Source organism: Pieris napi, chromosome 4 (assembly GCF_905475465.1).
Source record: "Pieris napi chromosome 4, ilPieNapi1.2, whole genome shotgun sequence".
In the NCBI taxonomy this organism is placed as follows: Eukaryota; Metazoa; Arthropoda; class Insecta; order Lepidoptera; family Pieridae; genus Pieris; species Pieris napi.
The window spans coordinates 1721867-1865654 of NC_062237.1; the positions used below are offsets into that span (position 1 = coordinate 1721867).

At 33.3% G+C, this 143788-nt stretch overlaps 12 protein-coding genes and 3 long non-coding RNA genes across 17 annotated transcripts in view; 6 read left to right on the forward strand and 9 right to left on the reverse strand.

Moving 5' to 3' along the window:
- Positions 1-1531: 1531 nt before the first annotated feature.
- Positions 1532-11701, reverse strand: LOC125048770 (integrin-linked protein kinase). The gene is made up of 8 exons (XM_047647644.1): positions 11349-11701; positions 10741-10906; positions 10408-10592; positions 9956-10125; positions 4606-4751; positions 3496-3720; positions 2504-2692; positions 1532-1898 (listed from the first exon to the last, which is right to left on the reverse strand). Exons 1-8 carry the CDS (start codon positions 11435-11437, stop codon positions 1710-1712), a joined length of 1359 nt encoding a protein of 452 aa, XP_047503600.1. The 5' UTR covers positions 11438-11701; the 3' UTR covers positions 1532-1709.
- A 327-nt stretch (positions 11702-12028) lies between these two features.
- On the reverse strand, positions 12029-13757 carry LOC125048771 (U1 small nuclear ribonucleoprotein A). The gene is made up of 4 exons (XM_047647645.1): positions 13458-13757; positions 13116-13354; positions 12558-12823; positions 12029-12222 (listed from the first exon to the last, which is right to left on the reverse strand). Exons 1-4 carry the CDS (start codon positions 13459-13461, stop codon positions 12063-12065), a joined length of 669 nt encoding a protein of 222 aa, XP_047503601.1. The 5' UTR covers positions 13462-13757; the 3' UTR covers positions 12029-12062.
- A 1921-nt stretch (positions 13758-15678) lies between these two features.
- Positions 15679-19144, forward strand: LOC125049006 (mini-chromosome maintenance complex-binding protein). The gene is made up of 9 exons (XM_047648000.1): positions 15679-15876; positions 15947-16129; positions 16199-16555; positions 16754-16997; positions 17285-17402; positions 17590-17769; positions 18000-18243; positions 18542-18706; positions 18897-19144. The coding sequence occupies exons 1-9, from the start codon at positions 15772-15774 to the stop codon at positions 19104-19106; spliced, it is 1806 nt and encodes a 601-aa protein (XP_047503956.1). The 5' UTR covers positions 15679-15771; the 3' UTR covers positions 19107-19144.
- A 623-nt stretch (positions 19145-19767) lies between these two features.
- LOC125048639 (respirasome Complex Assembly Factor 1) lies at positions 19768-21430 on the forward strand. The gene is made up of 4 exons (XM_047647416.1): positions 19768-19995; positions 20068-20171; positions 20284-20413; positions 20610-21430. Exons 1-4 carry the CDS (start codon positions 19894-19896, stop codon positions 20658-20660), a joined length of 387 nt encoding a protein of 128 aa, XP_047503372.1. The 5' UTR covers positions 19768-19893; the 3' UTR covers positions 20661-21430.
- Positions 21431-21487: 57 nt separating this feature from the next.
- Positions 21488-23516, reverse strand: LOC125048638 (probable tRNA N6-adenosine threonylcarbamoyltransferase). The gene is made up of 7 exons (XM_047647415.1): positions 23387-23516; positions 23177-23309; positions 22804-23025; positions 22575-22725; positions 22318-22424; positions 22047-22213; positions 21488-21748 (listed from the first exon to the last, which is right to left on the reverse strand). The coding sequence occupies exons 2-7, from the start codon at positions 23289-23291 to the stop codon at positions 21506-21508; spliced, it is 1005 nt and encodes a 334-aa protein (XP_047503371.1). The 5' UTR covers positions 23292-23309; positions 23387-23516; the 3' UTR covers positions 21488-21505.
- A 1435-nt stretch (positions 23517-24951) lies between these two features.
- LOC125048640 (proline-, glutamic acid- and leucine-rich protein 1-like) lies at positions 24952-34098 on the reverse strand. Its single transcript, XM_047647417.1, has 13 exons — positions 33923-34098; positions 33708-33849; positions 33408-33528; positions 33023-33160; positions 32679-32821; positions 32136-32291; positions 31591-31686; positions 30604-30757; positions 29791-29909; positions 28761-28857; positions 28058-28237; positions 26481-26647; positions 24952-25817 (listed from the first exon to the last, which is right to left on the reverse strand). Exons 1-13 carry the CDS (start codon positions 33924-33926, stop codon positions 25022-25024), a joined length of 2313 nt encoding a protein of 770 aa, XP_047503373.1. The 5' UTR covers positions 33927-34098; the 3' UTR covers positions 24952-25021.
- A 137-nt stretch (positions 34099-34235) lies between these two features.
- Positions 34236-37825, forward strand: LOC125048641 (RAB6-interacting golgin). Its single transcript, XM_047647418.1, has 4 exons — positions 34236-34429; positions 35220-35682; positions 36857-36997; positions 37491-37825. Exons 1-4 carry the CDS (start codon positions 34354-34356, stop codon positions 37789-37791), a joined length of 981 nt encoding a protein of 326 aa, XP_047503374.1. The 5' UTR covers positions 34236-34353; the 3' UTR covers positions 37792-37825.
- Positions 37826-38719: 894 nt separating this feature from the next.
- LOC125049094 (protein FAM166B-like) lies at positions 38720-59086 on the reverse strand. Of its 2 annotated transcripts, XM_047648192.1 has the most exons (5): positions 58931-59086; positions 45307-45408; positions 44690-44839; positions 40072-40268; positions 38720-39542 (listed from the first exon to the last, which is right to left on the reverse strand). In XM_047648192.1, exons 1-5 carry the CDS (start codon positions 58999-59001, stop codon positions 39310-39312), a joined length of 753 nt encoding a protein of 250 aa, XP_047504148.1. In that variant the 5' UTR covers positions 59002-59086; the 3' UTR covers positions 38720-39309. The 2 variants fall into 2 exon arrangements, with proteins under 2 accessions (XP_047504148.1, XP_047504149.1); XM_047648193.1 differs by lacking the exon at positions 45307-45408.
- LOC125049095 lies at positions 46081-47063 on the reverse strand. Its single transcript, XR_007116942.1, has 2 exons — positions 46926-47063; positions 46081-46337 (listed from the first exon to the last, which is right to left on the reverse strand). It is a non-coding gene; the product is annotated as an uncharacterized LOC125049095 (long non-coding RNA).
- Positions 59087-59952: 866 nt separating the features above from the next.
- LOC125048757 (drebrin-like protein B) lies at positions 59953-68473 on the forward strand. The gene is made up of 9 exons (XM_047647618.1): positions 59953-60182; positions 60684-60855; positions 62447-62684; positions 64323-64420; positions 65154-65230; positions 65819-65956; positions 66263-66894; positions 67010-67105; positions 67771-68473. The coding sequence occupies exons 1-9, from the start codon at positions 60100-60102 to the stop codon at positions 67920-67922; spliced, it is 1686 nt and encodes a 561-aa protein (XP_047503574.1). The 5' UTR covers positions 59953-60099; the 3' UTR covers positions 67923-68473.
- Positions 68474-73267: 4794 nt separating this feature from the next.
- On the reverse strand, positions 73268-81161 carry LOC125048966 (GATA zinc finger domain-containing protein 14-like). Of its 2 annotated transcripts, none has more exons than XM_047647949.1 (7): positions 81038-81161; positions 80570-80794; positions 80145-80256; positions 76391-78818; positions 75696-75961; positions 75063-75267; positions 73268-73606 (listed from the first exon to the last, which is right to left on the reverse strand). In XM_047647949.1, the coding sequence occupies exons 2-7, from the start codon at positions 80784-80786 to the stop codon at positions 73526-73528; spliced, it is 3309 nt and encodes a 1102-aa protein (XP_047503905.1). In that variant the 5' UTR covers positions 80787-80794; positions 81038-81161; the 3' UTR covers positions 73268-73525. The 2 variants fall into 2 exon arrangements, with proteins under 2 accessions (XP_047503905.1, XP_047503904.1); XM_047647948.1 differs by having other exon boundaries at positions 80570-80791; positions 81038-81155.
- Positions 81162-82584: 1423 nt separating this feature from the next.
- Positions 82585-102139, forward strand: LOC125049217 (peptide transporter family 1-like). The gene is made up of 14 exons (XM_047648367.1): positions 82585-82680; positions 83481-83562; positions 84160-84301; positions 86041-86127; positions 86689-86963; positions 88964-89046; positions 89691-89861; positions 90265-90390; positions 92132-92254; positions 92874-93193; positions 95982-96201; positions 97477-97563; positions 100422-100571; positions 101917-102139. Exons 1-14 carry the CDS (start codon positions 82645-82647, stop codon positions 102094-102096), a joined length of 2082 nt encoding a protein of 693 aa, XP_047504323.1. The 5' UTR covers positions 82585-82644; the 3' UTR covers positions 102097-102139.
- Positions 102140-114968: 12829 nt separating this feature from the next.
- LOC125049198 lies at positions 114969-118390 on the reverse strand. The gene is made up of 2 exons (XR_007116964.1): positions 117917-118390; positions 114969-117454 (listed from the first exon to the last, which is right to left on the reverse strand). It is a non-coding gene; the product is annotated as an uncharacterized LOC125049198 (long non-coding RNA).
- Positions 118391-124619: 6229 nt separating this feature from the next.
- On the reverse strand, positions 124620-124936 carry LOC125048917. The gene is made up of 2 exons (XR_007116896.1): positions 124907-124936; positions 124620-124805 (listed from the first exon to the last, which is right to left on the reverse strand). It is a non-coding gene; the product is annotated as an uncharacterized LOC125048917 (long non-coding RNA).
- A 14126-nt stretch (positions 124937-139062) lies between these two features.
- Positions 139063-143788, forward strand: part of LOC125049201 (prolactin-releasing peptide receptor-like) — a 9589-nt gene continuing 4863 nt past the window's right edge. Inside the window, exon 1 of the mRNA XM_047648348.1 lies at positions 139063-139215. The gene's annotated coding sequence lies outside the window, so the exon portion shown is untranslated. The remainder of the gene's footprint in view (positions 139216-143788) is intronic.

Consider the following 143788-nt stretch of genomic DNA (forward strand, 5'->3'; position numbering starts at 1 on the left):
CCCAATAGTTGTGCGTGGCATAAGAAGGGTTTTGTGGAGAAATGGAAGGCTATACTTGTGAGATTTCGAATTGGGCTTTTACGTCTGACGATGAAACAACCTTTTTGGATATTTACGTGTATCATATTCTATAATACACTGAAACAATCCAATTAACAGATTTCCTATTTGTCAGCGGCCATGTCAATATTGTGCCTTGTCATTGAATATAAATTATTCAATAAAACAAAATTTTAGTAAAGTTAGTTTATTTAAAAATATATCAACTTATATTTATTAATGTAATCAAAGCTTACTATTAATATATTAAATAGTCTTATTGCCGTTCTCAGAGTAATTCATTAAAGCATTAAAAAAATGAAATAATTTCAGCAGAATTTTAATTAAATGCTATAAAAGGCACTCCTGTATGCTTATCTAGTATTAAATTTCATTGCAAAATTCGATAGATATAAAACTAAATCTACAATAGATGCTATAATGAACGACTCTAAGTACGACAAATTATTATATTTCTTTCTATAGACATCAAAAGCATTATTTATTATTGTTTCAAAAGGCACTTTTTGTTGGCATTACTTTGAAACTATATAAAAAAGTCACAAAATTCTTATGAAAATTATTCACTTATGTGCTTAAAAAAATACATGAATAATAATTGCACATCACCACACCTCAATAAAAATACACAAACAGATTATGTTTTAAATAATTAGACAATAGCACCATTACAACTAAATATTTTTCACAATGACAAAACACAACCTAAATCTAACAACATCTTAAATACTGGCAGTTACATTAATTACTAATGAATTTTATTATAAAAAGCGCGGGAAGTTTGACTGACTTTAGACTTACAATTTTGAAAAAACACAGATTAAAAACAAGGTATCATATCATATGCAGAGTTATTAAATTAATAATAATTTAACTTTTAAAAAATATGGACTTCAAACACTTTAAAATATTCCATGATTATTTTAAAACTATATAGTTTAACGTTTTGAAACTTACTAGTCTTATTATATTCTTATAAACAAAACAATATATTACAGACAAATAACATTTTTGTACTGTCTATAAAGCAATGGCACTACAGTACATTATAATTAAAAATTGAAATCGTTGGTATAAGAGATTATTTTATCGAGCACAATTAACAAATTGGTAATTTTTCTAGTAATGTGGTATAATATAATATTTACATACTTTTGACTAAAATCTGAATCTCATTGAACGTTAAATTATATATAATTAATGAGTTAGTCACATTAACTTATAATTGGCTTAATTTTTGTTATATTGTGAGATTTTCAATAATAGCATTATTAAAACAATGTAAATATTTTTTCTTTTACTTTTACCCACATTTTAATAATTCTAATAAAGGTATTTTTTGAGAAAAATAATATGGTAAAACATTGAAAAGCTTACTTAACTTACTATCGGCGCCTCTGTCAAATAAAAAACTAATCAATAAGTCAACAACTTTATAAGATCGGTCTTATGACCTTAAATAGGCTTTACATATAGCCCATAAATTAATTTGTGCATTTTCTCTGTACCTTTATTTCATTAACACAAAATAATTTGTTCAACAATTGAGATTTTCTCTCTGTCTGTATGTATTTGTACCTCGGTATCCTGTCTGTTATGTTATGTATCTAAAACTGTTAAACTCTAAAGGGAATCTTAAATTTAGCGGGTTAACGTTTCATTTTCTCCAAAATGGGCAGGATCATTTCGAACGATGGTCGCTTACCGGGATCTTCATTCATGCAGATCTTAATCAATTTCGAAATGTGGGGCGAAATACCAGGTGGAATGCTCACACGCAGACCTTCGAGAGCTATCTTCATGCCACACTCCATTGGTGACAGATCGGCGAATGGAATCTGTGAAGATGTTTATTGAAATATTATTAGGCTATGTGAGAGATTTCCAACTATGAAATTGTGTGTCCAAATGATAGCTATTCTTTTTATTTCTGTGTGCAAATAAAACTGGCATGAACTTATATTTATTATATAACTTTATAAGCAATAGTTTTATATCGTTAAAGTATATAGTAATTTTTAGTAGATTTTGACAGTGGTAAAACAAGCCTAAAGAATTGTTGGTGTAAAGTATTTTCAACAAAATGCGTCCGTTTCTACAGTAACTAATTCTGGCTTGCACGAGTTTAATTCAATGGATATAAAAGCGAATTTATTAAATTATCTTCATAATTCGTCGAACTTATTTAATATTTTTAATTTTGGAGCAAATTCGCAACAATGTGACTAGAACATTTCATCATAATACCAAAGAAAGATTTCGTCCAATTGACTTGTATCCAGGTAATGCAAAAAAAAAGATAGCGCAATTAATTGTCAGACGCGGCCATTGTTAATTCAAAAAACACGACCTGGCTGTATGGGCTAAAGTCCTTTGCCTTTCCCATTGAGGATAAATTAATATAATCATTCAAACGTATAAATACCGTAATTAATTATCAAACCTCTCTCGTAGCCAGCTCCCACAATAAGACAGCGAAACTCCACATGTCAGCGGCTTCCCAGTTCCTCTTGGCGCTGGGCTTCTGCAGGGTTTCGGGGGCCATCCAGGCAGGGGCATACACGCGGCCCTTCTCTTGGAACGAGAATTTCGAGTCCGCCATGTTTATACGGGCCGTGAGGTCTTCGTCGATCTGGAATTATTTCATAAATAATGGATAAATTCAAATTTAACCGTTGCTATGGATACATTTATGCCTGTACTTATATTACTAGTTTTTTTAAATGTAATAGGAGGCAAACGGGCAGGAGGCTCATCTGATGTTAGTGATACCACATGGACACTCACATTGCCAGAAGACCAGTGCACTGCCGGCCTTTTAAGAATTGCTCGCTCGCTCGAAAATGCTCATACTTGTTATTCTTAATTTGTTAATGAAGTTGCGTAACAATCTAATGGGGCAAGAGGCACTGGACACACTTGACAAACTTTGCCGATTGTGATTGGTCAATCGGACATTGGTGTATCATATCGCATGTCAACGCGTATTGGTCTGGGGTTGCCGTTGACGAACGTATCAGAACAATAGCCATTTTGTCTAACATTCTCACTTCTGTTTCATAGATATTCTGAAGACAATTGGCCTTCTGTGCCTGACACAGGATTTTTAAGTCTTGACGCTTAGCATTCTAAATCCCGTATGTCAAATTCAATTTGTTTTTGACATACAGGATATGTTTCCAAGATGTTTTTATCATACTTATACTAAGCTAACTCTTTTAAGACTTGGATATTTTCTCGTGTGTTGTATGAACAATTGTTACATGACATTTTTATATGTCACACATATAAATAACTGCATTGGTGAACGCCTCTTTAATTACCTGTTAGCCCTATATCTCAAATGAAGATTATTGTATAGTCTAGATTGTAATTAATGTAATGCGCACCCGCTTTTGTGAACCTTATTCTAATAAGAAAAAAAGTTACACTCACCATAACATGCTTGCTGTTCAGATGGTAAGTGGGCAGAATCCGGTCCCTTTGCAAGGAGTGAAGATAGGCAAGCCCGGCGGCCACATCTCTCGCCAGACGCAAAGCCGCGGCTGCGTCTACTACTACGCGACCCCCGGCCCCACCGTGGAGAAGAGAATAGAGTGAGCCCCATGACATGTATTGAGATATTACTACCAAAGATGGAGGAGAGACGCAGCATCCCACCTAGAATGGTAATTATAAATTCGTTTAATACTGGCCGAAAATAAGCACATTAAAACAATGCATCTATAGTCTGTTACCCTTAAAGTTTAATCAACTACTGAAATCTTATTTTAAATGGAAAATAAAGATTATTCTCAATCTGTATAAATATAGGTAACAAAGCGTTACGGGGTAAAATAACTTGTAAATAATCTTTGTCAAAAATCCATATTTTTTATATATTATGGCAATAGTTATAACTTATAACTTTATGCCAGTTTCAAGTAAAAAATCCATAATTAAAAATATTGGTTTTTATACGTCAATCACGTGACACAAAACGACATAGTATGCTTTCAAATAATGCATGATGTCTACGCCTGTCTATTGCTAATACTGTCCAGGAGGTTAAAATCGTCAAAATGATAACTAACACGTATAAAACTTGATGTTACGTGTTTACAAGCATCGACTGGTATGACGCCATCTTGCTTAGAAAAGCTTTTTGGCGGGATCATGAAATTATGAATGCTTAATTAGAATATTTAATTCAATACTTATCAGAATTTAAATGACAATTCATATATGGTTTGGTCACTAATAAATAATCTGAAATGGTTTTAAAATCTGGTCACATAGTGGTCAAATATTAAATCCATATCCAAATTATATTTTTTAATCACAATTAAAATTATAAATTTTCGTTGAGACCTGTGGAAGCAAGAGGAGTGTTTAGATACGTACAATACTTTTTTTTATTGTCTATTGTTATATTTTATTGTAGATTGATTCAAAAAAATGTTATAATAAATTGTATTTAGTAGCACATATGCTTATTTTAAACATGTTGTGTATGTGAGTATAACAACAAGTATAAAATGAAAACTGTGTATCAATAATACTTACAACAGGCAATATGTTGGGGTGAGAAAATATCCTGAGCTTGGGGAATTCTTCGTTGAAGTCTCGCTGCACGCGGGGCGTACATTCCCTTACAGCGATTATCTTCGCAACTATATCATTCTTCTGCCAACGACCGCGCCATGTTTCACCTGAATTAAAAAAAAATAATAATTAACAACGTTATGAAAAATCAGTTGCATAAACTTATGTATCAGCAAAGTAACAATACAATGCAATTTCTACCAATGTTTTGGTACATTAGTCTAATATAGCCAATTAAGCTTTCATAGCCTAAATTCACTATTGAATAAAGTAAATTCTCTAATCTATAGTACATTTAAAAAATGGCATTATAACCTTTTAGGTCTGCTCTTTCTGTGTCAATTAGAAGTTCAGCCTTCTGTGCCTGAGCTACGCCGTTGACGATATTTAAAAGAAAGTTAAATGGTGCACAGGCAAAGTTCGAACCAAGCTATGGCACATAGGTATATTAAAAACTAATCAAAACAAAAAAATTCTTTCACATAAATAAATTTTGATTCAATTCAATTCAATTCAAAGCCTTTATTTTTTAACTAATACAAGAGAACAAAATATAGATGTATATAAAAGAAAAAAGTTTAACAAGCACAGCTGTCCTCTTGTATAGCTTGCCTTTGTGGCACAAAGGCCTCCTCCCACTGTTTCCATTCCTTCCTATCCCTGGCAAGTCTTTGCCACAGAGGACCAGTGACTTTTTTAAAGTCATCAGCCCACCGGGCACATGGTCTTCCTCTCTTTCGCTTGGTGTTGTAGCGAGGTGTCCATTGGGTGACTTTTTTCGACCATTTTGCTCTCTGGCCTCTGAGCAGGTGTCCTGTCCATCTCCATTTAAGCCTTTTGGCTCTGGTCATTCCATCTTCCCAGTTGGTGATCCTTCGGAGATCTACAGCTCTTTTCCTATCATTCCGTGTGTAACCTAGTATGCTCCTTTCCATACTTCTCTGGCAAGTCACAAGCTTTTGACTTGTGACTTGCTTAGTGGTCCAAGTTTCGCAGCCGTACGTTAGGATAGGTAAGATGCAGGTGTTGAAGATGCTCCTTTTGATCCTAAGTGGGTACTCTTTATTCTTTAGGATGTGTTTTAGTGACCAGAATCTTTTCCAGGCATTTGAGGTTCTTCTCTCTATTTCCTGATGGGCTTGTTCTGTCATGGAGATGAGTTGTCCCAAGTATATGTAGGTTGTCACATATTCTAGGTTTTCGTTCTCTAGGATAATAGTATCTGCTGTTCTGTTTGTCATGGCTTTTGTTTTTGATTTGTTCATTGTTAAACCCACTTCTTTGCTTTTGGTTGCCAGTTCTTCGATCATAGTTTGTAGTGTTCCCGGGTTGTCAGTTATGAGCACAATGTCATCTGCAAATCTCAAATGGTTGATCCTTTCTCCATCTATGTTTATACCGCAATCTTCCCAGTGTAGGTTTCTGAAGACTTCTTCCAACACACTAGTAAAGAGCTTAGGCGAAAGAGGGTCTCCCTGTCTGACTCCTTTTTTGAGTGGGAATGATTCTCCCAGCATCTCCAGCTTCACCCTGGCCGAGCACTGGCTGTAGACATTTCCGATGAGTCTAATGTATTTCCCTTCAATGCCTTGGTTTTTTAGCGCTCTCCAAATGCATGGGTGCTCCAAAGAGTCGAAAGCTTTGCTGTAGTCGACAAAAGCCAGATACAGGGGATATCCATATTCCTGGCACTTTTCGACAATTTGCTTCAAGGTGTGCATGTGGTCTATTGTGGAGAATCCAGACCGAAATCCGGCTTGCTCGATAGGTTGTTGTTCGTCAAGTTGTTTCGTGATGCGGTTGAGAATGATTTTTGCAAAGACTTTATACACGTTGGACATAAGACTGATAGGACGATAGTTGCTAAGGTCTTCTTTGTCTCCTTTCTTGTGGATTAGGATTATTGTGCTTTGTGTCCATTGTGTAGGTATGTATTCAGTATCCAATATTTCATTGAATAGACTTGTTAATGTTGTTAGTGTGTCCGGAAGTGCAATTTTGATTGTCTCATTTGTTATGTTGTCGGGGCCAGGGGATTTTTCATTTTTCTGTGTCAGGATTGCGTATTCGACTTCCCTTTCTAAAACAGGTGGGATAGGTTCTTCGTGTTCTGGGTCAGGGTTGGCATATGTTTCGGAATTGTTGTTACATGAGTACAGTTCTTTAAAGAAGGATGTTGCAGTATCTAGTATTGTTTTTCTATTTGTAACTAAGTTTTTGTCCTGTTTTTTGAGTCTTGGTATCCATTGTTTAGGTGGTTGTAGTTCTTTTAGGGCTTTCCTTATTCCTCCTGTTTTAGTAATATGATTTATTATGCAGTCCATTGTTTTTTTTGCTTTATCCTTTTTTATACTCTTGTTAATTTCTTTGCTGATCCTTGTTATTTCTTTTAATATGTCTTTATCCTTTTTGTTCTTGAATAATTCTTTTCTTTCCGAAATTAGTTGTTTGGTCTGTGTGCTTAATATTTCCTTCGTCTGTTGTTTTGGTTTTTTAGCTTGATACATTCTGTTTATTTCTTTATTGTATCTTTCCTGCATTGCGTTCGGGGATTCTAGCAGATGGTTTGCGTCTAATTTGGTAGTAAGGGTGTATTCCTCAGAAGGTAGCACTTGTTTGTAGCGTTGCCTAGATTTAACCTGGTTTTTGGAGTGTAAGGTTGCTCTGACCATTCGGTGGTTGGTGTAGAAGTTGAACTGGTTGATTACCTTTACGTCTTTGAAAGCTTTGGGTTGATTGCTTGTTATGAAATCGATTTCGTTATGGTAGCTACCGTCTGGTGACTTCCAGGTCCATTTTTTGCTAGGTTTTTTCTTAAAGAATGTGTTGAGGATAGCCAGGTTGTTTTCGTGACTCAGATTTACTAGTCGTTCTCCGTTATTATTTCTCTTTCCTATGGTGTATTCGCCGATGATATTTTCTTCTCCTGATCTTAGCTTGCCAATTTTCCCATTGAAGTCTCCCATAATTATTAAGTTTTTTTCTGTTACATCTATTGCTTTGGATAGTTGATGATAGAATGAGTCTTTTGTGGCTTCTTCTGCTTGTTCTGTTGGTGCATACACTTGTATCAAGGTCCAGTGTTCTCTGTAGCCTGTTATCTTTATTTTTAGGATTGCTATTCTTTCTGAGATGCCTGTGAATTCTAGTATGCTGTTCTTGAGTTCCTTTCTGACCATGAAGCCTACTCCGTAGTGTCCTTTTGTCTCTCCAATAGAATATAGAATGTAGTCGTCATGTTCAGTGATTTCTGTTCCTAGTCTTCTGACTTCGCTAAGGCCTAGAATGTTCCATTTAATGTTCTTGAGCGCCTCTTCCAGTTCCATAAGTCGATCGCATGTTCTTAGTGTTAGTACGTTGAGCGTGCCGATGTAAATATTGGTGTTTATTTGACTTCGTTGCTTAGACTTTGGTAGGTTGGGCTTTGGTGGGTTTGGATTTGGTAGGTTGCTGGAGTCAGCTGGAGGGCTGCGGTCGCGCTTCCCCACGGAGACCGCTGTCCGGCTTGGGGAAAGGTATATTTTGTTGGTTGTTTGTATTTGTTCTTTGGTTTTATTTTTGTTTTGATTCCGGGGACCGCTGTGTACTAATTGTTATTGGTTAGATGTTTCTGAAATAGAATTTGTTCTGTGGCGTATCATTTTTTCAAATGCATTGGTTACAATCATTTTCTTTGGCTCCGTCTGCCTTGTACCTTCATAGCAGTCAGATTGCGTTGGTGTTTTAGATGGTGAGCGCTTCCTTTTCTCAGTTGCCTTGGTTGAGTTTGTTTCCTTTATTATGAGCCGATCATATCGGATGAGAGCCAGATTTCCTTTCTTTCTTTCTTCTTGTTGTAGGGACTTTAATTCTTTTCTCTTCTGCAGTACTTCTTTGGGGTATTCTTCAGACACGTATATGTTTGCAGGGAATCTTTTGTTGTTTTTTAAGATTTCTATTTTTCTCCATGCTAGAGTAAACTTTATGAGAATAGGCCTGCGTTTCTGGTCGACTTTAGAGCCAAGTCTACGAGCTTCACTTATTTCCCATTTATCAAAGTTGTCCAACTCGCAATCTTTCCCCACCTCGTTAAGGACCTTCAGGACCAGTTGTAGGAGTTCTGCATTATTGCTTTCGTTTTCCTCTACTCCGTGGAGTATTAAATTATTTTTTCTGACTTCTCTCTCCAGATTTTGCACCTTATTCTTCATAATTGCCACGTCGTTTTTAAGTATTTTATTCTCTTCTACCAACGGTTTCAGTTTTTCTTCTATTGTCGACGCCATGCTTTGGGTAAGGCTTTTGGTGAGGGCAGTTGTTTGCTCACGAAATTCGTCCCTAGTATCCTTTTTGTTTTTATTCAGCTTCTCGTCAATTTCCATTATTTTTTCTAGTAGACGTGCCAGCTGTTTCTCCATGGCTGTGAGTTAGCGTTAGTACGTGTGTGTAAAATCGATTTTTAGTTGGCAACACTAAGTTAGCAGCACTGGTTGGTAGTTGGTATCACCGGTTGAAGTTTTTTATTTTGCACCCTGGTATGCTTATTTTCGCATTTACGAAAACAATCTTGCGGGCACTGCCCTCTATTGACAATTAGTTAGATTAGTTACTTTATATTATTATTAAATATATTTCCGTAATTGCACAACAATAAATGCTCTCTTTAAAAATGTCTCAGTAAGAATTGCACTGCAATAAATGCTCTTCACAGTAATGTCCGTTTCAGTACTTATACTTTATATTTAAGCAACTCACAATAACGGTCGTTGATCCAAAATAAACACGTATTAGACAGAAAAAACTGTCAATCTGGGATCTCAGTTCACTTGCACAAAGTTTTTTTTTATTAGTTCACAATTTATAGTCACCAACACAAAATCAGTTTTGAAAAGTCGAACTATTTGTATATATTCCGTACTCCACAAAGCACCTATCACTTCCAGAGATGGACAATTCACTAATATTGCCTTATTATTGCTATTTATGATATATTTCTACTTTTAACTATATTTAATTAATTATGTTATGAGGACACGATGTGTCTGTTATGACTACCCGCACCGGAATCAATTTTTCAAAAATCAAATTTTGATTAGTGTTATATAAAAAAGTGCTATTTTAATTTCTGTAAAAAAAATTATTAGACACTTTTTTTATATAAAATAATATTTTTAGGAATTTTGAAAAAGTTGTAACTTATTACTTTACAGTTTGTATACAAATAAATTATAATTTCATAGTACATTCATATATGAAAATTAAAAACCAAATATATATTAGTGTAAACATATTATGTTAGTGTATATTAAGATTAATTAAAGTCGGTTCTTACCAGAGGGAGTAACAGCAATACGCGTATGTAAGGCTAGTTCGTTTATATTAATTCCCTTGTGTCGGGAGAGGGTGGCATCCCGACTCCTAGTCTTGAGTCCCAACCAGGATTGGTCCTTGAACTGAATCTTCTTTAAATCCTGGCCTTGATTAACTGCCAATTCATGTAATCTAGAAATAAAGAATATTTAGATATTAAAAAGTGGCATTTTCCCGTTGTCAGTCAATTATAAATTTGCACATTTAAACATCTGGAACAGTTTGAAAGTTGTCATTATATAGGGAAAGCAAATAAACAATTTTTTTTAATTTTATCATTGTTTTCGAAGGATGAAAATGGGAATCTTACCAATAGAATTAGGAATTCTAAGGCAGGGTATTATATATCTACATGTCAAAAACAAGTTAAATCACCCTAAAGAAGTATAGATGTGCTTTTGACCTCAAACTTACCTCTGAACAAGTTGACCCTTAGTCTTATCAAGTGGTGTGTCACCATCCTTATTGGCTAATGAGACCAATGCTCCAGCAATCACCAAGTCTTCAGCAATGGCACTGTATCCCCAAAAACAGGCATAATGTAATGGAGAGTTGCCATGTTCATTTGTGAAATTTACATCCACCCTGTTTTGTAACAGCTGAAATAATTTTTATATTTTGTTACTAGAATGTTGCATTTCTGATAAAAAATTCCTATCTGTGTAATAACAAAAAGCGTGTCTATTATTCAGTATGTAAGTCATGTAAAGATGACAGATTATAAAAAGAAATATATTTAGTAGTTACCAATTGTACAATAGGTCTATGTCCATGTGCAGCAGCTAGATGTAATGGTGTGTCATCCCCCATGTTTGTAACATTAATCCGAGCACCCCTTCTAATAAGCATCTCAACAATCTTAATGTGACCTTCTTTACAGGCCCAGTGTAAAGGGCTGAAGCCATGGTCATCTCTAAAAGGATTGTCAAAGTTACAAATGAGGAAGGTGGAAATAACAGGAAAATGTGTTTCTGGTCTAATGATTCATGGGTTTTTGATTATTTTAAATATATTATAAAGATAACTCTTTCAACTAGACAGATATTTCATTGTTTTGTTAGAATATCTTGATGTTTTATTTATTAGCTAGTCTTAAAAGTTCTGTTAGTCATATTTTACCCTGCTTGTGTACAACTGTATATATGCTATATATTTAATAAATAGCCTAAGCAGCATTGCTTCTTATAAAATAAGTATTTAAAACATCTGCTAGCGCTGTGCCACACCATATTACGTACATATTGTGGGCGACAAGGGCGTAGGTTTAAAAGGGACCCTTTTCATTGCTTAGACAATTTTTTGCACTGGATATTACTTTTATGGATGATGAGAAAGAGAATAATGTTTGGTCTTACCCCTGATTCATATCATGTTCAGTATCATCCAACCAAACTCGTACTTGTAAGGCATTTCCTTCCCTGCACCACTGAAATATATCTTCCATGTTTTAAGGCACAACTACTTTATTTAAACGTGTATAATTCCTTAATCTTAGTTTTTTTTCGTCATATATTGTTCACACGAAAAGTAAACAAATATTATTTAAATTATGTGTTAAATTTATTAAAAAATGCTACGGATGGACTCATTCATGATTCAATGATTTGACTTTGACAGTTTCGCAATCTCCCAAAATAACAACACAAAGAAACCAAGTTACGGAGTCTCTAATTTATTATCCTTCTCTCTCTTACACACTGCGATGAAATATATCCCACTCCTTTTAACGCAATTATTATTATAAACATTCGTCTTTCGACCTACTTCTATTTCACAGAAGTTTAGATACAAATTAATTGAATTTCGAAAATTTCTTCTCTTTAGAATGGTACCTACCACATTATAGACATTAATATTACTTAACATCAATGCTACCTAAGCAGTTATTTAAAAAAATAAAAACTAAGTAATAGTAAGCAGGAGTCGGATGGAATGGTTTATTGCTTGGATAGAAGAATACCATCTTGTAATAAATTATCACAGCCGGAGAGAGAGAGCTGTTAAGGCTTAGTGCAATGCTCCAAACAGTTCTCAATATACTTAAAACTTTATTTTAACTAAAATACATCTTATTTCTTAGCAAATGTAATTTTCATTGCATGTGTTGGAGTAATCTTAAATCCTTGTAGTGCTTCTTTGGCAGCTGCAGACTGCATTTCATTTGCAAACTCCACAAATGCAATGTCATGCCGATTGGGCACCAGACGAACTTCTTTAAAACCAGGAAATCTAGAAAGAATATGTTTATATGAGATTTTATAATTTCTAGTGGAAATTGCTTCTATGCTCCATCAATTTTAAATGAGCTAATGATTAAAATTTTGCATCAACATTAACTTATGAATTTTCAAGCATATAAATTTAAATAGTTGTATGTATATATTTTGGTTGTACATGCAGTTTGCAACTATAATCAAAGCTATTTCTTAAATTAGGATTAAATAAATTGTTTTTTTAAATATATACATGGTAATAATATGGTCATTTTGTAGATCTATAAATTATAGTCAGTGTAAATTGTATGACTATGGATCAGAAGAAAGTTTACATAAAATAATACTAACTGGTTGAATAACATAGACAACATCATCTCTGAGGTTTCATCTGGGAGGTTTGTAAGGAACAGAATCTGGTTTGGAGGTTGCTCCGCATTAACATTATTAAGGTGACCAGGTTGACCAAATCCAGGCACAGCATTTCTATTAGCATCTTTCTTCTTCTTCTTACTGTCTTCCAATGACTTGGGCATTTTAGGCCGTTTAGGTCTTTCTTGGAAGGTACCTTTTATTTTAGCAATGACATCACTGTCAGTTTTTGAGTATTGAATCCTCTGAAAGATACAAGTTAAAAATGAGTATGTAAGAATGTCTATAGTCTGTACACATATATGATTCATAATTTTATATAGGAAGCCTTAGAGCCATGAATAGATATCAATTACAATGTCACAAGAAATAAGTATTCTGATAATTTTAATTAATGGTAAATCCTGACCTACTCAGATATTCATACACTTATATTAATTAAATTCATGAAATATCATATTAACAATAGCTTTTTATGATATGGACTCAGGTGTTATTTTAGGATAAAATAGGAGTAGTTAGTGAAAGTTCTCTTACCATTGGCTTATCATAGAATGGAAATCCTTGCATACTTCGCAGTGCAACTGTAGCACTTGAAATTTCCTTAAATATTACAAAAGCTTGTCCCCTCATTTTTAACGTTTTAAGGGCTACTATATCTAATATTTGGCCAAATTGTGAGAATATAGCATATAATGACTTCTTTAATTCATCCTTTTTTATTTTTTCGTTCAGGTTGTTGATGTATATCGTATGATTTGGTCGAATATCCATTGCTGAAAACAGTTGTTAGTTTCAATTTGCGCTACAACCGCATCCTTTTCTAACCTCAAATAATAAAATCTAGTTTAATGCATAAATAGAGTAAATAATACGTACTCATAATATATTATTCTTATTCTTCAGTACCGTGTTTCCTGGTCAGATAGTAGAAAGAACTTTTTCTAGAAAAAGTTTAAAATTCTTAGCTATTTTGTAAAATGAAAGTATTTTCAATAACAATATTGAAATCACGTAGTCCTCTGTTAACAGTAGGAGTCCCACAGCCGTAGTTTGTTATGAATGCACTTGCTGTTTTTTTAAAACTATAAAATCAAATTACAATACACGAGTTATTAGTAAAACTAGCGAACTAGCGAAATACAGTATCCTGCATCAAGTACCGACGCGGTCGGCGTCCGGCGAATCGCGATACCTATACCACAGACTAGATAGGAACTATTCAGTACATGTCACAGACAAATTTAGAAAATGAAATGAATATAAGTGCGTTTTCCAATTACAGCACTAGAGCGCATTATGCGGCATAATGCTCAACGTTGAATGTTCCAACTACAGCAACGCTTCGCACAATTGAGCACTCTCAAAACTAATGCTCTCGCGTGCTTCTCGCAATAAATAGCAACACAGTGACAGAAAATTGACCAGTGTTTTTCATTAAGTTGGCATTTATCGAAATTTTCGTTAGTAAATATTATTTATTGTTGAAAAATTTGTAAGGCTTTCGTTTCGTCGTAGATTTCGAAAATAATTAAAGTTATTTCAAACTGGTAAAAAAAATAAATATAAGTATGGATGGAGGTATAAATAGTTACTTTTTTTATATTCCACATTTAAAATATGAATACAATTTTATTTTAAAATTCGGATCTGTAAACAAATTTATTTTACAGGATTATACTTTTGTAAACATTGCAATTGTTTTGAAAAACTATATAATTTTTTTAGAAATGATTTAAAAAAAAATACTCAAAACGTAAATGATGTAAACTTCTTACATGAAACTATATATTTTACTGTTAATTTAGCTTGTTAAAACCTTATATTCTTTAAAGGTTTTCTCTTATTTCAGTTAAAAAATGTTAATGAAATAATTTGATTATTAAAATAAGCGTAAAAAGTTTTCAACCAATTATTATTGTTAACCACATTATTTATACATTAATGAGGTTGCTAACTCTATTCAGAACATTTTTTTTTCAACACTGACTTAGCGCACTCTGCTGATGCATTTGAAAACTAATTCACGTTCCAATTAAGCTTCAGCATTATGCGGCATTGTGCGGCACTGAGTCGCATTATGCTCTGTAATTGGAAAACGCACAAGGTATTCGAAATGATTATATATAATATATTCTTTTATAGTGTATTCTTTTCTGTTTGGTTTATTGGTAGAACACAGTCCATCAGCTTTCGTATAAGTCAATGCCAACAATGGCACTATCTGCGAAAATGAGAAAGCACTCTACAAAAGAAACAATCAGCTATATCCAGATCAATATTACCTGATGGAATAAATATCTACCATATTGTTAGTTAAAATGATCCAACGTTAGCAAACTTTTATTGCTTTTTTCTTGTTAATAACATCAGTATTTCAGCTATCAGTATATCAGTTATTTTATTATAATATTGGCTATCTATTAAATTTATTAGAATAAATAACTACACTGGGTACATAACTAATGTAAAAGAATACTTTTCTTATTACATATTTTTATTTCAAGGGCCATAAGGTTTTTCTTTAATAGTAACACTGTGTACAAAATAATGAAGTTGGCAAGTAAAAATTTTAAAATCGTTTTGATTTTTATTTTCTACCGCCCGATTTATTTACAAAAATTCAGTGTTTAAATTAACGTTAATAGTTCTAGCTGAATAGAGCTACTGCAAAAAAGCTAATTGTGCTGTATCAATTACGAAGAGACTCCAGTGCAAAATTGACGCTTTTGTGTTGTGATATTAACATTATTAATTTAATTATTGTAGTTTAATAAAATTGTTTCACATGTACACTCCCTGTTTTATTTATCTACATGAATTTATTCCTTAAAATTCTGTAGTTTGCATACCATTTTAAATCCTCGCGCCATACGATAGTACCGATGGCATTAGCTGGAGCGCTGGTGTAAGCATTTTTTTGACTATGAAGTTGTTGTTCTTCTTTGCTTGAAGTAATAGTGTAAAGTGTTCACTGTTCTGTGATTTGTACCGAGTGCGCGCGCAACGGCACTTAGCGCGCAAATTTTCTAACAATTTTATAATTTATTTACATTAGAGTAATACGTATATACAGTGCAAGTGATTATTTTCTCGATTAACGTTTTTGTGTCTATTTAATAACGCACTTCGTTATTGAAATTTGAACGAATAAATCCTTGAATAGGCCATAGTTCTTGAATAAACAGTATCAATGGTTCGAAGTATGCATGATTTTGAAACGGTGACTCCTGATGTTTGGAGACAAAATGAAGAACAATGGAAGGAAAGGCTTTTTAAGTTACCAAATTGGTATAAGGTAAGATATCGTTTTCTCGTGAGTTAGTTGTATTGATTTGACCTCCACTTAACCCTTGTGTCCTTTCAAGATACCACTCATAAATTCAAATGCTTCACACAATCTGTCTGATGGTACTCTGGCACGGTTCCGGGGCATGGTACAAGATATGCACAACCCAGAATTTTATTTTGAGGAATTTGAAGTGTTTAACACTATAACCAATGAAGTAAAAACAAAGTCTGGCAAATACACAGACACATCCTCTATTTTGGTAAGTGCGAGATAATTCTAACTAGTATTATTATTGTTGACTTGTCTCTAATAAAAAAATATTTTATAGGAAAATGAAAAAATTAACTACACAGAAAATTTGAAAAGTGCACAGAGACAGACAATGGTAGTTGTGTCATTACCTGGTTTAAATGAATGGGCACAAAAGGTTGAAGATGACAAGAATCATTTATCACATTTAAATGATCAGCCAAACACTTCAAAACGACTAAACACAACAAATTTGAAGCGTAGTTATGAAGATTGTGAGGAAGACTCTGATGCCATGGAAGTAACTGCAGTTGAAACGGGGAAAAAAGAAGCAAAAGTAGCTGACAAGACTGTAGAACCATCTAATATTGTATCCAGAGAGCATTTATTAAACTTTCCATTGCCTGATGTTGCAAGCAAATCATGTATCATTAAGGTATTTTTCTCTCATGACAATAATGTAATAATTATAGCTTTAACTTAGCTTATTAACAATAAAAAAAAAAACATACATTCATTAATTTTTTTTATGAAAATGGGCTTTATACACTCTGTATTTTATGTAACATACTATAAAGAATATGTGAAAATTTAGTAAGTATTAACATACAAATATATACCAATACTGTTACAGATCTATGATGACAGTGAGAATCTTAAAATAAATGATATGGTTGAAGTTGTTGGATTTTTATCAGTAGACCCTGGATTATCAGGAGAATTTCAAGCTGAAAACAATGCTTTCATGGAGCCAAATGGTGAGACACAAGCAGAAACAATAACACATAATCCACCGCCAAGCCTAGTGCCTCGGTTGCATGTGGTCTATGTTAAGAAATTGGAGCATTGCAATCCATTGCTTAAGGATGCTAACCAAGGTATGTTGTCAATTTATTATATTTATTTTATTAGTAATTGACCACTATTTTATATTTCTGTAAATCCTAGATCCTAGAGAGATAGATTTATAAATAACAATTCTTAGTCTTATATACTTAATTTTTTTATTCAACACAGATATACATGATAATTTGTTATGTCTTGTCTTGGTCTGTCAATGAAGCGTTGCCTTTTTCTTACTTGTCTCAATAGTTATATGTGTCTTGATTGGTGAAATCTAATTAAATAATTAATTAAGAAACTTAAATGATTTTTTGTATTTCAGAAAATATGCTAGTAGAATCAAATTCAGCTCGGGATCATCTACTTAAAGCATTAACAGAACTATTGTTGGGAGATGAATTGGCTGCCCAGTATCTCATTTGCCACCTTATAGCTTGTGTGTGAGTTATTTTTAAATTAATTTAATATTAAAATAATGCTTATGACTAAAATGTTTTGGACCTAATAACATTACTCAATTACATTATATCAGGATATGCCAATATATATTTATATCGGTATATTGCGTTGCTTGAGTAACTCAGTTTTTATGATTGTTGTATCAAAACCCATTTAATTTTTTTTCAGTTACCTCCGCCAAGATACCATAACACTTGGTCAGTTTTGCCTCAACCTGTCAAACTTACCAACAAAACGTTACCCAAATTATGCCAAACAATTATATGATGTTATAAAACAGTTTGTTACCAAGAGTTATTACCTTCCATTGACGGTTGATAATATGAACACAATGGCCCTATTACCAAAGTAAGTTAATTATTAATTTGACAGAGAATACAAATTAAAAATCATACTTTAAATATCTTGATACATATAAATAATATTTAAAAATGTCAGTCAATGATAATAGTTTGTGTTTAAAAAACTGTTTTGACTTCTAATATGATTAAACTGAACTATATATGTTTTATATCTCTAATGACAAGAAAATCAAAGGTAATCTTGCTTTTCTTAATATATATTTTTTTCATTTTCAGAAAAGATTACGACTGCAATAGATTAACAAGTGGTATACTTCAACTAAGCAAACACACTCATTTAGTTCTAGATGAGACACAAATGCAACAAGGGCAGTTAGATGCAACCGGAGTTAATAATATAGCTGCACTTGGTCATTTAATTAAGCTCCAGAAAGTTGAGTACGACTTCAAATATTACAAAATGGAGTTTGATTCAGATATATCAGTTTTGGTATTATCCGAAGGAAAGAGTTTGTTGCCGGTAAGTGTCTGGTAACTGAGGAAATATATTAATAGCCAAACATGACTGGTAATAAAATTCAAATGTGGAATATTTTTTTTTAAAGGACTCCAAGGAGTTCAATTAAAATTCCATTTTAAATGTGCATATAAAAACTTTTAACATAACCTAAATGCTATTGTCCATGAAATTATTTATATAATATATTTTTTCATATATAAAAATTATTAAAATAGGTAATTGCATGAGTGATGAGACCTTACTGATATTTTTTTTAATACTTCATTTTATTTACTTTAATAGTATTGGCATGTTACAGAGTGACTATCATGTTCCATTGAGACCAGAAAAATCCTCTTTGGACATTTTCGATGCCATCGTGGAAGCAGCAAATTATTATCTTAAAGAGGAAATAATGAATTCAATACGAATATATTTAACTAGTCTTAAACTTGTGAAGTACAGTATTTCAGATGATTTACAGGTATAGTACAAAAATTGTGACTATGATTTTTTTTTTATTTTAGCACAAGTTCTATTATAATAAAATCTATCTTACTTACTTTTTTAGTTACGGTATACATTTTAAAGAGTTTCTAAATTAGAGATGAGATATCTGAATTGTTATTGTTAAAATTATTATTCTTGACAGTAGGATGTTTTTATACTTTCAGTTTGTAGAAGAAGATTTCATAGAAATGCGTAGTAAGTCAGACGATGACAACCCAGTTTCTGCAGATGATTTGCACAGGCTTTTAGTTCTAGCGCGGCTGGTCAGTTTGTCCCGCGGTTTCGATACACTTAATAAAGAATGTTGGGATATCACTAAGAAGATGGAGGAAGAACGAGTTATAAGATTAAAGAATAGAGTGGCACCGTTTTAGCTTTTATAAATTTTTTTTAATAAAACATATTAGCAAAATTGCGTTTTATTTTACATTCTTCCTCAATTTAGACGAACATGCTTAAAAATTGTCCATTGTTAAAAAGTACATGGTCTGTCCATGTGTATTATATTGGTAAACAATTTTTGCTATATTAATATGTTAAATATCAAATTCTATTTCAAAACGTTTGAATTGTATCAGTGGTTTGCTTTTTAATCGATTTCATACAATGCTTACTTTTGCGTACACAAAAACTAAACATGCAATTGAATTTTTTTTGAAGTCAGTTAAGAAACGGCGTTATGGACTATTCGACATATTATATATTTATAATACAGTCAAAACCGTTTACGACATCGTTTAGAACAACATACCGGTTATATTGCCCAAAATCAAAGGTCCCGGCTGAATTCTATTATATTAGGTAGGTACTTAATAACAACATCATCGGCTGTTCAACTATCGGTTTTTACGTCCTAACAAAAGTAGTCCCTTCGATGTCGTTATAACAGATTTTGGCTGTATAATATGTATTTAAAAGATGTTCATGTTTTGTATTATATTCACAATTTTGGTCGAAATTGTGACGAGCAGCGCTAAGAATTTCCGGACGAATAGGAAATGCAGTGAACCAGTTAAAAACGTCAGCGTGACGTATCAGACGTAAATGACAGTGACGTGTTCGAATTCAATTCACGATATCAACTTAATAGAATCCTTTTTATTTATTGATTGAATTTAAATAAATCATTAAAGAAGGTGAAGATAATCACACAAAACCAAAATGTCTACTAAAAGTAAAACGTTAGATAGTGCAAGTAAAATTAAATTAAATGATTCAGTATGGAAAAAAGCATTTTCTTCGAACGCTGAATGGCCTGACAAGGTTAGGCGCGATCACGGGATTTTCGGATTAAAAATTTAATTGATAACTGGTAAAATGGAATTATTGTTTTAGGAGGAGTTTCTAGATGTTATTTATTGGATGCGACAGGCAATAGGCATTGTATTGGGTCTTTGTTGGGGCTTATTACCATTAAAAGGATTCTTGGGACTTCTGTTGTAAGTTCTTAATATTTCTACAAGTAATTATTTATTAAATAAGTCAGCTAGCCTTTAAGCCAAGTATGTGTAGAAAATGCCATCTAGTTATTTTTTAAAAATTTCATTTCAGATTTGTGGTTGTGAATGCAGCAGTAATATATTTCTATGTAAGCAGTATTCAAAATGTAGATGAAGAAGAGTTTGGAGGAATGTGGGAAATAACCAAAGAGGGGTTTATGACATCTTTTGCTGGTTTCTTAGTAAGTACTCTTAGATTATCCTAAAATTTAAATTACGGCCAACCTAAATGTTTAAATATTATTTTGTAATAAAAGTCTACTAATAAAATGAAAATAACTAAATATTTTAAAGAAAAAAGTGTCAATGAAACATAATACTGATAGTATTGTGTTTCTCTTAATCTTTGACAATTTTAAACAAAAATTGTACTTTCAGGTCACATGGATAATTATGTATACAGGCCTACATGGGACCAGTAGTTTATGAGACCAGTATTGAATTATAGTGCCAATATAGCCAAGACTCAATTTTGGAGATCGGGAAAAATTATTGCTGATACTATTATGAATGTTTTTTAATCAACATTATTATTTAATACTGAAGAATGCTATCATAACATAAAGGACCAATCTGCTTTTGCATCAATTGTTTTAATGGTAAAATTGTAATTTATGTGGTGTGGAAATATTTAATTTTACCAACTCATCAGAATATATTGTTTCTTTTGTGATGTAATTGTGTATAGAATTAGTTAATTTTTTTTTGTTTAGCATTGATACCAATTTACTTTAATCCAATAGTCTCTATTGTTGTTAGCCTATTATTTAATCTGACTACAGTTTTATTGGATAAATCAAGTTATGCTTTGCCAGGTAGACTATTTCTGCATCTATTAGTTTGGAGCTTATTGCAATTGAGAAAATTTATCAAAGAGTTTTTTGTGTAAAGTACAAGGTGATAAAAAACATTCATAATAATTGGGTTGTGGATAGGCTTTTAATACTACATATTGAAAAGACAGATATTATGATATTGTTATTATTTCATTAATAAAGGCATCTGATAAAATCTATTTTACAGAAATTACAAAAAAAAAATGTGGTTCAGATTTATATGATTTATGAAAATTCTTTCTATTTATGTGTATTGTTAAGTTTAATTGTGTGTTTATAGAAACAGATATAATGTTTGTAATATTTTGTTGTGAATGAAATGGTCTGAGTTATTTTGATCAAAATAAAGTGAATTTATGTGTCTGAATTAGTTATAATTTTAATAAAATGATATAATACCTTGTCTCAAATAATAAAAAATTAGATCAACATTTAAATTTAATCTTCTCGCCATGTTACTAAAACATCATCAGTTCTATATCTTTGTGTGACAGTGGAATCCTTAAAATCCATCCTAGTTCCAGATGCATGAGCTGACGCCCCAGCATGAGCAATCATAACACCATTGTCGATACAAAATCGTTCATCTGTAGCAAATATTTTGGCTCCTCTTTCTGAACACATAATACCCATCATTTCTTGTAATCGTTCATTACAACCAACACCACCCACTATGAGGACCTAGAACATATTTTTATATTTCTCTTTATGGGTAAAATTGGGTGTTAGATTTTTTATGTGTGCATTTAACATTTGCTTATATGACAAGAAAACAACATTACTAAGACTCAAAGGGAAATCACCGGTGTGTTTCAGGTACAGAAGGCCAAACACCTACTTTCCTGGCACTGCACTGGTTTATTTTAAATAAGTTAAAATATTTTATCTCATCACCCCATCTAATAAGCCCTCATCAATGTAGTAAAATAAAAAAAGAATCTGTAGCTTTAAATAAGTAAAAATATAGGATTTGTCAGACCTCATGTGATTCACAATGTGCCATGGCCCGTTCAGTGATTTCTACCAGCATAGCAAATACTGTTTCTTGCAGAGAGTAGCATAAGTCTTCTGGAGAATAGTCTTTCAGCAATTCTTCTATTTTATCCTCCATAAATGATAGGATTCCCGAAAAACTTACATCCATTCCTGGAATATAGATATTATACACAAATTTACTTACTGCTGCATTAGTAATAGTACTTTAAATCAGCCCCAAGACAACGTTATTCTAATGACATTATTATGTATACCTTTAACACAATATGGTAAGTGTAAATATTTTTTGCCTTTCTTTGCCAACTGCTCAATATTGTATCCTGGACTTGGTGCATTTGATAATTTTAATACTCTTGCAAATCTGTAATACAGAATTTATCATTAAAAATATAATTTTCAGAGATATATGTCCTAATTTTTAACATAAAAATTTATAGAATATGCTACCAAAATATTATCCAGATACATATATTATATATTACAATATAGAACTTTTTAAAATGTATTTTACCTATCTAAACAATTGCCTACAGCAATATCAATTGTCTCTCCGAATATCCTATATCTCTGCCTGGAATATGCTATAATTTGTGTATTACCTCCGCTAACATAAAGTACTGTTGGGTTGTGAGCTTGTGTTATTAGTCTACCCATTTCTATATCTGATGGTTGGATAAGGAACACATAATGTTTAAAAATGTTTAATAAAATAAGTCATCAACTTTTTTGTTAAAGGATACGGCCAATACAGTGGTTGACACCTAAAATAGGTTTGTTCCATAATAAGGCACATGTCCTCGCTACAATCGCACACACACTCAAAGGTGCACCCATCCCAGGGCCTTTTGTATAACAAACTACATCTATTTCATTTGGTTTTAATCCAGATTGTTCAAGAGCCTCTTTTAAAACCTCATGTATATTTTCTCTATGATGTTCAGCTGTTTCTCTTGGTAAGAAACCTTAAAAGTAATATTGATTAAAACAAATGTAGATTAAATGAAATGGTTCTACCATGCAATAGAATATAACCTAAATTTTAATGCATGAAGATGTATTATGTCGTCAAGATATTCTTAAACAGTTATAAAATATTTAGATAAGATTCAAGACCTTCTCCAGGCGGTGTTATATAGGTACGTCTACAGTTAGCCAGAATTTCTCCATCTCTCACAATACCAATGCCTAGTTTATTTGCACTTCCTTCAAACCCTATAGCTACTACCATGGCGGATTAATATTGTACCTAAAAATTATAATATTAATTTGAATTAAATAAGGGTTCTTAATCATAAAATACCCCATTTATTGATGATTTCATACTTTGTGTCTTGTAATTCAATTACAATAAACAATTTACATATGCAAAATTTATTTGTTTACAAATTTGCGCCTTTGGTTCTAACGACAATTGACATCTATAACTCAAAAGTTTCAAATGCCATTTTATGTGTAAATACTAAATACTGTTATTTTCATTCTCGCTAATCTGTGGCCAACTCCGATCCGACTACTTAAGATAAAAGTGAATTTTTTTGTATAATAAAGCTATATTCGTATGTTTTATAGCGGACATATAATAAATTAGCTGACGAGATCTTACGAGTGTCATGCGTTACGTCATGATCTACTTAATTTATTGATAATTGTTATTCATAGGGCTGAAGAAATTCTTTGGCAAACCCAGTATTGAAAGTCTGTATTAATCTTAAGCCTTTTATTTTAAATTGTATTAAATGTTATATATTTCTATTTTCTATAGTAATTAAAAATGTATGCACCTCTTAAAAGTAATACAAAACTGAAAAATTATTTAACATTTCAAAAAATATCAAAACATATTATTATAACAATTAAGAATCATTACTTGGATTTGGATATTACCATCATGTATTTGAATTGACTAAACCGCAGTATAATATTATAGGCAAAAATTATAAGTAGTTTTTTTAGAACACACTGATAAATGAATAAATTATTAATTAATAAAAACTTCAGTATGTTTAAACAGATAAATGCTTTAATAACAAGTCACTCAAATACTCTTAAAATACAGGCGATCTCTTTGCAGGGCTACAAATAAGCTTTTGATAGTAATTACTCTGAGGACCACTTTCTAATTTGTATCTCAAGAAACAATCTCGTCTTCAGCGCTGTCGATATGTCAAACTTCATACATAAACTAGATTTAAGTTTGATTAGCTTAGCTTCCTACGGGCCTCAGGGTTAGATTCAGAACGAGACTTAGCGCTAAGTCTGACACGTACGGGGAGTATGTCAAAAATGTAATCGATACAGGATTCAAATTTCGTGCTAAGTCTCGTCTTCTGAGTCTCACACTAACGCTAAGAACTCACGAAGCGGTTTGCACCTGCACTCACGAGACCGGAGTTTAGTGCGGTTACGTAGCCGCCGCGGTTGCGATTATCGCCCGCAAACTTGGAGGTTGATTTTTCGCAATACGGGCGGTAACGATCAGTTGAGAACGTTCGAGAACGCCATGGACACACACCAGAAACGAGTTGTTGCGTTATACTTTCTTCACAGAAGAATTAAAAAAATAGGCCTTAAAAATTCTGGGTGCATCCACTGATTGCGGAACGAGATCGTTATGGATTATTTGTTACTCTTATTAATGAGTTAAAGAAGGATGAAGAAAAGTTCTTTAATTATTTAGATCTTTTAATCGACTTCAATATCAATATCCATTTTGTTGACACAAGCATCACTACGATCGCCCGCCAACCGATCGCATAGCGCGCGGAAGCAACCCGCCGCGGCTGCGGGACCGCAACCGCACCCGCCGCTACAAGATGACGTGAAATGTGATTTAATTTTTGACATAAATATCTGTATTCTACAAAGGCTGCGGGCCGCTTCGAGTCCTTAGCGTTAATAGGGTACTTTAAAATTGATTAAGCTTAAAGAATAACTGCAAAAATTGGCACTATATAGAATTTATGTTTCATCTTGCACTTCATCAACAAAATCAGCCATCATTTCTTCCACAGATAAAGCACCTTTTTTCTGTACATTTGCATCACATACACTAACTTCAACATTGACATTTTGGACTCCATTTTCGACAATTTCCAAATTTTCTTTCGATTTCTCAGAATCACATTTGCTTTCTTCTTGTGAGTTGAGGACTTGCCCGCAAGTTATTTGAATATCATCTGTCTCGTTTGACAATGGTAGATTTGAATCTTCAATTTTTTCTAGAACAGGTATTTTTTCATTTCCTGTATGGGGATAATCATAGGTTACTTCTAATGATGACGTTGCATCATCACCATCTAATGTATCTATTGAGTTGTTCAACGGAAGTTGCGTGGGTGCTTCATATATCGTATTTTTCTCCAAATTATTGTCTTTAGCTGTTTTAGGTGTTGGTGTTGCTGTTCCATTCTCAGATAGTGTGCACTCTGATATCTGTGTTGCCATATCATATATGGCAGAATTATCTGTTTTCGGTATTTTATCTAATTCATTTTCAATATGTACTGTGCCTTCGATACTGATTCCTTTATTATTTTTGGTCGCGTTTACTTCTTGTATTTCTATATCGTTTGGTTCATGTATTTCAACATCAACTTCTTGTATAACTTCTGAATCGGAATCATCGCTTATTTCTACTGAACTTATATTTTCACTACTGAGACTGATTCTTTCTGTTTCTTCACTTAGCCTGGTTTTTTTATTCGCAGGTTCATCAGCTATTGTAATTATATCACTACGTTCATTAGGAGGTAGTCTGAAACAAAAAATGTTCGCCATTATTTAACCAATTTAATATAATAAAAATTACGATTTACGCCCAGTAGATGAGAAAGCAATTTTGGCCTAGTGCCTTCAGCGTGTGTCTCTCATCCCTGAGATCGATTGATCTCCGGTTGTGCACCAATGGACTTTCTTTCTATGTGCGCATTTAACGTTAGCTCGAACGGTGAAGGAAAACATCGTGAGAAAACCGGCTTGGCCTTTAAATTCTAATTGGATAAAATTATTTAGTATGAATATATTTAATTACGAATCTAAATTACCGGAACTATATGTTTCTTTATTTGTAAAGTGATGAGGAAAATGATGAATATCTATTTGAATCTAAAAACGAATAAGTACATCAATAGCGAGTGAAAAAGAAGTGATTAAGGGTCTGTTTCACAATGTATGGTTAAAGTATCAAATAGCTATGCAACACATAAATTATTTGGAAGATGAATTGTGCTATTTGACATTCATCGGACTCATAACTTATGATGGACTTTATGTGAGTAATAGCGCTATCTGACAGTCGTGAAACGCAACAATAGTGTTTATCCTACAAATAAGTAATAAATAGCTAATTTGGAACTTATCCGTACATTGTGAAACAGACCCTAAGAGAGAGATAGATAAATTAAAATTAGGATCTTACTTGTTTTTCCCCAAAAGCGATTCCAAAACTGCACGATTTTTCTCAGAAACCTTCTTGCGTTTCTCCGTCTTTTCTTCAACGACTTGTAAGGCGAAGTTCAGAGACGGCGGTGAACAGTGCAAGTGGAGTCTAATGTCTAGTATTGCTTTCGAACAAAATGTGGCGATCTAGAAATTATTTTTTATTTTAATTAATATTCATAGACAAATAATAAACTCATACAAAATGTTTGTTTTTGGATAAGAAAGCGTTCAAGTATTACGTCACGCAATTTTTATCGATATCGACCCCCCCCCCCGATGTAACGCGCCGTAACGTTTTCTGTACCCAATAGTGAAACGTTTCGTAACCATATAGCGACTCTTTATACCTTTATGTGGTGTAAACTACTGGAAAGTCGAAAATAATATTAACAATAACGCTTAATTTAATCCCCGCCCCGTAACGTAAAGTTTTACAAAAGGACCCTCCCCCAAAATTCGTTACGTAATACTTGAACGCTCCCTAATATGTATTATGAATGTGGTACAATCTTATGGGGCATCCACACGCTGGCTGTTTGTCACAAACACCGCAAACAGCAAACGAAGTCCCAAACACCAACCACAATCACCCAACACAAACAGCCATCCACATGCTTGGCGAACGTTCATAACATTCCGGATCGGCAAACATGGCGGACGACGAGATTGTGGCAGCTATTACTTTCGGGTTGACATATTTTTATTATAAATTAAAGCAAGAAAAAGAAAAAAGGAAAAAAATAAGAAAGCAAAGACGATGGTGGATGATTAAAATATATAGAAAGCGTACAAGGCTTTAGACCTATTATTTGGGCTTTAATTTGCCGTGTTTTTTTAATTTTACTTAAAAGTTACTTAAAAATGTCAGAATCGTAGGTGCTCCAATCAGACATTTTTTACGCTTTGCGCGCCAACGAAAAAGTGTAGCAAGTAAATACGTCCGCCTCCCGCAAGCTCGCGCGCATACTGATCGCTGCCAAACGTGTGGATACGTAGCAAACTGTTTGCCAAACATCCTTTGATCTGGCAAGATAAACCGACACCGATGCCGAACACTGCCCAACACAAACACAAACAGGCAAACAACGACAAACACCCATCCACACGTCCGTGTTTGCTGTTTGGTGTTGGCTGTTTGCCATTGTTTGGCAAGCGTGTGGATGGGGTTTTAGGGGCAAACGGGCTCATGGACACTCTGAATACCAAAGGGCTCGCCAGTATTAACGGTCTTTTCTTGAAGGATCCTAAGTCGAATTGGTTCGTTATATTTTTATTATTCGATTATAAGTTGGATTGTGAATTACTCCCATAGATAAATATTTTTTTTTCATGACAGAGATAATCGTTTTTTATTTAGGGTTCGTTTAAAAAACCACTAATACCTTTCTTACTGTATAGTATTCGAATCGTCGGCACATTGTTATAAAAATAAATTATAATTGTATGCAAAGTGTTAATCTACTAAAATAGTTATGAATAATGAAATAATCAATTTACTTTAGAGCACATAAAGAATATTAAAGTGTGCGAATTAAAAATGTATACACAACTGACCTCAGGTTGATTTGAAGTAACATTCGTACTATACAAATGCAGGCAGTACTGTGTGGGCGGGGGTACAGTGTTAGGAGTGGTTTTCCTGCAGGCTTCTAATGTCCGTAGAAGCAACATTGCCTGGTTGTCGTCATACGACGATAGATTGAAACATTCACGGACTAGCCGTTCTTGGAATACCTGAAAATATTGCTTTCATCAATTTTATTATGAGCTTGACGACTGAATTTCTTGAAAATGTCTGAACCGAAACACATCATTGGTTCAGTAGTTTTTGAGATATGCCCATTAGTTATTTCTAAAGGTTACATGTATTAGAAGTGGATTTTTAAGCTATTGCATAGATTTTATCGTGGGCTTTGAGCGCGGCGACCGAATCAAGAAATTCTGTAACGAAAAAAACCTAACACACGATGACGTAAAAGGTGCGGCCAAGAGCGAGACAGAACGCATAACTGCGTATTTACAGCTCTCTGACGAGAGACGGTGCAGCCGGTGCGCGTTAGAGTGAGACAGACTATAAAGGCGAGTTAGTCTGAGTCTGGAAGAGTGGTAGATTGAACTAATTTATCAAAGAATATCAAAAAAAAAAAATACTGCATAAATAAATAATTATAATTGCATAAGTTAAAAAAAATATGCAATAGCTTTACCGCGGCAGTCCCCGAATGCCACACGTTTATTTATTTATGTTTAAACATACCTTATGCGTTGTGGGTTTCAAAAATATCCCACAGACAATAAACAGAGTTTCCGCACATTCCAAAGCCGCTACAGCTACTTCATTTGATTCTTTACATCTATAAACAAACGAAATCATTAAATTTTCGTCATCAATCAGTTTTTTTGTCGTTATTTGGCCATGCGCCACCTTCTTTAGGCGCTTGAGGGTAAATTTTTTACGGAACCGAAATCTTCGTGACGCTAATAATAATATTAGCGTCACGAAGATGTGCAGCGTTTTTGTTGAAGAAAAGGGAGAGAGCTATAGAGACCAATTGAGAGAGAGTGAGAAAGGGCGAACGTAGCATGAAGCAAATAGCCATGGAGCGAGAGTAGGGAGCAAGCAAGTGAAAAGATCGAGAGAGAGAGAGAGAGTGAGATAGAGCGAACGTCGAATCACGCACAGTGCCATGGAGCGAGAGGTGGGAGAGAGCTATAGTGAGAAAGATTAAAGAAGGAATACACGCTATTGGTTGATGTATTCGTTTCACTTCTGACATGTGTACTTTGTACGCACGCACTTTTTTTGAGATTTTCATGAATATCAATTAAAAGCCCTTAAGTCGAATTAATTGAATATAAGTTTGGGTAAATGTTACCAATTGTAAAAACTAAAATTGATTTTTTAAGATTCGTTTGCCATTTTTAAAGTAGCAACCCTAAACAGTTTAATAGGTCCATGACCATAAAAAATTATAAAATAAATAATAATAATATACTCTACAATAAATGTAACAAAATGGTGAAACGGTTTTGGCTTCTGTAAAATCAATAAAAGAACACAAAAAACTTAGATACTCGTAGTTCATCTTAAATAACTGAACCGATTTTGATTAACTTTTGAATTAGAATTATAGTCTATATATATATAGGTGTTCAGTTTTAGGCAACAAGAAATTCTATATTGATTGGCCATTAAGAGGATGGGGCAGACACTATTGCGTTTTTGCCAATCAAAATCAGTTATTTCAGGGATAACCCAGGATTGAAACACAAACAAAAAAACTTACTCAATATTTTTATTTTTCTCTCCGGGCATATGTGTTGCTATGGTACTTTCTTGCAATTGTGTGGTTGCCAATTTCCTTTTCGCCTTTTTACTTAAATTCTTGGTTGGCTGAGGTCCCATCTGCGAAAATATTTAATATTAAAAAAATGCGTGCGTGTGCGTGTGCGTTTCGGGACGCGAAACGGTGATAGTTTGATATTATATGTTCACTACCAAAATGTCTAACGCACACTCAACACTAAGTAGAGAGAGGGGATAGCGTCTGTCTGAAATACGGCTAACGCTGCGGGTTGCAGTAAGAGAGAAGGAGCCTGCCTACCGCTGTCGTAGGCGTGAGAGAAAGGGACAGACTGACGCCGTAACGCGTTACGTAACGAAGCGGTTTACTCTCCCATAAGAAGTTATCACTGGTTGACTAGTTGTCATGGCAAGTCATGGTTATAAAAAACTGTCTCATCTGGCTTTTGCGTATAAAATAAAAATAAATCAGTGGCGCTAAAACCTCTTTAGGTCTGGGCCTCAGATTTCCGAATCTGCTTCATGATCATTTTTATCAAGTCAAGTAGGTGATCAGCCTCCAATCAGGCTCACCTGATATTTAGTAATACCGCTGCCCATGGACACATAATGCCAGAGGACTCGCGAGTGTGTTGCCGGCCTGTTATGAATTGGTACACTCATTACATGAATAACCTAAGACAAATTGGTTCGGACATACTTTAGGGTAGCTGGTTCCACATAGTGGTAGGGAATGACTTCCAATTATTATTTAATAGTTTCTGGTACTTTTTAAAGTGACTTAACAGATACTCACAGTCAGTTGAACGAGTTTCTTGGTCGGTGTTATATCATTAATAATATGTGATGTCAGTTCGTCCTCCATTGACGCTCGGCTGTCGGCCATTTTGTGTACGTGAAGTATAGAGAGCCATCGTTTCAGAGTGTTGTACGCACCGCAACGAACAGATCTAAAAATACCCACATTTAATTTTTTTTAAACTAAAACTGACTTCAAAATGCTACTAATAAGAATTATGTTTTTAAAATTATCCATTTAGTAGATTTAGATCCATAATTTAATTCCTATCTCAAGTCACAACCTCGTCTTGAGCGCTGTCAAATATGTCAAACGTCAAACAGAAAAGATGGTTTGACAGCTCTTGAAACTAGATTTTTGTGTCCTTGACGTTCTAGAATACTGTCCTAGAAAAACTGATGTATTGAAGTAGCGCCCTTGCCACCCAAGTCCCGCGGAATTTTTTTTAACTAAATTTAAAGTTGGTCCTAGTTAACATATTAATAACTAGCGGACCCGGCGAACTTCGATACGCCTAACAGTCTAATAATATCGTGTTAACTTTAGTTAAACTTAATTAAGGATTTCATTAAGGTAATAACACTATTACTAAACTTTTTTGCAAATACAGAAATGTTTTATTGCTTGCCATTGTGAAAAAAGAATGTCAGTTTTACACATTAGGCCTCTTCTAAATATGTAAAAACATTTTCTGATATACAACATTTTTTATGTTGTTATCCGACGCAAGAACAAAGTGGTAGGTTTCTTTTATATGCGTAATTTTGTCAACAGATGGCACCACATGCTGTTTGCATTCGTAAAATTTATTAATTAATTTATCTTTATTCGATAACTTATCCGATATCTTATTACTTATTCTGCTATTCGGAGCGGAGAAGAATCCACCAAAAAAGAGATAACTAACTTCGGTTCAGCCAATCTTCAGTTATAAGTGCTGTAAGTAACACAAATTTGTTTTATATATTTTGATAGATTTCTTACTTAGTTTCTTTTGTAGCGTTGTCAGATGTCCAGCGTAAGGTTTGCATCACAAGTCTGAATACAAGAGGCGAGTATGGAATAAGGTGCGGTCCTAGGCTGAAATAAAAAAAAAATTCCATTATTTCATACTAAATTGTAGGTGATCTGTCTCATTTCATCACAGCGTGACAAAAAGAGACGTAAAACTTAAAAATTTATTCAGTTAAACACGTTTTTTGCAGTTTATTGATATATTTTAATAGTAACATTAAAACTTATTGCTTTAATCAAATTTCCATCTGGATAAAAAAATTGTTTGGTTGCTTTGAATTGGCAATTTCTTGCTACCGATGCCACTCAAAATTAATATTGTCTAGTTTTTGTTAAAAGGTATTACAAAAAAAATATTTTTGTATATATATATATATATATATACTATAAAACATATATACATAAGATACTGTGACAATCGCCTGAACTTAAGAACCTGTTTAGATAATTCTAAAAGGAAAAACATGTACACAGATTATGTCTGCATATTGTTAGATTATCAAAATTTAGCTTACCATGCTATTAAGGCATCTAGAGTTCTCAATGCTGCTGTCTTCATTTGAGCAATATTGTTTAAGGGCTGTCCTATAGAGCGAGCTATGCTTAAAGCATGAACTATAATATCAAGTATTAATTGAGGTTGTATTGGCTTTGCTACTGGGTATGTTTCCCTGAAATTTCAGCTAAAATTTAATTTTGATGGGGGGGGGGGGGGGGATTATATGGGATAGACAGCCATTTAGAAGGAATTTTTTTACAAGCAAACACAGATTTATATATGTATACAGTACAATACCAAGATAATTGTATTTGCTCTATACAACTTATACTTTTTTTTTCAATCCTCTGTACCTAATTCTATGGGCGCCTTAAGAATCAACTGGCGAATATTTTTATAATACATTCGTAGTCTTATTTTACTTTATTCATCCAATAGCTTTACCAAAGGCTGACTTTATGATGTGGATTTATGAAAGAATCACTAAAACTGTCATAGAAGTATTCACTAGGCCTTTAATTTTAATTAAAGTATGTTAAATAAACGCAGTATCACTTACACAAGCATTGCTTGAATAAAAACAAAAATGTTCTCAAGTCGAGTAATCAAACGTTTTCTTCTTTCAGCATCTTTCCCACCCGCTATATTAAGCTGTGATAATGCAGTGTTCAATGGGGTATTTGTTATATTTTGTAATTTGTTCTGAAATACAAGAAAAATATAAATTTACTCTTATCTGTGTAAACTGTTTTTTTTTTAAAATACAGGTGTACATTTAATTCCTTTAAAAAAGGTTGGACACCATTATACTGCTTACAGCTACTTAACTAAATTAAAAGATATTTAAGTGTTATCAACAAAAGTCCTGGTGTAGCAACAGAATAAAATTAATAAATTATTTACCTCTAAGTTATTTGTATACATACTAGGAGAATCAGGGAACAATTTGTCAATTAAGTTATGTGTTACTGAACATAATAAAGTCATCTGATTTCTCCAACAAGACTTAGGTGTAGAGGTCTTCTCTTGTGATGGCCGAACCTATAAACAACAACAGGTTACAAATGCAGTAGTTAATAGCTCATATATAGTAACAGACAAAAGAAAGGGACTTTTTGAAGTTGCCTATTGAAATGTTTTAATATGTTATATTATTTCCAACCCAGTTCCAAGTAAAATTATGAACAAAAAATTGTATTATGTTAGAAGAGGCCTTCAATTGCCTAGAATCTTTTGTGAAAACAATGTACAAAGACATTAAATTCTATAAACAATAAAAATAAATTACCTGTTGTAAAGAGTGAGCACATTTTGCCGCTTCAATGACATTGTTATACTTGTTTGAGTTAAGAAAACTAATAATGAAATTCTCTATAACACCTCTATGAGATATACAGTACTTTGGAAAGCTAAAAAGAAATTATGTATCTTAAATAGGATTCTTAGTAAAGTTTAGGTAGATAAACAGGCCTTATTTTAAAAGTATGTGAAGGTGCAAATTAGAGATGGTATTGCAACTTGTATAATAACTCTTTAAATTACTAAATTGTTGTTTTGCAAGCGTTAAATTGTATTTAAGGTTATTTACCGGCGAATAACATCATCCAATGCTTTAAGCCATCTTTTAGGTTCAGATTGTTTCATTAAATTTTGGAAAAATCCTGTAAGACATTCTTTTACAGCCTCACTATTGTTGGGATCCACGTCTCGGATTTTCTTCAATATTAGACCTAAAATTACATTACAAAACATTTAACACGTTTTTATCATGTCTTGATTTTTGTTGAGATATTTTATACTCACTCATTTTAATAGGGTCTGATAGGCCTATTTACGTATTTCAATAGCAGTAAATTGAAGTGGCTTTAATTGATAATTCTTCTTAAAAACCTTTAGGTGTAATATAAAAATTTAATATTACAACGTTGTCTTGATACATTTGTAAATATAACCACAAAATTTTACATGCAACGGTAAATTGTCAGTGTCTCAATCTAATGAACTGATAAATGACAAATTCGAGATACACACTCATTTACAGAAAAAATACATTGTTCGTCTAGACGATTGACAATAGTAGTTTACGTCATCGGTCAATACGTCAACAGCACTCTCAGATGCTGATTTATTTTATTTCTCGCTAGATAGCAGATATGTTTTGAAAAATTAAACTAGTTTTTTTTGCGTATTTCTTTAATGATTTAAGAATACATAAACACATAGTTAGTCCAATTATGACTTCAACGTTTGCCGGTTTTAGCGAAGAGGACTTGAAGCGAATCAAATCAGGGGAAAGAGATATAAACAGCGGTAATTTCAATTGTTTATTGCTTAGAAATTTTTCCCATGAGTACTCGTAATAAACTATTATTATCCATATATTATAACAGTTCCGTGTAGTACATTAGAATTTCAAGTTAAATTTAATGTATTAGGTATATTGTAAAATATCTTCCCACGTTGTGCCGGATATACACCGAGATAATAGTTATTAAAGTACTAGCTAATTGCTATGTTTCATGTATGTGGTGATGTGTTCAAATTGCAAAAGACTTCTAGCACCAAGTACTAACTAGTTTAGTATCTGTATATGTATAAATATAAGATGAATGATGATGATGTTTAAACAATATTTGTTTAATATTCATATACTATTTTTTTTATATCTCTCAATAACTAAACTAACTAAAAGTTATAAAGAAAAGAAAATTAATATGTGTGTAATATATATTAACCATGAAGTCAGTGTTTTACAATAGCCCCTCACCTCCAGAGCCCAGTCCCCTCAAATAGAACCATCTAAGATTATGTTACAGCTTTTATTATTACTATTGATTTATAAATATTTATTTAAAGGATTTATATGCTAAATTCTGTGACTTTTTTGATAATTTTATTAATATTCTGCCTTGATTGATTCTACTCCTATTAACCATTTTACTTGAAGTTTAACAAATTAATTTAATTATACTCTATAATCTAAACAAACTAACATAATGTGGCACTACATTTAGAATATGATTGTGTATTTAACTAGTTATATTTATAACTAAACTAAATATATCTCTATGCTGTTAACATTTTTTATCACAATTTACAGAACAAATTCAAGGAAATGCTAGAATAATAGAAAAGGTTGGATTTAAATCAAGAAGAATTGCAAAAAAACTGCCAACTTTGTGTAACCAAATATCTGATGAGGTTTATATTGAGGCATTTGATAGGTGTAAACTTAGTTTAAAATCACCAACATCTCCCAATGATGCTCAAAATAATATGACCTATGGCTCTAAAGCAGAAATTGACGGAACAGAAAATGAAGATAGAATTATAAATATGAAGGAAAATTCTGAACATGGAAAAGTTAGAGATTGTGAAGCTTTAGAAGAAGGTAGAACAAGTACCGTGGTCATAACTCCAGATGTTGTCAGAGGTATTGACTACACAGAGGATGATTTGGCTACTCACAAAGTTAAGTTGCAAGAACTACAGCTCAGACAAAAGTTAATGGAAGAACAAAATAAGAAAAGAAAAGAAATGCTGTCTAAGGCTTTAGCTGACAGGTAAGACCGGCTGAACAATGCGGTTTGATCCATTTTTTCCAAGTTTAGCCTTTACTATTCATCACAAAATGTTTTTAAATTTAAATCAGTAATTCCTGATGTTGGCACTTAGCTTACACCAACACATTAGGTTTTATAATATTTTCATGTTTAAATATAATAAAAGCAGTATCTCAGTATTTACTTTAAAAAATAAAAAAATTGTGTAATATATATGTTATAAATTTAATATTACAACACATGTAATTCATTCTTAAGATATTATTTAATTATGAAAATTCTACAATATACTGAAAATAGGATTAAGCTACTTTAGAGACACTGCACCTTAGTGATGGTGGAAATTTATATTTTCTTAACAGATAATATCTATTTATCTCAACTAACGAACCTTATCTCATTCAAGTGTTTTATCATTTTTGGGATAACATGAATGTGACATAGTTTGTTCAGTCTCACTTTAAAACCATGGTAAATAAGTTTTATCATCTTATAACAAAAGCAATATGGTAGGTTGTCGATATAGAAAAGTGAAAAAGCAATAATTTGAAAATTTAATATGATTTACGAGCTTCCACCTAATGTTCATTGTTTTGTTAGGCATCGGAGAAGGTTGTCAGTCTCCATGGCTTGTTCCATTGTTCAATTCCATACATTCCATATTTAAAACCTCAAACTGGCAGTCAAATAACATAATATACTTAAAAAAAAAAATATTGGTTGTTTGTAAAGTAGGTTTACGATCGAGATGTTTACGTGATAACGTCTTATTGGTGATATAAGTTTTTGGGAAGTAAGGAATTAATGAAGATAACAATTTTTTCAAATTTTAAATTACATCTATCGTTTTATTCACACTTTTGATGATAAATTTCGGGTGTAAAATGACAAGTTTACTTATTCGACTATGATATACATTTTTCTTCATACATTCACGGAATGACTGGCAGCGCTCGAGATGAGACGGGAGATCGGTCCATCTCTCTCTCGTTATACCTGCGATCGCGCTCGTGAGGTTTTGGTGTGACACAAGTTTCTGAACATGTCACCCGACTAAAACGATTTTAAAGACGTTATCACGTCAAAAAATTATCCAATTTGTTAGCTTTTTAGTAGGTCTCCTGCATTGGTACTGATTAGAACTTATGAATGAGTTACTAAATTAATATTTCAGGACAAAACAAACAGAGGAGGAGGTACAAAAACTAGAAAAGATAAAGAAAGAATTGCAAGTACTAGATGGCCAGTTCTCTCAAGATGTTGCTGTTTTAAGAAAGAAAATAGACCAAGCATGTATCACATATTCAGAATCAGAGTAAGTTTATTAATGGAGTATTTTGGAAAGTTGATTTTATTTTTATTTAATATTCCATCAGTATATTATATTTTAAAGATTTTGATAAACTAATATTATAATAAGGATTTATTTTTATTTTGTGAAAAACAGAATCAAAAACTATGGGAGTGATTTTAAATATTTCTTCACTATTAAACTGACTACATTATTTAATCAATGTCCAGCCGAGTGAAGCTAGAACAGGCCACTAGTTAAAATCATTATATAGCAATCATTTTTTTTTATATTTTGTTGTTTTATTAGATTTGGGGATAATAAGCTAGAATTTACAAAAAACATGCGCTAGTCAAAATAAAAGTGTTATGATAATCTAAGACCTGAAACGAAAAATCATTCTGAGAAGGCATAATAGTGTTCATTTATTTTCCTGTCAATAGAGTACAACCAACAGTGTACCATGTCCTAGGCTGTACTAACTCATAAGGCATTTAGATTTACTACTATTTTTCAGAAAATATTATTTGAGAATAGAAAAGGAATTTCTACAAGCAAAGATAAATTTACAAAAGGAGAAGGAGAAAAAAGAACTGCTAACGGAACATTTATGTGCCCTCATTACTCATAATGAAACAAGAAAAGCACAAAAACTAGAAACATTAATGTTAGAACTTGCCAACGATAAAAATAAGGTAATAAGTGAAATGGTTGAAAATATCAACGAAAATATTGATGTAGCAACACCAGATGAAGAACCGGTAATAATAGATGGTGTTGATGAGAAAACAGGGAAAATTGTGGAAATGCAAAATTAGTTACGAGAAAAAAGCAACTAATAGGTGCTATTATTAATAATATATAATATATATATTAATAATAATATATAATATATATATTTAAAGGAATTGTAATATTTTAAATGTTGGTCATGGCAACTGTATTATGACAATAATTATATTGATGTTTACTCTAGAAATACTCGGATAAGACATTTATTTTTAAGTATATTTATTAAATCTAAACTCTATGTGCCTTAATACAAGTTTGTAATGTAAAAAGTGCCTAATCTATTTAAAAGAAATAACTTTATACTTTTAGAATTATGATATATGTTAATAATTAATAAAAGCAATATCTTTTTTAATCCGTTTTAATTGCCTTACATGTTACACTTAGTACAAAGCTACATATTTACATAAAGTAAATAACGATTGCACTAGTTAATATATAGCATTGGCAAAAGGAGTATCATGTATATACTCTTGGAATGCTTAGCTAAATCATTGAAAATATAACAAAAATACTTTAAACTTCTATAAAATACTGAAATGTCTGATATTAAGTTAATTTTTGAAGTGAAACTTTTAGGCGCATGAGGTTAAAATTTTTAGGGAACGTCACGATGAACGTCAAGATGTGTTGTGTATGCGTTTTTGTCTAAGAAACGGGCGAGAGCGATTGAGAGAGTGAGAAGGATGAATTATTATAGAAATTCTATTTTTTTAATTAATTCGTAAAGAGAATTTATGAAATACTAGTACTTTATATTTTATGCAAAATAATTTATTGAAATCTCAAATGACGAGTTGTAAATTAAAATGCCACGTGTTTTTGTTATAGAAGAAAAAAATTAAATTAATAATATGTATTAATTTTCGACACTTAATATTTTAATGACAATTTAATTCATTAAACTCAAGTCTCAGAAATCTAAAGTTTTAGATTTGTCTAAATATGAACAAGACTTAAAAATAGAAGAAAGCAAAGCCAAAGAAGTTTCACTTCTGACATGTGTACTTTGTACGTACGCACTTTTTGTTTTTATTTTTGAAGGTTTGGTTTTGTATGCCTTCTTTATTTACCCTATAAAGACCTTCAAAAGTTCTTACTTTTGATATGATACTGGTAATTCAAAAATTCTTAAAACTTCTATTGAATACTGAAGGAGGTTTTGTATGCCTTCTATATTGACACCTAAAAAAAGTTATTCCTTTCGATAATGTGACATGTTTTCCAATATCTGGTACTGATGGTAAATATGATACTGGACCCGTATTATCTGTGTTCCTGACATCTATTTTTTTTCTAAAATGAAACTGGGTATTTTGTATTCGTTCTTATTTGGATACAAAATAAATATATATAAACAAAATAACCTCCAAAAATAGACACGCACAATACGTAATTGACAAATTTTCATCAATTTTTTCTTCGGTTTAAACTTTAAACATCCATCATACAATCGATTAATACTGACGCGTAGATTGTCGTTTTGGACATTTTAAGAAGAATGTTCACCTATACTTGGTAAAGAACATTCTTCTACCCGTATGCTATCCCCAATTCCAATAAGAGTATTTCTTGTCGTTGGGTTTGATAATGGCTCGGATATTTGCGTCGGCGTTTTGAAGTTCTTTTCGATTTTCTCTTTCAATCTGTATCAGTTCCAATCCTCGTTTTGCGGCACAATGATATCGTTGGCTTAGAGATGCCTCTGATCCCTTAATGCGTGGTATATGACCTGTGTAGCCAGCGATGGGTGGGAACTCCGGTGATATTGTATTTTCTGAAATAATATATTTATTTTTAAAATCATGCCATTGTAATAAACCAGAAACAAATATTTTAATTAAACTTTAGTTTGCTATAAAAATCGGTTAGGTTTCTCCCAGAGGTTTCGCAAGAGTAACAGCTTAAAAAAGTACATAACAGCCGTTACTATGGTCATATACGAAAGAGGTTACAACGTATTTTTACTTTAACAGTTTCACCATAGAGACATAAAAAAAAGTTGAACTTTCATTCCAAAATGGCGTTCGTTTAGAAAAACTCAAATGGCTTTACGGGTACCCTTATTACGGGTATATTAAAAGTTATCCATCCTCACAATGTAGCGGTCTCTCACTGACCTGAATGCACTCGAAAAATCGGACGAAATAATGCAATAAATTCGTGCTTACATTAGGATTTATTTACATGTGTATATTCGCACATTGTCTAAGAAATGTTGATTGATTTCGAAAGAGCATCACGCATGCTAAGCTTTCTGTTATTATGGAATCTTTTCTAGCCCTACTTATCATAATCTTCCTTACCCTTATACTTATTTATCTCGGTGAATCTGTTGAGATCTCTTCTGATCTCGTCTCTCGAGTGAATAGTTTCCATTTTAGGTGCGCTTCGAGATCGCACATAGCTTTTATTCAAATCTGCTTTCCGCTTCAATTGACGTTGATTTCGCGAGAAGTCTGCCATGCAATCATCTGCCGTGCGGCCGTAGGATTTACCGTACCTGAATATTATTATTTTTATTAAAAAAAACAGATATTATAAGAAAATTGCTTCCGATAATTCTGTTCATAGTTAAATTCTCATTTCATTCATAACATTGGTATAATAGTTGAGTTGAGTGTTACACAATCATTCTCTGTAAAATTGTTTTGTTATTAGTTCTGTAACCTTCAAGAGCAACAGTGATAGGTACCGATCCCGACATTTTTGTATGTAAATTCGATATAGTTCTCAATATTTTAGGGCTAATGTCGCAACCTTGAGAATCGAATGATACAAAAAATAACACTCAGATTTCTGTCGGTGTCGCTGTCGTAGCCTTAATTAGACGTTCAATTAACAATCTAGCCTTTTAACTAAACGGCGTCGTTTAACTAACGGCCTGAAAGATATTCAGTAGCGTTTGTTACAACATTTAATAAACTCGCTGGTTTAGGCCATTCGTACGATAGAGTTTTGGCAGAAATAAAAAGATGAAACATATGACATAAAAAATATTTCTTTTAAAATTAAATTGCTTAAGTCAAATTCACATTATCGCCAGCAGCTCCTAAGAGACATATAGAATCACCTAATAACACAGAGAGATCAACGAATTCCTGTAATCATGTAAACTGCACGGAGGTAAAATTGCCGGTCAATCGTCGACGGTTGAGCACTCGTTATCTTGTGCGAGGTACTGCACTGCCGGGGTCAACAACTCTCGAGGCTTCAGAGAAAATGAGTTATTACCATTTGTTTTATTTAAAATATGGGACAAACGTTGAACAGGTTCGTGAGCACCTTGAAAACATCTGTACGACCAAAGATATCTCTGTAGAAGCTCTTAACGCCCGCGGAAATTACGCATCATTTAAAATTGGAGTTCCTGCCAAGTGTGGCAACCTAGTCATGGCGGAAGAGAGCTGGGCGGATAAAATATGCGTCAAGCCTAGGAAAACTAATTTTCGTGGCAAATCAAGAGAAAAATAGGACTCCCTTAATAAACACACTATATAATAAGTATGAAAAATCAAGTCTGGTTGCCTATTATCAGAACGTGAGAGGCCTTAAAACAAAATTACTAACATTCAGAACGAACCTAATAACGCTTATCGGTGTTCAATTGGTCGCTATAACAGAAACAAATCTGGATGGATCTGTATGTGACGCCGAAGTCATTGATGTCGACTGGTCTGTTATTCGCAGAGACCGTGGGCGTCGTGGAGGAGGTGTTATGCTTTTGTCAAAATCACCCTTACATTTGACGCGTTTACCTGAATATGAAAGCAGCGATGTTGAAGATATTTGGGCTAGGTTTAATTTTATGGGCCAGTACGTATACGTTTGTGTTGTCTATTTACCACCTTCAACTTCTGAAAAATTGTATATAAACTGGTTTGATCATGTAAGTGATATTGTAAAGGTAGTTAGTAATAGCAATAAGATTTTAATATTAGGAGATTTCAATTTTTATAGCTGTAGTGAAAGTTGTATAATGAATTTTAACTATTTCCTTGCTGAAATGGGCTTAACTCAGTTCAATAAAATATTGAATAAGAACGGCAGGGTATTAGATGCAGTCCTTACCGGTGAAGAGTCGAGTTACAGCAGTGTGAATGTGGTAGCGGTAGATTCAGGTGATGAGTTATCCCGAATTGACGCTCATCATCCACCCTTAAAAGTAACTCTTAATTACAATTTTTACCAGCCTGCGCAAACCCGTGAACCATCGAATATTACTAACGTAAATGAATGGAACTTTAATAAAGGAAATTTTTTGTCATTATTTTATATTCTTGAGGACGTAGACTGGAGAGAATTACTTGCTATTGATGATGTCGACGTAGCGGTGGAACATTTTAATAGCATTCTATATAGCTCTTTTGATCAATGTTTTCCTAGAAAAATTCGAAAGTTAACTAAACAAAGGGTCTACCCTGTATATTTTAATAATGAAATCATCGCTAAATTAAGAACTAAAGCGCAGCTCCATTGGCAGTGGAAATTTCTTAATGATAATAACGCGTGTTTAGAATTTAAACGTCTTAGGTCAATCATTAAGAACGACATTCGCAAAGCTAACATTAACTATTTACATACCATCTCATTAAATTTGGTTAATAAACCTACGCAATTTTGGCAATATATTCGTTCTCTTAGAAACCCAAAAGCTAAAGAGTCTGCAATTTCTTATAATGATGTTGAATATTATGGTTGTGTCGCGGCAGAGGCATTTGCTAGTCACTTTAAATCGGTATTTCTGGCAGATCACCCGAAACTAATTCCAGAAACTGCCAATCATAATCCAAAAGCATACTCTAATCATTTTGATATCAAAAATTTCGAAACAGAAGTTATTATGCGTAGTGTAAATAAACTAAAATCTAATACACCTCCGGGTCCAGATATGATTCCGGCTTATATAATTAAAGGACTGGCAGAATATTTAATATTGCCTATATCGCATATTTTCAATATTATTTTATATTCAGGGGTCTACCCAACGTTATGGAAGACATCCCGCGTGACCCCAGTTCCTAAAGCTGATTGTAGAAGCAGAGCTGAAAACTACAGGCCTATCGCGATTCTGTGTACGCTGGCGAAGGTGTTTGAAATGTCCTTACACTCATTAATGTTGCCTAAATGCATTCCCCACATCACTCCTTGCCAGCACGCCTTTCTTCCACGCAGATCAGTTAATACTAATCTATTGACTTTGGCTGACATGGTATCGCGTGAAATTGATAGGCGGTGTCAGGTGGATGTAGTGTATTTGGATTTCCACAAAGCGTTTGATCGAGTAGACAACGACATTCTTCTCCAAAAGCTGGCCGCAATTGGGTGTGGACCTGTTCTGCTAAAGTTTTTTTCTAGTTACCTATCAAATCGTAACCAATATGTTAAATATGGACAATATATTTCGCAGCCTTATCCAACAATTTCTGGTATTAGCCAGGGTTCAAACCTGGGACCGTTGCTATTTTTAATAATGATTAACGACCTTCCAAGCGTTATCAAATATTCCAAAATACTATTATTTGCTGACGACGTTAAGGTCTTTAAAATAATTGAGACTGACAATGATCGTCTGTGTATGCAACTTGATTTGGATGAACTGCTGCATTGGAGTGAATTAAATAAACTCCAATTCAACTATGACAAATGTGAAGTGATGACCTTTAGTGCCTCTCCGAATAAAATACTCTGCGACTATAGCATAGGATCGAAAGTTATTAGGCGCGTAGACAGAGTCCGCGACTTGGGTGTCCTTTTCGTGCCCGATCTTTCATTTGCGGAGCATATTCGGACGATTACGGATGCTGCTTTTAGGAGATTAGGGTTTGTCCTGCGAAATTCGGTTGGTCTGACGGACACTGCCACTAGGGTGCTATATTCATCATTAGTAAGGCCAATTCTCGAAACCAGCTGCGTCATATGGTCCCCTTATGAAAGGTATTATGGGGATATGATTGAACGAGTTCAAAAGAAGTTCCTGAGAAATCTGTATAAAAGAAGATACAATTTCTTTCCTTACCTCTACCCTACAAAGTTCTTGATGGGGGTGTTAGGGTATAATTCATTAGAGCTTCGTAGGGATTTCTCGGTGGTCAGGTTTGGTTTGAGTGTAATTAAGAATGAAACGGAAAGCGCATACTTGCTGGAAGAGATCATGAGGCTATACGTCCCGGACAAATATTACCGCTGCCGGAAACATAACCTTTTCGCTGTGCGTTCGGCTCGCACTGTCCAGCGACAACAAGCGCCCATTCCCCGGCTACTCTCACTGCTTAATGGGTTTCTCGACTCTTCACCGGAGAGCGACCTGTTTGGGAAGCTTATGGGGGTGGTATACTGTGCTTTCAGAGTGTACCTGGAGGGGATAAGGGGGTAATGCTACCCTGTGTTGTAAATCTTAATTGTATTTTATTGTATTGTTTATTGTGTTTTTTAGTCTAAGTTTGGCCATTGTGCTGTTATTAAATAAACAAATAAAACAAATAAATAAATTATTATTGCCACTACCCTCTTCCCTTGTACTTGTTGTTTTTCATGAAAATCTGGAAAACACCATCAAAGTTGTGGTTTGCCAACGCCATATTGACAGTTTGAAGAGTTTCGTTTCGAGTTCGAGAGTGGCAGAATTAACGGTCAACAGGCTAGGCAAGTAATGAAACGCCATAGATCCAAGTCAATTTCCTAGCTGTTTAATCAACTGGCTGAACATCTTTCAGGTCGCTAGTTAAACGGCGCTGTTTAGTTTAACGGCTAGGCTGTTAAGCTAGTTGGCTGCGACATCGCTATGGGAAGTAACAAAACAAGAGCCCGGTGCTTTAGTTAAAATAGATGACTAACTTTTTCATTAAATTAACGATTAACATACTTAGTAATGCCTGAGCGATTTTTTGTTGTATACATATATGTTTGAAATAATATAATTACGCAAAGTTCATCCCAGGCACGTATCCCGTATATCCAGTTAAATATGTCGGTTGACGTTGCTTTAAACCGTCGTAGACGTTGCGTTTTGCGTCGAGTCGTGGCATATTCTCCAACTCGTAGTTGTCCCTTGGACGATATTCCAATGGCTTACTGAAAACAATGATCATTGTACTGTATATAGACAAACCACAATATAGTATTTTACTACTATACTACACTCAAATAGCTGTCAAATGATACGTCACTGTCAGGTTGATAAAGAAATTGACATACCAATTAGTTAATTGATGCTTGCGTGCGTTAACATAACCTATTTTTAAAGTACGAGACTTAAAAACCCCTACTTTAGTCCTACTTCACAGCGTGAAACTATAAACTAATTTTGAAATTGTGTTAAACCATATCTCACTTTTATATGTTTACAGTGCTCAAGTTTAGATTGACATATACCTACTCCGTTGGTGCCTTTTATTAAGACCAACGGCTAACAAATTGTGTTGAAATATGTAAAATTATTGTATATTAAATGATTTAACATGGTTTTAAAATGCCTAGAATCAGTCAAAGTGCTTAGACGATATACTGTGACACAACACGGTGCTATTAAAATTCCTTACTTGAAGAGACCCTTTGATCGTATTTCACGAAGAATTTGCCTAGTGTTATCCCCATAGCATTTGCCATATCGAAACTTGAGCAAGGGACAGTGGCCAGTGTACCTGAAAATGTTGTTACCAATACTTAAAGTATATAAATAATCACATAGATTTAGGCAATCATTATCATATAATCAGTCATATTAGCTGCTTCGAATTGCTAAAGTACTAAACTTAAATGTACCAGATTAAAGAACTTGTCATAATGAGCTGTTTCATATAAACTATGATCGAAAAAATATATAATAAAGAGTACGCGAGGCTCGACTTTCGAGATAAGCAAATCAAATGGATTTTTAAGGTCACAAAATCGCACACACACACCCCCTTACATTACACATTCCCATACACACTTCAAACAATAAATTAGTCAATTGTCTTTGTTAGTAAGTAATGTTCTTCGTGTATATATTTTTAATTTAAAAATTGTGAATATTATCTTTAAAAAAGTGTGGATTATCAATAAACTGGTAAATAAATAAAATCATCTTATAACCGAATTAATCCGGCAGAAACCCGGTTTCACTATTTTTTAAACTGTTAAGTAGATATAATATATATATAAGTATTTAAATGCGTTTAATTCAATAAAATTTAGTGTGGCTCGTAAATTTAAGACTACTATGTCATATTATATGAACAACTGATCTCGTTAAAAAACTTTGAATATAATATATTTCACGTACCTATATTATTATCACTTGAGGTAACGTAATATTTGCAATAAAACACGAATGATTTCACAATCCCATTTATCCAATAAAGTTTTATATTTAACGGTATCTGAACATGATTTTATTACGGGCAATCTTCATATGCGAAGCAATATCCTGAAGGAAGGTGGAGGACGAATGGAAAGTCGCAGTCACACCGCGACCAGTCGCAAATCGTGCCCATTGATAATGCGACTGGTTCGTCGCAAGTGCGTTGCGATGGAGTCGGACGGCATTCGCTGTTCAATCTGTGCATGTGTTCTGGACAGTGATCCACACCTGGAAGATATTATAAACAGAACAATAGGATTATTTTTCTGAAAAGCAAAATATTTTAAATTGTTGTATCTCCGAGAACTCAACGTAATACTTTTCTGAAATTAACTGAAAACAATTAATGTTCAGTACCTAAAAAAATTAAGGATTTTATTTTTTGTTTTTGTATTTTTAAAAAAAATGGCTAAGGTTCTTGAAAAATCATGTTCTCTTTTCTCAAGATAATCTAATATGATATTTAGTTTTCTGAAAATGTCCGAACCGAGTCATTTTCCTTACTTTCCATACAATTCTATGACCGGAAGCTTTTTTATGGGAGCAAACGAGAAGGAATTAATTAATTCACACACTTAGAATTAATGCTTTCTTCGGCCTATACACTTCTGCAACACCAGGAAGCTTGCAAGTGTGTTGCCGGTCTTTACGGTACTTTTTGCCCCTAAGCGATATCAGGAATTGCAGCTGGTTTCATAAAGCGGTGGTGCGCGGCAAGAATTGGCACGGCAGAAAATTTAGTAAAATTCTTATTTTCTTTTTTGGTTACGTTCTATTCATATTTTTATACTAGTTTATTTGAAACGTAATACTTACATGTTCCATTATACATAAGGCATCCGGGACTCCCAACTTTACCATAATACATAGAGTCACAAGTCTTCAACAAACACAAGAACAACAACGTGAGCATGACTCGAATTGCCTGTGGCGATTGTCTTAGCTGTTTATAAGTGATCGATTTCTGCGATACTAGGAAGCGATGCGAAGCACTTGTTTATACACTTTACCAACATCGAAAAAGAATATATTTTTTGTCATTTTTGAAGTTATACTTCTTTAGGCGCGTTATGAAAAATTGATGAGAGTGAAATTTTACGATGCACGAGCACCGTGACACAAAATTAACAGAATGAAGTTGCCCACGGAAGATGCTACGGCATTGCGGCATGGCGACATAATTTAAAAACAACATTCGAATAATAATAGAATTTATGTTACACTTAATGTAAGAGAATAATAATAAATATTTATTTATTTAATTTTTCAAATGTAAACGGAACTTTATTGACTATAATGACTCCTTTTCCAGTCTTTGATTATTTAATTGTAATTAATTATTTGCATGCAGTCACAAACTATTTTTAATAATGCCAAACAAGTATAACTTCTTACGCGCGTACATAAGTACACGCACCCTTTTTTTATAGAATTAAAAATTCCATACAGACTAAATATTAGTTACAGATAAATAATTATATATGGAACTCGCATACGAAATTTATTCCCCGAGTAGTTCAAAACTGATTATAGGTAGGAAAGGGCAGAGAAAATCCTTTTTAGCTTCGATTGAATTTGTAAACTTATCTGAATCTTTACTTACGCTTAAGTAACCGTAAATATTAAATGACGGTTCTAAGTTTCAGAATATCTGTTACAAGGGCCGTATTTTTTATAAAGGGTCAAACGGGCAGGAGGCTCATCTGATGCTAAGTGATCGTTCATAGACACATTGTCAGAGGTCTATTGAAAGTGCGTTGCCGGCCTTTTAGGTATTGGTACGCTCTTTTCTTGAAGGAAAGTTGAATTGGTTCGGGCATACATCGGTGGACAGCTGGTTCTAGCGGTGGTGCGCGGCAAAAACTGCCTTAAGAAACGCTCAGATGTGAAACGACGGATACAGCTACATTTAGCGTCATATAGTTAGTATAACTTACAGTAAAACCGTGTTTTAATAATTTACTTCGTCTTTTTAAGATCCACCCCTGACTCAGCCAGTAACGATTTCTTTCGTATACTTGTGAAATTTCAGATAAACCTAAATTATAAATTATATAAAAGTCGGTGTCATCAATAAAACAAAATGAGGTTCGAGATAATCTTGAAATATTATTTATTTAAGTTAAATGTACTAAGGGATCGTCATCGGGGATCTTAATCCTCTTAGAGGGTCGTATTTTTGTCCGCCTTTGGGTTTCCATATCTATATCTCCATGCTTTCGCCTCACATCATCAGGGAACCTGTTCTGTTCACAGAACTCTAAGGTCACGCAAAATCCTGACTTCTCATCATAAACCAAGTTTCCATTGCAATCACAACGAGACCAGCCGCATGTGTAGCCTATAAAAAAATTCTTGTTTATAACAACTCGTGCACAGACTTCTGGATCGATTATAATGACTTTAAATTAAGAGTGACGCAATCAGAAAGTAACTAAACATCAAGAAAGTTCGAGATCCCGATGCAATTATTGTGTTGAACATGTCAAATACTTGAACAATTACAAAACTATTGACTAAACAGTAAACAGTGTGCTCCAGATTTGGCCCCCAGCGACTTTTTCCTGTTCGCAGACCTCAAGAAAATGCTCGCTTGACAATTTTCGCTGGTAATCGCTAACTATAAAAATGGTATCGTTGTATCGCTCTGGAAGGCAACAAACAATATTGAGTAATCAATCAAATTCTATCAAAGAAAATATTTTTTTATGAACGCACTTTTCAGCACACCCAATACCCATATATTCCTATCGGATATATTATCTACAAACAAGAGCAGAGATTTTTTTAAATCCAGTTTACTAGGTACACAACAAAATATGTTTAAAAGCATTTATTGATACGAGTAGCATAAAAGAAATTCCAATTTAGATTTGAAAACTATAACATGCATATTTGTGCTTATAGAGAATAGACAAAGTCATTTTTTTTTTATTTTTTTTTGGGGTGTTATTATAGCCAGATAGAAAAATGTTCTGTTTTTCGATTCGTGGTTACATACCCAAGAGAGAGGCTTCTGGTGAGTCGCAAGTTTTTTGTGTCATAGTTTCACCATCACATCGTGTGTGATACGCGTGCATTTTACGCGGACAATATGATACACCTGTAAAAATCATAATTTCTTCTTAAAATAATATAAATGTAGAGTATATTAAAAAATATTGCTAAGTGTGTCCGCTAATATACAATGATGTGGATGTGGTATGGTTGTCTTGAACTTATTTGTTATTCATATTCAGACATTTTTATCCGGTCTCGGACCCAAGTTTCAGACCATTTAATGAATCAGTTCAATTATTAAAAAAATAAAGTAATATTTAATGTTATGATAAATGAAGTACAAATATTCTTTTTTTATTATAATTATTGCCTTTTAAACTTAGCAAATATTTAGTTTTGTTTAAATTTGAGTATTTTATTTAGTAATTTCTATGTTCTAAAATAATAGATGTAAAATTTGTAATGCCATATTTTATTGTATTTTTAGCATGCAACTTATAAATAAGTAAATATAATGTATAAATAATACTTACACTTTCCACGATGTAGTAAACATCTTCTATAATCAAGCAATGCAGTAGTCACAGCTAAATAGGAAATTAAAATAAATGTCTTCAAAGACATCTCTTTGTAAAGTGAGAGAGTTATACCGGAATAAGTAATATAAGTAAAAAGCGTGTTATTGTTTTCATGTCGTTCTGTTTCCGTAATTTGATTGATTGGCGACATTTTGCATAACACACACGGTGTGTTTCCATTTGTTTTTTTACTTCGGAAAATGCATTGGGTTATGTGGGACTCGCTTATGTGCATACCCACTAAACCCAAAGGCACCAATGATGTAAACTTCTTTGTTGTAAACTTCTTACATGATACTATTATAAACTGATGACATTGTCAATCTGTTTAGACACTAACTTTTGTCAATGTATCAAAATGTAACCAAAATATTTTACTGTTAATTTAGCTTATTAAAACCTTATATTCTTAAAAGGTTTTATCTTATTTCAATTTAATAAGCTAAATAAAAAGCAACATGGATAAATATCTTCTCCCTGAAAGATTTGATATCGTCACACCGAACACATATCGTTACCCGTCAAATAGCTCTGGTACGAAAGCTTGGATACACTGGCATAAGACTTTCGAAAGCTTCATTTTCGTGCAGAAACCGACCGCTCCAGAAACAGATGCACAGTCGGTTCCTCCGCCAGAAAAATGGGACAGTATAAAGTTTCAGCTTTTGATAAATCATATATCACCAAATATCTCCACATATATAAGCGAAGCCACGAACTACGAAGAAGCGATCACAATACTGCAAAAACTGTATGTAAAACCAAAAAATCTGATTTTTGCTAGACACATGTTAGCAACAAGGAAACAACGACCAGACGAAAGTATCGACATATATTTACAAGCTTTGAAACTACTTTCTAAAGATTGTGACTTTGCGGCTGTTGATGCAGAATCAAACAAAAACGATAGCGTGCGTGATGCTTTCATATCCGGTATATCATCGCATAAAATCAGACAAAGGCTTTTAGAAATCTTAAATCTAACACTTGATCAAGCTTACAACCAAGCACTCTCTCTAGAAACTGCAGAGATCAACTCTCAAAGTTTCCATACTGTGTCTTTAAATGCCGTTGAAGAAGAACCTAAATTAGTCTGTCCCAAATCACAAACTGTGCACGACGAGACCTGCTCTTCTGTTAATAATCCTCGACGACGAAAATGTTTCTTTTGTGGGGGACAAATACATCCTCGTAAGAACTGCCCTGCATTTGAAAAGTTTTGTCAGCTCTGCAACAAGAAGGGGCACTTTGCCACTGTTTGCAGAAGCTCTGCTAAACCTACAAATTGTATGGTAGTGGGTACTGAAAATCTTTCTTGTATCACAGCAGCTGCACCTAATTCATTCATTCATTCAATGACAGTTTTGCAAGACTATGCGGGTTAAAAAGAAAAACCTGCAATCAGATTATTTCTATGGCCTCTCTTAATCATACTTCACAAGTAGAAGGTCAAACTTTGCAAAGCCTGAAAATTGGAAATCATAAATATGATAATGTGAATCTTCTTATCGTGAAAAATCTTTGTGCTGATATAATTATCGGCCATGACGTCCTCAAAGAACATTCATCGCTAGAGTTCTCTTTCGGTGGGCCAAAACATCCACTTCAAGTATGTAACGTAGCCGAAGCATCAGTACCAGCTGTACCGCTTTTTGCAAATGTATCTCCCAACTGCAAACCTATTGCTATTAAGTCTCGAAGGCACAGCAAAGAGGATAGTGAATTTATTAAAGAGGAAATCAGAAACCTTACAGAAGAAGGCGTGATTGAAGAAAGTAAATCACCGTGGAGGGCCCAAGTACTAATAACAAAAACCGAAACTCATAGAAAACGTCTTGTGATTGATTACTCTCAGACAATTAATCGTTACACAGAACTCGACGCGTACCCTTTACCAAACATTGAGGACTTAGTTTCGAAAGTGGCAAAGAATATATTTTTCAGCCTAATAGACTTGAAAAGCGCGTACCATCAAGTACCTATACTACCCGAAGAAAGAAAATTTACCGCTTTTGAAGCGCTCGGAAATTTGTACCAGTTCAGGCGTATCCCTTTTGGAGTAACAAATGGTGTTTCGAGTTTCCAACGAACAATCGATTGGATTATAAGGAAAGAAAAGCTTCAAAACACATATGCGTATCTTGATGATATAATTATTTGTGGCCGTACTCTTCAAGAACACGATCATAACTTAGAAAGTTTTATGAATGCCGCAAAGAAATACGGTTTAACACTAAGTATTAGAGATTATAGATTTTAGAGATTCAATTCGATCTTTACTTTGTACAGCCATAAATTGCACTCCACATGAAAGAATGTTTAGACACCCAAGATGATCTACTAACGGCACTTCTGTTCCATCGTGGCTTACAAATTCTGGACAAGTCTTGATGAAGAAATTTAATCGTATAAATAAATATCAGCCATTAGTAGAAGAGGTTAAATTGATACACAGCAATCCTGATTATTCATACATTCGGTTCCCAGATGGCCGAGAAACAACGGTGTCAAATCGTCATTTAGCACCATTGGGTTCAGAAGGGGTAGATCTGCGAATAAATAATGACTATCATAACGTCACAGAACCACATACGGAAACAGAAGACCAACACTTGGAAATTCCTTCATCTAATGAGACGGGAAGTGTGGTACTTGATAATAGCAGAGAGCTAGAGACTGATCTACCATCATCACCAACGTCGGAGTCAACACTTCGTAGATCTAGCACCGAGTTACCATCATCATCACCGCCGGAGCCAACACTTCGTCGATCTGGCCGCGTCCGTAAAATACCAGAATTATTAAAAGATTATATTTTAAAATAGTGCGGGAAAATGATGTAAACTTCTTTGTTGTAAACTTCTTACATGATACTATTATAAACTGATGACATTGTCAATCTGTTTAGACACTAACTTTTGTCAATGTATCAAAATGTAACCAAAATATTTTACTGTTAATTTAGCTTATTAAAACCTTATATTCTTAAAAGGTTTTATCTTATTTCAATCACCAACAATCGACGTGGCGGGATGCGGTAACAGCAAAGCCTTATCAGCTTCTCTTTCTTTAAGCGTTTATGAATGCTCGTCGTTATGCGTCTGGGTTCTACTGCTAGATAAATATCAAAATGTGTAGTAATTTTCTCGCTCGCTGATCTGGCTTGCTTGTTTGTTCTATTATCTATTAATACGTCAACCTACGAATATATTTAATACCTATTAAGACGATAGTTCGTAACTTATAAATCCAGGGGGACTAGAAAGGGTCTTTCTACAAGTTGTAATACAGGATCAAAGTGAGCTTAAACATCAGATCCCTTCTTAATTAAAAGTTTTTGTATTACTCTACATATAGTTTATAAATAAGTACATATCATTGCTGTTTTATGTCTTATATTTTTATAAGGAAGCATATGTTACTAAAATAAAAGGTTTTTAAATGCATACTGTAAATGATCTATGACTCTTTCCAAAGACAAGGCTCGTGTTTGTTTCGTTTGACTTGTTCTGTACTGTAAAATAAACAGTACGAACAATACGTAAAATAGTTTACGTAATGGAATAATAACGATAAATTTCTGCTTGAAAAATATTAACAGCGCTCCGTAGACATATTTGGAAGTAACCGGTAGCAGTTAACATCGTCGCTCAATTAGCATTTGTGTACCCACTACCCAGTAAGATTTAAAAAAAGCACAAATTCTTTGGAAAATGCGTTTGAGCTGTCATAAATTGCCATCGTTTCGACGTATTTTTATACGTACTCAATGAAATGTTGCTTGTTAGAATAGCTTAGTGTAACTCTTATTTATAACGAACAGTGCATCATAATCACCTAATTTAATATAAAAAGACGTACGTATTTTACTGGGGCAGAGAGTGGTAAGTACATTGACAGAAATGGCGGGATTTGAGGACGTCTTTGCCAAGAAAAGACACACAGATATCTAGGAATGAACGATATTATAGAAATATAAATGTATTTAAATGTAAAGCATTATTTTACTTGTTATTAAAAAAGTAATTTAAGAAAACCTGTATTTTAGTCTAATCCTTTCATTTAATAACTGTCGACTTTGAACGTGTATTCCGTTTTTCGCTATTATGCATTGTCTAATTGTATCGCTGTTATTATTTTGTGTAGGAATACGTAATGAAATTAATAAACAATGGTACTGACTTATCATTTTAATATTCTTTTAAAATTATTTACAAAACATATTACGCAGAAACATTTTGGTATCACGTTAAATATTTCCTTTAACATAGTGTGTAACTTGGCCCAAGACGAGCAATCTTTGGGAGCGCTGCCGAGAAACTCCGATTAGCCAGCAGATCAAGCGACGCAAATGGAATTGGATAGGCCATACACTCCAAAGGGATCCCAATCATATTCCCAAGCAGGCGCTTGATTGGAACCCGCAAGGAAAGCGGAAACGTACAAACCTGTACTAACCTGTCCTCGTACAGATGAGGCAAAGAGAGCTGGAGATACTTGGCGTGAGGTGAAATACGAGGCTTAGGTTATAATAAAAACTGCTGCCTCTCCGATTAGGGAGCGTTCAAGTAATACGTCACGCAATTTTTGGAGATTGTTGCCCCCCCCCCCCATGTAACGCGCTGTAACGTTTTTCTGTACGTAGTAAAGTTTCGTGTCCACCCAGTGACTCTTTATACCTAAAAGTTACCATTATGTGTTGTAAAGTACTGGAAAGTCGAAAATAATATTAACAATGACGCGTAATTCAATCCCCCGCCCCATACCGTAACGTTTTACAAGAGGACCGCCCCCCCAAAATTCGTTACATAATATTTGAACGCTCCCTTATCATAGGAAAATAAAATTACTAAATTAAAATATTTCTATTGAAAGCTTGAATTAACTTCGAATACTTATTAGTAGTTTTTTAATAGTTAAAAGTACTTTGAACAGATTTATTGATATAATTAATGTTTACAATCGCTGGTAGCACGCGATTTTCAAGGCTGTAATCTGATGTCCTCGTACAGTTTGATATACGATACGAAAATACTGACTAGGTTTAGGTGACATGAACTTTTTACGTAGGAAACCTTATAATCTAGATTCTAGAACACAGGTTTAAAATGTCTGAGGTTTTTAACCATTCACACACCAACGGGACTGCTGAGGGCAGATGATTTACATTAAAGCGCGGTCTCTTCTTCCTGCCTTGCGATTCTGTAACTCACTTTTCGAACTCTCACAGCGGTTTTCGCAGCTTAAGAAGGGAGCTTGTAGTTTATTGTTTATCAGAATGCCAAATCGTAAAATGACTGCTTCACGACTGATTTGACCGCGACCGCCGCTGCGAAAACCGCTGTGAGAGTTCGAAAAGTGAGTTACAGAATAGCAAGGCTGGTTGGGAGTTTTTAAGAAGAACGTAAGAAGTTGCTTGAAGAGTTTACTATAGAAATGGGGGAAACCGTTCAAGTATTACGTAATTTTTTTGACGTTCATAAGTGTACATTGTGTTACCTATATGAATAAATGATTTTGACTTTTGTAAGCAGATTTACCTACTGCAATTTATCCCCGCCGCTTTTTCTTGTCAGCAAAAGTAAGCAAAGCTCTGAAAAATAATAGTACATAAACATATTAATTTTCTTTAGGAATCCTCGATGTATTTCGTTTTCAAGCATAGACAATGTGTGGGTAATATGTGTAAAAATAAGAGAATCAAATATCACCCCCAGTACGTAATACTTGAACGGCCCCAATGATCATATGAAGACCTATCCTTTTAATTCCTAGTCCTATTAATAGGACCTAGAAAACCGTAAAGTCATAAGATGTCTTAGCAGACTTGATGACTAAAAGTAAGTACTTGTTGATGGTTCATTTCCTTAATTAAACATCGAATTGTAAATTTCCTTTGGAGTTCTAAAGTTGTTTTAAAATAACACATATGCGAGTTTGTTGGTACGTTTCGTATGTTACATAACTAAGTACATATATTTTGATTTTTTGTGGTACAATATATCAGTTTCATTGCTACATTAGATTCCCATCAAACCGTAGAATCTGTTATGATTTGACTACTGTTATGCTGCAATTACATTTAATTGAGGTAAATCAATTTTGGAAATTTCGTGATAATGGAATTATTTTTACAACCACGAATGTTTTTGTTTAGACCATAGGCAGTTATTAATCTGAGAAGCTATACTAATAAAGAAAACGTGAGTTAGTTCAAGTTGCCAAAACATGTGGCTAAGAAACAACTTTCTTGACAACGTATTTAATGTATCTATTTTAGCAATCTGCAATTTTCCCCATCACTAATCATATATCATGGATGAGATAGTGTTGTGCCAGGAACGGAACGACCGGTACGGCCTTGCTATGTCGAATGTGATAAAATCATAATGATACGCTCACCTCTGTTTCATGGTATGTGAGAATTGGTAGTCATTATAGAAACTTTGAAGTTATTATGTGGGTAATTAAGCTTAAACATGAGCATGAGAAACAATTGGTATGTATCTTCATATCTCTATATATATAAAATTCTTGTGTCACAATGTTCGTTCCCATACTCCTCCGAAACGGCTCCAACCGATTCTTATGAATTTTTTTATGCATATTCAGTAAGTCTGATAATCGGCTACTATCTATCTTTTAAAGCCCTAAGTGATAAGGGGTACACCCCAAATTGTTTTTTATTTTTTAAACAAATTTTTTGCTTTTATTTTTTTATGATACAGTACAATTTCCACCTCTCTACAATCAACCCCTATTTTTTATTTGTAAATTAAAATCTTATGACTTGAACTCTGAGGTTTATATATATTTTTTTTTATAGAAAAACCTAAAAAGTTTTAATTCCAGAAAACCGAACAGTCTCTGGGGTAGCATAGCAAAATGTTCCGTGTTGGTATGTACTAAAAAGGTAGGCTAAGTAAAATCACATTAAGGAGAAAATTAACCACTGAAATGTCTAAATCAGATTTATTATAAAAAGCTTGAACGTCAATCACTTAAACAATGTGATTTGTGAATAGCTATTTTGAGACTTAAATGCTGACCCGTGAACTAGAAAGTCAAATGAATTATTCATGGGTTAAGGTCAAAGTAAGGTCACGGTAAAGTGTTAACATGGTAAATATCTGCCTTTCTTTTTATGTTAAAACAGTTTTTTACTATTCGTTGTAAGTGATAGCGGATTCCTTTATACCGTAAGATTTTGCGTGTTGCGTGGGAAATGAAAAATGATTTATATTTGATTGCAAGCTGTAGTCGATTGACACGATGTCACGGGCTTTCCTCAAGGTTAAGTTAAAAAAAGCTGAAGGTTGCTTGAAGAGGTGGCCTACTTCTAACAGCGACTCTCATTCCTGAGGTCGTAGGTTCGATCCCTGTGGACTTTATTTCTGTGTGCGCATTTAATATTCGCTGGAACGGTGAAGGAAAACATCGTGACGAAACCGACATATCTTAAACCCAAAAAGTCTACAGCGTGTGGCACTGGAGGCTGATCACCTACTTGCCTATTAGATTGACAAGTTATCATGAAACAGATTCAGTAATCTGAGGTCCAGACCTAAAGAGGTTGTAGCGCCACTGATTTATTTATTAACAAATTAATGCATAATACAGTGTTTATATATTGTTGATTTTTATACTGTACCATGAGGTTAACGTTGAATAAAGGATAATAATTCAGATACAGTTAAAATTTACAAGCGATGACACTTTGTACAGTTTTGGCTAGAGCCCAAATAACTTGTCGCTACTTTATTCAGTTTCGGTGGCCATAACTTTAGAAACTAAACTTTAAAGTTCATTCCAAACTTGGAAGTTTTATAAGTCTAATATTGAATAACAATGTTGTCTATGATATACCTACATGATAAAGCCGAAAATTTACTGTTTAATGTGAACCCAGACGAATTGTGCGACAATTATTCGATTATGATATATCAATGTTTAGTCAATTTTATTTTTAGTTATAGAACTATCTATATATGTACAATTATATGTAGAATAATTTTTCTATGTACAATTAAAAACTTTCTCTCGTACGTTGAAGGAAAACATAGCGTGTTAACCAGTATGCCTAAACCCTAAAGTCAAGGACATGTGTCAGACACTAGACTGATCGCCTAGGAAGGTGCCTATTAAAAAAAAAAATTCTCGGAACACACATCTGGTGCCAAGGAACTGGCCTTGTTGATGGTTGAAGCGCCTCTGGTTTATTTATTGGTAGCCGTACTCAGTCTGAGTTAGGTAATTTGGAAAAATTAAAAGAATCGTCTATTATATTATTTCTAATGGTAGATAAATAGATAGATATATGTACATCTAAAAACGATACAACTCAGTTACGAAAAATTAATGCAGATTAGGTTAACGGCCTTTGATTATATTTTTGATTCTTTTCTAAATAACTTAAGTAACAGTTAGACAATTAATGTTTTAAGAGTTTTATATCGAAAATGTTACAATACTAAATGTGGTGAATCAAAACATCATATTTATTAGATACTAATTAAAAGCCACTTAATATTGTCAGGTGTGTACAAACTTTGAACTCAAATTATATGGCTCATTTTTATTTATTAAGCGTATTTTCTGAATTATATTTTTAATTCATTAAAAATTTACTGTGGGCTGAAAAATAAACCTCTAAATTTTAAAATAAATATTTGCACCAATCATAATTATCTGATAACAAAGTATATATGACTATTTTTAATGTTGCAGAATTTCCGATTTTCTTACTGAAATGTAAGGTGAAAAAACTGGCTAGCGAACCTGTTTAGTCTAAGCTTGATATCAACTGGAAGATTAAACACTTAGCGAATTAGGATTAAAAGGTTTCCAACTTCAATAGCAGCATTGACACGTACAAGTACTCAATTTTATTTGTGTCTAGACTAAAAAAAAAACTTTTAAATAGCTAAAAAATTTAGTTTTTAAAGCATCTCGATTACAATTATATTAATAAAATATTTGTTTTAAATTTATTTACTATACTTACACTTCTCTGTGCTACTTTAAATACTCTCACAAAACGGGTTGCCTGAGATTGCGTCTGTTGAATTGCAGTGTTCATTGTTTTCTTATGAACAATTGTAAATAAATAAATTCTTATTTGACTCACTTTAAACCAGTGTAATTACACTACAGTTAACAACATCAATTTACGTCGTCGTCACGGAATTAGCACGCAAAGTTAGAAAACAAGAATTTTGTAACAAATTTAAATTTTTAACTTACCCGGGTATGAAAGAGCCGTTAGTTTGAGTTAAGTAGCTTTGCTTTTCACGTCCGTTGACATCCACCCACATTATTAAAAGTTTGTTTATTTTCGTAATAAATACATAACGATACTAAAACTGGCGTAAGGTCTCTGTAAAAGGCTCTGATAGACTGAAGAACGGTGGCAAGGTTGTAACTAATAAGGACATATACTTACATGGAAAATAAGAATGCGCGCGCATTTGGGTTAAAATGAACCTATAGGAATTCAAAGGCCAACAACTATAACTTTTGATTTATTTCGGAACGTGATTATAGGTGTATAGAAAGAGTTGAATAGTTAGTGTTACCCTTGTCATGTGTGAAAAAGATATAAGCCGTACATGTGCAGCATCTATTAAACCCCTGCTGACATCACTGTACTACGGAGACAGTGCTACTCTTTTCGGTTCGACTTATATTTTTTATAAGTATTCAATACGTGTATAGATAGAGTGTAAGATATTAGTGAAATACCGTACGGCCTTTTGGGGATGACCTAATTATTCACAAAGCATTTGTTAAGGAGTGTCACGTTTTATAATGTTTAATCTTTTTATTTGTGGGGTTCCACCTTTTTCGACCTCGTCCATATTGATGGGGTCATGTTGAGGCTAACTAGTTTTATTTATAATTATCCTTTAATTAACTGCTAAGGTCAATAGAGTCATATAATATTTTTATTAATGTACGTTTAAAATGCCCTTCCGTATAGCTTATAATATAACATTAGGTACATATAGAAACTATCGTCAAAAGGTCATCCGTCATGATGCTGACAAAACTTGTTCTAAAATAGTATGGATATAATATATATATAGTAAATAATAATAATGATACAATAATAAATGATAATACAATCTGAAAATTTTATATAACTAATAATTTTGTTTTATGGCGGTTGCACATAATATAAACAGCTATAATAATCTGTTTTAATGTGGTGTCAGCTGTCAGTGGACAATTGACAACACATCATCTAACATTATCAACAAACCGTCAAACTAAGCGTCAAACCATGGTCATTGGTCCGTAGTCGTGAAAATCGAAAATTTAAGTAAATTCGATCTGAAAGTTGTGACTAAGACAAATCGCTGTAGTTATATAGGTAGCTTAACGCGGATTTCTGATTTGAAAAATTATGTAAAATGGCTATAAACCTAGACAAATTTAAGGCTGATCTTCTTGCGGCGTGGAAAGATGTTTTAGATGAGAAATCTGACACCGATTGGTAAGTTGAATGATTCTTGCTTGCTTATAAATTAAGTAAACAACACATATTAGTAAGATGATGAAGGAGTCATAACCGTTCCCTTTATCTTCATACGAATGCAATTAATAATGTGGAAACTACCACAATTATTTAATACCTATATCAAGCTTTTATTGGTCTCATACTCTCGTAAATTTTTAATTTATATATTGGACGGAATATAATAAAGACCAGATGATTATGCTGAATTGCTTATGAGTTCTAGAAAAGGTGAGTAATTGGTTTTACCCATTTATGGAAAGTTGAATTTTAAATAAATGTAACACCATATGCGAATTTTATGTGCATACAATGTTTATATTTTGCTGAATAGTGTATCAATTCCTAGTGAGTATTGAGACTAGACAATGTATCTGCTGGCATTTTGAAGATTACATACATAGGTTTGAGTTTCTTGGTAAAGGTGCTTGTAAATATATAGTAAATACTATTATTATCAGGTTTACCAATTTTTTCCAGGGCACTATTTAGTTATGATGGGATGTCAAATGACCTTAAATTTATTAGCAAAGGAGATGGAGGTCTCACTGAACTTGTTGATGAATTCAATAGTGGCAAGATACAGTATGCTTTCTTAAAAGTGGACATTCCAAATAGTACAATATCAAAATATGTGCTTATCAATTGGCAGGTGAGATAAGATAATTTATTGCTTCTTTATATAAAATTAGGTTTATAGAAATTGTAATAAAATAGAAATCAACCCTGTTGCTCGTTATCACTCTCACAACACTTTGGAAATAAATAAGTGTGACAAAATATTCTTTAGCTAGTTAAGGTTTGAAAGTGTATGCCTCATACTAAAAAACATAGCAAGAAAATATTGGCCTAGTGCTACAACTACTACCAAAAACCTTTTTAGAATTAACCTGTGTGGTTTAGTTATTAAAGCTCAGTGTGATATTATGAAGATTCTGGGTTGAATTCTCTATAATAGAAAATTGGTTTTGGTTGGCAAGCACAAAAGGCAGATAATACTTGCCTATAGAAAAAAAAATACTATTAATTACATATTGTGTGAAATGATTCGGTATACTTCTCCATTATTACTATTGGTTATTGTTAAATATAGTGTCTTTGTCATTGTTCTAAATATAGATTTGTTCATGATAAGAGTGTGACTGTGAAAGCATAACACAGTCCGTATTATGCTTTCACCACATAAACATATTCTTTATACTCAATACATAATTACTTTTAAAGTGTAATAATATAGATAATGTTTCACATAAAAATAAAAATGACAGCTTGAGATTGACCTTAAACTTTAATAGATTGAACACAAATTGGCTCAATTATAACTACATATCAAGGTTTTCTAATCTTAATTATTTTTAATTCCTTAACTTCTTAGGCCTAGACTTCAGGCTAGGTCTCATGTCCTGTTTAAATGATTTTCATGTTGCACAAATATTGGTAGGATTAATTAATTTTTTTAATATAAGGTCTCTCTAATTTGTCTCTAATAACTCAACACAAAATACTGTGGTACCTCGACATACAGGTCTAATTCGTTATCAAATCAGCACCCAAAACACCACCTCAGTTGTTTTTAGATAAGAAAATGATTTCACTCTTTAATTCAACAGATATCATCTTCTTTTTCGGACCCATGTCTTAAAAATAAATGCGATAATGTTTTGTAAATGTGCAAAAAGCAAAAAACACCAATCCAATTTATCAAAAATGCTTCATAAACGAGAAAAACAAGCAAACAGACTTAGGTCTAGTATTAGGTGGGAGAATCAGCTACTGTAATGTGTAGAGTGTGATTCCTCATACCAAAATATAGCTTGCTTGACTGCCTGTATCTAAAAAGACTTATATATTAGGGCACTAGTATATCAAGGTACCACGTATATTTTAATATGCATATCTTATTTCTTTAAAGAAATTATTAATTTTACAAATGCAAAATTGTCTGTACCATTGAGGGATACCAAACTGTAAACATATGTTTAGAATTTGTTTTTATTTGATATCACATTTTGGACTTAACTAAATAATAAAATAGAAATTATGTTTCCTTAACTTTTTATAACAGTTTATCTAATTAATCTCCAAATATCTGATAAATAAGAGACATTACTTTCTAGTTTTTCACATTTAACAATTCACAAATATACACTAAAAAGTTTACTAAGCTACATACATAGTATGGAACTGAAGTCTTAGTATATCTTTGATATTAGCGCAATTAATTATTGAATTGTATTCCTTAGGGAGAAGGCGCTCCAACAGTTCGTAAAGGGACATGTGCCAATCACATCAAGCATGTCTCTCAGTTCTTTAACGGATTCCATACGACAATTCATGCGCGGACTGAAGATGACCTGGATGAGAAAATAATCTTAGACAACTTGGCTAAAGCTGGTTCAGCATTTAACTTTAAGTCTAATAGAAGTGAGGAGCAGCCACCTAGCGGACCAATTGGCACTAGTTATCAGAAAGTTAATCCAGGTTAGTTGGAACACATAATCCATAAATATTAAATTATACAACAACTGTTTAAGAGCTTGATTTAAGCAAGTTTCTGAATCTTATACTTATGCCCGTCATAACGTCAATCAAACTTAAAGTTATAGTTTTCAGAGCTGTCAAACCATTTTTTCTGTATGAAGTTTGACATATTTGACAGCATGACAAAATTGAGTATTGAGATATGAATTAGATTATGGACCTAAGAGTCTACAGACATGACTTTGACAGGCCTGTGAAATTCGTGTAGGACGATATTTTATAAATGATTTCACTCAAAGTCCATGCGTTTACTCAAAGTTACACCAAAGTCGAAACACAATATATATATATTAACAACTTACAGTAGTGGATTTACTGATATTCAAGGTAGAGGCTGTGAAGTTTGTGCGGCCCTGGCCTCTACAATTGTCATGTCTAGATTATTTTTACAATCCAACAATTTCGCTCTTTTCCATGAATGAATCGTGATTTCTATGAGGCGCCTGAAAAATATCTGCTACCGTAGACCCTTCTCAGTTTGCTGGTAAATCCGCCACAGACGATTTATAAGTTGGTTAAAGCCATGCCTTTTAAAATTTAACTGTTGTATAACGTATATCGAAACGAAAAATTTATTAATCCAGAATTAGTTTTAGTTTTCTTTCATTATTTCAGTAATATTTACTGATGTTCAATAAGACATGACCCTTACAAGAAGTAAAGGTACATCTTGTTTTTGTGGATAGATTTATTACAACTAAAGCTATGGAAATTAAAAAAAATATAATACCTTGAATGGTATTATCTTATTGCTTTATGATAAGGTGTACTTTGCAGTACAGAAAAATGTACAGTTTTGTTCTATCAGTCTTTGATCATTCTTCTGAGGTCGAAGCAAATGAGTTAAATTAATGAATTACTTAAAAATAAATAGTTTGACGCGGTCGCGATGAATCACTTTCCATTTGTAAAACTGTGATTTTCATATACAATATTGTTTACCATTTTCAAGAACAATGCAATAATTCCAATGCATTGTGTGTTAATTGTAAACATTACGCCAGCGATATTTGTGATGTACTAGTGTTGCGAACTGGTCCAGTATGAGCTTACTGAATTCGCAGAGATACGAAGTGATTTTATCTCGGAGAGTCGCAGAGGAAATTAAAAAAAGAAAGAAAACTTTACGTAGAGGTACCATTGATAAACAATTTTGATAGTCTGTTGGTTGTTAGACAATATTTTCTGTAATTTCGCATATATTCGAATTATTTAAACACTGTTCTCTTAATTTTTTTTTAATATTGACGTTGATAAGTGTACATAAATATGAATAATACATTTAGATTGATATGATTTCAATATTTCTTTAGAGCAATGGTTATAATAATATATTACATAAAAAAAATGAATTGTATCTAATCTCCTATTTGAATTTAAAGCGGTCTAAGACGTGATTAACGGGAAAATTTATATTCTTTACAAAAAGTAATTTCAGTGTCGCTTTAATGTTATAATTCAAAAAAAAAAACACTGTCAAACCGTTTCTGTAAAAATATGGAAATTACAAAATAATAAGCAAACTTTATCTTGGTTATGACTAAGGTTTAAATCATTTTCTCACTTTTGTTTCTCTAGTACAAGAAATAAACTCTAAAGAACGGGACCAGTTTTGGTTGAAAGAGGAACAAGAAGAGAAAAAGAGGGTAGAAGCAGAGAGAAAACAAAGAGAAGAGGTGAGTTTTGTTTTAATTATTTGATTCTAAAAGTTTGTTGGATTTTGAGACGACTTTTGAGATGACAAAGTATTATATGTACAATATATTTCTTTTACTTTTCCAAAATTTAATAATTTTGTTTTTTTTGGAGCACTGATTTGGTTTTTTTTTTAAGAAAATTTGGCATCACCATGATGAGTTTCATTGAAATAAAAATGTAGTTTTAGAAAATTATGACTCTCGCGTCCTCTTTAGAAAAACTAGATGCAGGTCCTTTCTAAAAACACATTGGATTGTACAAAAAGATCTAATACCATTTTACTGAAATAATTTCAGACGTAGAACTTAAAACGTCGAGTTATGTAAATAATATCTATTAAAAAGAGTCTTGTGATTTACGTAGGCCACAGGCAATAATCGTTACTGTAGAATGATAACATGTATGTCAAAAAACCATTTATTTTTTTATTCTTAGACTATTGTTATTTAACTGGTATAATCATAAGGTAAGGACTTATTTATGTTATTAATAAATAAGTCTTTTTTACCATCCAAAACTATGGACAAAAACACAATAACATTTTAACGAACATTGACGAAATGAAATATTTTTTCGTTTCCTGTAATGTTTGGTTCTCTGGACATACGAGGTTATCATTCTACAGCGACGATATGACATTTTATTTATTTAGCGATTTTTGATTTTCTTTCTTTCGTTCGAGTTGTAATGGATATTTTTAAAAATTTATAGGAAAAGAGGAAAGCTGAGGAAGAAGTGAGAAAAAGGGATGAACGTGAAGCCGCTAAACGGGCACAGGTTGAACAACAGTAAGTACTTTTAAAATCAAGTCTTCATAGACAACTGTAGAGATTCTTACTTTTTTAATGAAATTTCTTTACAAACAATTTCTATTGGTTCATTGTTGACAATTTATAAACATTTTATTTCTGGGATTTTCAATGTTGACTTGTTTCATCCATAAATATAATATTATGTTTTTTATTTTCCTCTTTAGTAAGATTTTACTTACAAAATTTTCTTGATAACCATTCCATTTTACACAACATATATATGCATGCTTACGTATATAAGCAATTAAATACGTTAAACATTTGTTCGATGTTCTGGCGGAGAAATAGGATGTTTCTGTGTTTAAGAATTTGTAGTATAATTATTTAAAATTGGATTGAATTGAATTGAATTTTTTGGAAATGGTATGCTTCAATAATATTTTTATTATAGTTATTATCATTATTAATTTTAATTTATTTATTAATATTTTTTTGTTAATATTCTGTTGTAGTTATTACTTATTGTATTTATAGTTCCGTATAAATTAAGTTACATATAATTTATATTCGATATTCTAATAAAATAAATCCAAAATTTTGAAACACTTATTCATATAATTTCAGAAATATTCCTCAAGATAAAGCGCCTAGGTCGAGTGTAAGTGAGCGATCGGTTGAGGCTCGAGAACTTATTGGTGCTTCGACGTCCGCTGCTAGAAAGATGTTTCAGCAAAATCTTGCGCAGGGACAGATTTATAACAAGTGAGTGGTAAAAGAAAATCTGGCTTTGCCTGATAAGCTACTGTAAAGAGACTGAATTTTTTTATTTTACTAATTTTTTATAGTGAATTTGAGGAATAAAAAAGATAGTTTTGGTTAAAGAACTTTGAAGTGCGTGGGCCGATAATCGAGATCGGAATATCAATTGAATTTGCGTTTTGGATTAAATTTTAAAATAAATAACTTGTTTTTTTTTTTAATTTAACATAAAGGAATGTTTGTTGTTTATTAATGAAAAAGTATTTTTGTAACAATATCCTTGAATAAAACTAATTTTATTTCTTTAAGGTCATCAAATATACCAGAGAAACCGGTCAGAAGTTCAGTAATAGCGCAAAGAATAAATGCATTCTCTCAAAATACATCTCAACCGTCGTCACCGATTCATACACCTAAATCGCCGACACAACTTGAAGCCAAAGACAATATAACACCCATAGAGAAATCACCCACAGGCAAACCACCAACTCCAGCCACAGAGAAGCTATCTATAGACAAGGAGGAAGCCACAGATTCGTTACAGGAAGGCCAAAAAAGTCCACTAAAGAACATAGACAAGATCAAGATGAGCCTGGAAACACCATCACAGATACAATACGAACCGATAATTGATCCCACAGATCTTAGTCCGAGCACAGAAAACGAACCGAGCTCATTTAGTTCTGTCAATTACACAGAGTATCTCGATTATAGAGATTTGAAGCAATGCGAGCCGATGATCAAACAGAATATTCTGGAAAATGATATTTTCGACCCGGCTTACTCGAGTTCGAACGAAAATGATGATGATGATTCCGATAATAAGTTTAGTACGATCAAGAGGTCGCCATACAGTAAAAATAATGACGCGGAGTTAAGTAGACAAAATACTGTGATTGAAAATGTTAATTATAAAAAGGAAAATGGGGCCACGCATGAAGGTAAATATAGACCATAGATATTTTATTAATATATATAGTATAATGATAGATAGTAGTTTTGGTAACATTGTATTTGACGACAGTTTTTTTTAAAATATATGCTGTGGTTTTACAGATGTGTCACCCGAAGGTTTGGAAGAGAGCTCGATATATGAAGATTTGGATGATGACCCCGGTCTAACTGCAAGAGCCTTGTATGATTATCAAGCAGGTATGTTTTAATACAAAGATATTAAATCTTTTATTAAAAAAACAACAAAAAAAATTCACAGGGTACACAAAATTTGACGGAGACAAAAGAGCAGATTTTGGCTAAAACTGATTGAGTTTTTATTTTTTTTGATTTTATATATTGGCTTTAATTAAATATATTTTGGTACTTAATTGTTTGAAGTGATTTTTAATCACATACCTATTAATTTATATAAAAAAAAAAATTGTTTGGTTTTGGAAGGCTTTGGAATTCTATTTCTTCTTCCAATTCTCTCAATCCTGAGGGAACTACAATGAGAGTCACACGCTGAAGCCGTTCTAAGCGCTATCTTACGAATAGGAACAAATATGCTTCTAACAGGAAATGTTATATAGATGGTCAGAAAGAACCGGCCGGCAACGCACTTGCGAGCCTTCTGGCCATTTAAGTCTATGGGTGGTGGTATCACTTTACGTGAGCCCCCTGCCCGTTTGCCTCCTATAACATAAAAAAACCGGGAAAGTTCTTATTAGTTTTTACATACAAAGTATCAAGATGATTACTTTCTATACTATACTAGTTATTTTTTTAAATATTGTACACAATAAATAAGCAACCACGAACCACGATTCTTTTCCGCACAGATTATTCTAATATATTATAAATGTTTAATTTCTTTTCAGCCGACGAATCCGAGATAACATTCGATCCGGGTGATATAATTACTCATATAGAACAAATAGACGCGGGTTGGTGGCAAGGCCTCGGGCCTCATGGCGTTTTTGGTCTTTTTCCCGCCAATTATGTTGAATTGATGCCTTGTGTACCTCGCTAAGCATTTATTTCAGTATTCTATACCACAGACTGACAATAGTGGTTTTTAACGGACTAGAGATGGGTCGCATTGCGCTGACAGTTGACATTGACAGCTGATAGTTGACACTTGACACTTGTTTTGGTATTATTTTGTGTACGATTCGCATGGATTTCATGAATTAGTATTGCCATTGACTACTTTATTTTTCACAAGACTGTGTTTTTACTTAATGAAAAATACATACTCCTTTCCGTTTTAATAACATTGTCTATAGAAATTCTATTAACACAAGTCAATTGTCAAAGTGACAGCGCAATTGTAATGTCTTACCCATCTTTAGACGAGATAAATGTCATATTACGTATTATTATTTGTGCGATTTAATGTAATTTATAACGACCATTCCTTAAATTCAGTTTTTTTTAATTGTACTGACTAAAAGCTATTTTTACGTTTAGCAGTTATTATAGTATTCTAATGAGCATATCTTAACAACCTCATTTGAAATAAAACACAATGGGTTTAATATGGAACGGAGACTTAAGATACAGGAAAGGTTCAGAAACGTGATTTAGACTCACGTATGCCTAAAGATTATTGGGTTTTGACATGTCTGTGTGTTACCATGGCAACCATTATTTTATCATGGTTAGAAACACTAGTCTACGTTTTATATTAAATCCGCATAAATCTAAATATAGTCAAGGTCTAATTTTTATAAGAATTTTAATAACAGTCTCAAATTTTTCAGATTTTAATAGATCTCTCAAATAAAATATAATAGTTCAGTAGGTTTTATGCTTTAAAGACAGTTAAATCTAACGACTTTACATTTGAATTTTGACAGTGATTAGCTAACTGTGTCTCACAAGTGTGGTTAATTTTCTAGGATTTAATTAGTAATCCGATTTTATTTTGCAATTATTGACGCGAGTGCTATTACATGCAATAATTATTTCACAATAACCTTGTTGATTGTAGGAATCTGGCAAAATCAATTTTAGAATGTCCTTTTCTGTTTTTTAAGAAAAGAGTGAGATGGCGAATGAATTTTTATTACCATGACAGATTCCTACAAACGTAGTTTTTTAAAGTTATATGTATATTGTGATTCAAGTTAAGTTTAGCTAGCTAAATGTTGTCTTTATAATACTATATACGCAAACGCTAATTTAGGTGCTGTTGTCTATGGCCCATCTCTTTAGCTACAATCAGGTCATGGTCACTGTCAGATGTCAAACTTCATTTAGGTTGACAGCACTATAAACTTGACTATGGTTAATAAAGGGTGCCTTTTACTGCAAATATTTATTTGGCGATCATAACCCTTATTCATAAACATAATATATAACCCTAATCTTTGTTACAGATTTAACTAATATACCGACGAAGTCAATTTGACATTGATATCTGACAGACTAGTGACCTTATGAATTGGTTAGACTAAGCTCGGTTCAATATTTCCATTTCAACTATGGTTAAGTTAAAAGTACTGTAAATTTTGAGATTTTGGTGACCAAATAATTTAAAAAAAAACTTTAATTTGGCCATTGTTTTTGTTAAGACTGTTTTACATTAGTTTTTCATATAAGTGATAAGTTTTTGTTTGTATTATCCAGTATTTAATCAAAACTACCCTCAAAATTGTGTCTTAGTAGTGCCAATGATATATCCAATTTTATACCTTTTTGTACTCCAGTGTAATCCCATTTGTAGTGTAGGCACTACATTTATTCATAACGTTAAGAGCTATTTGGACAGTTTGGTTGAATTTTTATGAATTTTAAGTTAGTTTTAAATGTATTCTTAATATTTTCAGTACTCTACGATAAATGCATATCGATTTCAAACGTAGAAAGTCTCCTGATATCGACAATTCCCTTTCGTTGTCTCTTGAAACTGTGTGGTGAAAAAAAACGTTTTACAAATAGATATTTATTCAAATACAAAATATATTTATATCACATTCATTATTACTCTAAAATAATGTTTATTAAATTTGATACTGCTTTAAATATCAATTTATTTCATAACTCGACGTTTCGAATGCTTGACAGTAGTTTTACTTATTTATTTCTACACAGGAAGATATAAAACTCAGTAATTAATATAAAATCTGGGTGTTTGTGCTGCCTTCGCCATCAGTGTAGTCAGCATTTAAAACTTGAATAGACCAATGTTAAATAAAAAAAACCAATTGCTATAAATTTTATTTGGAACTACGTAAGACCTTATCCAGAAAGGGCGAATTTGCCGCGATTCTCACGGGCGTATTACGCGCGAACGTTGCGTCCACCAACGCGCGAGAATTTGAGGAAGAATTAAGAAGGAGTTTTATTCAGTACGAAAGAAGCTCTAGAGTTCGCGCGTTAACTGGACGCAACAAGGCGTCGTAGTAGCGCGAGTCGAGAGTTTGGCGAAGTGCACGCGATTTACGCGCGTATTCTAAATTTGCACGATCCTTGTGGTCGCGATGTATTGGCTCCCAATATTTTGCCAACGCGCGTATGAATTCGCGGCGAATTGGCCCTTTCTGGACAAGCTCTAAGTCTATATGCATACATCGTCCAGTACTATAACACATGCATAATCATTATTTTGTAAGGGTTAGTGCGCTTTTTGAGTCACAAATTGTATATTTAGTTTCTAATATGTTAGGTTTTTTTCGCATTTATACACTTGTTCCGTATTATTTAGTAGAAAATTATTATTGCAAATTAATTATAATAATGCATTTTCCATTGGTATAGCCCATGTTGGCAAATATGGACCGTAATATCATTACTTATTTAAAAAATTTAGGGTTACTTTCGCATTTAACATTAAAATTTTACTGGTATAATAGATGACCCCATTTTGAAGGCATTTCTTAGGTATCTAGTGAGTTCCTATAATCACAACCTTATAGCATTTTTATATATCTTTTGAACTAGATATAGGAAACGACTGCAAGAATGTGACCCCAAGTTAGTTTCAAGCGTGTATGGTGCTCCATCAGTGTAACATAGTGTACATTTGTATCCTATTTTCGAAATAAACAGTCCTAGTTTAACAGAAATATGTTTTTTTTATCAATCCCTTACTATAAAAATCACTCACTATATATTAGGTAGTTACATATGAAATTGGCGTTTTGTATGGGAGGAACAAATTGTAGGTAGATTTTTTAAATATAATATATGTATTTAATGAATCAAAGTATGTACCATTGCTATCTATGCACTTTTGCCAATGTAGTTCATTGATCCCTTTACTAAGAAAACCATTCGGTCGGGAATCAAAATCTTTGATGGCGGTTTCGACTGCCCGATCAGAGTTGAATTTTTACCTTGCAGGGAGTTATTTTCGATAAAAATGATAATCTGTTGGAGCAAGGGCCGGGGAATACGGTGGATGTCTTAGAAATTCCAATTGAAGCTCTAATTTGGAAAATGAAATTAATCATGATTTTCGAAAAACAAATGCACAAATAAATTGCTGTAAAAAATTGAATTTGGTATTCCTAACAAAAGAGGAGATATTTGAGGTCAAAGTGGCCAGTACGAAAAAACGCCAATTTTATGTAATGTTTTAACTTATAGACCAGTGCCGATAATTTTTGAAACCAAAAAAAATTACAGTAGGATGAAACCCATTAGAAAAGCAGGGGAATATGATCAAAATGATAGGAAAAATAAATTACGGTCGATCTGAGGTCGGGAAGGGGTAGGGGGGGGAGGTTTAAGGGTAAAAAACGATTTATCTCGATTTCCGGCAAAACTAAAAGTCCTATCGAAGAAAGTTAAATGGCAAAGTTGTAGGTAATAAAAAGATCTAAAACTTTTGTATTCACACATTTTTCACATAACCTCAAAATTGGTGTGAAAAATTCAAAAAACCAAGTTTTTGGTTTTTTATTTTTATCTTTTAAAAAAATATTTTTTTTTAAACGAAATTTGGTGAAAACTTACCTTATTATGTCCCAAACATACTGTAATTTATTTGATTAAAAATATTTATTTTTTCACCTTATTTTGAATTAATATCGAAAAAACACCCTAATTTTCAATCGAAAATTCTGACGTCAAAATTTCAGCTTTTTTCAAAAAGTTGGTGTGCTTTCAGTTCGTTGAAATCTCTACTTTCCTATGGTAAAAAAAAATATATATATTACCATAGTAAATCTTCTCAGAAAATGCAAAACATCGTATGCAGTAACGCCCAGACCCGTCATATCCTTCCCTACGATACATCCTTCTCTATGAAATACGAAAATTTTAGCTCATCTAAAGGCTAAAAATTTTTTTTAGGTCACTCAGGTATATATAAGTTATCTTAAAATAGTAATAAATAGGCATCTAATTATAATTTAAAGAAGATTCATAGAGAAGTAGGGAAGGGTATGACGGGTCTGGGCGTTACTGCATACGATGTTTTTCATTTTCTGAGAAGATTTACTATGGTAATATATATATTTTTTTTTACCATAGGAAAGTAGAGATTTCAATGAACTGAAAGCACACCAACTTTTTGAAAAAAGCTGAAATTTTGACGTCAGAATTTTCGATTGAAAATTAGGGTGTTTTTTCGATATTAATTCAAAATAAGGTGAAAAAATAAATATTTTTAATCAAATAAATTACAGTATATTTGGGACATAATAAGGTAAGTTTTCACCAAATTTCGTTTAAAAAAATAAATTTTTGTAAAAGATATAAATAAAAAACCAAAAACTTGGTTTTTTGAATTTTTCACACCAATTTTGAGGTTATGTGAAAAATGTGTGAATACAAAAGTTTTAGATCTTTTTATTACCTACCACTTTGCCATTTAACTTTCTTCGATAGAACTTTTAGTTTTGCCGGAAATCGAGATAAACCGTTTTTTACCCTTAAACCTCCCCCCCCTACCCTTCCCGACCTCAGATCGACCGTAATTTATTTTTCCTGTCATTTTGATCATATTCCCCTGCTTTTCTAATGGGTTTCATCCTACTGTAATTTTTTTCACTTTTTATTTATTTTGAAGGCTATCTGCACTGGTCTATTAATATAATTTGATCTTTATTTGTACATTAGATCGAAATAGTTAGGTTCTTCAATTTTATGAACAAATCAGGCCATTTCGTTGCCCTAATTACGGAGTTTTTAGTAAAATATGAAGAAGAGAATTAGTTGTGTTAACGAAGCTGTAAACACTACATTAGAAATTTCTACTCGTTTTAAAAAAGTCTGAGAAAATATTTTGTGTTACCATATTTTACATACAGAATTTTTAACCCACTTCAAAAACCGAAGGAGGATCAATTTGACGTGTAAATTGTTGTATACTTAATACTTATGTAAGATTACATATGTGCTTTCTTGCAAAAAAAAACAAACATGTTAGTTTATTAAAATTTATTATAACTAATCCTAAATTTACAATTCATTTATCAACGTAATTTGGAAAGAAAAACAAAATTAAATTAATTAAAAGAATATCAAAACAAGATTTTATAGCTTTACAAATAGGAATCTTGTTTTTTTTATTAACTTTTAAAGATCAAAAAATACGATGAGTAGATATTTATTTATATTTAAATGCACAGCATAAAAATTAAAATGAATAACAACTTAAAATTGACAGTTACGATAAATTGATTAACAATTATTTTCAGTCATAATACTAGAATATACGCTGGGTCTCGGTAAAGGTATGAGGTTGACGCCGCTAGGAACCACCTGAAAATAAAAGAATTAAGTTTTTTAGACCATCATTTTAAAACAGTCTATAAAAATGTATGGTGTTTGTAGGTACAGTTCCATTAAATTATATTAAGGCTATGTTCAGATGGCAAAAACTTGACGCGCGTTTTCAAATCGCGCGACTAGACATTGTGGTATTTTCATACAACTGTTCACGTTAACGCGCGTCAACGCGGCGCTCAGAGAAAAAGTCTCTAGACGCAGGTGATCGCGCGTTGATGCGCGCTTTGATATTAATGTAATGTCCGTTTGCTGTTCAGATGAGCGCGCGTTTTCATCGCGATCTCGTGTAATTTTCTTAATTTTCGTAATTATATTTTGTTCTCGCATTTAAAATGAGTAAAATTGAAGATATTAACATCGACTTACTAATCGATGAAGTAGAAAAAAGGCCAGCAATTTGGAATATAGCAAATTTGTATAAAAAATATAATATAATTTGTATTTTTTTTTTCAAAATTGGATGAACCCAATGTGTACGTTTTCTTTTTCTATATTTTTCTTTATAATAAAACCACAAAATAATAGCCTCTTCTACGTCCATTTTCTACGTTCTACCGAACTAGACTGACGAGTAGTCTCGCAACGCGCGTTAGCGCTCATCATCTGAACGCTCTTCAAATTTGATCGCGCGTTGACGCGCGTTAACGCGCGTTACATGTGAACATAGCCTAAATCCACACATTATACAAAAACGAGTTCTTAATTAAATCACAATTCATACACCTATAGTCAGATTTTTCATCCCGTAGAATTGTGACATTTCATAAGTGTTGCCACTAACAAAGTTCTCCACCGAAAAAGGGACAAATTTGACCCATTTGAGTGCAATAAAAAATAAAATGCTACGTATTTTTTATGTTTACCAACAAAAAGGTAAATCTAAATGTTTACTTAGGGAGCGTTCAAGTATTACGTAACGCAATTTTTAAAGATTTTGGAAGCTCCCTCCCCCCCACGTAACGCACCATAACGTTTTTCTGTAAAGGGTTGCCACGCTCCCTTACTCAAGTGATCTAATACAGAAATAACAAATATTTCAATATCACGTATGTATCGAATTAACTTTGATTACTTTATTTTATTCTTTAGCTGGCATCACTGCATACTAATTCCAGGTTTAGTATACCTTTTAAAAAAAAAATGTCATCTTTACTTGTGCGTTTTTTACTGTTTGTGATGAAAATGGGTGCAATTATAAATATGGTAAAACCACTTTTAATGTGAGCACCGCACTTAATAAAATATTCACTAACAAATAAAATGTATGTATAGGTTTGCAACCCGGCCAAAAAGGTTAGTAATCTCTGACATGTCAAAAAATGATAGCTGTAAGAATTCTACGGAATTAAAAATCAGAGTATATACACAAACATTCACATGTACAACTAAACATCGCTAATTAAATAGCTTTTAAATAAATTATGCATACCTTATGACGTATATCTTGAGGCAAAAAGTCGATAATAAATTCGTAAAAGTCAAAATGTGTATCGACAATTTTGAGGCGCGCCATCTCTTGTTTCAAATTGGTAACTGCCGGTTCAGGAGCTACTTCTAAGCGCCTAATGTCTTGTGTGAATTTGTATATCTTTTCCACTAATTTCTCGGCACGAACGCGGGCTCTATAATCATATCTATAAGAACAATTTTTGTTAATAACGACGACAATACAGCATTTATTACAAATAAATTCCACATTCAAATGACTAGCCTTTATCTGAACAAAATATCTTTATCCTGGGACTCAAACCTAGCATTACAGAGAATGGACACCTGCTCACAATATAATAACCACCAAAACAAAAATGTGACATAATACATTGGATAACCTTAGCGGTACTAAGGGATACCTTTGAATTGTGAGTTGTAATACAAAAAAAGATGATAAAAATCATTAATTAAAACCAATATAAACGCTAACATAACAACATGTAGAAGATTTTTTAAAGACAATAGCGCAGAAGGCATATTTTTCTAGTTCTTTAAAACGATGAGTTCTTGTTATAAATCTTTTAATAAATTAAATGAAAAGTACAGAAGTGTAAAAAAGTAAATAACTTACTTTTTCTCCAGTTTCTGTTCCAAAAATGTGTACAAATGTTTATTTGCCCAAGCTGCATTTCTCGGTTGAAACCTCTTCGGAGGCTTATATTTAATGTCTTCAAAGAACTCTGGTGGAAGCACATTAAAGAACATTTTATCGGCAGGTTTGGCCTTTTTAGTTTCTTTAGGCTTTGGTCGCTTGATGGCTGGTTTTTGTGGTACTTTAAAAAAGGTGTTTGTGTTTTGAGGTTTTAAATTTTTGCGCCAATCGTTAACTTCCACTTCCTGTAAATCGTAAAGCAGTGTTTATTTCGACGTCTACAGAGCGATAAATTTGTTAAATATTTGTTTTATTGTAATATTTAAAGTTAATTAAATAGAAATTCTACCAAGCCAATGGTTGCTGAAAAAATACTTAAAAGCTTATTTGAGCAATGTTTGCTTTGATTTCGAAAAAGTCTAAATAAAATTCAAGTTTGTTGAAGTTCCTGTCCCTGTCAAGTACCAAACCGAAAACATAGATTATAGATCATCGCTAGCGGTTAATTATGTTTCCGACAACAAATTTACATTATAGTTCAGAATCTTTATCTATAGTATGAGTAATACGGAAAATCTAAAAGTTATCGTAATAGACAAGTAACAACAATTTTTATGTAGAAAACTACAATGTCTTAAAATAAAAATGTTGTTAGTGTAAACATAAACACTTACAAATCTCTTTTTCTTTTCAGCATTTTCAACTCTTATCTTCTCAATAAGTTCTCGCATTTTTTGTCTATTAACACCTTTCTTTGCAGTTTCTTTAGCCTGTGTGCTCTCAAAAATGGGATATTCTGTAGAATTGGCTTGAGGCATCTGACTTATATCTTCATTATCATTAAGGTGATTGTTCGTTTCTTCGGCATAACTGTCTTGATTTTCATCGTTGGTTTCCGGCATTTCATCATTATTGCTTGCCTCATTGTTACATTGGTTTTCACTGTCATCGTTCTCTTCTATTTGTTGTTCACTATCGGATAGTATTATCTCTTCTTGTTCCTCATCTTCAGAATGATTTTCAACTTCATCTTCTTCTTGGTCGTTCTCTGATTGATTTGCGTCCTCATCGTGACTACTTTCTGCCATCTGTTCTTCACAAGCCGATTTATTTGCGTCATTAATGGATTCTATCATTTCTTCCTGTTCAACTCCTGATGTATTTTCATCTTCATACTCATGATTTGCTTCTGTTTCTGCTACCTGTTCTTCGTCATACGATTCATTAGGCATATCAATTGTGGATTCTCTCAATTCTTCCTGCACAGCATCTTCTGCTTCATCATCAGTTACTACCATTTCTCGTTGTTCGTCTTCCTCGGTTTGATTTTCAACTTCATTGTTTATTTCTGACATTTGTTCTTCATCATTTGATTGGCTATTTTCATTTTCACAATCCACATTTTCTTCCTGATTCATAGCCTCTGTTGAATTTTCTGCTTCATAATTGTTGTAAGATTCTGCTAATTGTTCTTGATCAATTGATTGATTTTGTTCATCATTTGTGAATTGTTCTACCTCATCGTTTTCTTCAGATCTATTTTCAGCTTCATCGTCGTTATTACTAACAACCATTTCTTCTTGATCAGCTATTTGATTATCTTCGTCATAATTTGATGATTCTTGATAAATTTCCTTTTCTTGGTTGGCCAATTGATTAATTGTCTCATCTTGATCATTGGGTTCTGCTAGTTGTTCTTGATAATCTAATTGGTTTTCTAGTTCAACCACGGGTTGTTTTTCAATTTCATTATTAATTTTATTAAAGTTATTTTGGTTATCATTGGTCTGACTTTCTTCATTAATGGATTGATTGTCATCAGTTTCGGGAGGTTCATTATAATTAAAATATTTACCTGGCTCCGTTTTATTATGAGTATTATTTGTTTGATAAATGTTGGACATTTTTGTCTTTTTTGAAATATCCTGACTTCTGAAATTTCCAACAGTATGACGTTTAGCGGTTTTTTCCATAACAAGAGTTCTCAATGATTTTCTAGGAGTGAAATCTTTACCAAATGTTTGTCTCATTGTTTTTCTAGTTGTTCTATGAGAGTCCCATCCTGAATTATTGACACTTGAATTAGATGATCCTTCTGATACTCTTGTATTGTCTTTTAATGTCATATTCGAGTTTTCTTTTCCTAAACCTTCATGTACAATGTTTGCTGGAATGGTAGAACTACTGTTTTTATTATTTTGCATCTGATTATTATTACTATTGTTAAGAGATTTTTCAGTCTCTTTATATATGCTTTCATTAATATGTGTCTGATTATGATCGCCTGATGTGTCCTTTAACTGTGACTTGTTGTTTTTACTAATGCTTTGATTAACAAGTGTTTCGTTATGATCAGCTGATATATCCTCCAACTGTGACTGAGCTTCACTAAGATTTGGATTTTCAATATTATCATTGTTGTCACTAACTAGTGTATTATCCATCGAGTTCTCTTGATCTATAGGCTTGTTCTGGCTTTGACTTAGATGTACAGATTTTCCACTAATTCTTTTATGATTTGGAGTCTCTTCATCTGACATACTTCCTATCATAGTTGATGAGGGCAAAGGTTGACTCCAATCTTCATCAATAACACTTTGAATTGATGATCTAACATGTAGTTTCACACTAGACCGTCTATTCAAAGTAAATATTTGTTTTGAAGAAATTTCATGCATATCTACATCTGACGCAGATGGTACATTCTTTAAACCCATATCTGAGATTTTAGGTTTTGTTTTTGGTTCTTTGCCAAACAAATTATGGGCTTTTATACATTTTAGTGGCACTTCAATACTGGACGAGGTATTTGCACGATCCTTTTTAAGGTTTTTTAAAAGTTCTTTTGGAAGCATTCCTAAAGATTTGTCCTTTGTGTAGTTAAAAATTTTCTTTGGCACAATGTTTATGCTATCGTCAGAATCAGAACTCTGTTGCGATGAAAATTTTCTTTTTTGTTGAACAATAGTCATATTTTTAAAATAGTTTTGTTTTGTACTTTCTTTATTTGAAAATATGTTTTTCCGTTGAGGGGTTGCAATGCTTTGAATGGATTCACCGTCACTACTATCTGGTATATCTATAGAGAATTCTTTTTCTGGGCTGAAACAAATAAAGATTTTATTTAATAATAAAACTTTGAATATGTAGAGTGAATGTAACAAATTAAATGTGTTATCAGAATATGTCTTACACTTGGCAATATATAATATATATGACTGTAAAATTAATTAATTTCACATTAAGTTATATATTTATTATTATTATATTATATTATATAAGTTATATACAATAGCAATTTTTGGCCAGTAAAAAAAATGGATCAGAACATGTATCCCAGGCTCATAATTTAGTTAAATAGTATTTTAGGAGTCGGTGGGAATACACAGTTAGTTTACCATGTAGCAATATACTTAATAAAAACCTCAAAAGTAATAATTCAATTAAACATTATTATAAAAAAAAAAAAAAAAAAGACACATAGAATTACAATTATTACAAACATTTTACATATATATACACAATGAATACTAAAATTACTTATAGATTTCTTAGACATGTTGTAATGCATTTCTGATTTAAATAATTATTGTCTTAACTTAGAATATAATTTATTATATATTACTTGCTATATAATATATACTATATTACTATACAACGTGTTTTAAACTAAATCAGATTTTTCTATTTAAAGCAGAGCCAATACACATATTAAGTGAAAGTACCAGGAAAAACAATAATAATTAAGAAACCCACTTTTTGCATTAGCGTGCTAGTTCGGTAGGATCAAAAGAATACCTGCCATTGGGACGTAAATATTATAGCAGTTCACTTGTGTCGTAATCATAACAATTAAGATTAATAGGATGCGATTGTTTACATTTTAGATGTTCAGAAGTATCCTATGAATATTTTAATAAATTTCAACTAAAACAAATGTATTTAGATTTATGTGCAATTAAATTGGGATAATGTAAAAACCAAGGGTAGCATCATGACTTTGTGAAAAAGCGTCGCGCAACAAGCTATGAACTAGAGCTGTCGGTGACATCAAAGAATTTTGTGCATTGTTCTAATTTGTTATAATAGTATAACCTATCTACTTTATGTTGCATTTAAGACATTATTTGTGTATGGAAATTATTATTTTATGATGTACGAGTACTTGTTAAATAAAACTTAATCATAAAATGAAAAAAATTATTAATTAATAATAAGAAAAGAAAGTTACTGCTGTTTCCATGAAAGTTACATACAATGTTTTTTGTAAAAAACATTATTGTGGCTTAACAGATTTTTTGAAAATTAATTAATATCGTAGAGCTTGTGCCTTATCATTTTAATGTGATTTCCTATGAAACACATTGTATAATACGCTTCAGATAAAATAAAAAGGTAGAAAGTTGGTATGAGAATAATCAATCTTACCTCGATGGTTCTATATCATCTAAAACATTATTTGCTACTGGAGGATTCATATTTTCATACAATTCTTGCATATCTCTCGAATTTTCATTTAGGTTTTTCCACCAACTTTTACCTGAAATTAATATTAAATCCATTAGGCTATGAATGTCAAAAACATTAAAAAGATTTCAATAAAAACTTAAAACAGGTTTAATCTACTGGGCATTTTACACTATAAATCTTCAATTAATGGCAAACATATCATTTTTATGCAATAAAATTATCAAAGATAATGTAATCTGAATGCAGTTTGCATAAAATGGAGAGTTTAGTAAACTGATGAGACTGTGATCTCGTTCTTATCTCCAGATCTTAATAGGCAATGCTTTGAAGGAAGTGCCAATGGCTTATTCCTATCATGAATGAATACAGAGGGACCAACATACGTAAAGGTTCCTGAATATCAGTGTCATCATTTAATATAGATTGTCGCTGGGGTAATGGCGACAACTGAAAGGCATCTTCCAAAATATTTGTGAGTCGTGGAGTTCGTTTCAAACTTGGAGACGCCACACTACGAGTTCTTTTGGGCGGAGGCCGGACTCTTCGTGGCGTGATTGCACCGTGAGATCTTGCCGGCGATGGTATACTTGTTTTCGACATTTTTCCTACTGTAACAAATATATTGTAAAGGATTTTGTTAATATGTATACTTAATTTTTATGGATTTTAAAGTTAGCTCGTTCCCTATTTCATGTTTATATTACTTTTCAAATAAATTAGCTAGTAGAAACTCAAAAATCTATATGTGTAAGAAAAGAACTAATAACACAAATTCAAAAGTTAAAAATGACTCGTTTAATTTGAATATTGTTATTTACTGACATGTAGTATCAATGTTAAATTGAACTTACCTCTTCTTAGTAAGACTGATTAATTTTAGAGCGTTCTTGTAATTAAATTCTTAAATAAACTTCAATTAATTTATTCTGCAACACCTATTTTCTAAAACTTTATTTAATTACATAGCTTAATCATTAATGTTTTAAAAATTTAAATGCAACCGTCCATTTACTTCTTGACATGAAAATGACTTGACACCTGACAGTTCTGAAGCAAGCAGTTTCTTAATCACAGATTATGCAATAGAAAGTAGATTGAGAACGCTAAGTAAGTAGTTAGTAGGACAAAAAGAACATATCTATTATAAAATGGCTTGTCATTAATATTATATCCCATAGATAAATAAGATATTAGGTTTACAAAATAGCCATACATTAATTGTTTTGTTTGTATGTTTTTTACGTTACAGGACGCAGACGGGCTCGGCACGGGAGGCTCATCTGATGTTAAGTGCCCGCCGTACCGCCACCCATGGACACTCGCACTGCCAGAAGGCTCGCAAGCGCGCTGCCGGCCTTTTTAGAAATGGTACGCTCTTTTCTTGAAGGACCCTAAATCGAATTGGTTTGGAAATACTTCAATGGGCAGCTGGCATAGTGCTGGTGCGCCGCAGAAATTGCCTTAAGAAACGCTCAGTGGTGGAACGACGGACGTTAAGGTGATACAAATGGTATTTTGTATTCTGTCTTGACGTCCGATGCTGAAACTCAGCTGCATGTATAAGACCGAATAACTCCTCTGATGTTTGTTTGCTAGTTTTGAATGCATTACTAAAGAAATTCAACCTGTGAAAAAATAACATATGGATAACTTATAGTTGAAAAAAAAAGGTAATATTTAAAATTTATTGTATCAAAACTGACGTTTTATCAAGTACCAAATATTATACATATTATTTGTATATGTCTATGGAAAATTACTACGCGAACGAATTCCTTTTCATTCTATAGAACAACCTTCGGCCAATTTTATTCAAATATCTAGATAAATGAGCAGATAACGAGCGTTAACGTTATTTTTGATTCTGGAAAACAGTTCAATGCTCTTATATATATTTTTAATGATTTTCTAAGGCCTTCATTTCTCCGAAGTTCTCTTAGTTTCTTTAGCATTGATAACAATTCACATCTCTCAGCAAATAAATGCTAAACAAGAGCATAAACACAGCCGATAATTTGACGTACTTTTAATAGTTATGTATCTTAAGACTCCATAAGATGGAACTACGATATTAAATAGCATAGCGCAATAACTGGTTTCTGGTGGCCATATCAAGGGAAAATTGGTAATTATAGGAGGTACTTATATAACACAAAACCACATAGAATAATATAAAATTATTAAAACTAAAGTAAATGTGTGTTAGGATAAATAAAAGTTATTTTTGTTTGTATTTATTTAGTTATTTCATAGGAGGCTTGTTAATAACCTTATTACAAATGACCTTGGAACATACCCTTGGCTGAAAGAGACTTGTAAACAGTCTATTTATAAAAGTTCATATTTCCCTTATTGTGTCTGATAATGGCGTGACGTCATGATTTAAGATGACATGTTTGGTTTGCAAATGATATAAATAAGAAATTAATTTAATTATCTAGTTTATATTGTGTTTAATATGGAGGAACAGGTTTCAGCCGAATCACGACCAAAGGTTAGTGTAAGAGTGCGAATAACGAATGTTTTTTTACACCGTGTTAAAGGTGCAATTTCGGTGTAGTGGCTAGACTCTCCTTTACTTAGGCCTTGCGTTCGAATCACGGCTAGACAGTGGATTTTTTTATGTGCGCTAACACTACTCGTACGGTGAAGGAAAACATCATAAGGGGCCGTTCAAGTATTACGTAAGCAGATTTACTGCAATTTATCTCCAATTTACCCCCCCATACATACAGTACATAAACTATATTATTTATTTTGTATTTTTTTTTAGAATCCTCGAAAATGCATTTCGTTTTCAAGCATAGACAATGTGTGGGTAATATGTATAAAAAAGTTAATACTTACTGTTGACGTAATCACCAAATAAGAAAGCCCTACATTGCTTACGTAATACTTGAACGGCCCCTTAGGAATCTGCCATGTCAGGCGTAGAAGGCTGATCACCTACTTGCATATAAAGAAAATGAAACAGAAACCAGTGGTCGTTATAAATGTAGTTTATAAAACAGCTGTTATGGACTTTTGTGGATAACCAGTGGATGTACTTCAAGCTTTCATTTGTTTTGTAGGGTGTATTTTCTTAAAAGGCCGGCAACGCATTCGCGAGCCCTCCATGGGCGGCGGTATGACTTAACATCATCCTCCTGCTCGTTTGCCCCCTGTTCTATAAAAAAAGGGACACCTTCCATCTGCGCTCACAAATCACGTCGGAATAACTAATGTAGAGATCCTATATTATGACATTTTATAAATTATTTTTATTTATACTACTTACTTTTAATTTAATTTCAGGTCAAAAACCGTTTTCCGCGAATAGTTATCATAATAATACTCACAGAATTCTGCGAGAGATTTTCATTTTCTGGCATGAGAGGTAAGATGTCTTTAGTGCATAAGTTTAAAATATATATTTTATTAATTATATATATCGAATCGATTAAATAGCAACGTAGTATTGAACCACGTTGTTTATTATTAAAATAAATACAGTTGTATATGATTAAAACAATTTTATTATATAACTTCCAATCTTAAGTTAAAAAGGCGGGAAAGCATTTTTCTCAATACATACATAATAGTTATAATATCATAACTTTGTTTTCGTATCTGAAACATATATCTACTATATAAAAATAAGTCGGGTTTTCCTTCCTGACGCTATAACTCCAGAACGCACGATTTCCACGGTTTTGCATTCGTTGGAAAGGTCTCGGGCTCCGTGAGGTTTATAACAAAGAAAATGCCGGAAAAATTTCAACAGAAAAGCGGGATCACCAAACGAAATGCTACATAAAACGAAGCCTCTGGTGGCGAAACGGAGTTCGCCGAGTTTGCTAGTTAAATATAAATAAACAATTGAACAATAATAATAACTTTCCTAAAGATCTATTCAAATAAGAACAAATTTTTATATTTTAAATCTATTTAATTATTTTTAAACTTTTAAATTTTAACTTAAATATTTTTCCAGCATTCCTTACATTATATTTGCGAAGTAAACTCGGATATTCTGATGAAGAGGCAACGGAAACTTACCATTTGTTTAGCACTTTTGTCTACGTCTTTCCCATAATTGGCGGCATCGTAGCTGATAACTGGTTGGGGAAATTCAGGTAATATTTAAAGGCCTAAACATCAGTTTGAGTCTATATTAATGTAGCTATAGAGTTTGTTTCATTATTTATCGAGAAAAGGAAGAAAAAGATTATACGTCAACACCTACCCTTCTCCTTGGGCATCAAGGATTAATCTTTAATCATTAGAGGTTTTTCGGAGATTGTGCTTTTTTTTTAATGGCTCTGGCACGGTTTGTGCATTAGCCAGCGTCAAGTATAAGATTTTTATAATTCATGCTTTTTGCCTTAGAAATTCGACCATGTCCTCCATGTACGGCTTAGGCACTCGCCCGGTACCGCACAACCCTCCCAAAGGCCGAGAACAAATTTAAATTAAATTAAAACTTGCCCTCGAACCGGGAATCGAACCCGGTACCCCTCACCTAGCTGCCACTTAATAAGACCGCTAGGCTATGAGGCCCCTCAAAAATGTATAAGAGTTTGTACTTACTAGTTTATTTATAATGTTAAAGAACAACACAAGAGCACAAGTAGTCATGGACAAAAAATTTTTTTTTTTAAATCGAGATCGGTGGTTATAAATAAACAATTAAAAAGTATTATAGTTTTAAACACTTTACCGGATCAAAAACACGTCAATAAATAATTTGTTCTCTGAAATTATATTTGTCGAACTGTAAATGAAAAGTAATGTTCGAATCACTTCTGGAAATAGATATAGAAATCGGAGGCCAAGGCCAACTGGAGTCACTTGCAATAACTGATTCAACTTGAAGAACAATACTTGTTCCATAGACTATGTGTGGAGGATTTTCTTTGAAATTTTTATCTCTCCCGGACACCCTGGCCATATCTAAAGACGCAAATAAATGAAAATAACTTATTTTAAATCTCTCCTATCGATTTTGCCCAATTTAATTTCACTCCGGTACTTACGATTGGGTCAAATCGGATGTTCCGTAAAAAACGGCACTCTATAAATTGATTTAATTTTATTTTTAATTCTAAAAAATTCACCCCAAAAAGTGCCCCAAGTTTTATTCCCCTACCAATAAGCTTTTTATCCCCCTACCACTAAGCCACCCATCACCATTTTCACTTGCGGTCGAATTTTAGATTGAAACAAATTTTCAAGTATATCTACAGATTTAATGAACGGTTCAATTAATGTACCCAAATATATTTTCAGCTCGGTCACGCGAGAAACACCAGATGTCTTTGTGTGACGGCCATATTGTTTCAGCTATTTTGAATTTTTCCCACTACTTCTATTAATTGCTCAAGATTTTCTACAACTTTTGTTAAAACACCTCATTTCGGTCTTACCGTTTAGGCAGGCCGTTGGCTTCTCCAGGAAAGCAAAGATAGAAAGTTCCAAATTACATAATTTTTCCTATATCTATGACTAAGACATCAACCCTATCAAATTGCCACCAGTTCTTGATTAAATACTGCAAATTTGATTTGTTTTACCTATTAAGCAGGCCGTTGAAATGTTTTCCAATCTTCAAACCGTGGAATCTCTATACGAAAACGTCAAAAACATCGCCCTAGTCCCCTTGACAAAAAATAAATAAACGTAATTCAGCATTATAGTAGGGAATATAATAATAATTTATTTTGAACAATAAATAAATATCCAAAGGTTACAAAAAGTAAAAAGAAGCGCGGACTTTATGCGCTATTGGACACTCAATTTGTCACTGACCACAGATTCGGCGAGCTGAAACGGACCTATACAAAGGTTATGTAAATTGAGATTCTTTTGTTTTCAGGACAATACTTTATTTGATGTTCGTGTATGCAGCGGGTAACATATTGGTGGCTGTTACTGCGATTCCGCAACTGAACCTTCCTGGAAGGTTTGATTGTTTTTTTTATTTAATTTGTACTTGGCCGTGAGACTAATGTACCTAATGACTTATGAGTAATTTAGGTTAAATATTTTTGAAGTGAAACTTCTTTAGGCGCATGAGGGTAAAATTTTTACGGAACGTCACGAAGATGTGCAGCGTTTTTGTCGAAGAAAAGGGAGAGAGCGATTGAGACTGATTGAGAGAGAGTGAGAAGGGTGAATTACCTTATAGAAATTCTATTTTTAAAATTAAAATTTCGTAAAGAGAATTTATGAAATATTAGTATTTTATATTTTATGCAAAATAATTTATTGAAATCTTAAATGACGAATAGTAAATTAAAATGCCACGTGTTTTTATTATCGAAGAAATAAATATAAAAAATTAAATTTATAATTTGTGTTTACGACACTTTTAATATTTTAATGACAACTAAATTCATTAATTTCCTAACATATATCTTCCCTTTTCACTCCCTCTAAGTCTCTTTCTGCAAATTACTTTTAAGATGTACACTGTACGTGATAACAAATACGAAGAGACATTAAAATTATCATATTATTTCAGATTGTGTACACTCTTAGGTCTGTTCATGATAACCGTGGGCACTGGGGGGATAAAACCATGTGTGTCCTCCTTTGGGGGGGAACAATTTGTCTTGCCCCACCAAGAAAAGCACTTAGCGGTGTACTTCAGTATCCTCTACTTTACGTTATGTATTGGTAGTTTGATTGCGAAGACTGTATCTCCAATATTGAGATCAGAGGTCCACTGCTTTGGGGAGAAAGATTGCTATTCGCTGGCGTTTGGTGCACCAGGATTCGTTGTTCTTGCTTCTATTGGTATGTTAAGAATCTTTGCTATTAACGGGCAGGTGGCTCTCTCGATGTTAAGTGATTCTTGACAATGTAAGTGGCCCATGGATACTTACATTGTCGTCTTGGAAGTGTATTGCCTGCCTTTTAGGAATATGAATCATTAAATGGCGATACGATATTTAGGTTCTAATCATTCTGAATAGTTCTGTCTTAATATGTCTCTTTAGGGGTGGATCTACTTAAGGGCTTTTTGGGCTGCAGCCAAGGGCCCCATTGATTCAAAGGGCCCCAAATCCCCACTGAAAATAATAGGCTATATTTTAAATAAAAAAAAAGCAATCATAAGGTATCCCAGAGATCAATCAACCCATGTGCGATGTTCATCTATCGAACGGAACGGGGAATTCCCTTAGCTTGTTTTCGGTTGGTGTAGTTTAGTGGGGACGTCCCAAGTCCCAGAGAGTGAGAGTCGTCACAGTCTCGCGAGCACTCAGGCATTAGGAGTGTCCATGAGTATCACTTAACATCGGGAGAGCATCCTGCACGTTTACCGGTCTATAAAAAAATCATACCCTTCAAACCTCTAAAGAAATTTATTTGAATATCAAATAAATTAAATTATTTTCTCTTATTCTAAAGTAATACGAAGTAGGACGCGTCACTTTACAAATTTACTTTATGTAAAATGACACAGTAAGCCTAAAGCTAATGTAAAATTGTTTACTTTAGATAAAACTTATCTAGTTTTATACACATGACACAAGTTTATTAAAATTTTGCGTTCCTCGTAGACGTTACTATGAATCGACCTTAGCCACTGAGGCCTTGAGACCAGTTAGATGTATAATGGTCGAAGATACTCCCATTAAGCCGGAGGAACCGCCTCCACAGTTTCCTACAATCAATAGCAATAAATGTTAGAAGTGTTGCAGCACTCTGCATCTGCTTCTTGGAATTAGCTACCAATTGGATCTTGAGATACCATAAACCATATTCTATAAATTCATGACCGTTTCATATGATCGGAATATTTTACTAGACTAACCAAGTGCTGATTGCATGTCATAACAAGAGTCCCGGTAATGTTGCAAACTTGAAATTACGAAACAAAAGAACAATTAAACAAAAGACAGTTTTTGACGTTTCTATGAAATTTGGATATAATTAAATAGAACTGTTTCTGACGTTACGTTTCCTTATTTCGAAACAAATAATTGAAATAACTTTAAAATTAAAATCAAGACATTCTTGATAAAGTTCTTATTAAACTTATGTCAATCAAAAAGTTTAAGTAAAAAAGTTTTGGGACGTTAAAAACGATTATGTAAATGCAATGTACACGTTTATCGGGGATTTTAATTTTGTTTTTAATTGGTTTATTCGTAATTACGTTGAGATAACAAGTAAACCGTTTTGGAAGGATGACTTTTCAAAGCGAAATAATTATACTATTTAACTTTAAGAGTAATTATACACTATTAAATAACAGTAATATATAATATGTCAGATAATATCGATGACCGATGCAACTATAAAAGAAATTGACGCAAAAATTGCATTGCCCAAGTTACAATAAACGCAAAAGAGGATGACAACTTAGAAGGTGGATTAAGCAGATTTAGATTAAGGAAAAAGCAGGTGGTACTTGTTGGAGAGTGGCACAGGACAGAACAGACAGACAGAAATGGCGGGATTTGTTTGAGGCCTTTGACAAAAATCACACACACACGAGCATCGCTTGCGTGTCTCGTAGACTCAGGCACAGGAGACCCAAGCAAATACTCACATGCTAGAATGCTAAACAAAGATAAATATAGATACTATCTCTAATTTTACTATTAGTAATGTAAACACCACGTATTTTCATATATGCGTTAATGTAGTAGTACAGTCTACTATTTATTAAATGATAATTATCTGTATCTTCTTTGATTCCCTGAAGTCCCGAGTCGAATCGCGATAATGCCAATAGATTTTTCTTCGCTCAAAATACTTGAGAATTTAATTTTTGTTTGTGTTTGCAGTAATATTCGTGAGTGCAAAAAACAAATATGTGATGAAACAGCCATCTGGAAATATAGTTCTGGATTTTGTCAAGTGTATTGCTGTAAGTAGATATGGCCAATATTGATCAAAATATCGCTAAGAAGAAATATCGCTGGAAATAAACAAAAGACGATATGTCATGTTTCTTTTGTTGTGTGCCGGCCACGAAAGTAACTAAAAATGAAAGAAGAAGTAATATTAATTGTTACGGAAGACACGGACTGATTTAAAGAAAAAAATGTTGAAGTTAATGAGATTTATACCAGAGGATCTAGTGTACAATGTTGCAAGTCATGTCTTAAGAATTTAGAATTAATTTAAAAAAATCTTAGTATCATATAACCCTCTCTTAGTTGAAGTATTTTAATAAATTTAAGACATTAACACACAAAACAATACAAAACTCTTTTAGGCCATAGATTTCTGTATAACTTTCGTGATCATTAGTTTTTTTCGAATTAGCAAGTAGGTGATCAGCCTAACACAGGACGACTTTTCTGGTCTATGGCATGCCGGTTTCATCACGATGATTTACTTTACAGTACCAGTGAGTATAAAAAGTGTTAAATGCGTCATTTCTTGGGGCATAGCTTTGAGCGTATGAATATAGTGACGACAGTTGCACGCTGAAGCCACTAGGCCAACACTGATCATTCCACGTTAAAGTTATCTTAAGCTTAGGTAATTATTAAAGATTTTTTGTAGCTGGGTCTCAAAAATACATTTTTGAAAGGGAAAAAAGAGAAAAATGAACACTGGCTGGACAGCGCTCATCACAAATATGACCAACGATTTATACGCGATGTAAAGAAAACACTGTCGATACTTGCGTTGTTCACTGTAATACCAGTGTTTTGGTCTTTATTAGATCAGATGGTAAGTTAAATTCTATTCACTAATTTGCCTAAAGTAATATTTTCATATGGCAAATGCATTATATATAGAAAACCATGTACTCTTTGATTTAAGCACTCAAAAGCTTAATTATCTTAAATATATTAATTTACGTCAATTTTTAATAAAACTATGGTAATATTCAAACCAATTATATTTGGGGCTATAATATTTGGGTCTCCCTTGAAAAAGACATTCTATTTTCAAAAAACTCAAGAGTTCTGGATTCATAAAATATCATGTATATTGGAAGCCTAGATTACTGGTAAAAAAAAAAACAAAAAAAAAATAAAATCTGTAATTGTTGTTATAACAATAATTAGAGTTTTTATGTAATTTTGAAATATTTATATTAAAATGTTGTATGTTAAAATAAATATTTAAGGGTTCAAGATGGACGTTACAAGCAACGAAGATGGACGGAAGATTGGGTTTCATTACTATCAAGCCAGATCAGCTTCAGGTCATTGCACCAATTTGTATTCTCATTTTCATTCCCCTGACGCAAAAGGTAAGGTTTTATTTAACATAATTTATCATAATTTTTGTTATGTAATATTGTAAATTTATTTTTGGGAGGCTGTTTAGGATCTTGTATGTAAAACATATAACTACTTTATTTAAAAAAAATCATATAATATTTTAAAAACATACATAGGGATAAAAATAAATCAGTTGCGCTACAACCTCTTTAGGTCTGGGCCTCAGATTTCTGAATCTGTTTCATGATCATTTTTAAATCTAATAGGCAATTAGGTGATTAGCCTCCAGTGCCTGAGACACGCCGTCGATTTTTTGGGTAGAAGACATGTCGGTTTCCTCACGATGTTTTCCGTCACCATTCGAGCTAATGTTAAATGCGGACATAGAATGAAAGTCCATTGGTGCACAGCTGGGGATCGAACCTACGACCTCAGGGATGAGAGTCGCACGCCACTAAGCCAACACTGCTCTAGGGATAAACGAATTTTATATGTAGTTTGTGTTTCACAACTGTGTTTAAAGAAAGGGATTAAAGATATATATATTATCAAAAGTTAGATTCCTTTTCTTTTGACCACGATGTTTTTAATGTAAAACGTAGGTAACCATGGTAACAAATACGTAGTATTACTATTATTACAGAGTATGTATATTATAAGTAGAGATAATATTTAGTTCACATTTTTAATAAAAGCCTTGAATACTGCTGTAGAGCAGCGTCGAATGTAAAGAATGTATCACAATACTTTTAATTGTTTATTTTTGGGCTGCAGTTACTTATACAACCAAGAAATATTTGAGAGGGTATTTCAGTTATAGCGGACAGGCAAGAAAAATAAGTTTATAATGTTCTGGTTTACTGATAACAAATTATTTAATTGTTCATATTACTCAATCGACCTAGTTGATAACAGCGTAAAACAGTTCTTCGAACTCAAATTCAATGTTATATAATAATGTAATGAAGATTTATATGAATTTGTATATTTATGTAATAAGTAATGTATGTGATACTGTGGACTAATGACAATAAAACGAATTGCTATGCTATTGTTATAATCTCGTTAATAATAGACGTATCAGAAAAACAGCAAAGCTTTTTATATAGATTATAAAAAAGAATTCTTTTTACGATTTTTTCAACTTGTATTTGTGACTATAGAAGGCAGTATTTCAGGTTCCATTGAAGTAGAATAAATGCAATTATGAATAAAATCAAAGTGTCTTCCTGTTCGCTTGAAATGCCCTAGATTGCAAATTCGTATAAATTTAGAAGCAATTTGAAATCTTTATGAGCAAAGGAACTTCTTAACATGTATTGATGAAATATATTAATTGCATACTTTGCGATCGCTTAGTTAGGTATAGGCCTATAGTTTTGTATCACCTGTGGAAGTTTTATTTTATATAGAACGGGGGGCAAATGGATTAGGAGTAAATTAGTTTAGTGATGCCCATGGACACTCTTTTTTTTTGAATTGGTACGCTCTTTTGAAGGACCCTAAGCCGAATTGGTTCCACATAGTGGTGGTACGCGGCAAAAACTTCGGAGTCTTAGTTGATATAAGGATTTCATTCTACGCAACACAATATCGCTTTCATAAAATTAAGATGATTAAACGCTTTTTTTAATCAAAGAGAATAAACATTTTCTTTGATTTCAATAGAGTATTCTATTAGCTATAAAGACTTTAAAAAAAAGAAAAAGCATTCAATACATACTTGTGAACTGTCAAGGTAGTGACGTAAAGCATTATAATTTATTTTAGTACATATACCCATATTTAGAGAGACGTAATATGCTAAAGAATCCATTACACAAATTGACAGTTGGAGGAATATTGGCGGCGATCGCGTTTATTGCATCGGCACTCGTTGAAATTCATATAAAGGTAAGATGATTGAATTATTATTGCAAATAAATAACTTAAAATTAATGTATATAATATATATAAATATAAAAGAAAGTCGTGTTTGTTACAACACTTATAACTCGAGAACGGCTGGACCGATGTTAGTTATCTCTTTTTTAGTGGATTCTTCTCCGCTCCGAATAGCAGAATAAGTAATAAAATATCGGATAAGTTATCGAATAACAATAAATGAGTAAATTAATTTTACGAATGCAAACAGCATGTGGTGCCATCCGTTGACAAAACTACGCATCATTTTTACGTCGAATTCGTGTCAGTTCAACAAATTCCGATCTTGAGGTGAATGAGGAGATGCATGGTTTGATCTTGATCGAAGTTACCTCATCAAAAAATGTTGTATATCAGAAAGTGCTTTGACATGCAGTAACGCAATATTGGCGCTCGAGAGAAGAGGCCTAATGTGTAAAACTGCCATTCTTCTTTCGCAATGGCTCGCAATAAAACATTTCTATATTTGCAAAAAGAATTTGTATTATTGATACCTTAATGAAATCCTAAGTCTAACTAAAGTTAGACTAAAAAAGAATAGAATAAAAAATAAACTACCTCGCGTATAATTCGAACATTACATTTACAGACAACATATCCAGAATTGCCACAAACTGGTTTATCTCAGCTTAGAATTTTTAATGGCAACCCTTGCTCTGTTGCCATACACAACGATGGGCAAAACATTGTTTACACCATTCCACCTCACTCGCACTTCACCAACAAGCGTGTACGAGTGAAAGGGATGGAGAATTTGACTACAACTTTTGGCGGAGGTTGTATTGAACCGAGGGATGAAAATTTATGGCTAGAAGACAAAAAGGCAGTTTCGTTTTTTATTAGTGGAAATCAAATGGAGAGGTTTATAGATAATGTTGATAAGAGCAAATCTGGGTTGCCTGTGGTCAGGTAAGAGTTTTGGCCTAATATTGGGATATGGGGCACATTCCACCGTCTGTACTTTACAGTTGAAGTCGATTTTTAGGTCTTAGACATACTTTTCTCACGACGACTCCTTCACAAATGCGTAATAATCTATTGGGACACGCGTACTAAGGTTTCCTTTCCAGAAACGGCACGACAACGTATGAGATTTTGACACTGGAGTAATCGTCCGTTTAAAACCAGACTCACTTCTTAAAACTTTTAAAGCTACTTTCTTTAAACATCAAAAACTACCTCAATTATGTTCTGTATTATATTACATAGAAGACAGCCCAGTGCCGATAATTTTTAAAACCAAAAAAAATTACAGTAGGATGAAACCCATTAGAAAAGCAGGGGAATACGATCAAAATGAAAGGAAAAATAAATTACGGTCGATCTGAGGTCGGGAAGGGGTAGGGGGGGGAGGTTTAAGGGTAAAAAACGGTTTATCTCAATTTCCGGCAAAACTAAAAGTCCTATCGAAGAAAGTTAAATGGCAAAGTAGTAGGCAATAAAAAGATCTATAACTTTTGTATTTGCAGATTTTTCACATAACCTCAAAATTTAGGTGGAAAATTCAAAAAACCAAGTTTTTGGTTTTTTATTTATAACTTTTTCAAAAAAAAATTTTTTTCTACGAGATTTGGTGAAAACTTACCTTATTATGTCCCAAATATACTGTGATTTATTTGATTAAAAATATTCATTTTTTCACCTTATTTTGAATTAATATCGAAAAAACACCCTAATTTCAATCGAAAATTCTGACGTCAAAATTTCAGCTTTTTTAAAAAATTTGGTGTGCTTTCAGTGCGTTGAAATCTCTACTTTCCTATGGTAAAAAAATATATATATATTACCATAGTAAATCTTCTCAGAAAATGCAAAAAATCGTATGCAGTAACGCCCAGACCCGTCATCCCCTTCCCTACTTCTCTACCCCTTCCCGACCTCAGATCGACCGTAATTTATTTTTCCTTTCATTTTGATCATATTCTCCTCCTTTTCTAATAGGTTTCATCCTACTGTAATTTTTTTCACTTTTTATTTATTTTAAAGGCTATCTGCACTGGTCTATTAATATATAGTTATTAAGTAAAACTTTTGTTTGTAAATCTTATGTCCACCGTAATTGTCATATATTTTAGAATAAATTGAAACTTAATCTGAATTTTTAGTTTATGTAGTTTATCATTGAAATTATCAAAATGAATAGTCCTTTTCTATCGTATTTCTAAAATTATATCTAATTAAATTCATACCTGAATTAAGTTTGGTGGCGGTTTTTTGTATGGATATGTCCAAATAAAACACTTTGTTTGAAGCTGGGTAACAACTGACTTTAATGATTTAAAATATAAGCTTATAACTAAAACAGAATTAGGGGTAATAGGAATGCGACGCTAACAAAAACTACCTTGGCTTATCTATGGGTTCACAAATCTAAATGACAATTATGTTATTGGACATTATCGGAAACGAGAATGTCAAAATACAATTTATGAGTGTGGTAATAACTAAAGGGCTTAATATTGGCTTCAAGTATGCGATTATTAACTAAAATATTGATATGTAACAACTAAACTTAGGTTACATAACTCCTACCAGTGAAAGAATTCAAAAATTATGCTTAAGCTACATAATTGTGAAACAAATGTTCAAATTTTGACTTATATTGGAAATAAGAAAATTATTAAAATTTCATTTCTTAAGCGACGACGTTTCTTGAGGCAATTTATTCTTTCACGGTTTAAATTGGATCAGAGGGTTATTGCGAGACTAATTTTAAGCTTGGGATGTGTCGCGGAAATTATTCACGTGAGTATATTAACTCACTTTGCGAAGGAAATAGGAGTTTATAACGTTTCGGTGACATTCAGTTTTTTAAGTCTACTCATTACTATAGGTAGATATAATCTTTAATATAAATTTTTAGTAATTAAATAATGTAGTAAGATTCGTTTCTTTATTTAAAATAAAAAATCAGTGGCGCTACAACCTCTTTAAGTCTTGGCCTCAGATTTCTGAATCTTTTTCACGATCATTTTTAAATCTAATAGACAAGTAGGTTATCAGCCTCCAGTGCCTGACACACGCCGTCGACTTTTTGGGACTAAGACATTTTTGGGTCAAGTTTTCTCACGATGTTTTCCTTCACCGTTCGAGCAAATGTTAAATGCGCACATAGAAAGAAAGTCCATTGATGCACAGCCGGGGATCAAACCTACGACCTCAGGTATGAGAGTCGCACGCTGAAGCCAACACTGCTCAATAATTTAAAATACTGATAAAAAAATCGTATATGACGCTGTGTCCATTGGGTAATCTACATATTTGCATTAGAAGTCTATGCTTCATTATCTATTCTTATCTATATTTTATTACTTATTAAGTATCTAAGTTTTTAAATAAAATCGACTGTGAGACCCGCTTTATTAAATCCAAACAAAGAGATCTATGTATGTATTTACAATACATACTTAAGTTTACGTGATATTTTTTTAGATTTTAATATCAATTCTTCATTATGCTTTATTGTCTATTGTTTTCATACTGTAATATATATTAAGTTCATTAATAAAATCGACGGGTATCCTAGGACTTCTGGGATGACTGTTGTACGCTCGTCACAAGGCGAATTGAGGCGGTTGAAGAATGTTGAAAGCTTGAAAGATTTGGAGAATGATTTCGTGTTTTAACTCATTTCTGAATAACGTTCCTAGATATCTCCCAGTGTGTATTAGTACTCATCGTTGTAATATATTTTTAGATTTCTAGCGTCAAATCTACTCAACAATTCGTCGATTACTTTATTCAATGAAAGACGAAGCGAAGTAGAAGCTGTTATAACAAATGGTGTTTCAAAGCAGATGGAAGTATTCGCTTCGTTGTACTCACTACGAATGGGATCGAATATAATTTTAACTGACATTAGTATGATGAGTGGAGGCGTCTATTGTATTATTTTGAATAGAGTTGATGGTGTTTATGTGAGTATTTTTAAGAAATCATGCATTTTGAATATATTTTTGACATACGGGCTTTAAATTAACTAGTTTCTAAATTTGTACAAATCTCTTTTTGACTGAATCAAATTAATGTGTAATTTATTATAAGGTTCATTGCGCTGTTATATATATATTTATACTAAGCGGGTGGACCGATTTGAATGACTTCTTTTGTATGCGTTTGGGTGGCGCCCTGGATGGTTTAGATTCAAATCATTCCGGCAGATGGCGCTGCAGTCGGTAACTAGGTTACATCTATACAGCAAATGAACAGCTGGTATATATATAAATTTTTCTGTGCACGTGTTCATAATTAAACTCCTAAACGGCTTGACAGATTTTACGAGTAATGGCGAGTGGCAACATCGATTCAGCGCCAATCGATAAATTCCGTTTAACGAAAAAATATTTACGACAAAAGAAATCACATCATTCGAAATAAAGTATTTTCGCGTACTTACTTGTTCTCATAAAGTATAAAGTATAATTATCGGAAATAACAGACTTTATTATAAAGTACGGATGTTGATGTTAAAAATGTATTATTGTTTTGTAATTGAATCGTTTTTGTATCTGACTTTGTTCGAAAAGATACAAAATTCTAAAATTATTCATTTTAAAGCAGTGTTTCCCAACCTTGTATGTGCCATGCCCACCCTTAATAATAATAAATAATAAAAGCCTTTATTGTTGTTAACAAGTTTTACAGAGTAGTTTCGTGTGCCTAAAATTAATTTACTTATGAGTAAAAACCACATTTTGACTATTAACTAGAGTTTAACTAATATATTAACAATTTTACTATCTATTGATTATCGGCATACGGTAATTCGGTTACAACTTGTCTTCCGACAAAGGCCTCCTCTAAAGCTCTCCAGTCTTTTCTACTGCCCTACCCTTATTTTTAATCCTTATAATTTTTTATATAAATTATATAAAAATTGAATTGTTCACTTAAGAAACTCATACTCACTCTCTTGTTACATGATAGGTCACTGTAAGTAATTTTTCTAAACATAATTCTTAAATTAAATTCCTAAAATCAAATAACCCTCCCTTAACAATCAGATTGCCCCCCTGTGGGGCGTGGTCCCCAGTTGGGAAACACTGCTTTAAAGTCATCACTATGGACCTACTTTGTTAATTAGAAGACTACACAAAGAAAAACCAACCTAATATCGAAATCAATAAGCTGTGTAATACAACGACGGCCGTAGACATTTTCATACAATTTTATAGTTTTCCTTTGACTTACAGAAAGCTGATGTGATCACCATTTCTGAGCCAAACTCCATAACCATGGCTTTGTTGCTGCCTCAGTTCCTGATTATGTCAATAGCAGAGGTAGTACTTTATTATTTGAGTATGTTTGAATACCGATGACATTAAAACCTTTTTGTCATACTAAAATATTAACAACTAAGCTTCAAAGATAAAAATTTAAATTGCTTTTAGTATAAGATTCGTTCTTTTTATATAATTAAAACCTTAAATGTACCATCAACGTGCTGTATCTTCCTGATGAGAGAGGTTTTAGGATTCATCAAATTAAAAAAATAACAAAGAATTTTTAGCATTTTCCAGGTAAGAGGTTCTTAATAAATTACACGAATTATGATATATGTGTAGTTTAGGAAATCTAAACCTGAAGACTGGTTGTCCTGATGAGATGTTTATTACTTGCTTTTTAAATTTTTTATATGTAACAGCGAGCCCATGGGCGGGACAGGACATGGCTCACCTGTTCTTAAGTGATAACACCGCCCATAGACACTCACTATGCCAGAAGGCTCGCAAGTTGCTGGCCTTTTAAGAATTGGTACACTCTTGAAGGACTGTAAGTCCAATGGTTCGAAAAGTGGGCAACTGGTTCCACATTTTTCTTTATAGTACGAGGGGCAAACGGGCAGGAGACTTACCTGATGCTAAGTGATACCGCCGCTCGTAAAGCTCGTTCGTTTGGCTCGAAAGTACGTAGCCGGCCTTTTAGTTGTGGTGGGCGGCAAGGACTCTTCTTGAAATATATCGAAAAGTCGAATATCTATTCCGTCATGAATTATGTCTATAGAGGAAAGACGGACTGTTCCTCCAACTTAGGGGGGATCCTCGAAAGCACCAGTGGCTAAGGTCGAGGTCGGAATAATTTATCGCGTTTCAGGTCATTGCAGTGCTTTGTAACAGATTGTAGATATCGCCACAATGGATATTAATATAATACGTTTCACAATTGGTTTAACTTTGACTGCATGCATTTGCTGAATTGAACGTTAACTTCGTCGTTTAAGTTAACTAAATGTCTTGGTCGAACTTTCGTCCAAATGTTATGGTTGTATTGCATTGTTAGATATGTATTAACGATTAAAAGTTTTCAAGTTACAGGAATGTTAATAGGTCATTTATAATAAATATTAGGTCCTTACATGACATTGACGTTTTATCGTACTTTGGCCTCAAATATCTCCTCTTTGGTTAGGAATTCCAAATTCAATTTTTTACTGCTATTTACTCGTGCATTTGTTTTTCGAAGACCATGATTCAATTCATTTTCCGTTTTTATTTTGTTTATTTGCTTCAGTCTATTTATAAAATGGAAATTAAATATCATGTTATTTACGAGTACGAGTTCAAACGTGGCACCAGTGCTGCAGGAACGGCACGAAGGATTAGTTGTTGAAAGAAAACACAGTGCGTTTTTGTGTCCAACATTTTTGTTATGGAAATTTCTATTTTTGGTCCTCCCATACAAAACGCTTAATATCTAAGCACCTAATATTAATATAATCGATGTAATTGGACCGTTTTACCTAAAGGACTAGTCTTTTTATCATAGCGCAAGCTTTCGAAGTGCTTTAGTGGGCAGCTGTTAAGCCCTTAAATATGTCACGGAATCGGTTATTGGTCGTAGTAAAAACAAAAGAAGGTCACCAAAGATTAATCATTAATATTTCGGTTTGGAAGGCACCTAAGGTTGTATGAACAAAATTACACACTCAGTCCCATACAAATAACAAATGCGTTCAAATCACCGAAATGTGACGACGAAAAACCACTTTAAAATGCAATAAAAGCAATCTAAATAAAAGAAAAAGAAAGTCTTTCATAGATTTGAAAATCTAGACGCTGAGTTTATTTATTAAGGGTCTGAGTTGATGTATCGAGAACATATTCCAGGTCTGACACGAGATAGATTGAGTTTAACAGTTTTAGATCTATCAAGTAAAAAGGTCTGAGATTCAAGAAAAATTCTTTATAAATATTCAAATACGCAATTCAGCGGGAAAATGCCAGCAATAAGGGTAGACAGGGACACATATTTTTTAAATCTACTTGTGTTTCATTTGTATTAAAAATAAAATAAATTCTTTCGTCTCTCTCTGTCAAATTGCTTTTATGCTATGATAAACAGAGAACGAGGCAGAATACAAAATTCCACCCGTACCAACTCGATGTCCGCCGTTTTACTAGTGTCCGTTTTTTAAGGCAGTTTTTGGCGCGCACCACCACTATGTGGAACCAGCTGCCCACTGAAGTATCCGAACCAATTCGATTTAGCGTCCTTCAAGAAAAGAGCTTACCAATTTTTAAAAGGCCGGCAACGCACTCGCGAGCCCTCTGGGATTGAGAGTGCCCATGGGCGGCGGTAACACTTAACGTCAGCTGAGGTTGCTGCCCGTCTGCCTCCTGTTCTATAAAAAAAAAATCAGTAAAAAGTTGAGAATGTAGTTAAGATTCACAATTATAAATTAAAAAAATATATTTTTTATTTTTTCAAAGGACTAGGTTTGAAAGGCTCGCGTCGTAAATTACTTCATAAGAAAGTGTCGACTAATCCCTCCTATAACACGGTAGATTAGTTCCCTGTTATAGGAAACGCGTTGTAGGAGTATTATTAGATATTGCGCTTGTATGACCCCATATAACACGTTATTTTCTTGTTAAAGAGGATTTAAATCGAATATATGCGTACTTTATACATGAAAAACTACAGAAATATAACGTGTGTAATTACTGCGTTGTATGGGGGAAAACCCGTACGACGGACTCGCGTAATATGAAAATGCGTTATAAGAGTACCGTGTTATGAGGGAGTATACTGAAGTAGATGTAGTAGCTCAATCGTAAAATTAATTGATTCAATCAATCAATCAATCAGGTGGTGGTGTCAGTCGGTGGTGGTGATGGTACATAACACAATATTTCAGGTTCTATTCGCAGTGACGGGAAATGAGTTCTCTTTCAAAGAATCCCCGGATAGTATGAAAGCCGTGATGACTGCCGTGTTCTTGCTCACCGAAGCTTTTGGAAACATCATCATTATCGTCATCACAAGGCTCTTCACTAATTATCAGCAGGTATTTGAGTCCATACTTTAATTACGTTAAGATTAAAATAGTGTATTTGGATTGATTTGCTTTATAATAAAAGAGTATACGCGTGTCTGTTCACTAAAAAGAAGAGAACACAATTTTTTTCGTTTAGCCTTTTGGTTACAAATTCCCGTCAATAGATGGCGTTAACAACTAATACAGTGGAATCTCTATAACTCGAACATTGTTAATCGAAATCCTCAGTTAGACTTTGTAACTCGAACAAAATGTTATTTCCCTACGAAGTATTGATAGTACATATTATACTCTATAACTCGAATTTCAAAAAGGAGACGCCGTAAGTAGTATTTAGTAAAATATATATAATAACGTCTTACTTCCACTAAATAATAGAAATAAAATCCAAAATAAATGTTCGGGTTCGGGGCTGCTAATCTATTGTTTTTGTCCAACACGTGTAATGGATGAAAACATTCATAAAACTTTTTTATTTTTCATTCTTTATCCATCTGCAATCAGCCTCTTGGCTTTTATCAGATTTTATGGGAAATGATGGCAATTAGGGAACGCTAATCCATAAAACTTTCTAAGTAACAGATAGTTTAAATGAAAAGAAAATAACGGAATTTTTTAATGTGTAATTCGAAAATATTTATTGACCGGTTCATCCCACACGACATTGTTCCACATAAATTATAGATTCGGCAGATTTGGCAAGCTCAAAAGGAAATCAATTTTCCGACTGTCCTTGTGAAATGTATTGGTCGACAGTCTGCAGCCATTTGACCGTTACTGACAATGTTAATTGGACGGACCTTGCCTGAAGTTTCGTCTTAGAGCTGTAGACAGCCAATATCAATCAGTCTGTCTTAAGTGATTAGCATTTTGACTTCACGATGATGATGTCGAGACATCGTGAAGTGGGGTGGATTCTTTAATACATATTTTTATTTATTTTATCGATGTCATTTCACGAATGTTATCTATCATTCTTTTTTATTTTTAATTATTGTTATTTTGTGTTTCTGTGTGTGTGTGTTTTGTTAGTAATAAATGTTCTGTCTATGTCTATTATGTCTAATTCACGGGATAAAGTACATAGTAGAATATAGTTAATATTACAAAAGCAAGACAAATGTAATTTATTTTATACGTTCCAATTGTTTTTTTTAAATAAACTATTATAGTTAAATACTCTTTGAGTGGTCAAAACTATGTTGTAAACTACCCTCAGCCCAAACGAAACAATCAGTGTTCGTGGCTTTGGAGTTGAAGTATAAAGCATAGGTTTGATTCCGAGTGGAAAGTTTTTATGGTTTGACACAAATGGCAACACACAAATTTTATCAATGAAACATATTTTTTTCAGGAAACCCAGTCTTTCTTCTACTCTGGACTCATGTTTGCTTCAATAATAGTGTTCCATTATCTCTCTCGTGGCTATGAGTTTGGTCACGATTGTGATGATGACATAACAAAGAAGAAAAGCCGAAGCAACAGTGATGTCTTGTATCAGCAAGTCAAGCAAATTGAAGATCTGTTAGAATAGTGTATATAAGTCATTTCGTTAATAAACATATAATTTATTTCAATACCGTATCTTTATTTAAAGCAATCTAAACAGTCTTGTAGAACGGAAGAGTGAGAAGCGGCTAACAAGTATGATATATCAAGGCAATCGTGGATGGTGAAATCGGGTTGGTTAAGCCTTGGTAACATACCTGGCCCAAATCCAGGGGATACTGGAGACAGGACGTAAAAAGAACCAATAACCGACGAGCTCCGTGATCTCTGCCTTCCCCGTTTCGGGATATAGGCGTGACGATTTAAATAAAATAAATAGCTATATTAATATTAGTAATACTATTTTTTTCAATAAAGAAGGTTTCAATAAAGCGTCTTCGGATTACCATCTCTTTATAGATACTTTACGGTGATTCCTGGGCAGGTTTTGGATAATAAACAATAAACTACAAGCTCCCTCCTTATCAGAATGCCTAATCGTAAAATGACTGCTTCACGACTGATTTGAGCGCGACCGCCGCTGCGAAAACCGCTGTGAGAGTTCGAAAAGTGAGTTACGAAATCGCAAGGCTGGTGTCAAAACTAAAGCCAAGTCACGTTATACTTTTCCTCTACTTTAGTAACCTCTGAAAAGGGCGGACACATTTATATGTCTGTCTTACTGATTCATTCATTACACTTTAATTAAAAATAATGGCGGCCAAATTTTTAAAGGCACCCTAGTAAATATATATTCTCTTAATTATAAATAAACATAAAAAATTGGTTTTAAACAAATAGTCGATGAGCGCACCAATCCTGCAGCGGGATCTTAGACCAGAAGTTCTCATGTTTATTTCCTTTTCGTAACATATTTCCAAAAGTATATATAGTATGTGTTTAACAAATATTTCTTTATCCTTCAACGAATATATTTATAGTCTGAATCGTTGAACTTTGTCTTCCTCACGTAGCGATAAAATGGAATCAGTAAATATTATATAAGAAGATTTATGATAAACAGAATACGACGCCTATATTGTTTTTAAATATTTATCGAAGAATAAAAACGTGAGTTTTTTGAGAGATCGCGGATATTAAACGCTATTTGTTAAAAGATAATTTGCTAAAACCTTTGGTTATTACATCCTTAGCATTAACTAGAAACTAATATATTAGTTAGATATTATTAAAATAAATAAAATAAAATATGTTTATTATGGAACATAAGATACATGTGTTAAGGCTTGTTGGTCTAGTTCTTAGGGTAGGAAATTAAACACTCCAATGATGACTTGATTCATTTTACTAGCACACATTGATTTACGTAAAATAGCGCAGCTTTAGAGAGCTGCCAACTTGAATAATCCCAAATTTGCCTGTGCGCATGTGTTTTATAATCTCGTCCCCACTCAGACTCGACCTTCCCACTTCGGGCAGTTATTCGAGTCAATTTGTAACAATTCGTAAATAACCGAACGAGTCAAATGAGTAATAATTGCACATGCGCACTTGTAGCAAAAGAATATGTTTCATAAAAATGTTTAGAATTTAATTAAATAAATATTAAAAGCTAACACATGAATCACTTATTCCACGTCATAAAATTTGAATTTGTAGGCATTCCTACTCATCGGCAAAGAAGACAGAGGGTGTAGGCCGAGAGAAAAAGCCGGCGTAAAAAACTCTCGGTACTCTTTTATTATTGTAGTTATAACAATTAAAAAGTAATAAAAAATGTTTGTACGGAAGCAGCGCTTCAAGTACAAGTCTATTACTGGACATAGGCCTCTCGCCTAAATTACCTCGATTACTAGGCCATCTTTGGAGGCCGCCCTCACCCTCAGCCGCCATTCCAAGACTTTTCATCGCTTATCGATTCTTCGAGAAATGTGCACTTTGCCATGTAAACTCATACGCTTAGTCGGTGACTTTAGTTCTTCTACGGAAGAAACCAGAAGCATAGAGATCGAGCGCCTTACCACGTATGGAATAGTCTCACAATACGTTTATGGAAAATGTTTTTTATTTATCAATTTATGGGTCGGGGGGCAAACTAGCAAGCGGGTTACTTTATATTTAGTGATAATCGCCCATGGACACCTGCAACGTCTAACGAGTGTGATGCCGACCTTTCGGGGAATGGTAAGGTCTTTTTTTGAAGGCTCCTAAGCCATATATCTGTCTGGCAGTGGTTCCACAGGTAGTACGCGGCAGTAAATGGCTTCAAAAGCGCTGTGTTGTGGAATACCTGGCATTCCAGATGGATAGGATGTCGAGATGGATAGGATGAAACTTAGCATTCTACCTCGACATCCGATGATTAAATGTTTAGTAGAGCACCTTTCCATGATTGCGTATTTACAACCCTGCAGTTTGCAACCAAAGTAGGGTCAGTGCAAAATATGGTAAATTAATAATTTAGTCCATGGCATATGGGTGTTTTGTTGTTTAGGGCGTGTACATTTATACTATATTATATAAATTATGAGCAGACATGCCAATTCTGTGGGTCCTCAAAACGAACAAAAAACAACGAGCAACGTCATACAATTATTAGCATGTAAACTTAAACAAATAAAAGTAACAACATCTTAAAAAAAAAACCCCTATTCAAATATAAGAAAATATAAACTTTGAGTTAGAGTTTGTATCAGCCAAACTATTTACGGGAAATATTCCGTAACTCAGTATGATGAACAACCGGATGAAGACAATAACAGGTGGTTAACGACGTCCTTACCGCTATAAACTGGCTTGAATTATAAACGGAAGTAAGAACTTGTTGTCAAAGGATTGATTATACAGGCTTTCATAGTTCTTTCTTTCTTAATCTTAATTCACAAACGTACTTATAACAAGTATTAAGTAATTTTAGAAGAAGGCGTCTATGACTGACCGGCGTCTAATTTTAGGTTTTATTTTTCCTTATATATTTTGTAGCCTGTAGGTACTGCTTGCAGAGCCGGAATCTAACGCCCGACCTCTGGGTGAAGATATGTGTCTGTCTGGTCTGCTAACATTGCTATATGTATATGCCTTTATTCATAAATGCACTATAAAACATAAATTTCATATAGTATTTAAAAAAATCAAGTTTTTTATCGTCGCGTGGCCATGCGTCATACTCATGAGCGGGTGCTACTTGTGGTGACTGGTCGTACTTGAATTCTATGTTAGTTAATTCGACTATGTATTTGCGTGTTTTTCCCACGAGAATATAAGTGCATGCTCCTATTTCACTATGACTCATGCTGGTAGAGGACAAATCTTTGTTTTTAATTTATTTATTACTTAAGATGTCATGTGGAACATGATGTAATGGTTGCAGCTCCTTACAAATGTTGTGTAAAACAAAAAACGTTCATAAGTGTACAAGTTGATGACATGAATAAATGACTTTTGACTTTTGTCACTTTCAACTTAAAGCATTACAAACATTTTGCAACTATGTGGTACTTATATAGCCTTCTTATATATTATATATGTGGCCTATAGAAGAACGTTTACGAATAAAATATTCATAAATGTCAATGTCAATACAATGTTACGTTAATTAATGGAAGATTACGCTTATAACCTCCGAGGCATTATTATTTTCGACTTAAATATTAAACAAGAATATGGGTCATACACAAAACGAGTCAGAATTTTGTGACTTTTTTTTTTGTGACCACTGAAGGGACATACTTCCACAGAATAGAACAAAAACAAAAAAAAACAAAAACAATCGTTACGTTAGTCTTAAAAAGTTATTCATAATAAACAATACAAAGTAAAAAAAGGATTTTAAAAGATATCATCATCACTCGAATCAAAAACTGAACGGCCTTTACATTTCTTTTGTGGTGCATTTGAGTCGTCAGAGTCACTGTATTCTGGGAATGCACGGACTCTGGATTTTTTGGGTGTTACTTTTGGTGGTGTAATTGAGTTTTCCAAGTCACTTACATCAAGGGTTGGACAGAACCTGAATTTATTAGGAGTTACTGAGTCATCAGAGTGTGTATTAATTAAATTTGGCTTTTGTGGGGTTAATGGTTGACGGGTTGGGCTTGGTGATGATTCCAATGATGGTGTATTTAACAAGGGTTCAAGCAGAGTTGGGGTTGTCGGTCCAGTGGCTGTAGAGGCTGATGTAGTGTTATTAGTGGTTGCTGGACTGGGGGTTGAAGAAGATGTAAAATTCTGTAGAAGTTGTGTTTCTATAAAATTACGCGGTGTCCTGCGTAAGCGACGAATACGACGCGACGCGACGCAACACGACGCGACGTAATGCGACGCGATGCTACACGCGACAAATGTCCTACGTAATTTGGTCATTACTTCTCGAATCATGGAGAGGTACAGTACAATTTTGCTCGAAAGTTCATACTTAAAATATAGACTTTTCAAAAAATATCGTAAAAAGCATAGAAAAAAAACAAATATAATATTTTTACAAAGAAACACATTTGGCGAGTTCCATCATTTATATCCAAAATTAAGAAACGATTCTAAAATGTTTAAACAATATTGTGGAGTGTTACTAATAAACGATTCCCATAATGTTTATGTTTTTTGTCTCACAACAATCTTTTCTCACGCACTGCGGCGATCAACGCTTCAGAATCAACCATTTCATAGTTCGTAGTGTCGCGTCTGGTCGCCCTCAAAACAAGTCCGCGTGACGTCGCGTCTCGCCGCAGACTGTCACATAGGCCGTAAGTAGGGTATGCCGTTGATTTGAATTCGTTGGTCGCGTTCACAGGGTCGCGTCGCGTTGTATTCGTCGCTTACGCAGGACACCGCGTTACACGAAATGCCCTCAACCTCTATTTGTCCAATTTCAAAATGGGTACATTCAATATGGGCTGCACATAATAAGCAGCTCAATCGTCTGCAACGTATAATGTTAGGTGCTTTTGCACTCCATGCAACCTGATGAATCTTGAAGGTCCCTTTAAAAGGACGAAGTTTGACGTTTGCAATTTCTTGTATATTAGATACTTCATTATCAATACGAATAATTTCAATGCCTTTACAGTTACCTTTTAAACATGAAATAAAACTATCAATGTTCGATATATCTTGGCCATTTGCAACTGCATTATCGCATGTCCGTTTTATGCATCCACCTACCCCATCAGGAGCACCTTTGCCATGTCCTGCCTCGCTGAAATGCCAGTTAATGATTTCTGCTTTTGAAATTTTGCTAAGATAGTTTGCTATTAAATGAAACATTGTTTTATTACGATACTGGGTAGTAGGCCCATCACTGAGTACATGCAGCTGCTTCAAATCTGGTGTAAGTAACTTTATTCTTTGAATAACCGGTTTTAAATGTGCACAAATGAACACGGGATCGTGTCTTAAGTTTTCTGATACAGTGCAAAGACATGTGGTTTGTGTAAGGTTTGTTGGTGGCTGATTATTTGACGAGTAGTACACACATGTATGAAGTGAGTGTTGTGCTTTAGATCCGCCAAAATGGGCTGATTGAATTTCTGATCCATATTTGCAGCAATAATTTTCTGAAAAATCAATATGAAGTAAGCCATCTGTTGGCGTTAAGTTTTGTTTGATTGATCGAATAACTCTGTGTTGGTTTTATTTGCAAGATGTTGAAAATATGTAGATAATTTTGTCTTAAAAATAATAACGAGTAATTGATGAGTAGTTTTAACGGATTCTTTAATAGTTTTTTGGCATAGCTTTTCTTTTCCTTTAATGACTTCTAACATTTTTTAGTGATCCATCTTTGGTAAATAATTGTATCATTGCCATTGATCACATTAAAATTTACTGTATTCTCAGAGCATTGCAAACACGTCCTTTCCAGGCAAGAAACACTGAGAGTGTTGTTACAGCAGAAAGCCCTGGCAACATCAGTAGCGGTAGAATAACGTTTTATCTTAGCTTGGCTTAAAGCACGAGCAATAAAATCATTATTTTACAAATTAAGAATACACTATCGTTACTTTCCAAATAAATATTGCTCTTTTCTGTGGACAATGTCTCTCGTGTGGACTTCTCAGTCCACAGAAAAGATGTCCACAGGAAGGACTTTTATTAAAAAAGTAAGCATTGCTCGATCAGTTTTGACGTTATACAAACAATTTAAAACATTTCGAAACCACTCCTAATAAGAAACGATGGCTGCATGCTAATCGGTACATTCATTAATTACTTACTAATATACACCAGGAAAATACACTATATATACTACTACACTACTATAATATACAGAGTAAAATTTACAAAAACTGTTGTAATAAACTACGAGCGCTCAGTCACTCAATCCAAACTGGCAAACGCCAGCCGTGTAGTATGGCCAGTACAAAAAAATAATTGTGAAATAGTATTTTTAATTAGCTCGATAAAATCGATTGAATTTTAGGTCTACAGAAAAGACGTGATTTTGCGTAACCAACTGTTTATTTCTAATTCTGTAGGTTTAGCAAGATATATATTTAATAACTTGGTAACATTTTAACATTCAGTATACATATTATCGATAATTAATATTTATTATGAGATAACACTTGTTAATTAAGAACAGAATTTGTCAAAATGTGCTTACCACGTTCACGAACAGTCCACAGAAGGGGACATTTTAAAACTTTTCTTTTTTTTTCAACAAATTAGTAACTAAATAATTAAATATTTAGCAAACGTAAATGAAGGAATATTTGTGAATAATATATCAAAATATATATCAGCATAAAAAAAGTATTATTTTTAAACAATCCTCAACCTGAACTAGCCCATGAGTTTGACCCATATATGTACCTTAAATATTTCTTCATTGCCAAATAATTTAATGGTATAACGTATTTCCCACACACATGTACAGTATTTTCTTAACCTACATTGTAATAATAATAAATAATAAATTAAATCCCTAAAAATAATAAATAATAAAATAAAAAAGTTTGGTCCCTGTCTACCTTTAGCGCTGGCAGCATTTCCTCGCTGTATTGCGATACTTGTTCGTTGAGCGAGGTAAGCACAAGCTCTGGGGTCACCGGTACACTCTACCAACTTGCCAACTTGGGTGCCAACTTAAATCTTTAAATATCGCCTGTGTACTTGAACCCCACGGCCCAAGTGTGTTCTGTTTATTGTTTATCAGAATGCCAAATCGTAATATGCCTGCTTCACGACTGATTTGAGCGCGACCGCCGCTGCGAAAACCGCAGTGAGAGTTCGAAAAGTGAGTTACAGAATCGCAAGGCAGTTGTGGAACGACGGACGTCGAGGTGATACGGATGGTATTTTGTATTCTGCCTTGACATCCGATGATGAAGCTACTTTGCTTGAAGAAATGCATAAAAATATTTTAAAATTCAGTGAACATATTCAATTACAAACTTTCCAAAATAACATGTTTACATTATTTGCAACATAAGCTGAAGTGAGCTCAACTAAAACAGTAAAAGTTTTGTATCGATTATAATTCGAACTGCAGAACGATGCAGCAACTTTGTAGTAATTAATTTTAAGCCTTTTTAATTAAAATTCAGGTATTGTTTCTCTGAATTAAAAGAAAATTATTTGTAGCTGTATCTATAAAAGATAAAGAGAAATTTTGTTTAAATAGGTTTATTCGGTTCGGAGGTAAAGCTTATTGAAAGTATGAATAATACAAAATTGATAAATAGAAAATTAAAACAAATTTAAAAAGTTTGGTTCCTATGAGTTCCTTTAACTGGCAGCATTTCCTCGTTGTATTGCGATGCTTATTCGTTTAGCGAGGAAAGCACCAGCTCTGGGCTCAGCGGTACTCTTTATTATTACTTAAATTTTTAATTAGCGCCTGTGCACTTGAAGCCCACGGCCCAAGTGTCTACACCAAAGAGAACAAAATCATAGTTGGAGTTATTATATATTAATTATTATTGAATATTAAAACTTTTGTATTGGATAGTCCTATTTATCGAGGATTTTCCTAGCTTAATGAAACTGTTAATCCGTCAGTAAAAGCTAGTAATTAATGCAATATACATCAAGTAGACACCTTCCTTAAAAATCAACACTTCATAAGCAAGCTTTTGTTTTTTACCAATACTAAGGTACCCCAGATTTAAATGCTACTAATGTATTTAAAGCCTGTATTATACACAAAAACAGAAGCGCGTAATTTTCTTAAGTTCAGCAGTGATTTGTGCAATGATTTTACAAAGTGTACAAATAAAATCACTTGTACGATGAATTCTTTTTTCCGTGTATAGAGTCGAGACTTAGTTAGACTAAGTCTTGACCTAGTCATCCTTAAGCTCAATGGACGCCACTAAAAGCCTACCTCCATCCCTAGTAAAGGAAAATTAATTGTTCTTATACCTCTACCCTTACATAGAGCCTTTAATATAGACTATAATATGTTATGTGTACCTTTGATTTTTTGGGACTATACTCCGTGGGATACCGAAGATTCTGGTGCCGCATATTTCTTATTTGAAGTTGCTGAAGTATCAGTTTTTCCAGGTACATTCTGTGTTCGAGGTGTATCACTAACTGGGGAAATGCAGCTTTTGTCAGAGCTAAGTTTGTTTTGTTATGTAGTTCGTACCGGCCTCGTACGCCGGATTGTTCAGCGTATGCGATGTTTGTTCCGTTTTATCGTCATGTTGGGCAGGTTTGAAAGTTAAATTTGTGTAGGTACTGCGCAAAAGGGCCGTGACCTGTCATCATTTGTGCTCAGCGTGCTGATAATGAGGGAGCTTGTAGTTTATTGTTTATCAGAATGCCAAATCGTAAAATGACTGCTTTACGACTGATTTGAGAGCGACCGCCGCTGCGAAAACTGCTGAGTTCGAAAAGTCAGTTACAGAATCGCAAGGCAGGTCTTCTAAAAAAATGATTATTCTACTGAATTACATAAGAGTGTCTAAAAATCTCTATACCAACAAGCGATTTTGATTGCCAAAGTAATAGTAGCCTCAAATATCCAATTTGTTGGAGCGTTAAGCGGACTCAATGGACAGGCTCGGTCTGATAAATAAAAATAAAAGGACGCACCACTGGCGTCCGTATTTTCCGCTCTATTGGAAATTAATTAGATTTTTATATTAGTTTGATTAACATTAAACATTTTCTGAGCGAATTTTGTTTCAAGCCTTATTTGCCTATATAGCCAATCTATTGTATATGCGTCACTATTTTACTCAAATAAAAAAAATACCTTAGTAAATCTCTTGTAATGTGCGATTCAAAGGTGTACCTCATAGGTAAACAAAAAAGAAACATTTATAGCAAAAATTCTTTCACACACGATTAATTCACACACCCTTACACATATTCACACACCCACAACTATGCTTTAGTTATATTTTGTATGTTACTTAAGTTAAGTCATAGTATGTAGTCATGTCTTTTATATTTTCTGTCCGTGATGGAAGGCTGGTGACTGCCTGCAGCATGTAAACCCGTAAAATGCAATATTGTGAAGAGGAAAATATTATTTATTATATACCTTATTTTCCGTAATTGCAGCGGCTAAACAGTTGCTGCGTTAAATAATAATAATAATAAATAATTTATTGCTGTAATTACTTATACTAACATATGAAGTACTAATAAAATAACACTAAATATAAAAAATAAACACTAATCATTAATCGGAAAGCCGGTTAATTTATGTTATACAGCTTGTCCTTGGACATAGGCCTCCTCTAAGGGCTTCCACTCTTCTCTATTTCTAGCTTCACGTAGCCACATAGGGCCAGCTGCTCTTCACACATCATCTTCCCATCTTTTTATTTGTCTTCCTCGTCTTCGTCCATTTATCTTTATCTTCCCTCATAATGTGTCCTGTCCATTTCCATTTCAATCGCTTACCAGAAGTAACAGCATTCTAAGCTTTGTCATGTCCTTTATTTCTTCTAGTTTTACTCTATCTTTCAATTTCACACCTAGAACACATAATTGCTGCGTAAAACAAAATAATTAAATTTTTAACATAACCAATTCTATGAAGAGTATAATTTAAATGTCGAATCAATTCATTTGTTAACGTATTTGTAAAAAAACCTTCGCGAAACTTCCAATAAATTCGGTGCAGGTTGAGCCCGATGCAGGCTTTAAAAGTTCTAAAATTGCTTTGAACAACTGAAATCCCATACCTGGCCGGATTCAGCCGACTTTAGATTAGTTACAGAATAAAATTTTCAAACGGACCCAATTTCGTATTGCGTTTAACGAAAATTGTTTTTAAAAAATCATAGGTAATCCGGTAATAAAAGAAATCGATTACTGGAACTTGTCGTTTTATTACGGGTTAGGCAATTGTAAGACATATATTACCGGTATAAAACATGTTTAATGTTTACTGAAAGCAGTGTTGGTCTTGTGGCTAACTATAAGGTCATGAAATTCAAAGACGGCTCCACTTTTTTATATGCGAATTTAATGGTATGGTGAAGGACAACATCGTGTGAAAACCGCCATGCCTTAGATCAAAATATAGTGTCAAAAAATAGATCACCTAGTTCCTATAAAAAAATCTCAGTACAGACTTTAAGGTTGTAGAGTAAATTGTTATTCATAAGTGTAATAAATTGTCCTTAAAACAGTTTGATTTAACACTTTTATTATGATTAAAAGCTGGTGTTTTGTATACCATTTATTCATATAAGGTAACCAAGTACACTTATGAACGTCAACAACGATGAAATGTTAAATTGATTCTAAATTTAGATGTACTACCATTTCGCAAGTCAAGGGCGTAAAGCGGGCAAGAAGAACTGGAAGTTTTGAGTCATATAAATTGTTTGAACTGGAGAAAAACAATCCCAAGGATTAGGATCATTTAAATATTCGTCAAATTTAAAAAAAAGGTCTATTGATTAATTTACGTTTAACGAGAGTTTTGAATTTATTCAGTGATAATTCTCTAATTTCGCTTAGGAGTTTGTTCTAAAAACGAAAACAATTTTCATATCAGGAGTGGTTTATCTTCTGGAGCCTGATTGGTCGTCCGCTTAGATTAGTTCTGTTTCGAGTTTTAGATTGGTGAAAGTCACCATTTGTTTCAAATACTTGTAGTTCAGACCACAGTCTATTTGAAATCATAAATATATATATATGTAGTTTAATAAAAGCAATATCAGCGACTTTGTTTGCGTAGACATATTTCTTGTCCGGTATTCTCAGTCCAGTCAGAGGCGCATCTCCACTTGCTACGGCCCTGACATACCTCTCTTTCATGACATTCACCATGCATGGTTAACGGTTATTATTTTATTATTATTAGACTACAAAATTGTGAATATGACTAATAATTGATTAAAGTAATCAATTTAATTTAGAATATTATTTAGGTTTAATAAATACTAGTTGCAGTGTTGGTCTAGTGGCTTTAGCGTGCGACTCTCATCCCTGAGATCGTAGGTTCGATCCTCGGCTGTGCACCAATGGACTTTCTTTCTATGTGCGCATTTAACATTCACTCGAACAGTGAAGGAAAACATCGTGAGGAAACCGACATGTCTTAGACCCCAAAAGTCGACGGCGTGTGTCAGGCACAGGAGGCTGATCACCTACTTGCCTATTAGATTGAAAAATGATCATGAAACAGATTCAGAAATCTGAGGCCCAGACCTAAAGAGGTTGTAGCGCACTGATTTTTTTAATACGTTGAATGTAATATATTTCACTTGTAGAGAATAACTGGTAATGATGATATTTCTCTACTAAATTTGTGAGCAGTTCATAAAATATCGATAAAAAGTAAAGAATGTTTTTGTCCTTTTTCTCTGTCATTCTGAACATCTAATATCGACTTAGGGTCCTTTAAGAAAAGAGCGTACCAATTCTTAAAAGGCCGGCAACGCACTCGCGAGCCCTCTGGCTTTGAGAGTGTCCATGGGCGGCGGTATCACTTAACATCAGGTGAGCCTCCTGCCCGTTTGCCCCCCGTTCTAAATTAAAAAAAAATATATAAAAAACAAAACAAACGATAAGCTACTTATAGTATGGATCACTAATGAATGTGTAAAACAACAAAATATTCAAAATAAATACCAACAAAATACCTACCTATAAATTATTGTACTGAATTTTATTGTTTCTCATTCAATACTACAATTTAGTGTCAATATTCAAGTACCGTGGGAGTAGTATCATAAATTTCAATATTTTATTAAGACGTTTCTTTTTATTGCATCAGACAGTTTACCTTCGTTTTATTGAGTATCCAGTAAAAGGATGCTTGTATGAGAAGATTAATAAACGATACTTCGTCCTTTAAAATAAATATAGCTATTTAAATTCATCAAAACATGACTAGATTTAATATATTAATTGCCTTTAAATGAATATTGAGTATTGTTGATCTAGTGGCTTCAGTGTGCCAATCTCATCCCTGAGGTCGTAGGTTCGATCCCCGGCTGTGCACCAATGGAATTTCTTTATATGTGCATTTAACAGTTATATGATAAGTAATTACAAGTTTCCTCACGGTGAACATCGTGCCAACCCGGATTGCCAACCCAAAAAGTTGGCGGCGTGTGTCAAGCACAGGGGGCTTATAACCTTGTTGCCTATTATATTGACAAATGATCACGAAACAGATTCAGAAATCTGAGGCCCAGACCTAAAAAGGTAGCGCCACTGATTTTCTTTTATTTTAAGCTAATATGATACTTCCAAATCTATGCTGTAAATAATTAAATAAATATTTTGTTATATTAACAACATGTTCTGGTTAGTTATAATACGTATAGTTATTTATTGTAATTTTTCAAGCCATAAAGCAAAGTAAATACGTGTAACAGAAATTAACTTCCAAAATTGTACCAATATGTGATAATATCGACGCCTCCTACGCATAAAGTCGTAAGGCAAAAAAAGCATTTTTTCAGGAGAGCAATTTTTGTGTACGTTAATGATAAACTTAATTTGTTAAACATTTTTAACCGATATTTTTGCACTATGCGATTAATTATTAGTTACAAAACATTGCTCTCAAAGCTGGATGCTATAAAAAATTATATTTATGCAAAATTACTAATTTTAGTTACATACGACCTTATACTCACTAGAGAAACGTCGTATCTTATTGTTACGACTTTATGCTTTTAATCATGTTGTTATAAACAACGCGAATAAAGTCGTATGTTTGAATTACGACATTATGCTACGTGTAAACTGCCATATAGGTATCTCGAAAAGGTGGTCGTATGTGGTGGTGGTACTTCATTAATAAAAACTACAAAAAGTGTAGGCTAAAACTAGCTTTATTAAAATATCTATAAGTATAGGAACATATTGCAGTCTTCTTTCATTACCATGAACAGTATAATAAACGTTTAGTAAAAAAAAAATTGCTTCACTAATAAAATTAAAACTGGCCAGTGAGTCTTTGGAGCATAGATAGATTAATGAAATAAAAAATGACTACAAATAAAAATTAAAAATAAGACTTATAAACCAAGTTAAAGGAAACAAAAAATATTTAAATCTTCAAAATAAAATGAAAATTACTTTAAATTAGATATTGAATCATCTTATACATAATAGACCTTTAGATTTATGATAGAATAGCAGTGATGTAATTGACGGTTATTCAGAGGAATCACTACTGTTCTGTTCTGCAACATTGCCGCTGTGTGACAACTGTTGATAAAAACTATGGTACTCTTGAGGTATTATACGTCCTATCTAACTAAGGCAAACCACTGTGCAGGAGTATATATAAGTTTATTTTTTGCATTTCTCTCAATCAAAGCATGAACTGAGTCGGCTTCATTTTGTGTGTGCCCGCGCTCTAAAAACCTATGAACTATCGTTATACCATACTTTTTTGCTACATAGGTTTATACCTACCCATGTTATCATGCAAACACAATACGATTCCTATTTTGGCCGGCACAGTTATCGGACCAAAACCGGAATTCTTTGGCACCTTGACTAACTTTAGTTTCAATAAATTTAGACAAGCAACTTGCTACTTCACACGCCCCATGTTTGCCATTAATCTCGGACCTTCTTGACTAGCTACATCAAATACAGTAAAATTATAAATTGACAATTTTCTTTTATAATAAAATAAACCGACATTGCCATGGGGACAGTTTAAATTTTTTTGGAAATCAAAACACGCCGGAACTATTTTTCCTTTGCTTTCCAAAGCTTCCTTTTTATCATTTGCCTTCACTTCTCTAGCTTTAGTCTTGTTTCGCATGTGAAGTTCTTGTTTTTGTTTTTCTTCTTCTGTCATTGTATTTAAGTTTGTATTGTATATATGGCACTCATTGCAGATGTCTTTTTTCGGTTTGTGAAATGATATATTCAAATTTTGATTTATGATATTTCGATACTGTCTTACTGTCATTGCTTTTTTAGTTATATTTTCAATCGTACACCACTCATTGTAATAATGAAAACTTTTTTGTAAATGTTAGGTCACTCTCTAAGTAAATTTTAGTAGTGTCCTTACGCACATAAGATTCAATAGGCTGGAACGTTTTGACATGCCTTAAAACACTCTGTTTCATTTCGTCGTCAATGACAACAGTTCTGGTACCACCACGCCGATCAGGAGAAACAGACCCACCATCTGAACTCCATTTTGCCAATGCTGTTTGAACAGTTCTCTCCCCTACAGAAAGTGTGTTTAGGAACATCGTTTTGCAGACAAACACTCTAATAGGTATGTCAGAGTTTGGTTCAATAAGAGCAAGCAATACTTAATGGATTTCTTACGTCTAGAAGTAGAAGGATACTTAGTGTCGCCTATTGCCGACAGTGATCTCCAATTTGCCAAAAACAACAAAATATACGCTCCCGTTCTTGTGCATTAAATTTTGTAAAGCATTTAAGTCGGCAAGTAGTCGGACATGGTTGTTTCAAAATCTTTCCATCTCTTTGAACTCCATTTCTTCTTAAATAGGCTTTCCCTAAAATTTTTAAACATTTTCTTTTGACGTCTTTCCACTCATCACGGCGACGGTGACGCTTTCTTCCAACTCTGCCTGACGGTGTACTTTCATTTGACGAACATACAGAAGAATCCTGACTCAAAGCGTTACTAAGCTGTGGTGTATTGCCTCTACTAACACTACTAGTTGAACCATAATTATTATCATCACAAATAGATGAGTTTCTAAATAACGGAGTTGAAGTGGCCACACTGTACTCGAAAAAAACGTTATTCGGGGAGGGCATTGGTGTTAAAGAAGGTTCTATTATATCAGCTGATTCGTGAGAAAACTCTTCAGCACATAGCTCTGAATCCATACATCTTATAGTTTTTTCATTTGGCATAGCAGACGTCAGTGAGGATTTTGCTTCCGTATTAGACGTTACCTCGTGAATACTTGTTACAAAACTGTTGTCAATATCACTGCTACTTTTATTAAAAGAGTGCCCAAACATCTTGTACAGATTCCACTGGTCTTCAGTTTCAAGTGGTACCGGTGATTCTGAAAATATTGAAGTCCAATTAGTTAAAAACCTAGAGAAAAATACATAAGCAGTTATAAATAGAAATAAAAGTTCAATTTTAGTGATATTTTAGCTACAATTGAATAGCAGATAATCGTATCTTCATTATATAACAAAGCATGAAGTCTTATGTCTGTGATCCGTCTTTATACGTTTATTTATCTTTATACTACAACCACGCGTATGGTCGTAAGTGTAAGTTACGACTCCTAGAATAAATTTTTTGCGTAGTATAAAGTCTTAACTGACCACTGCTAGCGATTGAATCCGACGCATATAGTCGTAACATAGACCTTCCGACGTTATGCACCGGGACTAAATTTTTTTTGTCGAGGTCTATTAAACACTAACACTTATTAATATAATTTATTCGTATGATGGTATCTCACATATAAACAAGTGAATTATATAATAATGTAAGAAAATAGAGTAAAACTTACCATTTCCAAAATTTTCGTCGGCCGTCATTACTTCGCTGTTTGGATTGGGTTTATCTAACACTAATTTCAAAATCTTAGACGAACTTAGGTTGCTCATTTCACTAATTTATTATTGCACACGTCCTAACGAACAAAAGTAAATAAAAACAACACAACATCAATATTATTTTCAACATTTAAATTAGAGAGACTTTGTGCATGCTAGTTCGTGTCATACGACGTCGGTACTGCGCTCTGAAAGGCCGGCTGTGGTCGAATAGATCGGAGCGCATCGTCGGAACTATAAGCGCGACGATTTGCGCGGGAGCGTTCAAATGTTACGACTATTATCAATTCAAAAACTCATTATTTATAGAAAATATTAAAATTTGGGTTTCAGGATTGTGTAGTGCTGTTCAATAGTGTTCTAATGGCACAAAAAAACAATTTTACTCAAAAAATGTGTTCCGACCTTATGCGTAGGAGGCGTCGATATTTACAATTTATTTAGGTAATAATTATCATTATGTTTAATAGGCTAGCGTCTTTACCTAAGATAAAAATACTACAATACCTACATTGTACGATCTATGTTATTGTGTTGGTGATTAAATTTACCAGAAAATATAAAAGACGTGGGTGGTGAGTTAAAGCAACTTTTATAAATGTTAGAAAAAATTTCGCCCTTTCAACATTCAGCTTTGGATGGTTCTAAAATTAATGAAAACCTTTGATAAATTAACGCGTATAAAACAACTTTCTCTCAGTAGTTCTTTAATTTTCGTTTAACTAGCAATTTTCATAATGGCTAGTAATAAATTGATGAAGTATATTATGAAAGAGGATCTAGATTAATGACTATTAATTTCCGAGTAATTACTTTTCATTAACACTCATCAATCTAAGTGCGACGCGATAAAACGTACAAAAGGTATCTTGGTACAGCCCTGGGTATACCGGTTACTAATAATTAATAACAACTATTAATATAAGTTATTTATTACAATTATTAATAATAATTGGGGAGTAAAAGAGGACGGAAATAACATCATGGCCCAATTGTCAACCTCACCCGCACGCGCGACACTGCGGAAATCGTGGTGCTGCCTGCTAGATAACAGACGAGGCTCTGGCGACCAATCAGTGCCGGTATATCCACACCTGTTCGGACATTGGTAGAGGTTACAGTGACCTTGGGAAGATATAATCCCTAAAATTTCTGCGGTAGAAGGCTGTACTTTGCTGTATTTGTTTCCCTAGTAGTCAGTAATCATGAAAAGGCTTATTAAACAACGGTCTACGAACCAAGGAACTCGGGTCCTTTGAAAGGGATGTATAGATTCCCCAGGTGTAATGTGGAAGAGTTGCTGCTTCTGGCACAGGACAAGAAAAGCTTCACTAAAGAGAAAATAGAGAGGCAACAAAAGAAGAAGACCTTAGTCAGTTATATAATGAAAGAAATCTTTTTCTATTACATATTCTGCAATAGTTGCCAATCTTAATGTAAAAATACTCTTGTGGGTATTTATTATCTTTAAAAGAAACTCGGAACAAAAGCGAACATACACTTTGAGAATAATTTAGAAACATTATTGGCAAATTGCCCTAACTTTAACCTAATGTATGTGAATAATTTCGTACGTGTAGCCTATGAAAAGGTTTTCGTTGAAATAAGATATACTCGTTTTTCAGTCACCTATATAGATTATAGATAGTGCCTTTTATTCTTATATATGTTAACGTAAAATTGTAAAAACCGTTAGATTGTAATCTATCGGTTATCGGTATTCGGTAGATTGTACTACACTAACTTAGTTATCATTCAAACTTCTTTGGTCAATTACAGATTAATTTTATTTCCCAACAATTTCATATAACTACCGAATAATAATACGTTAAATTGCAAGCAGTATGTTGAGTTGACAATCTTTCGACAGTTTACAATCTCGCGAGATAGATTACAATCTAACGGTTTTTACAATTTTACGGTGACATATATAACTAGCTGATCCGGCAAACGTTGTTTTGCCATGTATATTATTTCTAGGAAACATTTTTTTAGTTCAATAAAAATAAATGTACTAAAAAATAGGGGTTAATCGTAGGGGGTGAAAATAAAGGGTTGTTTGTATTTTTTTATAAAAAAATAAAAACAAAAAATGTTAAATAAAAATAAAAAATTTGAGGTGGACCACCCTCAACATTTAGGGGGATGAAAAATAGATGTTGACTGATTCACAGACGTAATCGATATGCACACAAAATTTCACGAAAATCGGTTGAGCCATTTCTGAGGAGTATAATTACAAACACCGTGACACAAGAATTTCATATATTAGATTCTATATTATTCTTCGCTTTGTTAAATTAATATTTATATGCTGTATATATTTAGTATTTTATCGTTCTTAAATATTTGCGTAGTTTATAAAATAATTGGTACCCTTTTTTTAAAAGCTCGGCCGCCTAGTGTTTTCTTGTTTTTTTTACAGTTACTGAAAGAGGGAACAAATAAAAATATTCTCGTATTAATTTTATGCTGACGAAGTCTGTTAAACTTATATAATTTGGCAGTCGCTTTAAAGGTTGGATCAGCTAGTTGGCACTAAGTTTTCAGCCTTAATGTCTTAACGCATTAGGCTTTTGTACAAGCAAAGTACTTAATTTTGATATTGAGTCTTAATAATATTGTTTATATTCATAATGTACATATTTTAAAACAAGTTCCTGTCGCGTTTGTGTGTATGTATTTACAAAATTTTCATTTGGCAAGATTACTTTAAAATGCTGATCTGATAAAAACCAAAACCAATAAGGTGCGCTCCTGACATATCTTTATAAAAAATAACAACAACAATAGTAACTAAAATAAATTTATAAATTAACTTTATTCATACAAACTAAATCTAATTCCACTCTTTTAACTAAAGTAGGTACAAATTATAGGTGTTCGTCTCATACTGTCAAATTATATTTATATGTTTAATAAATAAATTATCTGTTCCCTTTTGTTAAAGTTGTAATGTCGTGATGAATATTAGAAGATACCATAATAAAAAAAGGGTGCGTGTACTTATGTACGCGCGTAAGAAGTTATACTTCTTTGGCATTATTAAAAATAGTTTTTGATTGCATGCAAATAATTTTTTACAATTAAATAATCAAAGACTGGAAAAGGAGTCATTATAGTCAATAAAGTTCAGTTTACATTTGAAAAATTAAATAAATAAATATTTATTATTATTCTCTTACATTAAGTGTAACATAAATTCTATTAAGTTAAAAGTATATATGTAGTATTATATATTTAGAACATCTCTACCAAACACTAAGATGTATGTTGTGGCTTTGGCAGTATTGCACAATATAGCCATTGATTTCAAAATCAAAATTGATAGGTTGATAGTTCTTAATTTAGGTTGTTTTAACAATTAAGTTATTTAAACAAATAAAACACTATTTATCTTTAAAACATTTTTATTTCATTATACTATTTATTTTTAAGTGACTCTAATGTCTGCATCAGAATTTCGGTTTGTAATTTTAAATTAATCATTACTTGGTTGTGCATCTCTGCCATATTCTTAACTTTATGTTTGTGTTCTATTTGAAGCCGCTCATTTTCCAGAGCCCGAAAGCTATGCATATCTTGATACGAGGCTTCTCCAAAACTAAAACTACTACTTGCTTTCTGCAACAAATAAGAGAATATAAGTTCTGTCCATCCAAAACTTAAAAAAATTATAATTCATATTATAAAAATCCTTCCTGGAAGAACAGTCTATATATTAGTCAGATTAAAACCCGTTCTGTACTCATTGTCCGTATTCATTTACAAAAACTGATTCAGAAACATGTGAACTACTACTGGCAACACACTTTCCGGGTTGCATAATTGCCAACGAACAGGCCTGGCAACCATACTCAGAGAGAGCCACCGACAGCTCAGACTGGCAAGTAGCTCACAAAATAATCACTAATGAAAAAGTAACGTGGGCAATCAACTCCTTCCTTCCATTCAAAGCGGCTGGTTTGGACGGCATCTTCCCAGGTCTACTAAGATGGAGTGGGAACTTAATAGTAGACTATCTTGTCTCTGTCTTCCGAGCCTGTATAGCCCACCGATACATACCCTTGAAATGGAGAGAAGTAAAAATCATATTCATCCCAAAACCAGGTAAAGAGGACTATACCCAAGCGAAGTCCTTCGGGCCTATTAGCCTTACTTCATTCTTCTTAAAAACGATGGAGAGGCTAGGAGACCTGGAGATACGCAGCCGGGTATCGCTATCCAAATTCCTACACCCTAATCAACATGCCTATAGCTCGGGCAAATCAACGGACTCATCACTCCACAACGTCGTGTCTCGCATTGGCAACTCCCTGAAGTTAAAGCAGTCAACCCTTGGTGCATTCATTGACATCGAAGGTGCTTTTGACAAAACAAACTTCACGAGTATAACCAGAGCACTAAGGTTATGTGGAGTACCATCAACCCTTATAGAATGGATAAACAACATGCTAAAACAACGAGCTATACAGTTCACGGTAAACTCCACAACACGAGGCATTGTCAGCAGAGGATGTCCGCAGGGAGGTGTTCTATCGCCGCTACTGTGGAACCTTGTGGTTAATGAACTAATCACAGAACTCAACGCTGACAATCTCTACACTGTGGGATATGCTGATGACATAGCTATCTTGATATCTGGGAACTTTGAAAGCACCTTATGTGACCTCATGAGAAGAGCTTTCAAAGTGATTGAGAGATGGTGCGATAAGCACGAGTTATCTGTCAACCCATCAAAAACAGAACTAATACTTTTTACCAACCGAAGAGTTCTTGGACCGTACAAACTTCCGAAACTCTTCAACACTGAACTCATACTCAAGTATGAAATCAAGTACCTAGGTGTGATTTTGGACAGTAAACTGCTCTGGAACAAACATCTAGAACACAAACTAAACAAAGCAACGATCGCCTTTTATCAATGCAAAAAGATGCTAGGCGTGAAATGGGGCTTATCGCCTAAGATAATATTATGGATATACACTGCCATAATTAGGCCAATGCTAGCCTATGGAGCCCTTGTTTGGTGGCCCAGAACAGAACTTCAAACGGCAATTACCAAACTCGGGCGCTTCCAAAGGCTTGCTTTGTCCGCTGCTAGCGGTTGCATGAAAACAACACCAACTGCAGCAATGGAGATGGCCCTGCAGATCTTACCCCTGGACCTACACATACAGCAGGAGGCAGCCCTGGCTGCTATCAGGCTTATGGTACTGGATCTATGGGGAAAAAATCACTACAGTGCACACACAGCGATTCTCAACAGGGCAATAGAGTATCAACCTCTTATTGCTGCGCCCTGTGATAGAATCACTAACCAATTAATATTTAACAGGAAATATCTTATACAACTGAGAGAAGAGGAACATGATCGGTCGACCGTAAATGAGCTACGTATATATACAGATGGATCCAAAACAGGGTCTGGCTCAGGCGCTGGCATATTCTCTCTTGATCTCAACATCAACATACACCTACCCTTGGGCACACAGAGCACGATCTTTCAATGTGAATGTGTCGCCTTAACCGAAGCAGCCTGAGCCGTGCAGCGGCTAGGGATTAATGACTTTTGCATTAAATTCGTATCCGACAGTGCATCCGTGCTGATGGCGCTCGGAAACAAAAAAACCAACAGCAAACTAATACTGGAGTGTCATGAAGCACTGGAGGTCATAACCCGAACCAATAGGGTTACCTTGCAGTGGATAAAGGGACACAGTGGATCTCTCGGCAATGATGCTGCGGACGAGTTTGCGAGAAGAGGCTCCGGAATGATGCCTGCTGGCCCGTATCCGCTCCTTCCTTTGCCCTTCTCGCTGGTGCGAACCTGGATTCGCCAGAGATCCGCTGAACTCCAGCAACAACGATGGTCGCATGGTGCGGCCTGCAGACAGTCCAAAGTGGCTCTGCCAGCAGTAAACCCGCAACTGACAAAGCGACTACTTAACTTAAATAGAACCAACCTTAAAATAATGATAGGGACAATAACGGGTCATTGCCTCCTAAATAAACATCTTTTTATCCTAGGCGCGACAGACAGCCCCCTGTGCAGAGGCTGTTTCAGCGCAGAGGAAACAGTCACCCACGTAGTCCTGGAATGCGAGGCTGTGGCTAACCAACGTGAAAAAATCCTCGGAACGGTGAGGTCGCTCCGGGAAGCCTGTGAAGTGCCCAGGAGACTTCTGTGCTTCTGGAAGGAGCTAGGCTGGCTAAATTAGCCAGGACTCGTACGCACAACGGACCAACCTCGAGTCTAATTGCGGAGAAAGGAGTCCTTCAACCCTAACCCTAACCCTAACCCGTTCTGTAGTTTAGAAAAACTAATTGCACATGCTACAGACCTGGATAGCAACTTTCTTTTATCTATTTAGACATAGAGATAATTTAAAAATAATACCGGTGTCTTCCTTGTAGGTTTCTTTGGAGTTGTTTGGGGATTCTTGTTATTCAGTTTGACATGATTTTCTTTACCCTTTCGATTATAATCCTACAAAATAATGAAATTGTTAAGTTATGTTGTCACTGTTGTGCACACCTTTGTCTGGCTTTTCTAGTATTCAAGTTATGTCAAAACTGATTTATTACCTTATCATTGTTCGCTTTATTTGCTTTTGGGATATCAATTGTTTCCAAAATGATTTTATTTGTAATATCCCAAAATATATAAATAACATCTATTAATTTAAGTTCATCATGTTGAGTGGTTCGCATTCAGGTGTTAAGGTGTATTATACCCACTGTCCATTATAAGTGGGAATGGGCTCACTTCTGGCTGGACAGAGTTTTGGTACTACAAGTGCAACATGGATGTTTTGAGGTATTAGAATATCTCTGACTACCCTGTAGGAGAATAAAGTACTGTTGTGAGCATATTATGCTTATGCTTGAGAGGTTGAACCTTGAACATCACCATACATCATATTTATAATTAACATTCCTACCTCGACACCTTCACAATCAAATTCATTGAATCTACTTCAAACTGTTGCGGTATCATCTCTGCCACGTCCATTGTGTCTGGAGAAGGTGATGGTGACTTTGTTCCACCTCCAGTTTTTGATGTTTCACAGCGGTAAGATCTCAGAGAAGTCAACTCTTTTTTTGTATTCAATTTAGTGCACTTCCACTGATTCATCAATTGTTTTTGTCTCTTGACCTTATATTTGCTAGATTAAATCTGAAAAATTACGTTTTGATTAAACAATGTGCTTAATTTTTTAATCAAAACATTACTCGATAATAATATACATACAGATAGTTAACCTCAATTGTATTGAAGTACTTAGGAGGGTTAATGTCAGTTTTTTCACAAATATTTTCTAATATTCATTAGTATTGATTAAAATAGGTATTCAATTTCACAAATCACTTCTGAATATAATTAAAAAGCATTGCTAAATTTCTTTGAAAAAATAATTAAAACTCTTTTATTGGTTAAAAAGGTAAATGACAAATGTCATTAATCATTATTGTCATTCAAAATTTGCGATCTTCGAACTTCACGCATATTCTATTTCTTTTTACTTGTAGATTGTCTTATTCCTATCTCGCTCGCGCACGCTATAATCACACTGCCAATTTTGTGTCACAGGTGCGCGCGCATCGTAAAATTTCACTCTCATCAATTTTTCATAACGCGCCTAAAGAAGTACAACTTCAAAAAATATTGGTTGTTTGTAAAGTAGGTTTACGATCGATATGTTTACGTGATAACGTCTTATTGGTGATATAAGTTTTTGGGAAGTAAGGAATTAATGAAGATAACAATTTTTTCAAATTTTAAATTACATCTATCGTTTTATTCACACTTTTGATGATAAATTTCGGGTGTAAAATGACAAGTTTACTTATTCGACTATGATATACATTTTTCTTCATACATTCACGGAATGACTGGCAGCGCTCGAGATGAGACGGGAGATCGGTCCGTCTCTCTCTAGTTATACCTGCGATCGCGCTCGTGAGGTTTTGGTGTGACACAAGTTTCTGAACATGTCACCCGACTAAAACGATTTTAAAGACGTTATCACGTCAAAAGACTGATTAGATATATATAACGAGGTTGTGGAAACCGAGTTTCGAAAATACTCGTATTTAATTACTGTGTTCAGAAATTCTTTAAGTCGTGTACATTTTTTAAGTTTTGTTAGGAACGGAATAATAAATAACGTTATCTGTTTCCGGTTTTACAATCACAGCCACGTTTAAGTGCGCTACGAATATGCTACGTATTTGCTACGAGTGCTACACTTTGCTACGATATTCGTCGTTTTTATATTTTATTCAATTTACTAACTAATGCTTTTGATTTTAGTCTAGGAATAAAAGTAAGTAATAAAAGTATTTCACCGAAAACGTGATATTTTCTTATATTAATGAAGATATATTCTTTCTTTAAAATTACGATTTTTTACTATTGGACAAATTACAGGTTTTGATTTAATATAGAAAAATATTTAACTATACTACTATATATAACGTTAAAATTGCATAGAAATCGTACAAAATTACATTATTTTGAAAACTGTTTTGAGTATTATAATATCATAATTAGTTAAAAATATTGTAATGAAGATCTTAAAATGACACAATATTACAGTAAACGTCAAAAAAATAATGGACGTTTTCAGATCAGAAAACAAAAAACAATATCAATTCCTCGTTGAAATCATGCAAATACCATTACTTTACTCAGCTCAAATATCAACTGGAATTGCTTTTTGTAAATACTTTTGCAAACAAATCTCGAAAGCATTCCGTATAATATATCACTAGTCACCGGGGCGCTATAACGCTGAATGCAATATAACAATACTCTTTATTTCTGAACACTGTTTTTTCCCTTTTATTTTCCTCGAAATAAATTTATTAGAAATAAAACAGATCCAAGTTTGGGTTTCGATAAGAAATCAAATATTCGATTGCCAATACTGTTCGACATTTTATCACCCTTTTAGAAATAATAATAATAATTTCAGATACATTACAACTAAATACATTTATTCTATCATCACATTCAGATATCTCTGTGCCCTTTTTTGGCAAAAGCCTCCTCCAAATCCCACTATTACTGTCTGCTGTCTGTTATTTCGACTATGTGTTTGCGTGTTGTTTCCACGAGAATGTAAGTGCGTGCTCCTATTTCACCATGCCTACTGCTGATAGAGGACAAATCTTTGTTTATTAATTTATGTTATTATTATTAATTACTTAAAATGTCACATGGGACATGGTGTAATGGTTGCAGCTCCTTACAAACATTTTGTAAAACAAAAAAATGGCGATTAAAAAGAGTGGCGGAGAGTTTATTGGCAGTTCTTCTCTCCCATTCTACGCCCTTGATTTGAGAACTGGCAGTAAATGTAAAATTAGAAGCGTTCATATGTATTTCTTTACTGACATTACCTATGTGATTAAATGATTTTTTACTTTTACCTTTACTTTTTACTTTTGCACTGTCACTCTCTGCCATATACCAGCTGCTGTTTCTAATCTTTCCACCTTCTAAATTGTCTTCCTCTTTGCAGTTTATTACACCTTGCTTTAGTTTTCTATTCCTCTTGCCATGTGCCCGATCTTATCACTTATGTTTATTTTATATTCATTGTGACATCTGCTGCCTTAGTTACAAAAACTCTTCCTCTTTATGTCATATATGATTTTCTTAATTTATTATTTAAGTATTTTTTTTAATTCAAAGTGGTAATAACAGACTAATTAAATGATAATTCATAATTTATGAGGAGTCAAAATAGGTGCAATCTAATCTTTAGAATACTACTGGAGTCGCATTTCTTATGTTCTTATTCTTATGTGTTTCAAAAGCGAGATCATTGCATTTCAATTTCTGATTATTAAATGTTAATATATTATCCAGCAATTCACTTTTTTAATTAATGCGGCATTTTAGAAATTCCTTTAGTGATATACTTAAAACAACGTTCATCATCAACAGCCTCTTTATTTGGCCCATTTATGGACGTAGATTTGACTTGATTTGACTGGCCTCTCTGTATCCACTGGGAGACAACCTTCTTGACGATGGGTCTCCACTTAGTCGGTGGTGGTCGCGCGGTCTTTTGTTCTGCTGAGTTCTCCATTCAAGGAGTCTGCATCCATCGGTTCTGGTCAATGCGCTATGTGGTATGCCCACCGCCACTTAGATATTGCGACAGACTACTTTTTACTACGTCGCTTACGCCGGTCTTCACGAATGGCCTCATTTTAAAACAACATTATTTTCTATTATTCTATAATTTGTATGGTTTCTTATGAATAGTTCTCTTCTCAACAGATTTTCGTAAATTATTTTAGTTTTATTTTATATTTTACACGAAAGATAAACAAAATGACAGACAAATAATGATACATTTTAAAATTGCTAACACGTTTAGTTTAGTACTGGTAATAAATTGTAAAACAAACGGTTGGGAGATTATATTACACCTGACATGCTATTTGTCATGTTTTGTTGCTAAGAAACATTTCCTAGTTCAGTAGAATCATTTTATATGAGAAAATAAAATAATTTATCTTTTGATGCAATAGGGATTAAATGGGTTTGTAACAATTCAGACATACGAGTAGAAGCTATGTTAATATTGGTACCAAACTATATAGCTATGGTGAGGACATAGATATCGCCTGTTGGTATAGTGATTGTTGGTGATACTGACCATCAGAGAAGTTGTTCGGATTAAAACCTGCAGATGAGTTTCATCATCGGACGTCGAGGCAGAAGAATTCTACCCCTAGCACCTCGAAGTCCGTCATTCCACAACTGAGCGTTTTTAAGTCAGTTTTACCACGTTCTACCACTATGTTGAACCAGCTGCCCACTAAAGTATTTCCGAACCAATTCGATTTAGGGTCCTTCAAGAAAAGAGCGTAGCAATTGTGAAGAGGCCGGCAACGTACTCGCGAGCCTCTGGCATTGAGAGTGCCCATGGTCGGCGGTATCACTTAAAATCAGGTGAGCCTCCTGCCCTTTTGCCCCTGATCTATAAAAAAAAAACAAATGCAGTTAAATCGTGACTTGCTAATAGTATAAGATCCCGCTATACAACGACCTTCACCGAGATGCTTATTTAATGAAACTTATTTTATATTTAATTTAATATGTCAATAAATATAATCCATATGGGTTGCCTAGCAAATTTCAGTCCAGAGTATGTTTAATTAATATTTAAAAAAAATTTTTTTTTTATAATTTGCATGTAGTAAATTTTTTGAACTTTTTTCAATCAATATTTTTAATCAGGGTAGTATTATATATGTATCACTATAACCTTCTTTTATACTAAAGATGTATATATACTTTAGTGTCACATAAAAAATATACACATAAATAATTAATTGATTAAAAACAACCTAACGTTTGCATATTCTATGGGCTTCATACTTTCGATTGGTATAGAATTTATCTAATAATCATACCGGTGAAATGTTTAAAAAAATATTTTTTTTTTAAATTAATTAAACATACTCTGGACTGAAATTTGCTAGGCAACTCATATGGATTATATTTATTGACATATTAAATTATATATAAAATAAGTTTCATTAAATAAGCATCTCGGTGAAGGTCGTTGTATAGCGGGATCTTAGACCATAAAGAAAGAAAGTGTGTACCTGGGATATACATTAATTATATTATACATTGTAATAATATGTTTTTAACTTATCATTGGAATATTTTAAATAATGTATAGACGTTTTCATATTTATTACCAAACATTTATTATTTTACTTTATTTAAATTATATCTTTATATAACGGAAACCTTATATTTTCTTTGATCTGATTTTTTCATACAACCCCCGGGATATAATTGTTGACTTTTTCATGTTTCGCTTTCAGGCTTGTTTGTTTTATATTAAGCCCAAAGTGAATATAAATCATATTATACTGCTTTTTGATGTCCTATAATATAATAACTCTTCAGTAGAGTGTACTGGATTAGTCTGCGTCTTTTTTTCACGATGTGACAAAGGAAATTTAATCATAAATAAGGCGTGGTCTTAATTATATGAATAGAAATGTTCCGTATTCATATAAATGGATCTGGTGATTGACCTGTGGCTGATGAGGCTAAATTATACTGTTAGGCTAATTATAGAAGTTCCGAATCAATTTGACTTAGGGTCCTTCAAAAAAAGAGCGTACCATTTCTTAAAAGGCCGGCAACGCACTCTCGAGCTCTCCGGCATGAGAGTGTCTATGGGCGGCGGTATCAACTAACAAGAGGTAAGCCTCCTGCCCATTTGCCCACGTGAATTAGTAACGATATTTTAATAATATTATTTGTAGCGCTCCGTGTTGTTGTCTGTGTAAAACTGTTGTTTTCAACAAATTGATAACAAATTATGTTACTAATCAGCCCTGTGATGTAACTCACTTCACGAACTCACACAGCGGTTTTCGCATCGGCGGTCTCTCTCAAATCAGTCGTGAAGCAGTCATTTTATGATTTGGCATTCTGATAAACAATAAAGTACAAGCTCCCACCTTTTCAAACGTTTATGCAACTTTCAATGGTCTGTGCAAACTATAGATTAAAAACTTGCTGTATACACAGTTCCTGTATATTTCTATACAGAAAACTGCAGTTTCATGACAACTTTACCAATATTCTTCGTGATCGAACTTCAAGCATCATCGTTTCACTAGGTTAAAGAAAAATTTCTAAGTTTCTAAGTTGAGAGAATTTTTAAATTGTCTCTGAATTTATAATGTAAGGCTAAGTTTTTTGCTTATCGTGACAAATATTTTACATTATTTTTTATATTAATCCTATGGAACGAATATTTAGCTCATATTTTAGTTATTATATTCCAACATGTATTTATTTATTTATCATATACATGATCTTAAATAGAAAGTAGTTGGTGTGGTAACACAAACTGGACACAGTTTATCTGTCCACCAGGTCGTCGAACATATTTAAATAATTAACTTATTACATACATAGGCCAGTGACATACTATACAATATAACATTTTTACCATTAAACCATCAAAAATTGCACGAACAACGTAATAAACCAATTGAAACATTAGGATTGCTTCATAACTTGAAAGTGTTAGTCGAAGGATGTGTATGACTAAAATGCCTCTCAGCAGATCTTTTATAAATAAATAAATCCATCAACTTGGACTGGTAATATTTTACTATAAAGCTCGGAAAATCTTCGTGGTCCATCATAGGCCAGATAAACTGGTGGGACCAGAAAGATTTATGAGACCTAACTTACGTAATTGCTCACTAGGCTTAATTGACAAAAATCATTGCCCATTCATCTCATTCACACATGAAAATTCATTACTAATTATTACTATTAAAAATAATTAATTACTAGTAACATATGGCGTATAAGATGATGACTTAAATCCATGAGAAATATTAAAGTAATAATTGCCTAAAAATAATAAATTACAGACATAAAAACCTACTTATAAGGGTGAGTTATTTATATTAACAGTAAATAGCTGTTTCATTTTAAATAGTACAAAGTTTTTATCGATAGATTTTATTCTAAATTATATCTTCCTTTTGAGCAGTGTTGGCCTAGTGATTTCAGCGTGCGACTCTCATCCCTGAGGTCGTAGGTTCCATCTCCGGCTGTACACCAATAGACTTTCTTTCTATGTGCGCATTTAACATTTGCTCGAACAGTGAAGGAAAACTTCGTGAGGAGACCGCGCTGAGGAGACGACCTTACCTTAAAACCAAAAAGTCAACGGTGTGTGTCAGGCACAGCAGGCTGATCACCTACTTGCCTATTAGATTGACAAATGATCACGAAACAGATTCATAATCTGAATCTGATTCCCAGCCCTAATAAGGTTGTAGCGCTACTGGTTCATTTAGTTTTATTTTATATCATCCTTTTAATATTAGGCAAAAATATTTATCTCAGATAAAGGAATAAAGCTGCGGTGGTCCTTTTTCATTACACATCGCACTAAAGCTTACTTTCTGGAAAATTTTCCATAATAAAACCGGGGATTAACTAGAGCTGTTTCGGTAAAATGTATTTCATATTAAGTATAATAAGTCTTTGAATATTCCTTGCCAAGAAAAGATAATCGAATATCGAAATCGAATCATAAGAAGATAAAAGAACTCATAACACCTAAACATCAAGGACGCAGCGAAATGACACTTCTTAAAAACGATGGCCAATATACAACCTGCACTGATGACATACTTAACACTTAGGAAGACTATATTAGTGAACTTTTCTGTGACTCACGACCAGATAATATTAACCCCAAGTGTAGTGATGTTGGTCCATCTATTACAAAGCGTGAAATCTACTGTGCCATAACCAAAGCAAAAACTCGGAAAGCTGTCGGTGCTGATAATATACCAACAGAGTAATGTAACTTAGATTATATCACAACCCTTTTTAATGGTATATACGACTCAGGAACCATTCCTTCTGACTGGCTTAAGTCAACATTTATCACTATTCCAAAAACAAAGAATCCCAAAAATTGCAACGACTATCGGACGATCTCACTTATGAGCCATGTTTTGAAACTCTTTCTGAAAGTGATACATAATACATACTCTAAATGTGAATCGACACTATCCTGCACCCAATTTGGCTTTCGAAGCGGTTTAGGAACGAGAGACGCTCTCTTTGTCTATCAAGTGTTGATACAGAGATGTATAACTTCTAATGCATGTACATAAGTAACACACACGTTTTTTTCACACAGTGGTTGCCTGAAAGATTTCGCTCGAAAGCGATAAGCCAGTTGCACTCCTTTCCTTTTAAGTATGTCAATTGTATTGTACTTCTGTATGCAACGAAGTGTTAGTTAATAAATAAAATAATAAATATTTGTTATATTTTATCATATAAACATAGTTGACAGTTATTGAATTAAAAATAAGAATTAATAATTACAACACAATACAATAACCAAAATTACAAATATTAATAATGTGACGGAACTCCCTCCGTAGGTTTAAATAATTGTGCATTACGGTACTGCCTGCCTGTACGTGTACCCAACAATCCACCAAATATTAAAATATTAAATTAATTTTTAATAATACAAAAACTAAAGTAATACTTATGTAGAAGATACAGAGAACAAACAGGAAACCTAGTAATAAATGCCTCCTGCTCACTGGAATCGAATCCCAATGAAAAATTATTTAATTTAAGGCTCAAATCAAAAGCATTAGAGGAATTAGGTACTTTTCTTTACTAAGAATCTTTATAAAAGAAAGTATTCCCAGATTTACTGCTATGAAAAGAAATTCGAAGAGATTAACCAAACCCTTGCATTAAGCAGGTTTTTGAATTTCCTGGTACATCGTTTAATTTTATGGCGTCCGAAAATCTTATTTAATACAGAATCTTATCTAAAACAGCACTTTTTTCCGGATTTTCCCTTTCCCATCAGGAAAATGTGCAGTTACGTTTTATTAACGAAATTAAGGTTAGGAGATTTTACGTTCTTTCCGAGTTAAATTCAAAACAGTTTTGTATAAATTCTAAGAATAATTTTCTTGGATTTTATCTAAAACAGTTACTGTTATAGCCAAAATAAAATCCAGTGCCCTCGGGTTACATACCTGTTTTAAAGTTCGTTGTTGTGTAAGAAATATATGCCTGGGTTTAACATTTAAGTCTATGAACAAATTAATCTAATAACAATTATCTTCACTAGACGACCTGGATACCGCCTAATAGCTGAATTTATGATTTTATGAAAGTAATACAAAGAATACAAAACAAATATTAAGTTCACTACTTTTTAAATAAATTAACACAATAGAACGTCTTTGGACGCACACAAAAATATTCGACAACCAAAATATATGTCAATGCTTTTTCATGACATTTTTTAAAACTAAAACACGCCATTTTCCGAATATTATGGATATATCTTGTCGATTCAAACTCTTTATTTAAATAAGTTCTTTGATTTGAGTACCGTATCGACTGGACGAACATAAAATGTTTGATTAACATGAAATTTTTTAAGTTATTCTGCTATTCAGAGTAAGACAAATACAATAAATGAAAAACCATGAAATTTGATACAGCCGTTTTCGAGTTGGTGTACGAGCAAAAACCAACTTTGTTTTATATATAAAAGTTAACTAAGATATATATAATACGTGGACCATTAATCTGCAAGTTAAACGTCGACGTTTTATTTATATTTCATAATACTTTTAAAATAAACATAAAATATGTTATATCTATTTAGGAGATAAATATCATTCGACCTTAGACTTGTTATGCAAAGTTAGTATGACTGATGATAAAACTTTTGAAAGTAAAGCTGTAGTAATGGAAAAGTTTTATTTACAATCGAAGCTTAATTTTTGTGTTTGCCAAATTGAACGAGCGTCTTTATAATTACAATAAAGCATAACTCAGGCACCTCTCCATTGAATTCCCGAATATAACAGAATAAACGCTTCTTATTCAGAGCTTGATATATTTGGTACTGGGCTGATCAATAATAAAATGGTTGTAAGTTTAAAAATGTAAGTTGCAGCCAGGTAGACAGTACGAGTACTAATGACCCCACCTGGTGCTTGCTTCGCTCAGCGCATTAGTAGGGAGCAGGGACAGGAAGCAGGGAATGTGTTTTATTTACGGGAGCTCCCCAGTACTAGCTCCTTTAACTTGAATTCAACGAAGAGCGTTTCGTCGACGACCAATCTTTTATCGAGCGGCTTGATGCGTTGACGTGGCGTTGGGATGTTGGGTCTCTATGCAAATTCTATCAAATTTAACATGGAGAGAGTTCATGTTATTCGGATTAATACCCGCAGCTGAGTTTCATATTCGTATAACGTCCCATTGGACGTCAAGGCAGAATACGAAATATATCGCTTCGACGTCCGTCGTTCCAGAGCGTTTTTGAAGGCATTTTTTTCCTCGCACCACCACTATGATGAACCAGCTGCCCACTGAAGTATTTCCGAACCAATTCGACTTCGGGTCCTTCAAGAAAAGAGCGTACCAAGTCCGGCCTTTTTGCCTTCTGTTAAAAGAAATGATGAGGAAACTGCATTCCTTAGACCCCAAATTCAACTCCTGATGAAATAAATGATTATGAAACAGATACAGAAATTCAATGCCTAGAAGGCTTTTAGGTATCTATTACGAGTTATTATTAGATTAGTTTTAATTAATACTTAATATAATATTTCATACTATATGACTCATAGATGTATATTTACTAATAATATAATGTTGGTATTGCGAAATGCATGCATATGCCTAGACAATTTTGCATAGTTAACATTCATTAAACATCTAAATACCCAGAGAATACGGCCAGTAATCAAAGCACACTTAATTAATTATACAATGCACACAGTACTATTGTTGCAGGCCCAATTGGTGCAGTAATAATGCTAACCCGGTAATGCTACGCGACTTTGGTACTTCAAGGAAATTTCGTCTGTGATTTTAAGTTTCAATATGGTACTTTAGTTATTCTTATTATCATTATAATAAGAATAACTAAATTACCACATTACAATTAGTAAATTCTTTTTTCTGGTGTGTTCGTTGATTTTTAAAATTGACGTATATTTATATAACATTTATATTAATAATTTCATGGTTTTGCAATAAGTTTATATGTAAAACTATCTATAAATAATTTCATATAAGTATTTTGGTATCATTTTGGACTTCCTTCAAGAATATAATGTATCAATTCTTAAAAGGCCAGCAACGCAATAGCGCGGGCGCGCGCGGTGTTATCACTTAAAACCACTTGTATATATAGCAACTGTATATATAGCTACTGTAGTTATATGTATCTTTCATACTTGATTTTTATATAGTAATTCTTTGAATATCAATATTAAACTTGTACTCCAAATAACATACAAAACTATGACAGTACAATTCATGAATGGCTATGCTGTTCTTTAAAGTAACTAAAATTTTGCGTGTAAAGTATACCAAAGCACTACGCATTTATAATATTGGAATACAAACTAATTTAAAAGCAATATCTCATAGGAAAAGCGAATGTGAATAGCGATTTCCGCGCGAAGTCACATCTCTTGCTACACAATAGCGTGTGGTGTGCCATTGTGTCGATAAAACTTTTATTCATAACTATTTTAATATAGCTTCACGCGATTATATTTTAAACTAAATGTACTGTTCAGGTTTTTATAATCACAGCGTAAATACAATTTGGAAGAAATGGACGAATTACTAGTCAATTGCATAGTTGCCAAATTGTATACATAAATCCGTGTGACAGCATTGCGCCTGTCAAATGTCAGAAAGAAAGGTTATCTGTCATGACCTTGTCAGAAAACTTTTTTTTATATTATTGCTATAGTTCTGTCATGACCTTTCTTTTTGGCCTTAAAATTTGCATAATTGGCTATGGCCATCTTCATGCGACATGTTTTTTTAAGTTAGATCAATTACATTTTTCTTTAGAAAAATGTTTTGAGGGTTGTGTTTGGTCAACGATGCAATCATAGACACAATCAAAGACACGCCATAAAGAAGTAATAATTTATTATCTGTAACATTATGCTAGTTTTATATTTATGACAAAAACACCAACGTAGAATTAAGTTTTCATATTTTACATGAAATAGTCATTAAGTGGAGTAAACACGTATCAAGCTTTTCAGCGTGAACGAAGCGTGCTAGTAATTGCTAAGCAATTATATACGTTTACTTTAACAGAAATGAAATAGGCGCGAAATTGTTGAACCAAGCTTCAAGATTAGTTTTAGATTTACCTTTAGGCCCATGTCAATATTTTCTAGAAACTATATGGAATTCCGTCTCTCTTTGATACTAGAGAACTGCAGTTATGAGTTGATTTTTTTATAGAACAGGGGGCAAACGGGCAGGAGGCTAACCTGATGTTAAATCAATACTTAGCCGGCCTTTTAAGAATTAATACGCTCTTTTCTTGAAAGACCCTAAGTTGAATTGGTGTTAAATATTTGCAGGGATATATATAGCGAAATGCATAGACCATACACTCCGAAGGGATCCTAACCATATTTCCAAGCAGGCGCATGATTGGAACCTGCTAGGAAAGCGGAAGCGTGGCCGTCCCAGGCAAACCTGGCACCGTGCAGTTGCAGAGGCAAAGAGAGCCGGAGAGACTGGGAGCGACTGGGACTCACTGTGGACGCCCTCTGCTTCATCTAGGGGTACTAGAACATTATGTCAAGTAATAAAAATAACACTTTATATAAACAGAAAAACCCAACCAACTAACGAAATATAATATAGTATTAATATATTTTATATATTTACTGTTTTGTCTCGAGCTCACACTTTTACATGAAAGCCCTCCGAATGGAGCTTAAAGACGTAAATAAAAGTTTACTTATCATAGCAAAATAACAAGCAATCTAATAGACAAATCTAGGAGTAGAACTCACACATATAAGCGGTGTTATAATAAATTGTGAAGTACGGTTACCATAGTGACCACACGCACACAACACACCGTAACCATGGTAACAAATACGGTATTCAATCGACATGTGGCGGATGTAGGTAAACTTTGACTATGAATTATGAAGAAAGGGAAACATTATAAAAAACCTTCTTTCATAATCAATAATTATTAAGATTTAATTCAAATTCAAAATGCAAATTAAATTTTTTGTATTTGTATTTAATTCAAATACAAAAATGTTTATGTACATATTTTGTTTCTAACTAGCTTATCCCGTTGCTTCCTTTTGATGTCTTTTCTTATTTTTTCGCGCGTATTTCTCTACCTTTTACTTGAAACTGGCATTAAGTTAAAACTATTGCCATAATAAGGGAAACATCGAAACATAAATGCAACTTATATTCCTTAATCTAGTTTCGAAAATGTGTATATGTATTATATATTACTAGCTGAATACGGCACGTATAACGTCGTTTTGCCATGTATATTATTTCTAGGAATTTTTTTTTCAGTTCAATAAAAATAACTATCTACTATAATAAAAAATAGGGGTTAATCGTTACAATTAAGAGTTGTATGTATTTTTGTATGTTGTATCATAAAAAAATTAAAACAAAAAGTTTTGTCAAGCCGTTTCGTATGGGAACGAACGTGACACGAGAATTTTATTTATTAGATTATTCATTATAAGTGGTAGTCTTGTCATAATTTTTAGACTTATAAATTGGATTAGGGCTAGAATCCTCTCGGGGAAAAATGCGACCGTCAAGCATGCATTTGCCCTCAGCTTTGATTAAAACACCGCCTGTTCATGAATTTTACGAAAAGAATTTTATAAAATCTCAGCGAGAGGATGTAAAAAGATTTCATCAGGATGTTACAAATATTTTCGTATATTAAAATTAAGGGAATGCTACATTGAAATGAGAATAGCTACCGCTTAAGAATAACAGAAATACTAATATGTACAATTAAAAGATGATATTATATGAAGATTGTTTTCTCCTTGACATTTACATTTACTTAGATATATATTAATGTATTAGATGACGTTAAACTTTAATCAGTCAAGATTGTAATTTTTATTATCTTGTTTTATTGAAATTTAGTAAAGAGAGAGTAAACACACACACACACACATCTATTAACTACACCACAGATTTGTATAAAGTTGATATAGACGAAAGCGTAATTGACAGCCACAGTAATTTCGAAAATCGAAACTTGTAGCTTGACTGTGATTAGTCAAAAACATTTTAAAGACGTAATAGGCAAAATGGATAGAAATAATGGAAAGCTTGCCGAAGGCAAAAAAGCGTGTCACGTGACCAAGCAATCTTAGTTTTTTCATATATGGTGAAATGAAAGGTAACCAAAGCGATATTAGTACATTCTTTGTATATCCCGTAATAGCCCCCAGCAACTGACTAAACTTTATCAGTACAAGAGTATAAGTAACTCTGTATTTAATTTTCAAAGGAATTTGTCCAACGAATGGAGTGAAATCAACAAAACATACTACAATAAACGGCTGATCGATATTGAAAGATAAATACAACTTTTCCATCGTAACAGCCAAGCCCTAAACCCGGTCGGCGGAAATTTAACAGCTTCTAATTACCTGTGGAGGTCCATTGCGCATGCGTGAACCCTGTCCCGCGCATGTCATGCTTCGACGATGACACCTCGCAAAAACAAAGAGATTTTTCGCATTTTTTCTGATTTTTAAAATCTGTGATTATAACAAATGAGTGTCATATTTATTATTTAATCAATATTAATAAAATCGTGGTTCGATCGATTCAAATTTTGTAAGTAACATACTATAACCTTAAAACGTAGTGTTTTGTTAATATTAAATGACTATGAATGTTTATATATGTGTTGGTATAGAGTAGATCGTTTATGTTTTACTTTTACTATTTTCTCTTTTATGGGTTGGGCTGTGCATTTATATTTAATCATTAAAATGAAGGTCACAAAAACCTAAGTATTATGTTTAATATTACCTCTGTGTTAATTTTTATATAAATATGTGTACTTTCAGGATGTTTTATACATCACATGTTATTAATGGGATACCCTTTCGATATCTATTAATAGATTTCCCATAATACCTCATTCATTAAGCCACGTTATAATTAAATTACTTATAACGGAAGCTCTCGTTATGGAGGCTAGATTTTAAAGGCCTGTTCACCTCTTGGCCTAAAAACCATCACGGCCTAGTTTAAAACAGATATTATTAATCATTTAAAAAAAAAAGGTAACGATCTTAAAATCGGTCCTCCGAATCTGATGATACTGATTATGCAGGAGTCTCGGGGCACCTTGATTGGAGCACCTCCAAGTGATTTTTGCTGCCGGAAATGCGTCTAAGTATTTAAAAAAAAAAATTAAAGTTTTGTGAAATGTATTGAAATTTGTAAACAATCCGCCATTTTCAACATTTTTATTGGTTATAAGAGATGTGACATTCTCGGTAAATTAATCGATTGTTTTTTAGCATGAAAATCGATGAATAAAAGTAATCGATTTTTTATCAGTATCATTATTTTTTGCAGTTGATTCGGTGGACCGATTTTAAGATCCAACCCCTGTTCCTTAAGTCGGAATACACCTGATTTAAATAAATCATTTTGATATGAATGTTAGTTTATGAGAAATTTATATTTACGCTATGTATATAGTACATGCTTGGCAGTCTTAATAGATGGTGAAATATCCTTTTCCAAAAATATTACATATAAATAACGTAAAAACAAATGCACTTAGATACTCGGAAAGTGATAATGAATAAATTAATAACAAATTAATTTGATGTTACAAATTGTTCACATAAATTCTTGGTACTAAAATTAACGTAAAATATTCCCACGTACCAACAATAAATAGTAACCAAGCACACATTAAATAACGGCATTATGCGAGGCATCTCTTACATTTAAGTTCTAGTATTATATATTCCGAGAGAAATCTAAAATATTGTTTTGAACACATACGTTATGCTTAGAATGGAAGGAAATTTTATTATGGAGTATTTTCCCGCAAAACTTTTTCAATATTCTTTTTATATGGCTTAATTAAATTCGTTCACGTTCATTATCTATACTTATATTATAAAAGAAGAGTTGTATATTTGTATGCAAACTCAAAAATTACAGCACCTTTCAAAAAGTTTCGCCATTACAATTCCTATCCCTGAAATTTTCAAAATGTTTTGGACACAAAAAAATATATTTTACAAACGTAGTGTGTAGCTGCGTCAGGCCGCAAGAACTAAGGGTGCGTCCACATCTGCTCGCGAGCTGCACATTCGCGGCGCATTCGCCAGATGTGGACGCACCCTAACAATAACAATTTCCAAAACTTAATTATGAACATTGAAGTTTCTTTTACGGATCCTAAAATATAACTTTTAACAGAAGGTAAAATACATAGTAAACCATCATATACTTGCATCGTCAGGTTTTGATTTGTCCACCGATGGATCTCCTCCATGCGGTTCCACTCATGTCTGTCGTGGGCCAGACTCGGCCAGTGATTTTTCGACACTGGTTTTAATTAGCTGTATTATGTTCTTGGAGGTGTTGGCCTAGTGGCTTCAGCGTGCGACTCTCATCCCTGAGGTCGTAGGTTCGATCCCCGGCTGTGCACTAATGGACTATCTTTCTGTGTGCGCATTTAACATTCCCTCGAACGGTGAAGGAAAACATCGTGAGGAAACCGACATGTCTTAGACGCAAAAAGTCGACGGCGTGTGTCAGGCACAGAATGCTGATTACCTACTTGCCTATTAGATAAAAAAATTTATCATGAGACAGATTGAGAAAACTGAGGTTCTTGGATATTTTTCAGTGTGTTAAACAGAAAAAATAGTCTTGAGTGATTCTTGTTCTAGTGGTTTCAGTTCTGACTGTCTTTTGTTTTCTACTTCTAACTCTTGCTGTACTTGTCACCGAACCATACGGTGGTCTGTTCGGTGGGTGGTATTAATTATATTTATATTTCTACAAATAAATATAGTACAAATACAATAGATGAATTTATATTTGTGTTTGCGCAAAGGTATTGACTTGATTGATTGAGTTTGATGTGCCTGGTGAAAGTTAGCCAAGGTCTAATTTATTTTTATATATAGCGTCAATTGGTTGGATTCTACACCGTATGGTTATGCGTTGGAACCGTGTGAAATAAAAGTATTTTCGTATTTCGTTTAAAAATCCGATACCATTTTTTTCAAAATTTTAGCACAACAAAGTAGCGGCATTGGTGTAAACCAGTAGCTTTGTAGAAATGTTGAACGAAAGTTTATTACTTTTGAAATCATTACATTTTAACTTGAGCCAAAATCCTTCTTGTTTTGGACTGTCATTTTTTACTAAAGAACCATGTATTCTTTAAACTCCTAGAAACATAATAATTAGCCTTTATTATATTTTATTAATTCACTTACAACAGCAAAATAAACTCGGGCCATTTATGTTTAAGGTCCTTGCTAAAATGTTACAAAAGTTTTTTGTAGACTGTACTTAATTAAAAATGTTACCCACGCTGATTAATCTCAAAGCTTAATCTCTTGAGACTGGCCCTTTACGACGCAGAACACAATATCTACACCAACCTCATAACTTTTCACGGAAATTTTATAAGACAAATTTATAGTTATATATTTGTCCCGGATTTGAATCCAAAACTACATGATCAGCAATCGTCATGCTAATCATTTAAGGAGACAGTTAAGTGCTTTTCACATATTTCTACGACTAGAAATCTATTTTTTTTTCTAGAACAGGGGGGCAAACGGGCAGGAAGCTCACCTGTTGTTAAGTGATACCGGCTCATAAGTGCGTTACTGGCCTTTTAAGAATTGGTACGCTCTTTTTTTGAAGGAATTCGAAGTCGTTTTTATCATACAAATACACTATGTGGAACCAGCTGCCCACTGTAGTAATTCCGCACCAATTCCACTTAAGGTCCTCCGAGTTATCAATTCCTAAAAGGCCGGCAACGTGAAAGCCTTCTGGCAGTGTAAGTGTCCATGGACATCACGTAACATCAGGTGGGCCATCCGTTTGTCCCTCTTCTATAAAAAAAACGTGTGCGTAGAGGAAAGTGACCAAATATGGGATAGTATCCCTAATATGGAATACCCCTATTTCTCCCAAATGCAAACTCACATATTCATTAAACAATGATTTTCTGTCTCCTCTTACTCCCGTTTACGCGTACAAGTTGTCGCATGTCAGTTGAGCAAGAGCTTTCGTCATTGTGACAGTTTTTTGTTTTGTCGCTACCGCATAACTTTCTAAGGTATGTTAAAAATACGTATTTTTCGTAAAGAAAGTGCACACAGTATTGATTTTATAGCTTTTAGAGACCGTTTAGACGTTCTTTTGTATGTTTTAGCGGTATTAGATGATATTACTTTCTTAAATATAAAAATCTGAATGTCATTTTGAAATCGTTGGAAAATCCAAATATGGACAGATCACAGTATCCAATTATGGACTATTCCATAATTGGTTCTCTGAAGTATCAGCTGACATGATGATTTTGTTAATTATATTTTTTTTAAATGTTTTACCAAAATGGCGGGCGTCAACTCAAAAACAAAGCGAAAAGAATGGATTCAGAGCATATGGCGGAAGTAATAAAATTAGTAAGAGAGAAACAAATGGGTTATTTAAAAGCTGGAAAATACTTTGATGTGTCAAGATCTACTTTGTTTTGATTATGTCAGAAAAACGAATTTTCTCCAGAACAAGCCGCAGCTACTACACTGGGAAAGAAAACTGTCGAGTTGGCAAAAAAAAAAAAGAAGTAAGAATGAGAAAATATCAAAAGGAAAAAACCAAAAGAGAAGACTAAGCCTAATTCAGATAATGAGGAGGTGATGCTATTTGATACTGACAGTGAACCCGATGCCTTGATAGGATATACAGCTCCAGAATCTGAAGATTCGGAGTGTATTTTCTGTGGTGTGCTGTTTTCGAATGATACTCATGGGGAAACATGGATCAAGTATCTTATGTGTGGACTCTGGGCATGTAATGATTGCGCTGTGCCAGAGTTTGATACCTGGATTTGTGACTTTTGTAAAAAAAATGTGTACCTTTCTATATTTTTACCAAGTTTCCAAAGAGTCTCGTGTATTTTAAGGTTAATTTTTGATAGTGTTTATAGTATTCCATATTTGGGGTACCTATTCCATATTTAGATACCTAAATCTTTATTTAGTTTCTTAAATTTTTTCTTACCTTAAACTAATCAATAAAACCTAAACTTATTACAAACTAAAGTGCAAATATATGATTGTTAATAATTACCACAAAAAGTTTTTTATTTATAACACTTGTGGAAATTATGCCTAAAAATCAAAAT

What these genes read in the sequence shown, in the direction of transcription:
- LOC125048641 (XM_047647418.1), top strand. Translation starts at nt 34,354, where the DNA reads ATGACTTCAACGTTTGCCGGTTTTAGCGAAGAGGACTTGAAGCGAATC. An exon ending in GGAAAGAGATATAAACAGCG is followed by an intron (nt 34,430 to 35,219) that starts GTAATTTCAATT and finishes CACAATTTACAG; the next exon opens with AACAAATTCAAGGAAATGCT. An exon ending in ATCACATATTCAGAATCAGA is followed by an intron (nt 36,998 to 37,490) that starts GTAAGTTTATTA and finishes ACTATTTTTCAG; the next exon opens with AAAATATTATTTGAGAATAG.
- LOC125048770 (XM_047647644.1), bottom strand. Translation starts at nt 11,437, where the DNA reads ATGGAAGATATATTTCAGTGGTGCAGGGAAGGAAATGCCTTACAAGTA. An exon ending in GAACATGATATGAATCAGGG is followed by an intron (nt 10,907 to 11,348) that starts GTAAGACCAAAC and finishes CAATCCTTTTAG; the next exon opens with AGATGACCATGGCTTCAGCC. An exon ending in GGGAGCTGGCTACGAGAGAG is followed by an intron (nt 1,899 to 2,503) that starts GTTTGATAATTA and finishes ACATCTTCACAG; the next exon opens with ATTCCATTCGCCGATCTGTC.
- LOC125048639 (XM_047647416.1), top strand. Translation starts at nt 19,894, where the DNA reads ATGTCTACTAAAAGTAAAACGTTAGATAGTGCAAGTAAAATTAAATTA. An exon ending in ACGCTGAATGGCCTGACAAG is followed by an intron (nt 19,996 to 20,067) that starts GTTAGGCGCGAT and finishes TTATTGTTTTAG; the next exon opens with GAGGAGTTTCTAGATGTTAT. An exon ending in CATCTTTTGCTGGTTTCTTA is followed by an intron (nt 20,414 to 20,609) that starts GTAAGTACTCTT and finishes TTGTACTTTCAG; the next exon opens with GTCACATGGATAATTATGTA.
- LOC125049094 (XM_047648192.1), bottom strand. Translation starts at nt 59,001, where the DNA reads ATGTGGGTGGATGTCAACGGACGTGAAAAGCAAAGCTACTTAACTCAA. An exon ending in CGATCAAAGGGTCTCTTCAA is followed by an intron (nt 44,840 to 45,306) that starts GTAAGGAATTTT and finishes CATTGTTTTCAG; the next exon opens with TAAGCCATTGGAATATCGTC. An exon ending in GTGCCTGGGATGAACTTTGC is followed by an intron (nt 40,269 to 44,689) that starts GTAATTATATTA and finishes AATAATATTCAG; the next exon opens with GTACGGTAAATCCTACGGCC.
- LOC125048640 (XM_047647417.1), bottom strand. An exon ending in TTGGATGATGTTATTCGCCG is followed by an intron (nt 33,529 to 33,707) that starts GTAAATAACCTT and finishes ATTTCTTTTTAG; the next exon opens with CTTTCCAAAGTACTGTATAT. An exon ending in TGTATACAAATAACTTAGAG is followed by an intron (nt 32,822 to 33,022) that starts GTAAATAATTTA and finishes CTTGTATTTCAG; the next exon opens with AACAAATTACAAAATATAAC.
- LOC125049217 (XM_047648367.1), top strand. Translation starts at nt 82,645, where the DNA reads ATGGAGGAACAGGTTTCAGCCGAATCACGACCAAAG. An exon ending in TTCATTTTCTGGCATGAGAG is followed by an intron (nt 83,563 to 84,159) that starts GTAAGATGTCTT and finishes ATATTTTTCCAG; the next exon opens with CATTCCTTACATTATATTTG. An exon ending in CAACTGAACCTTCCTGGAAG is followed by an intron (nt 86,128 to 86,688) that starts GTTTGATTGTTT and finishes ATATTATTTCAG; the next exon opens with ATTGTGTACACTCTTAGGTC.
- LOC125048771 (XM_047647645.1), bottom strand. An exon ending in CATTCTATGATAAGCCAATG is followed by an intron (nt 12,824 to 13,115) that starts GTAAGAGAACTT and finishes TGTATCTTTCAG; the next exon opens with AGGATTCAATACTCAAAAAC. An exon ending in TTGTCTATGTTATTCAACCA is followed by an intron (nt 12,223 to 12,557) that starts GTTAGTATTATT and finishes TATTCTTTCTAG; the next exon opens with ATTTCCTGGTTTTAAAGAAG.
- LOC125048638 (XM_047647415.1), bottom strand. Translation starts at nt 23,291, where the DNA reads ATGGTAGTAGCTATAGGGTTTGAAGGAAGTGCAAATAAACTAGGCATT. An exon ending in CTTACCATATTGTGTTAAAG is followed by an intron (nt 22,214 to 22,317) that starts GTATACATAATA and finishes TCTATATTCCAG; the next exon opens with GAATGGATGTAAGTTTTTCG. An exon ending in CACATTGTGAATCACATGAG is followed by an intron (nt 21,749 to 22,046) that starts GTCTGACAAATC and finishes AATATGTTCTAG; the next exon opens with GTCCTCATAGTGGGTGGTGT.
- LOC125049006 (XM_047648000.1), top strand. Translation starts at nt 15,772, where the DNA reads ATGGTTCGAAGTATGCATGATTTTGAAACGGTGACTCCTGATGTTTGG. An exon ending in CAGACACATCCTCTATTTTG is followed by an intron (nt 16,130 to 16,198) that starts GTAAGTGCGAGA and finishes AATATTTTATAG; the next exon opens with GAAAATGAAAAAATTAACTA. An exon ending in GTATTTCAGATGATTTACAG is followed by an intron (nt 18,707 to 18,896) that starts GTATAGTACAAA and finishes TTATACTTTCAG; the next exon opens with TTTGTAGAAGAAGATTTCAT.
- LOC125048966 (XM_047647949.1), bottom strand. Translation starts at nt 80,786, where the DNA reads ATGTCGAAAACAAGTATACCATCGCCGGCAAGATCTCACGGTGCAATC. An exon ending in GATGATATAGAACCATCGAG is followed by an intron (nt 78,819 to 80,144) that starts GTAAGATTGATT and finishes TATTTGTTTCAG; the next exon opens with CCCAGAAAAAGAATTCTCTA. An exon ending in GAACAGAAACTGGAGAAAAA is followed by an intron (nt 75,268 to 75,695) that starts GTAAGTTATTTA and finishes TTGTTCTTATAG; the next exon opens with ATATGATTATAGAGCCCGCG.
- LOC125048757 (XM_047647618.1), top strand. Translation starts at nt 60,100, where the DNA reads ATGGCTATAAACCTAGACAAATTTAAGGCTGATCTTCTTGCGGCGTGG. An exon ending in AGAGAAAACAAAGAGAAGAG is followed by an intron (nt 64,421 to 65,153) that starts GTGAGTTTTGTT and finishes AAAAATTTATAG; the next exon opens with GAAAAGAGGAAAGCTGAGGA. An exon ending in CAGGGACAGATTTATAACAA is followed by an intron (nt 65,957 to 66,262) that starts GTGAGTGGTAAA and finishes TATTTCTTTAAG; the next exon opens with GTCATCAAATATACCAGAGA.